This window comes from Phoenix dactylifera, chromosome 14, assembly GCF_009389715.1.
Source record: "Phoenix dactylifera cultivar Barhee BC4 chromosome 14, palm_55x_up_171113_PBpolish2nd_filt_p, whole genome shotgun sequence".
In the NCBI taxonomy this organism is placed as follows: domain Eukaryota; kingdom Viridiplantae; phylum Streptophyta; class Magnoliopsida; order Arecales; family Arecaceae; genus Phoenix; species Phoenix dactylifera.
In genome coordinates, this window is record NC_052405.1 from 14,284,481 (window position 1) to 14,403,677 (window position 119,197).

Sequence of the window (119,197 nt, forward strand, 5' to 3'; positions counted from 1 at the left end):
TCGAGGTTATTACACTCTCTCTCTCTCTGTTGTTTTACTATTTCAGAGACTTCACTATTGGTTCCAAATGATAATTTTTTGCTTTTGTTGCTTCAACTCCTTGTTGTAATGTTTCTATTACAATTATGGTTATTTTAGAAATATTCTTGATCCAGATTTGTATACTACATAGCCTACTTATATCAAGGATAATAGTGTCCTTATTTGTCAACTATTTGATGACTTTCATTCTTCTGGAATTAGTTTGCAAGAGATTTGTTACTTTATTGATTTATTGCTTTTGATAATTTTTATTTTTTTTTCAAAATTTGTTTTGATTTTATTTTCTTATGCGGAGATGGTTAGTTGGAGACATCTAAATAGTGTTCAAAGTATGTTTTCTATATCCCATGAAAAAACTTTAATGAAGGGAATGTTATGAGTTTTCTCCTTTGATATCCATTTGGTGGGCCTATTGATGGCTTGTTTTGAATCAAATGTGTGGGTTAATAATGCCATTTGACAATTTAGTCATGTGTATTTAGCGAACATATGAAAACTAAAATTATTTTAATCTCTAGAAACTCTTGGTTTGCAATGTTCAGAATTTTGAAATCGGATCAAGCTATATATCTTTTATCTGCCTCCAACCACAATAACATTAGACCTAATGAATTTGATTTGGAGGTTGTATTTGTAATGACACTGGTAAGGCATGGATATGTGAGTCATAAAAAGAAGAAAACTTTTTCTGTTGAGAAGAGACAAATGGTAAGAGGTCCAACTTGTATAGCCGTGCAAGGTTTATCCGGTGCATGGACAAACGCCTTTGACACGTGCGAGGTTAGCGCAAATCCTAAACCACTACAATCTCCTAACAAACTCTCTTTCCCAACACTCATGTATGCTACTTGACAAGGGAAGGAATAGGCTCAAGAAAGAGAAAACGTGGCAATCTTCCGTTGTCAACTTAGTTGTTCGCCATGTTATTCACCATTGCCGACAACCATTCTAGGAGATCCTTTGATTTCTTGGAAGAGTTTTACTTTGCAAACAAGAGAAAAAGATATTATGTTTGAAAACTCTGATTGGCTAACATAAAGGAAGAAAAAGAGAGGACCCAATGCCATCCTGAGTTCAACTTGTATGCGAAAGAATGATTGATATTTTATGATGCTGGCTGTTAGATCGCAGTCTGCATATATCTTAAAGTACTCCGAACTTCTTTATTCATCCACCTGCTTAGATCTCGAAACGACCATTCCACAATCCTACGGTAGATTCATGTGAAGGAAGGGTTGTATCTCTCGTACAAAAGAAGAATTCGTCTTCCTTCACATGAATCTACCATTGGATCATTCAATAGTTGCTTCGAGATCATGCAAGCACTGAATGAAGGAGTTCGAAGTGTTTTGAGATATGTACAAGGCGTAATCTAACTCTTGACAAAAAAAATTAATCATTCTTTCATACAAAAGATACAATCCGAGCCCTTCGCTATCACCGGCAGCTATTGACATTCCATTGCCACCAATGCATCCTCTCCTCTTTGCCCACCAGTACATACAGCCCTTCCACCATCACATAAACCAAAATAGAGGAAAAGAGTTTTGCAAATTTGAAAATGGAGAAGAAAAGCGGGAGAAAAATAGGTCACATTACTTACCTTAAGAAAAGGAAAGGAAGGGACAAAAGTACCAATTCAACTCATTATGGGACTTGGAAATTGTTGAAACAAGTTAAAACCATCTCAAATTTTAAACATTCTTAAACTTGTTAATGTTGGACTAGTTTATAAATAACAGATAGCTCATCTTTGATTAACAAGATCCCTGAGAAGAACCTGTTAACATTCTTAAACCTATTAATGTAAGAAGTTTGATCACCTTTCCACAAGTTGAAGGTTCCACAAGATTAGGGGCTTGCAACAGTCTACAGCAAGAGGGATGGTACTAGACTACTCCCTTTCTTCTTTCTCAATCTTAATCATGTTGGAGCCATCTTAATTCTTTTTCCTCAATGTTGGGGTGCTAAGAAAGTGAGTTGAGATTGGAAAAATGGTTTGCTTTTATCAATGAAAAAAATGGTTTACTTTGCAATTTATGTAACCATCCACATGTGAAGAGCTCATGGCTATCAACTCTGCGTAGCCACGCAATGTCCAATTTTATGTGCCATATAAAAGAGATTCAATTGTGAATATGAGACCAAATTAGCATGTTTATCCTTGGAGTTTATAAAAATCATGCGTTGTAGTCATTTTCAAATGGTTTTGGAGATATGAAGCACTTTTCATAATAGAAAAATTTCCTTGGTCACTATTTTTTTTTTTGGTAATATCAAACTACAAAGAAAGCTTGGAAGACATGATTAGTTTTCTTATGGTGCTATTCTACAAATTAAGGCACAATCCACGAATGGACCGATCATTAACTTTTCCTTTCTTATATCCTATTCTATAAATGATTGTTGGATGCAAAACCATCATTTTTTCTCATCTTCCTGATCTGTTGAAACAATCTATTTTCCAAGAGTACCCTTGTGAAGATGCTCACCATCTCCCTTGCCTCTCACTCCTCCACAACCTTTAAGGTGCCAATCCTTTTACTTGTTTCTTCTCTCCTTGCTTAGTCAGTGTTTCTTATGCAAGGATTCATGATGGTATGGAGCTTAGAATATAGGCTCTGAAAGACATCTTTTTTTCTCTTTTTCAAGAGAAAAACTACTTTATTTTTAAAATAAAATGTTGATCTAGATTGAGCAAGTTTCCTTATTTTTCAACCTTGAAATTTCAACTTGTCTACTCATGTAAGAGAACTTGCAATACCATATTTAATTGTTGGTTTTGATTAAACCCTGGTATTCTATTTTCTTTATACAGTTAGCATCTTTTGTAAACCAAAGGATAGAAATTGCCAAAAAAAAAGGTTCTCTATTAGTATTGGAAGTCCTCCAATTTATTTCCTCGTTAACTCTATGTTAAAGAATACTCTCTTTGTGCAAAATTTAACTCCACAAAAATGCTTTTAAAACTCGAAAAATTGAAGATGATTCTTCTCTAGCTTGAGAAAAATATTCTACAACACACAACAAAGATTGAGGATTGAAAAGAGTCAAAAGAGAAAGAAAGGAACAGAAGGAGTCGGATTGTCGGAGATAGAATAAAGATAGAGAAAGAGAAAGGTAGGTGGAGAGAGACAAGAGGGTACATTTGGAACATTAGTGTCTATTTTGCTGGAGTTGGATAAAATATATGGGTTTTGTCTTTGCATTCAATAGGATATTGTGTATATATAAGAGTACAAAAGTTCAGAAAATCGGATTCCCATAATTTTAGTGCAAAAAATAAGGAACATGTGGTACACATTGTATACATGATACACATAGTAGAAAATTTTTCTAATATTTTCTAATATTCTCTAATATAATGTCATGCCCCGAACTCAAAACGTAACAGACACCGCATACCTGTATGGTGAACCATACAAATATGTAAGACTATAAATCATAAGTAAAGCAATAATAATTCTTGAAAATTTATTTAATTAAGAACTTATTCAAATAATTCTTACAATAGTTCCAAAGTGACATGAGTCAATATATACTAACTATTTTTTTAAATCAAAACTAGTCTACATAGTCTGACTAGAATTTCAATAACTGAAAGTATCTTCAAATGATCTAGTGCACTCTCCTAAGTCCCCAACAATTATGCATCTCGATCTGAAAAAAAGTATAATAGTGAGTTACACTAGTCTAGTAAGCAACATAACACCCCAAAGTGGGGTTTAAGCATGCCAAATAATTAGTAAAAAGCAAGATATTGATCAAAAAATAAATTAATTCTCGAATAATACATATATCTTCTTTGGACTACACTATAGGGATAGTTCAAGCCCATCAAGATTTATCTGATTATTGAGATCAACAAATTCTTTAAGTGCACTGCATGTGTAAAAACGATGGGAATTATACGTAGACAATTCATCCCATAGATCTTTGAGAGTAGTGTAGAAGGTTGCAATTGAATCATTGTGCCGTTCATGATTTGGGATTGTGTGATGAACCTAAAATATCTGAGGAGTGTTTTGCTAAGAAAATAGATCACTAAGATCAGTCCATACATCATGGGTTGTCTCCATATAAATTAAACTATTGGCAATGTCTTTTGACAATGAATTGACAATCTATGAAAGTTTTACATACAGTTACAACACATCTAGTGAAGAAGATGTTGTGAATTAGCTATTGGCTTAGATAGGATTCCATCGATAAACCCTAATTTGTGCTTGGCCTCAAGAGCCTTGCGCATCACTCAACTCGATGTGGGGTAGTTGTTTCCACTCAAAAGTTGTAAAACCAACACAATTCCTAGGCTATCTGAGTGGTGGAGAAAATAGGATAAAAAGGGTTCATAGTCAGATATAGAGGAGATGAAGGAAGTTGAAGATACGGTAGAGTTGGTGTTGCCATCAACCATGGAGAAAGGTAAAAGAAAACAATTAGGATCATGAGTTGATGAAGGTCACAAGATGTTATGGCTTTGATACCATATTGGAATTGGGTTCCTATGATTTCAGTACAAAAAATAAGCAACGTGTGATCACATTGGACACATGATACACATTGCAGAAAATCTCTTTGATCTTTTCTGATGTTCTCTGATATTCTATAATATGGTATCATCTGAAAATCTTCTTTGATATTCTCTAATATGTTTGACATTGCTAAATGCTTAGTTAGGTTATTAAAGGCATGGCATCAAGCATGAGCTATACATGGCTTTAGAGCTTTCCTCCAAAATGATTATCACTCAAGTAATTAAAAAAATTATCAATCCATCTCAAAACTTGGTCAAATTATATTAAATAAATTAATAACCTATCTAAAAATATTAATGGATTATAGCAAATAAAAATCACTTGATTTTGGTCTAACTAGTAAGGTTTTCAAAAGATCAATAAATGAGTTGATACTTTTGGATTGCGGATCAAATTCACCTTGATGCTTGTATTCATAATTTAGAGGTACAATCAAAACTCTATGCATATATTGATAACCTATTGATACACGTGGTCAAACATGGTACGTATTATTTGTTAAACACGGCACAAATTAACAATGCTTTTTAGTGATTGCATTTTATATTCCTCGCTTGATAGACTCTTACTCTAGACCTATATATAAAATTGAAATGTACTTATTGATGTTTTCTCTTGTGCTTCCAATTTCACATCCTTATCATGTCAACAAAATAAGAAGATTAAAAATAGATAATGTTTCATATTTGTTCATATGAGTTTCCTGATGGATATGTGCACTTTAATGAAAAAATGTTTTGTGAAGTTCTATGGTTAGTAATATTAATTAAAGAATAAAGATGTGACTATGTGGTTAGTACTAATAATTTAAGTTTTTTTATTTATTTACACATGAGTCAAAATAAGTCATAATTTGTCTAAATTTTTCCTTGACTAGCCAAACACATTTCTTTTTCGTATTGGCAATCAGTCTCAAGTTCCAAATCATTATTGGCCCAAATCTAATTCTCAAATTAAGAAACAATTTGTCAAATATGGTTAAATATTAGTTAAATGATAAGTGCTATAAATATACGGTTATGTGTGATTTACATATATCTCGAATACCAGGAAACTGATTTTGACATATCCATCGGGTAGCACCACCTAATATAAGTGTTAAATGAAAATCTCTTTGATATTGTACTATCAACTAGTTTATTCCACCTAGTTTTGACACTGTTAGATATGATCTAGCAATTATAAATAGATTTCACTTTTTAATTTTTTATACCCTTCTAATCTATAATTAAGCTCCTAAATCCTTTAATGTAGGCAAAAAGTATCCCTACTCAACATTCATGCACAGACCAAAAAGTATCACCAAAAGATCAAGAGTGACCTTGGAGAGCCTAAATTAATGGCCAAGCATGAATGTTAAAATATAGTCGAAGGAGTATATCAACAAAATCAAAAAGAAGATGGAGTAAGAAAGAAATTAATAGAGAAAACTAAATATGTATTCAATAAAGTTCTAACTCATTCCTATACTAAACCTTGGCTTATATATAATAAGGCTAAAGGACAATAGAATTTAACTATTTGAGTTGCTTTATCATGACTTATTTGTATCTAACCTAGTCCACAAGATAAAAACAGGATAAAAAGGCAATGAAACTTTATAACTACTAACTTCTTTGTTTGAGGAAAGTCAGTTTTCTCTAACAAACTTTCATGTTTGGTGGCATCTGCAACAACTTGTGACGCAATGTGAAACATTTTATTAATCTGTGATATCCTAACAGTTATACACAAACAAAAATATTTCTCAAATTTTATATATTTTTCTAAAGATACCTATATTTCAAAAAATAAACATGTTACCAAGGTTAGATGGACTAACATCTTCGCTCAAGTCATGGTTAAGCAGCTCCACCAATCTACTTACGAATAATAAATAACTTGGCATCATATATCATACACAATTATGTCATGAGCTTATTAAATGCCACATTTCTTATTTTCAGAGGATGAGATTGAATAGAAACATAAAAGGCTAAAAGTTTGTGATTTATTTGATTTTTTATCTTTTCCTTTTCCTTTCTTTTTGGTAAGAAGATATGTTCGATTTGAAAGAGAAAAGAGATAGAGCTCTTGTATGATTTTTTTTAAATTTGTTTTCTTTAGGAGGGTGTTCTGAGTTGTAGCATTTCCATGGCTGAAACCTTTTCGTCCATGTTAGCACGACCCACTTGATAGTCCATCTCATAAAATTTAGATCGTATTTATCAAGTTATATAAATAAGACATAATAAAAATATTACTGATGACTAGGGGAATATCACTTATTTAAACACTAGCATAGTACCAAAACCCTTAAAAGAAAATGTGAATAGATACTATTGGTAGCTTAAATAAGAGCATGCCATTTGAATATTCTTTTTATTTCTTAAATATAATTTTAAAGTGAGTTTATCAAAAAGGGAAAAAGAAAATAGCCTAACCAAGTAAAACCTAAGTCTAGGGTGATTAATTATAGGGATCATTTTAAACTACTTGGATCAAATCGGCAAACTTATCATTCTCAAACACAGACCTAAATCATACTTGGTCCACCTATCATGACAAACAAGTTGCTATTTGCCAATTGCTCGATTCTAGAGTTAGCCTCCTTTTCCTATTAGAGCTTTCTAAAGAACTCTTTCAATTCTTCCCTTTTATCCTCATTGTGTCCACTCTCCCTCCTCGTGGCTCCGACCGGATCCAACAAAATTTGATCTTAGATTCTCCTCTCATAGTACCCCTCCCTCTCTTGTGATTATGATACAACCATTTATCCTTACAAATTTTCAAATATAAAATCACTAGATTCTCCAACAGCCATAATCCATAATTTACTCCTATAATTGCATAAAACATGGTAGTAGGAGTAGATCAACAAAATCGAAAGAAAGGGGTAAGAGGAAAGATATTCATGGAGAAAATAAAAAGATATTTAAAAAGTTCTAACATATTTCTACGTTGTATCTAACAAAACCACTGCATGAGACAATAGATTTAGACTTTTTGGGATACTTTATCAAGACTTATTTGCATCCAGGTGAACCCACCAAAAAAGTACAAGGTATAAAGATACGGACGATGGCTTGCTTAGTAGGTGGAAAGTTGGTTGCTTTTAATAAACTTTCATGTGTGATGACATATGCATCCAAAACCTTTTCCATAATATTTATATTAATCTATAATATCTTGACAACTTTATATTAAGAAAAATATATTTCTATTTTTATATCTTCCCCAAATATATATATATATATATATATATATATATATTAGAGAAAATAAATATATTGCTTAACTTAGAAGAATTGTCATTTTTGCTTATGTCATGGTTAAATAATGTTCCACCTGCTGCAAATGGGTTGGATCGATCTGTGATCCGATCCGACACGACCTGCATAAGATCCAACCCGACTCGAATTTTAGGATCCGCGGGGCCGAGTCGAGTCCTAAATTTGAACTCATTTTATTTTTTGGGTCGGATCGGCCCTACCCAATCTCAATCCATATCCAAATCCGGATCCGACCCAGATCCGACCGAAATAACCCGTTAGGTTAAAATTTGTAGGCATGGATTCGATCCGGCTCGACCCGATTTTCAACCAGATCGGATCTGGGTCCAAAATTAGAACCCGAATAAAAAACCGGATCGAATCGAGGTCACTCAGGACCCAATCTGACCCAACCTATTTACAGCTTTATATTCCACCAATGTATTTTAGAACAACAATTGTCTCGGCATCATATATTATACATAAATTATAGCTCCTTGTGGATGAGTTTATTGGATATCATTTTTTTTGGATGGAATTTATAGCTACATAGAGGGGCAAGTTTGGGGGTTGCATGATTTGAAACAAGAGACAGAGGATTTGTCTGATTTTCTTCTTTGTCTGCTTTAGAAGGGTGTTTTGAGTTATGAGGTTTTCAAAGCTAAAACCTTACCATCCCTATTTCAGAAAATTTAGATTAATTTATCAAATTATATAAACGACAAATTTTAAAATATCTTTTATAACTAGGAGAATGTCACTCATTTTGAACACTACCTATGCCCTTAAAAGAAAATGTTGATAGATACCATTAACAGATTAAAATGGGTACATCATCATGTGAATATTCTTTTTTTTTCTTTCTCAATTACAACTTAAAAATGAGTTTATCTATAAAAAAAGAAAAAAAAAAAAAACTCAACAAGTAAAATTTAGGTCCGAGTTGATTAATTGAAAGGGATCGTTTCAGATGAGACGGGTCGAGTCGGCTCAAATTTTGAATCGTTCCCGAACGCGAGACTACATATCGTGCCCGTTCCGAGTCGTGACAAATGGGTCTTTGCGGATTGCGAGCCCTAGAATTAGCCCCCTTTCTCCGCTAGAGCTTCGCCGACCGCTGAAACATCTTCCGCCTCCCCTGTCCCGTGGATTCGATCAGATCCGACCTCATTCCCGACTAAATCCGGCCTCAGATTCTCCTTCCATGGTCGGTCACCTCTCTCTTTCTCTGTACCTCTGCTCTCGCCGCTATCTGTATCCATTTAAGATTTGAACGGGGAAAAGGTACTCGAAAGGCCAAAGTTCCCATCAAGAGCTAACCCATCCCGATGATTTCTTGTTTCTTTTTTTTGGTTTTGTTTTGAAATTACAACTTCTGATGGCTTGTTTGTTTGAAAAAAAAACAGTTTTTTTTTTTATGTTTCTAGTTTGGTAGTGGCTGAAACCCGATTCTCTTTTTGGGGGTATTTGATGGGGATTGGAGGTTTTGGTTATTTTTCAGACAATTTGAATTTTTGATTTTTTTTGGTTATTGATCTTCTTTTCCTTTCTTGTTCACCTTTTATTTTTTCCGTGCAGGTTGCGATATAGATCTCTGGATTTAATCAGGTCCCGTGTGATAACGGAGAGGAAAACAAAAGGAGAAAGAAAAAAAATAAAGGGCGAGGTAAAAATTTTTTATTTTAGGGTCCCCTCAGCAATAAAGTACTTCTTCTCTATCTCTGCTGTTTGCTATTTTATCAATTAGATTTATGTACTGATTCGTTTGCCGCGGTATCTTTCTTGGTTATTTTTAATATCTATTAGGCTTCTTATTGATCTAGTTGCAGCTGATTAATCTTGATCCCTTCAGATATAAATATAACATCAGGACATTATTATAACCTCCTAATTTAAAAAGTCAGTTCATTCGTGTTGTACCAAAATCTCTTAAAGTAAAATTATTGAGTTGAAGTTGACATGGTCTTATTTGATTTTGTCAAATTTATTTTCTGCGCTGATTTAAGATTAAAGTTTATTTGAGAAGCTGGTGAATTCATGTTTTTCATTGATCACTGTATGATAAAGTTCCATTATGTTAAAACGTTGCCACTGATTATGTATATACCTATATGCGTGCACCCAGGTGCACGCTTTTGTGCATTTGCATGCATGTGCATGAGCGTATGCAAGCATGCACAGAGACACATGTTTAAGTGTGTGTGCATTTGTGTGCATATGCATGCAATATAAGTATGCAGATATGATATTTTACGTGTTTGCACTCTTTCACTTTGATGTCTTGGAGTATAGATTCTACTTTCTCTGTCAATTTCTCTCTTAATCTGGGTGTGCTTGCTTGTGCACATGTATGCACGGAGGCATGTGTAAGCATGTCCATTTTTTTGTGCATGCATGCAATATATCTATGTATATATGTAATTTCACATGTTTACAGCCTTCCAGTTCGATATCTTGGAGTAATACAGTCTACTTTCTATCTGTTGCTCTCTTAATCTGGATTATCAAAATACAATCTAGGCTGGATTCAGGCTCTAAAATAATAATTAAAAAAACAAATGTAGCAAACTACAGAAAATACTGCAACTAAAACTCAGTGGCTCTACTTGAAATCGAAGCAGAGACCAAGATTTTGGTCCTCGCTTCAGTGTTATCATGGATTTTCCTTTGTCTATGGTATTCTTATACATGTACAATCTAGGCTTCATGAATGGGGCCAATCTGTAGAATTTCATTGTATGTTGCAGGAGACATGGTTGGAGTTGTTCTACAGTTCGTTAGCTTTAGAATCTTTTATTCTTCAATTTTTTGTCACATGTAGATGGATTGAACTAGGGTATGCCGTACCGGCCCGTATCGGCCGGTACGAACCAGTTCTGGTTGGGACCGGTACCGGATCAGTATGGAATCCGGTACCGAGAGCTTTTCATTGGAAAACCAGCTGGTACGACTGCTGTACCGGTACGGAACCGGTACGTACCGGACCGGTATGCCACCGGTACGCCGACCGGTACCGGTACGGCGGATCTTGGATTGAACCAATTTACACCAAAAAAAAAGAATCATTTAAAATTATTTTTCATTACAAATCTTTTTTAGTTCACAAGGATGATAGCTTCTTTTTATCCATGTTTCCCTTTAGCATCTCTTCTAAAAAGTGCAGAACATGGTCTAGAATGTTTTTTTTTAAAATAATAATAATTAGACCTTATAGTAAATAATGATTCTTAGCCTTTTTCATGGCAGACTCCCTGACATATCTATTGAGGTGAATGCAATATACATGCAAGTCATATGATTTAGGTAGATATTAGTTTATCTCTGTTGATGATTATACGAGTTAATCTTCTTGATTTTCATTTCTATTCACTTTTTTCCTTTCTGCATTTGTTATTTGTCTGCTAGCCTTTATCAGCCTTGTAGCAATGTGTCGTAGAGCTTCCTTTCTTTAAAATGTCAGAAATTGTTTTCTGAAACAATTGTATGTATCCAATATTTAGTTTTTGCATACTTAGATATTAAAACCATTGCTCATTCACTAATTTTCCATCATGTTTGAGCTTTTCTTTGGTGTGAACTTATTTTTTTTCCTGCCTATAAACATGTATGGATAAGAGATCTTCAAAGCACATAGTTTTTTGCTTTCAGAAATACTGTAGATCATAATCATGTGAGTCCTTAAGTTAATAAACACATTACTAGTTTTGTGTTGGTATTCGATGATTCGAGCCGTTGGATATGATCTACTACCTCTAAATTGTTTATATACCAAATTTTTTTTGATTTGGAGACCCATAGTCTATGTATCAAGTGGTCAAAAAATTGGACAATCTAAATAACACGAAACAATATTTTTTTTGGCTACTTAATGCATAAGGTAGGGGTCTCCAAATCATATGATTTGTAGTGGCAGTAGATCACATTCAACAGCTTGGATTATCGATATGGAACTCCCATCATCCAATATAGACCTGACCAGATCTGAGTGGAAATCCACTTGAGTGTAGCCCAAGTCCAGCTCTCTCTCTCTCTCTCTCTCTCTCTCTCTATATATATATATATATATATATATATATATATGAATTATATTGTTGGTCCTCTTATTTAATTAACATAGGTGCAGGGCTCTATCATCTAGTAAAGTTCATATTTGAAAATCATAAACCATTACAACATCTATTGAAAAAGAAGGAAACAGTTACAGTGAAAATAAATCTGACATGGACGGTGATAACAAATGGTGATAGAAAGGTTCCTCACTTTCTTGCTCTCCTTGATTGTGTACCTCATTCCCTTTTTCTCAGACTTTCCCTCTCCCTTCTTTCCCTCTCTCTTGTCCTTCTTCCGTTCTCTTTGGTCTATGCTCTCTATCTATGTACTTCTCTCTTGATCTATCTTCTTCAACCTGTCTCTCTGCAGCTCTCTTTTCTCTCTCTCTTTCCCCTTTTTCTAACTATTTCTTCCCTTCTCTCTCTCCCTCTCCATCACTTGCCCTCTGGAAACTCTCAGATCAGCCATCTCGCCAACTAGAGGAATCTTCTAGATAGGAACCACAAGAATTGACATGCGAGAGCATCTTGAATCACTTCTCCACAGACATCCAATGCCTTAAGAGTAGGACCCAATCACCAGGTTGCTATAGTGTTTTGCATCTTTGCTTTTTTTTTTTTTTTCCTTTCTTATGAAGTCCAAGATATCTATGTATTTTCATATTAATGCATATGATTAGTTTCATATGCATGACAGAGTCATATGTCAATTAAACCTGAGTGTTTGCCATTACAGGATCAATCCAAATCCTTACTTCAACTGCAGCCACTAGTTAAAGATACAGTATAGTTATATAGTAACAGTGCCAGCAAAAGCAGATCTTCCAGGCATATCGGTCCAAGATGATTTTGGTATTTTAGCATTCTATTAAATGCAGAAATGAGGAGACTGGTCAACTTAACTATTAGCAAAGAAATGATATGGTCGACAGGTTTTACAGTAGGGAATTCTTTTTTCAATTGCAGTTAGATTTCTTTTTTCTTTTTTGGTTGGGGTGGGGGAGGAGGGCACTTAGATATTTATTTCGTAATTTTCTTTTATCCTTCTTTAAAAGCAATGTATCTAATTTTGCTTATCTTCTTGCAAACTTGTCTGTTAGCCAATTTTAATATCTGTTACCTTACTTAGTCTTGCTTTATATCCTCTTTCTTTCACAAGGTATTTTCTACAGTAATTCTTCCCTGTTTGTTTGTTCTTCATGAAGTGATTATAAAATGAAACCAGTAGTTCTGGCTTTCAATCAATTAGTTGTATGGTTATTGGTTATTCTTTTCTCTGTGCAGGAAAATGGCTGGAGGGTTTAGAGTGCTTCATCTTGTTAGACCATTCCTGGCATTCTTGCCTGAAGTTCAAAGTGCTGACCGGAAAATTCCATTCAGGGAAAAAGTGATCTACACTGTGATCTCTCTTTTCATTTTTCTGGTTTGCAGTCAACTTCCTTTATATGGCATACATTCGACTACTGGAGCAGATCCTTTTTACTGGATGCGTGTTATTCTTGCGTCAAACCGTGGAACTGTCATGGAGCTAGGAATCACTCCAATTGTAACTTCTGGACTGGTTATGCAACTCTTGGTTGGATCGAAGATCATTGAAGTGGATAACAGCGTTCGAGAGGATCGTGCTCTTTTGTAAGTGCCAACTACTGAAATGTTGCCATTGTTATCGAACACACCTGTTCTTTAATTTTTCTTATTGCGTATGAATCTGTGATAAACTTGAGTAATGATACTGCATCATTTAGACATTAATGCCCAAAGGAATTCAGGTAACGAATCAGTGATGCAAAAGTTTGTATAAGCTGTTTCTAAAGTTTAAACTAGTATTCCCTGTAGGATAAATATGAAATCTCATTACCCTCTCTCAGGCAGGCTTTGGTTGGTTTTGTTGTCTTTTATGAAAAGCAATCCCACATTTAATAAACTCGGAAAAAATATGAGGAAAGAAAAGGAAAAACCTAGCTCAATCTCACTTGGCTTACATGGACATCTAAAGATGCCATACAAGAGACACTTTCTAATTTATTAGGCAACTAAATTGATGTAATATTGGTACTCTTCCATGATAAACATGCACAACTATGCATTATGTATACCACTTAATGAAAAGGGAGTTGTGAATATCAGAATCTTCCCTGTAAGATTTTTCATGTCAACTTTCTGACCAAAAGGCCCTTCAATTAATTTCAGAATACCTTTACCCTCTCAAAAATTATTTCACTTTGGGAACAAATCTGTCCCCATCATTATTTGCTATAAAATTGTTCCCTAGACATCATTTCTTCTTGTTGAGCTCTTTCCAGATAAACCAGCCTTCCACTTCTAATCCCCAACAACTAAGGAAGCAAATGAGGAAATGGTGGATGTAATATGATCTTCTAATTTGTTAGAAGGGAGCTGGTTACAACCTAGGTAGCATGACTAGATGCTTCTATCCCCTTGCAATCACTGCCAAATATGTCTTAGTTCTGATCATTGACATGTCTACTAAAATGTAGGAAATTAATTAAACATTGGCAGGCAGCAATTTGAGGGCACATCTACTCATTAGAGGCATTTCATTTCAAATTGGACACAATACTTGAGGGATAGTATGACAATGATGTTACCTGAATAGTGTCTAAGCCTCATCCAATTACTAATTCTGGAATCTGACATAGTGTGGACTATGAACATGATGATGTTGATGGATGTGAAAATTTGGAATTTTTTAATTTGTTTTCTTTTGTAAATTAAACCTTTTTTAAAAATTTGTTTACTTTTGTTTGCTTTGTTTTTATGTTTATATTTTACTCTATATTATTTCATATTTTAATTTTTTGTGCTTTAGTTTTTTTGTTATGTCTTTTATATTTTTACTTCTTATTTTCTGTATTACAAATATATATCCTTTTCCTTTCTTTTGGTAGGCAGTATCTTTTACATAACATGCATTGCATGTTCCATTCTGCTAGTATACATAAATGTTTACAATACTTGTGAATCAGAAAAAATTTTTGATAAGGAATTTACTCTATTGGGCTTATGCTATAATAACTGTAAAGAGTTTTTGTCAACTAAATTAAAATACGTTGATCATCATGATTATGTCAAGTTTAGAATGCGCTCAATGAGCTGGATGTATGAACCCTTGTGCGCATGAGCATAAATAAGAGGCCATATGATAGCTCATGTTTCTATGAGGCATGTGTATTTCCTGAAAATATATATGTCATTTGTCTTATATGACCACTTGCTGATGGAAAACCCGAATATATTAAAAATAAATAATAATGAAATGCCTTGTATCATTAATAAGAAAAGCAAATAATGTATGTGTGTTTATTGTTTGCATTTGTTACTTTCAAACATGTTACCTTTACAGAGTAAGTTGTCGTTGAGTCTTGTTTGCATACTTTATGTGTAAATATCCTTGTTTTAATCAGATGCAATCCATCATTAAAGCAAGTCGAATAGGTAGTTGACCTGATACTAGTTTTCATGTTTAATTTTCAGAAATGGTGCACAAAAGTTACTTGGCATCTTGATCGCTATTGGGGAGGCAGTTGCATATGTCCTATCTGGAATGTATGGTAGTGTCAGCCAATTAGGAACTGGAAATGCAATTCTCATTATACTTCAACTTTTCTTTGCTGGTATCATTGTCATATGTTTAGATGAACTTCTCCAGAAGGGATATGGTTTGGGATCCGGTATTTCTTTATTCATTGCCACCAATATATGGTAAGTTCATGATTTTTTTTTTATTTATCATTCTTACCTGATGATTTTTTATTTATTTATCATTCTTACCTTCATGATTTTTTATTTATCATTCTTATCTTGCAGTGAAAATATTATCTGGAAGGCATTTAGCCCTACGACCATTAACAGTGGGCGTGGTGCTGAATTTGAAGGCGCTGTCATTGCTTTGTTCCATCTACTGATAACTCGAACTGATAAAGTCCGTGCTCTTCGTGAGGCTTTCTATCGTCAAAATCTTCCAAATGTGACCAATTTGCTTGCCACAGTTTTGGTCTTCCTCATTGTTATCTATTTCCAAGGCTTCCGTGTGGTGCTGCCTGTGAGGTCAAAGAATGCTCGTGGACAACAAGGATCTTACCCAATTAAGCTGTTTTACACATCTAATATGCCAATCATTTTACACTCAGCACTTGTTTCTAACCTATATTTTATCTCCCAGGTATTCAAAGCAGACACTTACAGAACTGTCAAACCATATTAACCTTTCTTTTTGTCCAAAAATATCTAATTCCTTTTGATTCCTGTGCAGTTATTGTACAGGAGGTACAGTGGCAATTTCCTTGTAAATCTTCTGGGCAAGTGGAAAGAATCTGAGTATTCCGGTCAATCCATCCCTGTAGGTGGTCTGGCTTACTACATCACAGCACCATCAAGGTGATTAAAAAGTTACATTTCATCTCTCTCTCTCTCTCTCTCTCTCTCTCTCTCTCTCTCTCTCTCTCTGTGTGTGTGTGTGTGTGTGTGTTTTGTGTGTTTGTGCACGTGCGCATGTGTGTGTGTGTTTTGTGTGTTTGTGCACGTGCGCGCATGCGCACGTGCATGTATGTGCGTGAAATGTGCATAATCTTATTATTTCTATCTTCATCTACAGTATCTTACTATCTTAACCTTTGGTGCCAACTATGCAGCCTGGCAGATATGGCGGCAAATCCATTCCATGCGCTTTTCTATATAGTTTTTATGCTCTCAGCTTGTGCACTTTTCTCAAAGACTTGGATAGAAGTCTCTGGATCATCAGCAAGAGATGTGGCCAAGCAGCTCAAGGTACATTTTTTTTTGCTTTGGTTGTCATCCATTGCATTCAATTAGTACACAAATTTTAATTGGAGGTCATATGTGTATGTGAACAAAAGGATATTTGACCATGTTCAGACATAATGTTAGGGTTGGCTATAGGTAGGGATTTGGAGAAGACTTGGTTGATGCCTGAAGGGAAAGAGGTTTAGTATTTGGGTTTTATTTGGGTTTGAAGAGGGAAAGATGAAAGTAAAGTTTCAATGTAAAGTAAAACAGGGAACAAGAGAGGTGCAAAACAAAAAACAGATTTTTATAGTATTTGATTTTTAGTTTCCTCTAGATTTGTAAGAAAAGCTACACACAGTAAGTGATGGCTTAGGCTGTTGTTCATAGAAGTTCCTTTGGCTAGTCAAAACAAATCAAATATTGGGAAAATATGCATTTTTATCCATTTGACTGGTAATATGTTGGCGATGTTTCAGCCCAAACTTTGACCTGTCTGCATAAAAACCATGATAAACATGGATTCCTTGCTTCCATATTCTTCATGAGATGTAGTCAGTGATACTGCTTAGTTTATTTCCAAGATTCGGTCACGGGAACAACTTTTTGGCACCGTTTCTCCTGATGGGCAGGCCTAACCTTTTCATAACACTTTGAACCAGTTCTCTTTCAACATTGCAGGTTCTTCTTGTATGGACTCCATCAAACTGCCTAGTTACAGGCTAAACCAACTTCTGATTAAGCAAGAATCGTGCCCAACAATTGATTGTCTTAAACCCTAGGGATTACGATTACCATCATGGTGATGGAAATCTTAAATTAGGTTATTTTCGTGGGCTCGTGTTTTTGTATTATTGGGCATTCTAGTGTTTTATAGATGAGAGCTGAGGACTGTAAATCATATTAGGTTTTATGCTTTGATAATTTACTTACTGGATACTCTTAAATGTATAACATACTGGTAGATGCGTTGCTAATGGGGTATCGAAATTTTGGGTATTTTGCAGGAACAACAAATGGTGATGCCTGGTCATCGGGAGTCAAATTTACAGAAGGAATTGAATAGGTACATCCCTACTGCAGCAGCTTTTGGTGGAATGTGCATCGGTGCGTTAACAGTTCTGGCAGATTTCATGGGGGCCATCGGTTCTGGAACCGGTATCCTGCTTGCTGTGACAATCATATATCAGTACTTCGAGACATTTGAGAAGGAGAAAGCCAGTGAGCTTGGTTTCTTCGGCCTTTGATGCCGATACTTGAGATACCTTTAACTCCGATAAGCCCGGTCGCAGTTTTGATTGGCTGAGACAGATACAGACATGGTTTAGCGCTCTTCTTATGAAAAGCTTTTGTGCTGCAAAACTTCTGTTGGCAAGTATACAATGTATTCTAGTAATGTTGACCTAGTATGTTGTTATTGAATTATTAGTACAGTTGGATTGATATTTTTAGGAATGACATTGTGAGACCCTGTTTTCGCATGGTTGGTTGGGTGGAAATCGACCTAGCTGGCCCTGATCCTCGTTGCCAGGGAGGGTTCTGTTCTTTCTGACAAATCTTGCTTGCTAGCGAGCTTAGATTTTGAAAGGATAGCGCAAGAAGAATGCGGAATCTGCAGTCTCTTCTTTCTATATCTTTCCCTCTCCGCTTGCCAGGATCACCGAGATCTTCTTCCTCCTCCTCCATTTTCCTCCCTTCTCTCCCTCCCTTTCCTTCTTTCCTTTGCTTTGGCTCACCATGCCCTGTTTTCGTGCCACTGAAATCCTGGCCGCAGTGTCTCCTTAGAGCAAGGTAAGAACTAGGTTTCCCATCTCTTTTCCTTATCTCCAACTCCTCCCGATCGGCCTAGCAATGGCTGGAATCTGGCAAAGGATCGTTGGGATAAGAGAAAAAAAAGAAGAAGAGCAACTCTACTTGGTGGGCGTTCCACCATGTGCAGAGGTCTTCGACCGTAGCTCTTGCCCTTCCCCCTTTCTATTTCGTGATGAAGATGAGGGGAGAGCGATGAAGAAGAAAAAAGAAAGAAGAAAAGAAAAGTGAAAAGGAGAAAAAAAAAAGAGGGAAAAAAAAAAGAGAAAGCAAAAAAAAAGAGCAAATATATATATATATATATATATATATATATATAAGAAAAATTGAGAGAGATGTTTCATTTGGTGCAACCATTTTCTCTCTACCTGATTTGTAGATCCTAGTTCGATTTATCTAATCGGAACTTGAAGCTTGCTCATGTCTATTTTAAATTTTTTTAAAAAATTTAATTTAGATTTAGATTTTAAATAGTGAATAGAAAGTAATTTATTATCTTTAGACAGTTTTGATAGGTGCAGCAGATTTGCCCAACTAAGTCTAGTGATCTTTTGGCGAATAAAAATAAGTGACCTTGGTACAAACCTTATTAATTTCAAATCACTGATTAATTTTAGGTATGAAATTATGAATTATATTTGACATGATGGATCCTGCATTTTTTAAAAAATTTAGGATCAAGCATATGATTGTAAATATTTCATGTTTTTTGCTAAATAGCATCCTTAATGAATAGTTTATTGTAAATGATTTACGTATAAATTATGATTATGAAAAATTATATGAAAATGATATACGTGTAATGATTTTGCATTTTAAACTTTTGCAATGCCATTAAGCATTTCCAACCTATTTATAAAAGTATGATTCATGAAAAATATAAAATATTTTACAAGCTCCCAAATAGCTACGACCGCCTTTAGAAATGGAGGCCAATCGACACTCTGGAGCTAGCATCCAACAAAAACAACCCTCTGCCAACAGGTTAAAGTTGGTAATGAATATGAACTATGATATCTTATCGGTTACGAAGATGGCCCTGTCATGGATTATAGTGATCGTAGCGCAAAAAATTTGTGAGTACTGTTTTAAATAAAAGTTTAGGTAAATGACAAACATTTGACGGTCATGAATATTTTAAATTGTACTTTCAATTTTACAAACTTGTATGATTTGTACGTACATGATTGATTTACTATGACACAGTTTGTTATTATATTTATAAAATATTTTATTTTATAATATAATTTTATTTTCTAAATGATGCATTGAATCATGTAAAAATTTTATGTTGGATCCGATAAGATGGTGCATAGTTACTTACTAAGCTGCAAAGCTCATTTGTTTGTTGTATTTTTTTTTCAGATAATTATGGTGGCTAGGAGCAGGAAAAAAATGAATGAATGATGAAAGAATAAAGCTTGAAGCATAGTTGCAAGCTATCAATAAGCGTAGTTATGACTATAAAGTTTTGAGTTATATGGTCGAAAATATTCAAATGTTGGATTTAGATGCAAATAAAATTGGACAAATTTTATCATGCTATATTATATTTTTATTATGGGCTTCGTGTTATTGTGGGCAATACCTTATGGTAGGACGGCCATGTCATGCTTCGGATCTGGGGCATGACACACATCTCATGTTAGCTGGACTGCTGATGGGTGCAATTTTCTATATCTCAATGGATTATTCAGAACAAATTTCTATTGATGTGGCTTCCATTTGGCAGTTGATTCCCAAGCTTTTGCCCTAGTGGATGATAAACCTTGGCAACACGGTTGCCAATAATTCATGACGTTGGCAACCTCTGCCTGCTTATGTTTAATGCTGTGTTGGTTTTGAAATTGAAATTATGATCTCTCTTTGGCTGGATTTTACACCATTGTTTTCCCTTGGTTTTTTTCATCTGTTGTGTGGTATCATACGGTTGCTCGGATGGTTATTGTTGACTGCCAACCAGTTTCCTAACCGATCCCGCATAAAACCTAACCATCCAGCGAAATGAGATCCGCTCGTTCCGAGCTGGTCGATTCCATTGACAGTATGGATGGTGCTCTTTCTATTTCATTACACCGCTTGCGACAAAGCTCTCTTTCAAATATCTCATAAATAATGGTAGGTCAGAGTTGGCGAAAATGTGAAAGAGAATAATAAAAGCAATCAATAAGATTTTAATTCAATAGGTCTTAACAGCGCCTTGGTCCAACCGGTAACGTTACAACACCCAAACGTGTCATTTTATCCGTAAAAACACTGACATAATCAAAGAATACTATTTCGTTTCATTACCGTGTGTTATTTTCTGCTGTGATAGCTACCGTGACGCGTATGACGATGTCATTGATACCGTTGTCCAAACTGCTATTAGGAAGCAGCTCCTGAAGGTTAAGCCCTCGGTCAATATTTATAACTACCAGACGTAATCTCGAAGAACTTTGGATGATAGGATCCTTCCGTGCAGCTTCCAATTGAGTGCCTTCCTCGACTTTCTTATTGACCGACTACTTCTGCTACCTATTTAGCTGCATGGTCTCATATCACGCTCTTTTTTTAATCCGGGATTTGGTAGGAAGCATAAACCTACTCTGTGGGCCCGCGCTTGTTGTTTTATATTTTAGAAGGCCGAAAAAAAACCCTGAGGTCTTCTTTTCTTTGTTTATTTTCTTGCAGTTTTGGTGAATCCTTGTCCATTTCTGCCCTCCCAAGTCCCAACTACCACCATCTTTACGTGGGCCTCCCCTTGACTCCGTTCCCAACCAAAACCGATGCATAATATTCTTTGGCCGAATGGTGCAAACACTGATCCGAGGGAGCCAAGCAAGCAAACGTATGCTCCCTTGGCAACTTCCTATTTGCCGTATTTGGCGTGTGTTAGGAGCCTTGAACTCCTTGACTGCGTCGTTTGACCTTTTGGAGCTCGAACTCCCCATGCATGTTAAAAGGGAAAGGGAAGGGAAGTGCCTTCCTCTCATATCGAACGAGGCCTTCTCTTCTACTTGCTTGGAGATGGCTGGGATCAAATTTTCATCGCTGGCCGTTGGCTTCCTTGTCCTCCTGTTGGTGGCTTCCATGGGTCCACCGGTGATGGCAGCCGATGGCCCTGCACCGCCACCAACCCCCGGCAGTGGTGGTGATGGTGGTGGTGGTGGTGGAAACTCCTCGGTTCGCGAGCTTCCTTGCGTTGCTTCGACCTTGTTCTTCTCGCTGGCATTCTTTGTCTCCCTCTTCTACTAGTGGGAAGAAGTGAGAGGTCACATAGGGGGCGGTTATGTTGATATATCATTACTTCACCAGCCTTCTGTTTGCTCATTGTTTCATTTCATGATGGGAGTTGAGGTTGTTTATCCCATGTAGTGTTGTTTTATTGTACCTGGTTATGATTCATCTATTGCACTTATTATTATAGTGATTTTTATTTCTCGTTATTGGATTCATCTGTTTATCCCTTTTTTCATCCTAGTTCTGAAATGAGCTTAATAAATTTGATCCTATCTAAGTCCGCGGCCACACAATATCGGTAGAGAATTGCCGGCTTTTGGTTGGTTTTTACCATAAAACGCTATTTTCGCTTCTTCTCCTGTCCAATATGGATGACACCGTGAATGGCCCAATCCATCATGAGTTGCACCATTCAGCTCCCACCAAACAGAACATGGATATAATGATGCAGCATGGCACCTCTATTTTATTACAATTCACGCACCAGCAGAATTTAAGCATGTAATAATATATAGCTTCCCGGTGCACCGCCGACAATTCCTTAAATCAGGGAGCTAGATTAGACACAATAGGATTTGATGCAGGGATATCAGCAATTTGAGCTCAAAATTCCCTACACTATGCACTGCTTAATGATTGGCAAAGAGAGCTACGACCTGATGAGGAAATGTTACAGTGTGCGGAAGGGGAAGGGGCATGGCCCCAAAGATGAAAGTTAAATCAGATTTAATTGAATCTACTCTTTCTGAAAAGTATAACATCCACTAGACATTATGAATAAACGACACGATATACACCCAAGCAACCTGATTAGGATGAGCACCAAAAAGACTTTAGATTACAGCTAATTGATGAATTGCTGCTATGCCTGTATATAGATCATCATTGTCGTTGCCGTCGTTGTCATTGTCATCATTATCATCATCCTTACCCATGCCTTCCCTGTCAAATTGGGATCGGCAATGTAGCAGAAGCACCAGCTCTTCTTCCAGATTCCAAATGCTGATAAATCATACAACTGCAGACTATCCCTCCATGTCTAATAAGAGAACTCATGGCCACGAGTGGATATATACTTCTTGACCCAGATTGCGATGTCTTCAGCACACGCTTGCGCTTGTGGTGTCTTGAGAAGTACATCGAGTGTGGCAAACTCATGCACTGCATCCTTGTACTCGAGGAGGGGAGCATCAACATTGACCTTACGGAGCTCCTCAGAATATGCAATTGCTCGATCCTTCATCCAGTCATGCTCTGCAACCACTGTCAAGGTTGGGGGCATGCATTTTAGCGGAGGCCCCCTTCCAGGTATGAGGGGATTTGCAGCCGGATGGTCTAGGCTGAATTCATCCTCTGGTAAGAACAGCTTCCAAGCAAGCAAGCACATGGATTTGTCATAGAAGTAGGAGTTGGCTAGTTTTAATTCCGAGTGGGTTGGGACCTTTCCAATGAAGAATGGGTACATTAGGACCTGTGCGACCACCTTTACAGGATCTAACAGCTTCCCAGCTTCAACTGCCTTCCGGGCCACAAAATCTGCAATGTTTGCACCACAGCTAACACCAAGCAGAACACACCTGCTTCGACATAGCATCAAGCAAAGCATGAGTTAATGCTGTGATAGCACCAAAGCTAAAATGTCTCAATATTGTTTGACTCCAAGGGAAGCACCGTTAGATATGATGATTTCAATTTTGTACAGCAGGTTTTCAGAGGAAAAAATAAGAAAATCCAAGAATGGAACAAAGCTTGATTTTATTTAAAAAAGAGACTAGTGCAAAAATAAAAGGTAAAATCAGCTTCGGCCAGCTTAGACTATTTAATAATTAAAATATGAGTAATGAATAAGGAAAATGGGTGACATTTAAACGAGTTTTAATTGGAAAAAAGGCTCATCCACTGACAAGTCTAGCACATGTACCTGTTTTCAGACATCCACTTTTATTTTTGCTTCTACTACCACCAATACAACATTGGCTGCAATTACATTATAATATGTACTTCCACGATTAGATTTATTTTCTAGTCCATCTTTAATATTTTCTATTATTCTTTTGTCTATCTCACTTGAAAACATCTATTGACAGAGACAGAAGGAAGTACATTTCTTAAGCCCTTTTAGTCAGATAAAACCGCTAAATAATTTTTTTTCTCCAAGACTTGTATACATTTCTTAACCTACAACAATAGCAGAATAAGACTTTTCTCAATAACCACTTATCATAACTTGGAACTTGTGCCATGAGCCCATGCTACAGTTTTGATATTCCCCTATATATAAATTAACCTTACCAAGTCTCTTTTGCTTAATTCTTGAGCTTGCAAGATGAGGCAAAATCTTCTTACATTTCCAGCACATAAAAGAACACCAAAAAGTCATGGGGAAGCTTTATCTAAATCCGACGTCACTTTGTTTACACTTCATTACAACATGCAAGGGCTTGGTTGCATGTAGAATTGGTTCGCATGCGGGTTTTCAGTTGAAGTCTCTGCATTCTAAAAGCAGGCTTTCATCTTTATGGTCTCATAAACAAATTAATATGCATCTACAACCCCATGAATTAAAAGAAGAGTACGTTCTTACCTCCATGAATTAGAAGAAGGGAGTTTGTTCTTCATTGTCTCAATAACTGGCACATGTTTAGAAAAAATGATGGTAGAAAAGGTTTGGGGCAGAGCCCATAATGCAGATTTGGAGAATGTAGAGAACATTTTACTATGTGTTAGAAAAAAAACTAACCATCTAGGTGAAGATATCACATTTAATTTTTCAAATCATGATACTACATTCATTAATTCTTGTATCATAATAAATCATCCTACATAAAGAAGACAGCATTATCCCTATGGAATTTATTTCATATCATGTTAAAATCTTCATATGGCACATGACAGTTTATTCTTGTTTTTGACTTCCATACAATTGATCAATCATTTCTTAATTACCCAAAGATTTGGAGACCTCTAACTAAAGATTTTTATTCTTGGCATGTACAGATGAAAACAAACAAAACAAACATCACTGAAAGTTTGATCATACCATGTGCCACCATAGTTCCTAGATTTTCTTGCTCGGGTCATTGATGACCCTCCTCTTTGTATAGACAAGCAGAAATGAGTATTTAGTCTGCAAGTTCCTTTACCCTACCTTGCTTCAACTCATTGTGCATTTATCAAGGGTTGAAAACAGTTGCACTGCATGAGAAGCTGGAGTGCTGCATAGCACCTCAGCAGTAGGCAATCACCTAGGCGAGTGCTTAGGCAGAAGTGGAGGAAGAGGAACAAGAAGGGAGGAAAAGGAGAAGGTGAAAGCAGAGGGTAAGAGGATGATGTTAAGGCAGAGAAAGACAAGGAGGAAAGTCCAAGGAAACAGGGAAGAGAGGGTGGTGGGGAAGGACAAGAAGGTAATGTGGATGACAGGAAGCAGAGATGGGGTACCCACATGACTCTTGACTCATATTTTCCACCTAACCGATGTACTGCCTAGGCTGCATGTTTAAGCTTCCCAGGCTATTTTGGGCATAGGCAACTGCTATTTGGCACGGCTGCATTCTGGTGCCATGTAGGCATTCCGGATAGGCAAGGGTCTAGACAAGCATATGAAACTGCATGGACAGCTCTCAGAGCAGTGATGTATCCATACCGATGATATATATTAACAAACAGGTATATATCCTCCCTCTCCCCTCCTCCCCTCACCCCCCCCACCCCTCAAACTGCACCTAGAATTGGGAAACGAAAAACAAAAAGGTGTCTGACATGACAGTCAAATCTGCAATACCGTCACCAACTTACATGGATTAAATAGAGCTATCTTTGGTTTACATCTAAATCAAATATAGAAATTAAAGCATTTGAGCATCAAATATTACCATGTATAACATTTATATCCCACATGCTCTTACTAACAATAACATGTTTTATCTTCTTACCTTCTAAGGCTCAAATCTGCTGCATCTTTATACTTTTGCAGCCATATAGATTGTGATCTATACCTACATGTCCTTCCATATAAAGCTAACTGATGACAATGTAAAATATTCTGTATATACAATGTTATCGTTCCTATAATGGGCTTGTATACCTCTAGAGAAGTTTATTCATCGACATAGTGAAGAGAATTGTTTTACCATCAGTACAAACAACATCGTATCAACAACTGTGGTCAAAGTTGGCTTCCACTTTTTGGAGCTCCATTCCTCAACCCTGATCCCTATCAGCTTCAATTGCCCTTAACATTAAGGCCACACAAGCAGGATACCATCCCTTCTGACTGTTGTTGTGCTCAAGATTGTTTAACTCCACTACCATCCCTTCTTGGCTCTACTACTTCTTACACTTGTCCTTGCTCTACCCTGGACCAACCCCATCAATTTATTTGTTCTAAACTCAGTGGCTTATTTAGGCCTCCATTGCTCTTTCTGGTTCTATTCTATTTTTGATGAATTGAGCATAGACACTTAATGCGGCATTAAAGAGATTCAACACATTCGAGAAGCAGACTGATCCAACGCATTTGTCCATTAAAGCTATCTGCCCATTTTGGTGACTCTATTTTAGGTAATGTCCTTAACCTTTGTGATACCATCAAATAGTCATGTATGAATCAAATAATCAAGACCAAGCATGTAACCCCACTCAGTTCAAAAATTTCAGCATCGTAGGTAGACCTTAGCAAATCATGCTTGACTGTCTAGCTAGATATTAGGTGGGCATGTCCAAAAGTTTTTGGCCCATCAACCCAAGTCAGGCCTCACATTTGTGACCCAATTACATTTCAGGCCAGCCACAGACTAGAAAGTCTATTGGCCTGGCCCGTCCTAAAACCATGTATTAATTTGCATTATTATTATTTATGGATTTTAGATATAAAATTTAAATTATTATATCCTAATTCATTTAGATTAAACCTCCAACCCTATCTCCCTATCTCATGAAGACTCCCTAATCATCCATCTCCATGTTCATCTCCTCCCTACCTTTATGAAAGCTTTGTATGATGTCAACTTTAATCTTAGGTGGCCTCAGCAGATAGCACTTAGCCTATCACCACTTAATTGAAGAACATGATGCCAATCATGGTCACTGGTCCTATATCATACAAAGCTTTCGTAAAGGTAGAGGCATGGGGAAATATGTTTTGGATAAAAGGATAGGCCTCATGATGGCGATTAAATACAATTAGATGAATGGGAAGAAGAGAGTTTTCTGAATGCAGATTTTTGAGCTATACAAAGAGGATATGAAACGTACATTTTGCACATGGCAAAAGGATGTGGGAGATATAAGATACATATCATAACCTTTAATATTGAGTTCTAATATGTATAAACATTCAAGGATGGAATACATTTAATTTTGGCTTATTATCTAGTTAGGACTATAGGTGAGTCCTATTTAGGGAAATGGAGTTAATTGAAATTGACATTAAATCTAATTTTTCAGCTCCCTTTTGTTTGAGGGTTATGATGGATTAGCACCCCCTTTGACCTGCTTACTCCCAGCCATTGTTGACAAACATGTTTAACCGCCCAATTTATTCAAGGTTAGGGGTAAGTATTTTAAACAACACATGGTGCTACCTTTTCCTTTTAACATGTTGTAAAACATTCAACCATATAGGGTGAAGTAGTTTGCTCCTAGGCTAAAAGGGGTCAGGAATAGTTTAACCTATTAATTCTGGACAAACTCTTTCAAGCAAACCTGACCTCAGAGTAATAGAGTTAAGCTCTTTCATTGATTTTTAATACTTCGATTTGACTAAATCGGGAACCTATTGTGGTATGAGCCATCAATAGCTTTAATATTTGGAGTATAAAGATCTCAAAAGTGATTAGGTCAAAAGACTAAAAGGTAAGTTCCGTGTTGATTATGCAGTGAGCTAAAAGAAACTTTAAGATTCATTGATGACAATAATTTACCAATAAGGACCTCTTAATTCCATTATCAGTTTTGACATATACATATTTCATTGTTAAAAAATGTTTAAAGGATGAAGTTATTAAAATTTGTCATAGCTAGCCAAAAAGATGATTTAAAATAAGTTTTTGATTATGCTAAACACAGAGGAGTTAAATCCATCCTCAAAATGTTTGGCTTGAGTTTGGCTGAAGAAGGCTGAAGAAAGAGTGGTTGGGGCGAGATCAGATATCTAGTCCTATACAATATTTGAAGAAACACAGCTAGGAATTATGGAAACTGGTGTTTGGAGACCTAGTCAACCTTCTCGGGTAGACTTAGTCGAGCCATTGTCTGCTAGGCCTAGCAAGTCGTCGATTTCAAATCTAAAGCTAAGAAAAATGCAGCCAAGCTATCTGACCTTGATGGTTCAACTGTTAAATCAACGGAGTCGATAGAATCGATAGTAGCAACTCGTGCAGGTCGAGGAACAAAAATATACTAAAAGGAAAGAAAGAAACAAATGAAATCTTGGTTTCTAATTCTGTTTGCTTAGCTCCCATAAGTTGCTTCTCTCTCCATCAAACCTACGTCTTCGTCACTATCCCTTCATGAGTCTCTATCACCCTTCTTTTGCAATCTCCATCGCTATTCCCATGGGTGATGCCGAGCACCCAAATTCATCTTTCTTTGAGATCTTGTCACTACCACCACCATGGTAGAAAATTCATAGTCACCAAAGGGCTGAAGAACAGTAGGGAAGTCTCAGGCCGTAGGTGTCCACGAAAAAGTGCTTCCATGCTTGAGAAAGGTAAAAAGGTAGGCTTTTAGTTAGAGTTTAGAGACAAAGAAAGGAGTAGAGGTATTATGAGATGAAGATTTGATCCCAACCAAAACCTAGCCACCAGGCTAGCACAATGGATTGAAGGAGGCTAACTCCGAGTCATGAAAAGAGATCATGCTATGACATTTGGAGGAAGGTGGACAATGGAGTTTGCTGGCAGATACAACTAGGTCTGTGATCCCATGACTTCTCGTATCCTGCGGCCAACTCAAGGTTGACCTGTCTCCAGACTAGAGAACCATGACATAGACTACACATCATTCAAGTAGCGTCAATGGGTTCAAAAATATTAATAGAAGCAACTTTCTCATGGCTCAATCAAATTAATAAGGAAATCTGCATACTCAAAAAAGGAATTAGATTTCAAACTAGAAAGAAAACATGAGTTGTGAGTACAACAATATTGTGGATCTTTTGTACCGCCCAAATCCTACATGTAAGAAGTTGAAGTGGTCAACAAGGCCAAAGCAGAGTTAGAAAATCAATGCAATTTGCATGACAGAGAGGTTTAAAGAATGGGGCTGACATAATGGGATAAGGAGCAATGCAAGTGTTTTACAAATGATCTTAATTGGCCCATCGACCAAAAGGGTCTATTAGGTCAGTATATAAAACACAAGATCATCATGCATCAAAGCATCAAATCATATTCAGCAATTCATATTGTTCAAAGATCTCAAGACCATTAGATCTTAGTGAGTTTTTTGCGTCTCCTTTTTGAGCTTTAACCAGCCATAAGTCCCTATTTTTGCTTTCGTTTATATTTATTGAAAGTTTTTGAGCTCATAAAGAATTGTTTTGGATGTTGAATGAATGCTCTTATTTCTTGTAATAGAACAAAAATGGTCAAACTTAAGTTTGATACATAAATAGAAAGCATTATGTTTTTGTGGGGGGGAGGGGAGGAGGGTTGGGGGCAAGGTGTAAAATCCTAATACCTAGGCTCATATTGGTCAAGTGCCAGTCAAATACAAATCATTATGGATTGATATTGATAGGAAAAAATAACAGGGTGTTCCATCCTTTTTGACTCAATATGGTCAATCTAGGTACCATATCGAAGTGGTTCCAACAAGCCTAGTAGTTTCCGCTTGTTACTAGTCAATGCCCAGTGGTAGCCCTCGATTAAGCCCAGTTTTCCCAGAATCAGACAGCAAGAGGCATCCTAAGTATTTTGTTATTTCAATAGACTGTTCATGTACTGCCAATATGGTCTAGAACTTGAATCCGTAGGTTAGGGGTGACCTTAGCCTTGGTGATCTGTTGGGATTTACAGTCCATTGGGTGCTCTATCACCCTTATAAATTTAAGATACCCTGCCACTTTTATTTCATATTTCTGGCACATACTTTGTATTTTCTTTGCATTATGCTTTAGTAAGCACATCAAGAAAATGATGTTTACCCAATAATGCGTGCTTACTAAAGAAGTTTATACAATGATAACCTAGAAGTAACAGCAAAAATAAATAAATAAGGGCAGGTGATGTGATCACTAAAATGGTGACACAAAATAAATTGGAAACCCCCAATGGACCTAGTTAAAAGCCAAAAGAATATTAGAGGCAAAAGGCTTAACTTGGCAGTACAAAGAAAATTTGGTTCTTGGTGTAGGGAACTTATTGGTGCCTACATCTATATAAGTAAGATGAGGTTTCATCTTGGTGGTTATCTTTAAACCATGGAATCAACATAGTATTATAAGTAATCTAGGGTATTTTTGCCAACATCAAGCTAATAACAACCAATAATGGAGCGCTACCAAGGAATTGCATCATTAAAACTTTCATATCAAAACAAAACACAAGTTTCAAAATTTAAATGTCTGAAACAAAAGTGGATATAAGTCAATGGCACCTATATGCACAGTGTACCATACCAATCCCAAAGTTTTGTTGTCCCACCCAACTTACGAATCGCAAAATTATTGAATCATGTGGCACACAGCACATGTAGGTACCCTTCACTTGCACACACATGGAAACAGAATTTGCCTTTTATAATGAAAGGTCATCTCCTCTTTTTATCTCACAGAGGATATGTAAAACAAAAAGGTTTCAGTCCAGCACTTTTTATTAATCAAAAACCTTGCTGACCAAACCTTTTCTAGAAGCCTTTAGACAATAACCAAATCTTACAGGACTAGAAGAACCTTTTCTATCAATTCAATCTTTGCATCTAGTAGCTCTCTTTGAGACTGGCTTAGAAATGTCTGGGCTTAACACAAAGCCTAAAAGATCATATAAGAGGATGATTTCTATTTCCTAGCTAGTATATAGAGCAAACCAATGCTTAAGGAAACATAATGAGTTTCTAGCAATTTTTTGCATGAGAATTTTCAGGTAGTCGATGCTGAACATATAATGTCATTGTCTTAATAGTTTTTAGAGAATTTAAAGGAAAGCATTTTATATATTTTATTTCCTCAACTCCATTTTATGATGAGATCTAAGCAGAACTCCAATCCATAAGCAGCAGCTGACTGCATTATTTTAGGAGGAAGAAATAAGACTACAGAAGCCAGTTGTCTAATTTGAAGAAAAGAGGAAAAGTTGAGGTTAAGATCAGTCAATCTCTAATCTCTCTCTCTCTCTTCTTCTCCGTTCTCTTCCTTTTCTCCTCTCTTTCATTCAGATTCATTTCCTCTTTAGTCAGGGCAGATCTGATTTCAAGCAGGCTCAAAACCAATATTTTAAGTTTCACTTCCTGGCCTGTACAGATATCTTGCCAATACAGTATGCCCCTGTGCCAACACATGTTACACCATTGGAGCAGGCACATCACCCGTAACATGTCTTGATACAGGAGCATACCGAGCCCTTGTACTGATACTAACCATACCAGGTTGTTGTGGCATGCTTTGTATCACCCTATATGCTAGGTACTTAAAATGTAGTTTTAAACCCTTACTCGAATTATCTCAAGGCAACCCAATAGCAAATCACTAAAATCCATCTAGTTATATTTCCATACAGGTACAACCTTAGAGACATTTATCTCAAGAACCTCCATCACTTCTACATGGAGACAAATCATCAAGAGGCTACATAGTAGGGGCTGGTCCTTGCCTCCTCCCACTACCTTCTTGGAGCTGCTATGGAGTAAAATTTTACAAAGTGTATTGCCTTAACCTATTCATATAATATTATATTTGCACTTTGCATGCATCATGCACATTATTTTGCCTTTGAACAAGGATGCTTGTTTCTATCATTATTTGCAAGTTTCCCACCCCTTGCCACACTAATTTTGTATTCTTGGCATATATCTTAGGTTGACTCTGCATGGTACTTTAGTTTTATGGAATGACAACCTAGGAGTTACATCTAAACTTAAATAAATAAATGCAGGTGATTTGATAGCTAAAATGGTTACATCATGGGGGTCTTTACCTCCTACTAAATTCTCAAATTGCTATAAAGTAAAATTCTGCAAATTGAATTGTCTTCAGCCCATTATTTTGATATTTCACTGGCACTCTGCATTGTATCATGTTGATCACTGGCTTGCTTTTTGACTACAAGGCTTTTCTGTTGTTGTTGGAAAACAAACTTCGATAGATTTATATTATGTACTAAGAGAATAGAGCAAAATAGGGTGTAATTTCTAAGACAAGACATACATTTATATTTTATAGAGCAAAGCCTTATGGCCTACATGCAAAAGTCTAGACAAGCTTAGGCTTTTTGTTGACCCAATGTATTGATTTTTATGAGGACAAAACAATTGAGTATGATGCTAATGATTTTATATTTTTGGAGCAGTTAATTTGTTATATAGGAAGCTCAGTGAGTTTGAGAGATTAGAGAAGCATGGAGAAATTTTTGAAGAGTTTTGGAAGTTTCTGTAGTGGATGAGTTGACCCCTAAAGATCACGAGTCGACACCTGAATGGCCACAGATAGAAAATAAAAGGCAATTAAAACAATCTTTTCACGAGTCAACTCCTGAAGATTACGAATTGATCCGTCTGCACCTGATAACAGTAACATCTAGTTTTTCTACGAAACCAGAACGGCCATATTCACTTCCAACGACTAGTTTAGCATCTATAACGGCTCGAAATATCTTCCAACTGATTTTTGAAGGTATAAATGTATAGGAACAGTCAATAAAAAATAAGAAGACGAAGATCAAAAAAAATGAGTGGATAAGGTAAAAAGAAAGAAATGCAAGTCTATCACCACTTCTTGAGCTTCAACTTAAGGATCAATCTGAGAAGTGATCATTTAACTCCTCTACCCACTTTAAAGAGAGCTTCCAAATATTGACAGAAAGCTTCAGCTTAAAATTTTCAAATTCCATCACAACATCAAGAGCAAGGGCAAGAGAAAGGGGGAAGTGCTAAACTCTACTCACCAAGATCTCAACTTTCAGAGCAATCAAACTTGAGCTTCAACAGCATCAATCCAACCTTTGTAGAGGTTATATTGTATGTATTTTCTATCTTTCTTTTCTACACGAGATTAAGAAATCTTGTATGGAATTTTTGGTATAGCTAACACCGTAAAAAATCAGCTGGCTTATAAGATTTGGTTGTACCCGTGAAACAACTACTTTGCGGTCGATTGTCTTGAAAAATCGACTAAGTTTTGCTGAGCTTGAAAATCAACAAAGAGTTTCTAAGGGTTGAAACTCGGAGTTGGTTTAGCCGTACCAGCAAAATAGCTTGATTTTGGTTTGATTACTAAAAAAAATCAACTGGGTTTGGTTGTGAGCCTAGAAAACAAATGAGTTGTAATCTTGTATATAGATTATAGTAAAATTTTCATGAGAGAAGCCTTGGGAAGTGGATGTAGGAGCTGAGTTTGGCTCCGAACCACTATAAAATCTTGGTGTTTAATTTGTTTGTGCTTATTCTTATCTTCTGCATTTATTTATCATTCATTTCGCTGTGCATACTTCAATTTCAGATTAGTTTTAATTAAAAATTATTTAAGTTTATAAAAAAATTAAAAAATCCAATTCACCCTCCTATTGGGTTGTCATCTTGGGCAACACTTTTGCCTTATATATTTAAATTATGTCAAAACATCAACTCCAACAAGTTGGAAGCATTTTACTGAAAAAAATTACCACAAGATCTCAAAAGGGTCAGTTCGATGTAGAGCAACACTACTTAAACACTTGGCTTGTGCATGAACACTCACTGATCATGATTCATTAGGAACTCAGAAAAGCGGGATATATTAGCGATGGCTACATTCACTTTGGAGAAATTAAAATGAATCTTAATAAACAAAACATTTATCTTTCAAGTGTTACTGTCTTGCCATGGGTCGCACCAGCTGTTAAACTTAAAAAGCAGACAAAATATGAAAAAGTGTTTTCGATTCTTTCAAGGAAATGGTAGACCTATGGAGGAAATGGTGAAACTATTTGGCAAGAACAAGTAGATTTTTCAATTGGCAGTGCATCTATGTATTGTCATTACCTAACATCTTTGGGGCAAAAAGGAACCAAAGAAAATTTAATGATAAATGCATGCATAATTCCAGCAATTTGTCGTGTAGGTAAACAAGAGCAACTCCAACTAATGGGAATGTAAACTAAATAAATACGACACAAGCCAAACCATTTTGATGATTAGAAATGCAAAGATAGGGAAATCTTGTTTGGCCAGCAAACAGAATTAAATGGAGAATACATTGTAAATGCAATGTACACTGAGTAAGCATAGTTTTCGGGCAATGTATAATATACCAATGCATCTTTCAAGGAACTGATTAACATTACAAAATTAACAAGAAAAAGGTCATCTAGATTAGGTAAACTGAAGATATTATTTGACTCAATCCTAACAAAGAAAATATCTCCATCTACTTGTATTTTAGATCCTTCCAAACTCCATCTAGATCTCTGGAGGTCTTCCCTTATATTTTTAGCACTTCACCTACTAGAAAGTTCCTCATCTTACCAGGCAGAATGCACTCTTTCATAATTTTATGCTTAACTGATCTCTTTATGTCATCCTAAGCATTTAATCTTTCTAATGCTTATCTTTGTCATCCAGGTCTTTTCCATTGCCCATCACAATGAATCATACAATATTGTAAGCCTTACTGCTGATAATTTAAATGATCAATACATCAATAAATAAATTGAATTAAACCATGATACAAAACAATGAAATACAATGCTCATATGCAAAATGGTTTAAGAGAATTGTTAAACCAATCAGCTAATAAAAGCAATATAACTTCCAGAATTAAAAAAATAACTTACAAAGAATACTTTTACTAAATTCATTCTTGAACTTGCACACATGCTCAAAAAGTTCATAATAATTACTAATTTTGATTAAACAAATTTGGTTACATCATTTATTCAAAACCAACCCATGGAGTATAATTCAGTCAAAATTAAGTTGTATTTTGCATCAAAGGAAATAAACTCACCAAAAAGAGCACTTAAAACGTAAATTTGAAAAATATGATTTTTTCAACATCGAAATAATACTTGGCTTCTTTTCAACTTATGGATCAAAATTAAAATTCTGCCACAGACTCACAATCTGTAAAACCATCCCTTTCATTTATTTCATCATTTAAATAATTCTAAGAGTATTAGCTTTTTTGCAATGGAAGACCCAACTAGTAAGCCATCATATAAACAAAAAGAAGATGCAATAATAGTCAAACCAGAAACCTATAGCCTCTGAAGCAATTCCATCAAACTCATTGAGAACTTTAGTAATCACTGTCTTGAAACTCCCTTCTTTTTTACAATCAAAATTTTGTGCTTTTATGGAAGTGAAATGGAGAAACCAGCCCCAGTTCCATAAAGTAAACAAAAACAGAGCCTGCAGTCCTTTTAATTAACAACATCTAAATATATCAAAGTGAGAATATGCACTATACGAGGCCTTATTAATCCTTATGACCACAACATGCCTAATATGAAGGAGCAATGTTAGACTTCCAAAGGAGCCTTCCACACCATTGGGAATGAATTTATCCTGATGCATTACTTGATTTATAAGCAGATTTTCCTACTTATCATTTAAAAGATTTGACACTGTTTTACTTTACGCAACCTTGAAAGCTAGTACATCTCAACCATAATAAAGATTGCAATAAAATATTTAATTGAAACTTTATCCTACCATGGTACTGTATGATCCTTCTTCAGCTTATTTTAGTACATATTCAATATTCTTAGTACTTTATTATTACCCAACAAGAATAACTTATAATGTCCAAGATGACTCCTCAAGCTCCAGCTACCATCCATGGTATAGTATTTCATAGCTCATTTCCAGAATCATCAAGAAAAGACAACGAAAAGCATATAGATTTTAAGACTGACAATGTAATTAACAAGCATTACAGTTTCAACACAAGCAATGGAATTCTCCTCCATAAAAATGAATATGAAAGCACCCACTATTCCTGATATTCATAAGCATATCTCTGCTCTTGATAATACTGCAACAAAGATCCACTAGTTCTAACAAGAATTCTCAACATTCAGCTGTTCTACTAATCGTTGTCTTAAACTACAGAATTCTGGAGAGCTACTGGATAACCACCTATAGATAAATCAGCTTGTAGCAGCCAGTATATATTTTGATTCTTAACCTAAAACATGTAGAACATAATTATTCGAGATCACTAGAAGTACCATGAAAAGTTACTTTTCCACATTTTCCAAAAGCTACACATGGATCAAATAAAAATTTCCATTAGAACTAAGCAAGTTCAATCTTGCATATGAATATGAATCCCGGTTGTAAGGTCCAGACTGAAAAATTTCAACTCCAGCAGGTACTATCAAATGCCCTTCTACAGTCGAACATTGAAACCGTGTGATACCCGATGCTGCTATTGCCACTTTCAATTTTTTACCAAATTCGGTTCGCTCGAACTAATTCCTTAATGCAATGTCATCTTCACTATCAAAAATATATATATCAAGATCTCGCAAAAATGGCCAAGAACGACAACAATTTCACGACATCATCAATAGATCCAACTCATCGACACCAATAAGTCAAATGAAAGAAACGAGCAGAAGGAACTGCTAGTAGACTAGTAGTAGTAGAAGAACAAGAGGAAGAAGAAGGAGAAAGGAACCTGGAGGGATCAGCATGAGCCGCCAGCCACGGCTCCACCATGGACGCCCCAAAAGTATCCACAATATGCCGCTGCACATCCGACCGCCTGACTTCCGCCGCAGCCCCACCACCAGACTTCGCACTCCCCATCGACTTACTACACTCCGCCAGATTCGCCTGCTTCCCCAGCCAGTTAAGCACCTTCAGCCCATCCTCAAACGCGGCCGGGTACCGGCTCTCGGGCGCCAGCCTGTACCCTACGGCAATCACAATCGCCTCGCAATGCCTGGCGATCCGCCGGCAGAAGAAGTCATTGGCAGCGGAGGCATTGCTTCCGGCGACGAACGCGCCGCCGTGGAACTGGATCACGACCGGCAGCCGCCGCGCGGCCGCAGGGCGGCGGGCGGATGGGCCAACGGAGGGGAGGTAGCCGCCGTAGGGGGCGCCGCCGTCATAGCTGTTGCGGCGGGGAGGGGGGTGGGGGGCGGCTGCCGCGGGCGAGGGCGAGGGCGAGGGGCAGGGGGAGGGGAGGCTGTTGCGGCGGATGGGAGGAAAGGGGGAGGGATCGGGGAGGAAGATGCGGACGGAGAGGGAGGTGAGGGGGTCGATGTGGATGTCTTTGGTGGCGACCTTGTCGTCGGCGAAGGAGGGGTTGACGGGGGCGGTGGACTCCTCGGGCCGGGAAGTGACGCCGAAGGGATCGAAAGAAGGGTTCTGGATCCGGGACTGGAGGCGGTGGCGGAGGAGTAGTTTAAAGAAGACACTGTAAAGCTTCACGCCAACGCTAGGCATTGGCACCTCTCTTTCTTCCTTCCCTTCTTTTTCCGCGGGGGTTTTCGGGTTGAGAAGAAGAGAGATGGGAGGTCGGAGATCTGGGGAGGGGGGCAGGTGGGGGTAGTTCAGTGAGATGGAGTGATGGGAGATAAAGAAGAAAGCGTGGGGAAGGGGGAGGTGGGGAGCAGGAGGATGGGGACATGGCCCTTTTGTTGGCTTCTGGAGACAGCTTCTTGGAGTTACTCTGTTGCGATTTGGGTTGTATCTTTACCGCCTAAGAAGGATTCGCCTTCCTTCGCGCGAATCTACCGTTGCGTCATCCACTGATAGATTTGAGATCTGTGCGGTGTATGATCCTACGGTGGATTCTCGCTAAGGAAGATGAGTCTTTCTTTCTCACGAAGGATACGCCCCGGTCGATGCTATAATTGCTGTTCAACTTAATTTAAATTAATTACTGGGGGAGGTCTCCCGTGCGTGGTAGAAGTTGGCCAGCTGGCTTTTGCATCATGGAAGGAAATAAGAGGCTACAAGATCGCCTGTCACGCACGGTTTGCTTAGTGGGACCAATCAAACCGTGCCATATGGCATGGAGGTGAACTTTGTTGCCGTTGGGATATAGGCAGGCCACTCTCGAGTTTGATGTTGTGCCTGATGTGGCGCCTAACGAAAGGTCCGACTCATCTAGCCCAGTAAGTTGATCCAATATTATTTTGCCACGTCGATAAAAAAAAAAAGTAGAAGTGAGTGAAAGCCTGGGAGGCGGATTGGGAGAAGAAGGCAAGAATCTTCCTGTTGGTATAACGGAAATGCAGGGCTGGCAATCGGATCGGATCGAGTATAGAATAAGGGCTGGCAAGAATTTTTTTAATACAAAATCTGTTTAGATGTTTTTATAAAATTATATTAAAAATTTTATAGAAATTAAGCATGGTGATCCATCTAATTGCTTTTTCCAAGAATCTATCTAAACTCAGAGTAAAAAAAAAAAAAAATGTAAGATTGATGGAGCCCATTCAATGCTAGATGAAGTTTGATTGATATACGGTCATGCTTAAATAGATAGCTCAATTCATGAATCTTACAGGATTTTCAGCTCAATTTTTTTATAAATATTCAAGCATACTTTAAATATATCAAAAATTCACTTTTGAATTTGACTATGTATAATATAATTCAATTTTTTTAAAAAAATGAAACAAATTAAATGCGATAAACTGGGCCGAGTTGGGTCATACTCGACGTATCTTGCGGGCTAAAGTAGTTATACTTGAGGATGACTCAGCTATGATTATTGCCTTAATCTAGAAAGGCACTGGCGGTACGTGTAGATGTCACCTCTTGTTTCGAAATATTCAGATCATGATTACTGGTGGCATGGTGTTCCGGGCCAAGTATGTTTACAGATAAGCTAACAAAGCCGCAGACTAAGTGGTATCATACGTGGCCAATCACTTTGGAGGGGCCTTATAGGTCGGAAAGGAGGCTGCCTAGAGTGCTCTGGAATGTGTTATCTTTTTATTTTTTTTTAATTATATCATACTAAAATTATATAAATCATCCGTTTTAGTAAAAAAAATAATTAATTAATTACCGCAGCTTCCACAGTGATGACTGCCGTTTAAAGTACTATTATGATCAGTTTGAAAAATGGAAGAGGTGCTAGTAACTCATCCATTAGAAAATGGCAGATGATAGAAATGGAAAGTAAAAACAATAATTTATTTGCTGAGTTCCCTATTTGGAAAATAAGACATCAATATTTTTTTAAGAATGTTATCTTACTTTTTTTTTTTTTTGGTAAAAACGGCTACTCATTCAAATAGATCTAACATGAGTACAACCCGCCATGTCCGAAGAAATAAAAGACAACAAAGGAGAAGGAGCGTTTATAGTAGACGTCCACAAAACATCCCCAGAATGCCGGGCCACAAAAGAGGCGACCCAGTCGGCGGCCCTGTTCGCCTCTCTAAACACATGACCAATCTGGAAACCGACCATCATCTGAGCCATCCTCCGAGTCTCCCGAATAAGGGGGTGACCGTCACCGTACCTGTCCATCCCCCGGATCCAATCGATCACCACCGCAGAGTCTCCCTCGAGGAACACTCGCTCGGCTCCAAGGACCTGCCTGGCATAGGATAAGCCCTCCCAAGCAGCCCGCAGCTCCGCACCAACAACTGCGATCCCAGGAGTCCGACGCCCACCTGCAGCCACCAACCTACCACCGTGATCCCTGATCACAAAGCCGACCCCTCCAGTCAAACCGTCTAGTGACCTACTGCCATCGAAATTTATTTTGAGATAGCCAAGGGGTGGGGGTACCCAAGACACAGTAACGAAAAGGGGCGCTGAAACAGCGTAAGAAGTACCCCAGGTGTCCCTGACCATCCCAGAAGAAAACTCAGTGGCAGCCGCCATAACCTCCCTCGCATGTCGTGCCGCTCTGTCCACCACCATCCTCGGAGGCACCCGCCTCCCCTCAAATATGCCTGCGTTCCTATCCAACCAAATGTGATAAGACAGGTACGCCCTCAGTATACCCTCCGCTGCCAGCCTGGGCCTACACATGGAATCTCTCAACATCCGCAACAGATCCTGAGTCGAGACTGCCGCATCAAACAAGGGGACCGAAGAACACTGCCATATCTGTCGAGCTCTAGGGCACAGCAGGAGAACATGCTCGATGGTCTCCACGATATCACCGCACGTCTCACAAAACTGAGATACCCCCATCCCACGCCGAACAAGCAGACTCCTAGTCGGGAGACATCCCCAAGCCACCTTCCAGATGAAAAGTGCCACCCGTGGATGAATCCGTAATCTCCATATCCATCCTCCCACGATCTGTCGCGCTGGCGTCCTGCAGAACAACGAAAAAAGATCCCTGGCCCTCACCCGCGACCGCCCCGTCGGAGTCCAAAGCAGCCTATCTGACGCCCCTCCAGAGGGAATTGGCAAGGCCAGAATCAACTCCGCCAACTGCTCACCAAACACCTCCCTGATCATCCCCACCCTCCAATGGCTCCCCTCAGAATCCAGCAGATCCCTGACCCTGCACCCAGCTAATCTCGCAGAATCCACCATGGTCGGCAAACAACATATCGGCCAATCGGTCACCCAGCTGTCCTCCAGCACATCTATCGAGCGCCCATCACCAATCACCCAGCTGTCCTCTTGGAATGTTATCTTACTTGATAAACATGAAATGGCCAAAAGAAGTGGATTTTACTCTGAGTTCGTTGGAGGAGCGTGAGAGGTGAGACCGTCATAACGGCTTGTTATTTTAAACCTTGCACGAGAACAGAGTGAGCTGGTGGCGCGTGGGAACGATACATTCTCGATGCGGATGTCCGGCCAGGGGCAGCAAATGAATACTTCGTTGTGCTCTAAAAGTCGTGCTTGAACTGCCTCATATGCTTTATCATAATAATACTACTTGATAAATAATTCATATATTAGGAGTGGAGCTCCAGGCTGCATGGCAGGGCGCTGTCTATGCAAGACGGATGCTAGAGGCCAGACACATCATTCTGGAGGGAGACTCGACGGTAGTGGTCGAGTGGATTCTACACGGAGGGCGGAGGGGAGCAGTGTACCCGCTATTCGGCGATACCTGGTAGTTGATGAGCGAGTGTGATTCCTTTCAAGCCGTCCATGTGTACTGAAAGACGAACATAGTGGCTGATTGAGAGGCTATCTATGCCGCTCAGCACATCGAAGAGATTATTGGGACACGGGAGTTGGATGTTCCTTCATCTTTGAGTAGTTTTTTTTTTTTTGATTGGGTGGCGATACTCAGGCTTGCCAACGTAACAAAAAGAAAAAAAAAATCCATAGATTTAATGGAATCAGATGCTGTGGCGTAGAATTATTAAAATAGTACATATTTGGTGAGACATTGTGGGCCACTGTAATACTAAAAATTGTTCATCATATAGATAAAGATGCTAATCATTTAAGGAATCGTTCTTATTTATATAAATCATCGATGTATATTTGGAATTACAAACATTGACTATAGAGGGGAATCAGAGAAACGTTTTTACATTCTAATTTGTTAGTAATTTGGGCTGGCCAATTTCAACCTGATCTCATTTTAGTTTATTGGGCTGAGATTGGACCCATATATGTGGGGTTAAGTATGGACCGCTGAGCTTGGGCCAAATGTGTAGTAACTGAGCTGAGCCTGATATCACCTACAGCCCAGCCTAACCAGTCCAATGTGCACCCTTAATTTGGAATTAAGCTAATGGGTGGACCCACATTTTTGAAATGGCCTAATAAGGAGAGAGAGTACAATCATCTAATACATAGTAGTTTTTTCAGCATACTAGTTCTTGTAGCTTTGTACCAAAAGGAATATAATTTTGTAAAAGAACCCTAGGGGTCTTGAAAAGAGTATGATATCTTAGGAAAGCTCTAAGACAGTTAAATCGCGATCCGTTGCTACTTGAGCAAAGGGAAGTTAAATTTTGATCGGGCTCAAGAGTAAGGTGAATATAAGATAGAAGGGTGGGCATTAACTCCTCTCTCTCTCTCTCTATATATATATATATGTATGTATGTATGTATGTTTGTATATATGTATTTATCAACCTATCTAAATATCTATCCATCCATCCATCCATTTATCTATCCATATGCATACATATGCACCCCTCATGCAACCCTCCTCCTCCACTGCTGCTCGAGTCTATCGTCTCCTTTCGATGGAGCCCACTTCACATGGCATTCCTCCTCCTGCTCCTCCTCCTCTCTTTATCTTTTGTCCAGAGATGCATGATGAGAAGCCAAACCATGGAAGAACTTCTTAGTTTGTGGCTCAAGGCGAAGAAAGATCCTTCTGAAAAGCATTTATATCTCTTAATTTTGAATTACTACTGCAGCAGCCAGATCATGTAAGGAAAAAAAAAAAAAAGTTAACAAAAATTTCAAGCATTATACTCTATCATCATTTATATGCTTGATTGGAATTGGCAGGAATGACTACAATAATCAGATAACCCGTATACAGCAGTTTCAGAAATCAGCAATCTTAACAGCAAAGCAATCGATGCTTGCTTCCCTACGAACCAAAGCGTCGCAATCGACACGGGCAAAATGAGCATAACCAATAAAGAATTCCCCACGCGGCCACCGCGCACGAATCCGCGCCCTCGCTCGTCGTTCCTTCCACACATATTTAACTGAAAAATATTTCAGAATACCACCCTTCCCCTCAAATCACACCAATTACCTTGTGCCACAACAGCATAGAAAATTTTTAATACCAATACCGATGGATAACATCCCTACATGGCTCGCTGCACGAAAATTAATTCTTGTCGGCAGATCCAAACGCGAAAAAATTAATGGAACGAACACGTTTCGACCATGAAACTTACCGTATTATAAAAGCTGTTCTCCCATCAAACTCCCTCTCCAATGGCGGCAGCAGCAGCAGCAGCGGCAGAGATGTTCACGGTGGAAGTCACCTCCCAAGAGACCGTCAAGCCTTCTTCCCCCACTCCTCCCCACCTCCAAACCCACTCCCTCTCCTGGTTCGACCAGCTCGCCCCTCCCTCCCATGTCCCCCTCCTCCTCTTCTACTCCCCTCCCCCCTCCCCTGTCCTCCAATCCCTCAAGCGCTCCCTTTCCCAGACCCTCTCCCTCTTCCCCCTCCTCGCCGGCCGCCTCGAGAACGAGGCATCTCAGATCCGATGCGGCGACCAGGGCGTGGAGTTTTTCGAAGCCCGCGTCGACTCCACGCTCTCCCATCTCCAGCAGCAGCAGCTAAGTCTCCAGTCTCTGGATGCTCTGCTCCCTTGTGACCGCTCTTGCAGCTGCTGGGGGCAAGCGCTCCTCGCCGTCCAAATCAACACCCTCTCCTGCGGCAGCGTCGTCATCGGCATCTGCGTCGCCCACAAGATCGCCGACGGCCTCTCGCTCGCCAATTTCGTCACCGCATGGGCCGCCGCTGCCGCCGGTGGCGGCGGTGGCGACATCCCCCGCCCCAACTTGGGTGCCGCCTCACTCTTTCCCCCTTCCGAGAAGGCTAACCTCGCCCTGGCCTCCGTCAAATGGAGCCTGAAGCCGACCAAGAAGCTCCTCACCAAGCGGTTCCTCTTCGACGAGGCGAATCTCGCCGCTCTTCGAGGCTCGTCCTCGACGCGGGTCGAAGCGGTGGCGGCGCTCGTCTGGCGGTGCGCCATGCGGGCCCGACCAGAAGAAGCGGCGGCGAGGGTGTCGTTGGCATTCGTCGTCGTCGACGTGCGGGGGAGAATGGAGCCGCCGCTGGATGGAAGCTCGTTCGGGAATCTCTGCATCTACGCGGCCGCGTCGGAGGTGGAGGCAGGGGACGAGGGGGCGAAGCGGCGGACGGAAGTGAAGCTGAGGAATGGGATAAAGAAGATCGATAAGGAGTACTTGGGGCAGCTTCAGGGCGCGGACGGGCCGCTGCTGGCGTTCGAGAAGGGGAGGGAGGCGGCGAGGGAGCACGGCAAGGGAGATGACGATGTGGACGATATTGATATCTACTACTTCAACAGCTGGGCTCGGTTTCCAGTATACGAGGCGGATTTTGGCTGGGGGAAGCCTGTGTGGGCGGGCACCGCGAGGTTCTTCTGGAAGAATTTAATTATGCTGATGGGGAGGGGTGGGGATGGAGGGATGGAGGCTTGGGTGACTCTGGAGGAGGAGGAGATGGTGAAATTTGAGAAAGACCAGGAGCTCGTTTCCTATGCTACTTCCCTCGCTTCCATTGCAGCCTAGCCTTGGAACTTGCTGCTGACAAGTCTTAAATAAGGATGGTAAGCTCTCCAATGAACAATTACTATTTATCTCTAGTGTTTTTCTTCAGTATTAACAGTTATCATGAATTCTTGTTCTCTTTTTTTTTTAAAAAAAAGTTATAGTCTTTGACTGCTCTTGATTTCATAAAGTTTTCTTGTTTTTGTTGTTAACTATTAGAATATCTTCAAGTTATGAGGTAGCAGAGTCAATCTAATGACTCATTGCTCAATATTAAGGATATGATACGAAGCTAGTAGACACCTTTATCTCCATAAAGGAGATATTGAAGCAGAGTTTGGGAATCATTCCTTGGTGAGGATATTGATCTGAGGATGGACAATTTGTTAGAAGTTATAGTCACCCTGGCAGCAAGTGGTAGGGATGATTGATTTGTTGGAAGTTTGAAACCTCTGAAAGGGTTGGGGTGTTGTGTGGGAACAGTTATATTTGTTGTTGGCTCTGAACAACAATGGAAAGGATTTACCTCACCACCACCCAGGGTGGAAGCATCAGATTAGCGAACAAGTGATGCTTGTTCATGCTTTCAAAAGTGCATGCGACACAGTGGCAACCTTCTCTAAACCAACCCAGTTCAGTTAAACTCGGAAAACTATCTTGATTCACAAACCAGCCCATTTCCTTCTCCCCCTTAGTTGGCTATTAGCTCCCATCTCCATCTGTGTCCCTCATTCTCTTGTAAATGCGGAATACAGTGGACATGGCTCCTTGGTACTTGGAAAGTGGATTGTCTTGAGGAGAGGAGTGCCAAATATCAGATCCAAGTCCTAATTTCTTCATCGTATATATGTTTTTGGCTAAACTTCATCATTAAGGCCTGCAAATGGAAATTTTCAGCACTGTCAATAGCTAAAAGACAATCTGTCTGCTATGGAAAGACATAGATATCTAAAAGCATATATGGCACCAGAAAAGTTAGGTAATAGAGTAATAACATCATATATACCACCTGATGTTGTTTCTGCTAGGAATTTGTTTTAATGCCTCGACTTTTGGTTTCTTGCCATGTTCAGCTATTGTGTTTTGTGATCAGAATGATTGAAAGCGTAAGTTCTGAATAGAATTGTTCGATCTAAGGTACCGTCCAATAGTTTCTTGCTAAGAAATATTGTACATTCTTTTGGGTAAGAACTTGATAGAAGCCATACTCAGGGTAGCTTTTTTCCAGACAGAAAATGGAGTATATTTGGATTGGATAATACGGTACCATATCATTGCAGGCATTGCACAAGGTCTTCTTTATGTTCATTAAGACTCAAGATTCAGAATGGTTCACAGAGATCTAAAAGCTAACAACATTCTTCTAGATAAAGATATGACTCCCAAAATTTCAGAATTCTGGTATGGCAAGAACTTTTGGAGGTGATGAGGTGATAGCCAAGAAAAGAAGAGTGATTGGGACGAACTAATATGCATCCCAAAGCATTCACAATATGGATGCATCTAATGTTTCTTTCCTGACCTTAAAATGTTGCAATCAAGTTAATCTTATATGCAGTGGATATTTGTCTCAGGAGTATGTGATGGATGGGAGCTTCTCAGAGAAATCTGCTATATTTAGCTTTGGTGTTCTAGTACTTGACATCATAAACGGGCAAAAGAACAAGGGAATCTATCTCTCCTATCCATCCCTCTGCCTTCTTGGACATGTATGTGCTAATTCTGCAACAAATTCATTCAGGATAGTTGGCTTTTTGTTATTGTTAGTTTTTTGGCGTTACTCCATCAAATCTGCATCAAATCCTATCCATTCCTTCATTGTTGTACTTTTTTGGTGGCATTCTGTTATTGTTAGTTTGTCTTTCTATTAGATGTCTGTGTGTAATCTTACTTTTCCAATAGAGATTTGTCCTAATCATTTATATAAATTTATAAAACAGAGAATAATTAAAAAATTAAACATCATTTTTTTTGAAATAAAGATTTCTTTTCAAAAGGAACTATTGAAATAAATATTGAGAATTAGAGGAGAGTTATTTGGGGATCAAATTGTTAGAGAAGGAAACGGGGATAAAGGGGGAGAGGGTTGCCAAATAATGGTATTTAGGAAAAGTAAACATTACATTGGATTGATCCAAGGATAAATCAGCAACTCTCTCCCTCAGGACAAACACTATTTTGTAATATATAAATGCAGCAATAGTTGATGATCTAATACATAACGAGATTACTAGTTAACTAGCTTGGAAAAGTACCAAAGTACGAATTAAGTTTCTAGCCCATTGTTTACTGTTCTACTCTTAGCTGATCGGTTTAAAGGAAGAGAGATGATTAAAACAGCAAGATAAGCTCATTTCTTTGCCATTGGAGGCCTGAATTTGGAAGGACTGACCAAGTGAGGAAGAAGGGAAAATGCCAACGGTCTCCAACTGCGGCAGGCTAAGTCACAAAGAGAGCGGATAGCAGCACTCGATGCTAATTTGTTACAAAAAAAAAAAAAAAATCGTGTATTGTTTGAGGAATTTGGATGCATAAAGCCTCTTGCTAAGATCCTTCAATTTAATAATATAGTAGTTTATGATTTTTTTTCATAAAAGGTACTGATGCACTGGTCAATTAAAAGACAACCACTTGATCATCCTCTTCTAGTTCCTGATAGTGATCTCCTAAGTGAATCTGTATTAAGGCTTATTTGACCCATTTAAAAATAGTACAGCGACTTAACCAACTCTCATTGTTTCTCATCCTAACTTGTGGGAACCCTGCTATCAGTGTTAGGAATCAAACTTTGGGTCTAAACCAAAGAATCAAAAGCTAAAGTTGTTTGTATACTCAAAAATATAGTTATATCTTCTTTGGTCAAGCTGACATAAATAGGACAAGTTATCAAGTTTCAAGTCATTTCGAAGGGCCTCTAAGATAAGTGGCTTGTTCTCTTATTGTGTTCTATTGTCCAACACCAAATCTTAAATAACTCCTTAACACCATGACCACTATAAGTTCTGCCTTTTCTTCCCTAGACGTTGAATCTGAATTAGCTCTTTCCTTTCCCTGAAACAGTGGATGTGATAACAACACTTCCATTAATGACTTGCACCACCTGTTCAATCTTTTAAACTTAATCATTGTGTAAAAAAGGAGATATGAATAATCATTTATCTCTATCTGAAAAAATTGTAGTAATGAATACAATCTAAATCATTTATTGAGCTAACAACCAAAAGATCCCATGTATTTTCTTCCGCCAAATGCTAGTCACAACTACAACTGGGCTCTACCCATTAGACCCACCAAAATCCACACCATTAGGTAAGGACTAACATTGGGCCTATGTTCTCAATGCTCTGATTGGAAAATATAAAAATGAAAATATGAGGTATGTTTTAGCACATGCTCCATCATATGATTGGGTCCATAAAAAAGGTATGTTGATTGATTGGTTTACTCATATGAGCGGTCGCCCTTGGTGCTTGCATAGCGAGCAAAGGTGGGACATATGTCCGTGGGTGTCTCCAACCAGCCAAGATGAGGTTATTTCTTTTGTTGACCGAAATGGATAGTCCTACATTCCATTTAGCCTATAGAGCGAGATCTTAATTTGGCACCTTAGGTGAAGAACAAATAGAGAACTCGAGTTAGATGCTTAAGTGATTAGACTAAGATCCCTACAGTGAGACATTAGATATATGCTCTTTTTGAAAAAGAGAGCTCTATCACAGCATGTATTTCATACTATATGCACTTTAACATAAGTGAAGGTGAGTGAATGGGATCTCTACTTCTTCGCAGTGTGAGTCCTATGGGTATATTAATTTATGCCCTTTATGACCTTTGACTATGTCAAGAAGTGATGGCTCAATGATGGCTACTTTTTTCTTATTGCCTATGGCCATGGATGATTTGGTCTAAAGGGACAATGCTTGGAAAGCGATTGAGTTGGAGCAAAGTGGCATGAGGGAAAAAGGAAGATCATCTAATAATACATCATGTTTTATACAAGACAAGTTATGTCGCTATTAAGCATAGTGACATAATCGTGAGTGGATTACATAGCAGGGTTAAGCATAGCTCTTAGAGGTGTTAGAGATGCTTAGTCCAACTTGGTCAAATAGGTCTGGGGCGTAATGCGCACTTATTTTTAGGGATATCCCTATGCTGGTCCTTTTTATAGATTCGATGTTGGATTCCGGACTTGCAGTTGTACTCGGAGGCCGCATGACACATTAGTTGTATGAATGGAGTCAATAATAGGTTTGATGAGAGAGATTCACAATAACCTTATGTCCATTAATGTACGAGTCGGAGATGTTGGACTTGAATTCCGATCCAAATCAGGCCGCCATCAGCAAACCTGGCCTAGTTGGAGAAATAAGCTACATGGGATAGAGTGGTAGTTATCCACTCTATCCATGATGGGCTAGTGGGGTTGAAAACTATCAGGTAGTTTTCCTCCACATTTTAAGTATAAGAAGAGTCTTTTAAAACAACACATAAAAGAAGAAAAATGTGTAAAAACACAGCGAAAAAAAGAGAGAAAAAGTCTCTCTCTCTCACACACACCATAGTTTGAATCCTTGCTCTTGTAGGAAGAATTTCACTGCAAGCTTTGTAATAACCGGTTTGTTTTTAGGCTAATGGGCCGGCCAGAGAGGCCAAGGCCCATTAAGAGCAAGTAAGCCCTATTTCTCGCGATTGGGAGAAGGAGAAGACTCCCGACTGGAGTCTTCTTCCTCCTCCGTTATCGCCGGACTTCGGGAGTCCTAGAGCGATCTAATGACCAACCCAAAACCCTAGGAATCATCTACTTGAGGCCTTCTCCTCCTTGGATTTTCTCCACTAGAATTGTCAAGAATAGTCGTTGATTCCAAGCCCTCTTCCCGAGCTTTTTTTCTCGATTCCTCGCCGAAAAGAGCTACTGAAGGCTTCGCTGGACTAAGGTAAATGTTCCTCGTCTTGCTCCCCTTCCTTTTCTAGTGTTTTAACAGACTTTGCTTGGGTTTGAGCCGGCTAATCACCGGGATTGGATCCAAAATAGGGTGCACTATTTCGGTTCCCTTCTTCTAAGTATGCCACCGCCGCCGGCCGTCCTCTGCCTCATGTCTCTACCTCCAGCCGCCACCTCGTCAGACCACCATGACCATAGCCACCAGTTGCCTCCTTCTTTCTCTATTTTTGCCAAGAAAGAAGAAATAAGAAAAGAAGAAGAAAGAAGAAAAGAAGAGGAGGAGGAGAGAGAATCATCCCTCTTTTTCTCTCTCTTTCTTATTTTCTCTCTCTTCTCTCTATTTCTCTCTTTCTTTCTCTCTCTTCTCTCTCTTTCTCTCTCTTGCTTTCTCTCTAGAAGATCTATGGAACCCATTATCAGATCTTGTCGACCTGATCTACGAATCTGAGTTAACCCCTATAAAGGATCCTGATCTGCCTTGATGCCTGGGCTGCCTATTGGATCGACCATGCCGGCCCTATTAAATGTTCTTGAAATCTTCATTGATGAACCATGTTTATTAATTTTACCCCTGATTATGTTTGATTCATTGAGTGAATCGTTTGGACCTGACCCACATGAAACCATTGTATGCCTGATCAAGACTTCTTGTATTATTTTATTAAAATCACTAATTAGAAATTAATTTCATTGTTAATATTTTAAATAGGTCTAGCGGAGTTGCCTAGCGAAGTCTGACGGTTTAAGACGAAAGAGGTAAGTAAATCTTATGCTATTTACTAGTTTTCGAACTTATAAGCCTTATACTTCTTATTAATTTTTAAATTTTTACTTATTTTCTAGTATTATAAAAATATGAAAATATGAAAATAGTATTAAGTATTGATGATATCATGTTTTCCTAAAATTAAACATCAAGCATACGATATTATGAATCTCATGATTTATTGCGAAATAATGGTTTTGTGAATATTTTAATACTAATGATTGGTTTATGAAATATGAACTTTATATTTATGAAAATTGTATTTTTTGTTATGAAAAGAATAATTTTTTGATTGTTCTACTGTTGAATGCTTATTTATGGGCTATAAACTCTATAAAGTCATTTAGTGTTTTATTCATGTATAATTCATGAAATATGACTTAAGCAAAATTGTTTTAAAAACTATGGTAAAAAGGCTCTCAGATAACTATGTGTGTCCTCTGAAAGTGAGGTAGATCGACATTTAGTTCCATACGACCCTACCAATGGATAATAGTAGTTGGCATACGATCTTGCCAACAGATAATATTAGTTAGCATATGACTTTACCAACGGGTAATAATAATTGATGTTTGTCGATTACGGCCTTGTCATGGATATAATAGTGACCTTAGCAATGAGTCTGAAAGTAGTAATTTGATCATTAATATGGTTAAATGGTAAATGATTTATGATTTTATTTATGCTATACACCTGGAACCATATTTACGACATATTGATGATTTACGTATGTATGATTGACTTTATGACTTACTTTATCATATGATACTATGATATGTTTTATTTTTCAATAATTGTTATTTTTTTATATAATGCATCGATTTATGCAAAAAATTATGTTTAATCCAGTAAGATAGTGAAATGTTTACTTACGAAGATATGTCGCTCATATACCTTTATTTTTCTTTTTATCTCTCCAGTAGGGTCGATAAGAACGAAGGATGGCCTAGGCTTGGAGTTCGCGCAAGCAAGCTTGGCTATCTTTATAGCAGAGCAGAATTTTAGTTCTTCAATTGATTGTGAAATTATAGTTAGTGATTTTCGGAATAGTAAAGATTGTGGAATTGGTATTTATGTTTCGATTTAGACGCTTTGAACCAGTATTAGTTTCATTTAATGGATAATAAAATTGAATTCCTATTTATTCTACTATATTTGAGATGGATTTGAAGGCTAAATGTAATGTTGACTTCATGTTGTCGTGAGTTGTACCCTTCGGTAGCATGACCATGTCATGTTCTAGACCTGAGACGCGACAAACTTTAATTTTAGAAGGTTTTTGCAACATAAAATAACCAATCTAAAATCCATTTGGGCTTACTTGATGGTATACAAGTTATAATTATGTTAATGTAATTTTTACTTTTGAATTTTCTAGTTCTCTCAATTCCCATGACAACATCTATCATATTTAAGTTGGCATGTTTTTAGAATTTTTTTTAACTTGAAATTAACGGCCCATTTGGTATCATTATTGTTTTTGTTTTTTGTTTATTTCTTCTACGAATTAGTGAAATACTACATGGAGATTGATGTTGAATGTAATATTTGCACAAAACTTCTTTTATTCATTGCTTTTGTTTTTACTCATTTTGAAAACATTGTTCTTTGCTATCAAAAGCTCTTAGGATTTTCAAACTTTTTTTTTTGTAAAAAAAAAACACAAGTGAGTTCAATCACACATGATGTTTTCATCTAGCTCACTTTTCTCCTTGGGTTTTTGGAAAAAGAAAAAGCAATATCAAATGGGCCCATAGCAAATCAGAACAATCAACAGATCTACCTGGCAATAATTATGTATTCTTAAATTGGGAATTTTCTAACACCATTTCATCTGTTGTTATTTTTCAATAGTTCATGTAGTAGCAAGTTCTTCTGCTCTATCACAGAAGAAATATTTTTCTTTTGAGAAAATATCGCAGAAGAAACATTTGAAACATCTAGATGAAATAATTTAAACCTAAGGATTATTAAAGAACTTAATTCCAAAATACATCTAGATAAAATAAATAACTTGTACCAATTAAAGAAAATTTCAATTTTGTGAGGTAAACAATGTTTATTTGTGGCAAATACATTTTACATTTATTTTTGCTTTTGTAGTGGCTTTACATTGCAGGGGTTGTTGAAGAACATCTTCTTAACTACATTCTGGTACAAGTACCAAAGTATGCAAGATATAATAGTGTTATGGAAATTTTTTTTGAAAGAAAAACAAGTTCAATTCAGTTAAGAATAACATCAAAGATGGATTTGTGAGGTATTCAAAATATCAAGGAGATGACAAGCACGACATAATAAGGATGGCAGTTTTCTCCATTCTATCGGGTACCTGATCCAACTCAATCCTAATGGGACGAGTTTTACCTGATCTGTTTAGAGTCAGTGGTGGGTACGGATCTTAATTCCAAAATCTACAGTGGATCTGGGAAAGATATGGATAATAGTAAAACTCATTTAGAATTTTACCCGATATATATGACTCCTCTAATCCCTTTCATCATTCTTTGCCTTACTCCACTCACTTGTATGCTTTTAGGTTCATCTACATCATGACAAGGTAGCATAATTCAAATTTTTCTTAACGATTATGATGATAATGGAAAAGAAACTATCGTGATTGATTGTGAGAAAAATAGAACTTATGAAAGACTACATATCATAATGCTTTATTATTTTTTTTAGGTGATTGCTTTTCTTAATTTATGAGACATTTGACTTCCCAAAAAATAATAATTTTGTTTGTTGTATTTCTATATTTTATGAGAATTTGGTTTGCTATAATTTATGTGAACTCTTATTCTATTCAATGTTATGTGAGGTACTAAGGTTTACTCTTATATTTTTTTTATTTGTTTGAATTATATGAAAAAAATTGTAGCTTTGTCCAACCCGACTCGTCCAACCCATTTTATCCAACTCTATCCACCTCGCCCTATTCCGAGATGGGTTCCGAGTGGATATAGGTATATAATTTCCAATGTAGGGCAGGTATGGTTAGCAGCCTGCCATCCCATACTCGGCCTATTCCCATCACTAGGCACAAATATGAAGAGGCAGAACACGTAAATATTGATTGGCTTGTACACTTGGTACTTGCTGATGCCAACTAGCCAAATGGACTACTTTTCTCTCTCTCTTTTTTTAACGTTGGAACGGCTATGTTACAAAGCCCTTGAATAAATACATCCATTTGTATTAGACAATAGAATATCCCGATATTGTTTTGGTAGAATAGAAGTAGTCTACTGCAACACTGAGCCTATATGATCCTCTACAAAGAAAGCTATCAAGTCAGCAATCCTATTTGCCTCTCTAAATATGTATCCAATGAAGAAAGAAACAATACTCGATTTGAGTCTCCAAATATCCATCATCAATAGGTGAATGGATCTCTGATCTTGTGCTTCCATAGTGATCCATGATAATAACAACTTTTCTAGAATCTCCTTCAAAAACGATATAATTTGCATGTAAGATAGTGACGGCATATACCAATCCCTTGCAGGCAGCTATTATTTTAGCCAATGGAACTATTATGTCAAAAAGAACAGAACCACCCACTGTAATGAATGCAGACCTAGATTCTCAAATAACAAAACCGACACCACCACTATGGATTATTTGGATTCATGCAAATAACCAAAACAGATTCTTTACCCACTTCTAATTTTATTTTTTCTTGGGTGGAAAGGAATCGGACAAATGAGATACAAATAATAAATAACGTACTACTAGTTTTTAAGTGTCTCCTCCATTTCGCAACAAAGAGGAAATGCTAATTCGACTGCATCATTCCGGCACTCCAGTAATGCCTCGACATCGCCAGAAAGGTACATACTATATGTCCTCGCACCTCCAAACCATCGTATAGATTCCTAATTGAGTTAACTTAGCACATAACTAGGCATTAGCCTCCTCCATATTTTGACAGATATTGATTTAGGGTATCCCAAACAAAAAGAAGAAAAGAAAGGACACTAAAAACTCGTTTGTTTTGTGGAAAAAAGAAGAAAAAAATGTGGTTAATAAAAAAACAGAGAATTTTTTTTTGTTTGATTAGAATTTTAAAAGAAGAAAGACAGAAAAGTCGTAGAAGATATGTTTGGTACGTAGAAGGTACAAACTATTTTGGGGAAGTCATATATTCAGATATCAGCTTCTGGGAATGAATAACAGATTTGTCAGCAGCATCTCAAAGTACGTAGAAGGTGCAAACTACTCCAGAATGAAGAACAGATTTGTCAGCAACATGGTGCAAACTATTCCAGATTCCCATTTAGGTACTATCCCAAATTGATCCTCAAAAACCTGAATTCTACTGAAATCACTCACATAAGAGAATCAAATCAGGGGTTCTGTCGTCCAAATAACGGTAGCATGGAGTATCATAGTACACAGTTCACGTAAAGGCATATTATGTATTTTCTTTCATTTTCAAATATCTTGGTAATAAATGGACTTGCGAGGCTGCTATGTGTTGAGGGATGCTTTCCTGGGCAACTCATCTTCAGATTATTGACGTCGATAAATGTTGTATTTATAATGGCAAATGCACCAAGGCAATGAGTGAAGCTCTGACCTTGGTTAATCAGAACTATAACAGATCAGTATATTCTGAAACAAGAAATACTCGAGTTTTGACAAACTCGGCAAGTTTTCGATAAGAGATTGCATAATCTTCTAACATCTATCTATACCATGTTTCCAGATAAGACCAAAGGATAAGCTATTACAATATTGAGGACTTGTATAACGGAAATAAGAATCAAGCTCAGAAACTCATAAGAAACACATTGGACCAAACAAGCCATTGATGGCACAAGGCATTTGGACGAGTGGTGGTTTTTGACTTACCACAATACAATTACAGATGATGTAAAGTAAATACAAAAGTGGGAGCATCTCCACTATACGCTGATGTCAATACATCACCCGTCCTGATGAACCCAAAAGTGATTCCATGCCTCCAGAGATTTCTTTTGATACGAAAAGAAAGACAGTTTTTTGTGTGCGAAGTTGACGCACACATGCATCCACATGTTGAAGCTTGGTGGATGTGCCATGCAGATACGTGTTGGTCCCAAATGCAAGGACTGCAAAGAATTCTCAACATTCCATCTACCAGCTGAGCTTCCGGTAACCATGAAGAATTTCTTCGGGACTCTAATGTTCCATTGGGGCAGCATCAGTTTCAGATAAAGGTGCTGCAAAAGGGAAAAAAATAACATAAACCTGTCAGGAAGCCCTGCATAGTTTGTGTAAAAACGACATGCAAGGGGTAATCTCAAGAGCAATCCAGGGAAGTGAACGTAGAGGTTCGAACTCGACTAATACTTCTGTCAATTGCTTACCCAGCTTGAAGCAGGATGAGAGGTGATCAAATAAGCAATATTTTGGAGACATTTACATGCCCATATATACAAATCCATTCATCAGCATAAAATTCCAAACAAAATGAGAGGGGTCCATGAAGAAAAATGTTTTGTGAAATAATACGTCCCAAGCAAGACGCACGTGCACGTGAAGAGAAACAGAGAAAGAACCAACCGGAGTGAGGAAGGGAGAGAGAACCATGACTTTAGAACTGAAGCGTGGGTGGTTGATATAGAGGACTATCTGCCCATCCAGGAAACTGGTCTTGGTTTTTTGGAGTTTTGAAAAATTCTAATCTCTTTCTCCTCTCACCTTCATAGTATAGATTGATTGCAGCATTTGCTCTAATACTATTTACTTCTTCAGTGAGCTCTGATATTGACTTCTGCATTGCTGGAATAGCTTCCTTTAGTTGATTGATGAGGCCCTACGTTGCAGACAGAGTAATATCAGGAAGTAGTCAAACTATAGAAACATAAGGCATAAAATGGCTTGAATTTCCAGCACAAAGATAACAACAACGTAAGATGAAGCAAGGATGACACGTACAATTTTAAATATCATTAGGGCAATCTTCCATAATATAAATGCATATATATAGGATGATATGTATGATGTGCATTTTTAACCCTCCTAGGAACCCTGATTGTTGGGACCATAACTGGGTTGTACCTTTTCTATGTACATATAAGACAAGGACACTACATATTTTGGAGATTACGTCTGAAACGGCAGTGTGCATCCCATTCTGCAAGGTTTTGTGGTGAAAATTGGTTATGATCATGGACTACAAAGGATGAAATCAACTTAAAGTAAAATTCATGGCGAGCACTCACATATGCATATGATTAACCACCTAAATCGAAAATCCATCAAGTACCTAGAAATTTAAACTCAAATGTTTGGTAGTTATTTTCTTGTCTAGAAGCAGAAATAGGGTAACCAAAATGATTAGTTGTCATTAAAATAGCCACATGATCATGATCCAATTTGCAACATATACAGATCAAATTCCAGCGAGTATTGATGTTCTGAGCCGTAAATTATAATAAATCACTGCACCTTACCAATAAAATCATTCAGCATGTCCACTTGATGCATAGGTAAGAAATTTCCAATCTTGCCACTTCAATAATATAATGCTGTAGATCTTGATCAATAGCGTAAATTTTTGCATTTAAATAGCCTTTCATGCACTTTGCACTGATTTACTGGCTCGATAGCAGCTAGCACATGTACAATCATATAATGAAGTTATCTCAGCTCAAGTAATAGTTGACGAGGCAATATTGCAGACAAGGCAAGACATTGCTGTAATCCAGTTGCATATAACAATCAATGTTACCCTAACAATCCATAATTTAGGTTTCTTGACATTATGTGACAGCTTTTGGCACTTCTATACAAAATTCATAATTCCAACACTAAATTCACCGAAGCTTTTATCAATGTCGCAAAGCAACTTGTCCAACTTGTACACATAAGAGCGAACTCATCCTTGTGTCATATTTCCTAAAGGTTTCTGCATTGGAATTTTTTGAACACCTTGACACTTGACATCCATGTCACGTGTCCGTGTAAACATTGAGGATAATCATCTTTATGATATAAGCAAATGTCTCTGCATAAATATTACAATCCAACTTGAAAAATCCACAAGTAAGAATCAAACCTTATATCACATAACGACTTACAACAGTACTCATATCAGCAATCAAATGGTGAGAAAATATTGCATTCTCTTGAATATTTTCTGGACAGAGCCAAGATTATGTGAATGTTGCCTAGTATCTCTATTTTCTCCACAGCAAGCCAAAGAGACCGAAGCACCACAGAATTAGGGAAACTAATAATAGTTAACAAATGAAATCTAAATGATTTAATTTATTATTGTGCATAGAGCACTATAATTTTATGACTGACAGTTACAAGGAAACTAATAAAAGGAGATCTGAATTTTTTTTAGTAAGTCTAGTGACTTGTAATCAAGGTTTAGAGATTCGTGTACCATGCCCATGCCAATCAGGGGCAGTATAGCATGCATATGATAATGTATATGGCATGTATGAAAATTTATAATAAAATTCACAACTAGTACGCTAAGCTACTTCTCTTTATTCAACTTATTTTACCCATCAACCCACTTCAGTTGTTTTATACTAGTATATAGACAACTTGTAGACACATAAATGTGGCTTTAGACTAATATATAATACTTTAAGATCAAAAATCACTCTACCAATTGTCTGCCATTTAACATGTGCACTGCTCAGCTTCAAGTTATTCATTATACAGATTAACTTTACAAACCTATGGTACACATCATGGTTTGCCGAACCATTCTGTACCGGGCCGGTATGGACCGGTTCGGCCCGGAACCGGTATTCGGACAGCGTGAATACCGATTCCAGCTATCTGGGTACCGGCTCCAGCTGTTTTCAGGCTGGTACCGATCGGTACGCATGCGTATCGGCCCGTACCGGTGCGAACCTTTTTTTTTTTAACCACAACGCGCGCGCTGTGGTGTGAGAGTGCGTGGCTCGAAAGGGCCATGCGCTCCCTCGAGGCAGAGCGCCCGGCGCGAGCACAGGGCCACACGCTCGCGCGTGGTTCCCCCCATGTGTTTCCACGCTCGACGCGATTTCACGGCGCATGGGTGCGATTTTCCACGCTGGGAATCGCCCTGTGCGGGTCATAAATGCCACAAAGTGGCATTTGGACAACTCTACCGCGTCGGCGTGTGGACGCGGACGCAAACCAAAAAATAAAATTTCCGCACGCGTCCATGAACCTAAATAAAAAATATATATAAACAAAAATCGGTTCATACCGGACCGGTTCCGGTACGAACTGGTCTCTAACCGGTCCGGTAGGCGACCGCTACGCCTGCCGGTACCAATTCAGCGTACTTTGGTACACACAAACACAAATAAGTTTAAACATTCATGCTAAGAACTACCTGAAACATGCAATTATTTATAGGTTACCAATACATTATAAGTGTAATATAAATACTATTAGTACTACGGGAATTCCATATATTGAAGTACATATACTATGGGATACCATTACATGCTATGGTACTGTTGCTGGAAATTGGACCCGGGGGCAATCTTCGGTCGAGGAGAGGGAGCGGCTGTGAGTCCTCACGGCGGGGCGGCGATCCGTCGGCGGGCGGCGTCCTCCGTCTGGGGCGGTCGGAGAGAAGGAGCAGCAGGCCCTCGCAGCGGGGCGGCGATACGTTGGCTGGCGGCGTCCTCCGTCCGGGTGCCTGCACACGAACCGGTGGCCGGGTTTTCCGGCGCCGGCCCTCCGACGCTCAAGTCAGGGAGGGGGCAAATAGTGCGGAGAAGAAGATAAACAGTGATTTTTTGAGTATATGAATGTTCCAACCCCCTCTTGAGAGGCCAAGGCTCCCTTTTATATGCGGGGGTCGGTTTACCTGTGATGTAACAGGGCGAAGCCGTAGCACGGCTTGACATGTTGTTCAGGTCGGCGCACGGTCAGGCGAATTATTGCGCTGATGTCGGCGGTGAGGGTGTCGTACAGCCCGAACTAGCACGCTATCAGGCGAATTATTGCATTGGTGTCGGAGGCATGGCCGAGATCAGAGACTTATCATAGTCGATTAGACCCTGCTGGGTTGATCTGCCGTGGAGAGCTGAGAGTCCGTAGATGGCAGGAGCCACGCGCATTTATTATGGAGTAAGCCGGAGATCCGCATTTATTATGGAGTAAGCCGGAGATCCGCATTTATTGTTGAGTGTGCCGGAAGATTACAGCGACCATGCGCAATAAATGCCGGAGGGGTGTTAGAGTACGGTCCTCGGCCGGACCTCGGAGGCGCGCGGCCGTAGTAGGTGGCTGACAAGAGTAGGCCTTGGACAGGTTTCTCTTAGGTCGGAGGTTTCGGGGTCGGTCGTCTTGTGGCCGAGCGTTCCGAGGTCGGACGCCGACTTCGGCTGTCCGGGGTCGGAGATTGTACGGCTTCTTAGGGGCATTTATGTCGTTTGGGGGGAACCTTATTCCCCCCAACACTACCCCCCGACTTCCGAGTTCGAGCGGCTTGTGGGGCTCGGACGTGGGAAGTAAAGTCTGTCATTAAGGTTGGGGGGCAGGTCTCGTCCGCCCCCTTGTGCTTTTCGGAGTTTTCATGGTGAGATATGCGCCCTTTGGCGTCTCGAGGCTGCTTTATTCGGTGAGCTAATGATGAAGCTCGTATCATCATGCTTCTTGAATCGCCAGGATCGTTTTACGGCGGATTAATGATGGGGGACCTCGAGCTTGTCGAGGCGGTGTCTCGAATCCGTAATCGACGCTTCTGGCTCATTAATGAGTGTGCCGTTACGGGGTTTAAAACGGACACGCGGCGCGACCCGAGGTCGGACGCTTCCAATTTCATGTTACTTGGATCATAATTCCGAAGAAGTGGAGGCCTCATCGGGGCTCCACGTGTCCCAGATCTTATTAAACGAGGGGAGCGGGGGTTGCGTCCGCTCGTTCCTCAAGACGATTTGATTCTGTGGACCCATGATGAGGCCCCGAGATCCGATGGGACAACGCTTCGATTTCGTATCCGATTTATTAAACCGGAGTGAATACGGTGCCTCGGCTTCCGAGGTCGACACGTGGCGCAACCCGATCGGGGGGATGGGAACCGACCCCGTCGATTTGGGCCGTCAGGGGGGTCTATATAAACCCCACGAGTCTGCCCTAAAGGTCTTGTTTGGCTGCCTCTTATTTTCGTCGTCTTTTCCCCCTGCTTCCTTCCTCAACCGAATCTTGCCGGTGGTGCCCGGAGCGATTTCCGGCAATGTCCAGTAGGTTTTCTTCCTGTTTTCACTAGGGTTTCCTTTTTTCTTCTCCTCGCCAACTTCCATTTTCTACTCTTAACTTTTGCTCCACTCTTCTGTGAGAATGGGTTCCGGTCCCGAAGAAGTTGGGTCGAGTCTGTCGGGAGAGGAGCTGGAGTTAATCCGCTCCCGTTTCTTCTTCCAGCCCGGGTTTCGCCTTGAAACCGCAGGGCCGGAAGACAGGGTGACGCAGCCGCCCCCAGGTCGGATCGCGGTTTACCGCGAGACACTTTGGGCGGGCCTGCGTTTTCCCGCCCATGAGTTCGTGAGCAACTTGCTGGCCGAGTACCAGCTTGTCCCGGCGCAGCTAGCTCCGAACTCATGGAGGACCATAATCGGGTTTTTGTCCCTGTGCCTCGGGCACGGGATCCCGATTTCGGTAGGCCTTTTCCGCCGGTGTTTTCTGTTAAAGAAAAACCCGGCGGACGTAGGGTGGCTATATTTCGCCTTTCGGGGCGGTATGTCACTCTTCCGGGGCACCCCTTCCTCGATTCATGATTGGAAGGGAAGGTTTTTCTTCCTGGCGTCTGCGGCGCCTTGGGGGTTCGAGCCAAGGTGGGGACACCCTCGGCTGAAGGCCCTCAACAAACTCTCCGAGCCCACGGGGAGGGAGCTGAGGACCCTGGACTCTTTGCGAGCCCTCGGGAGGGGCAACGACCTGACCGAGCTCCTGCGGGAGGACGCCCTGGCGAGCGTGGGTCTGAGCTCGGCGCGCCCCGAGGGTAAGGGCGGTTGCATTATTTTATTTATTTATTTCTTGTTCTCTGCCTTTACGGTCACCGGTCTGACTCTTAACAAAATTCTTGACTTCAGATATTCCACGCATGCCGACCAGCAACACATCACTTTTCTCTCGCCTGAGGAGGCGAGAGGCCGAGGCCGGGGGAGCTGCGCCCCAGCCTCGGAAGAGGGCGAGGACAGACGGCGCTTCTTCGTCGGCCGGGACGAGTGGCCCCGAGGCGGGGGCCCCTGCAGTCGACCCGAGGCGGGAGCGGGTCGTTAGTGATGCGGGCCCGTCGGCCCCTCCTTACCCTACCCCCCTTGCCCAGCGGGGGGAGCCGTCCGTGGTCCGGCCGCAGCAGCCAGGACCCGGGCTTACCCGAGGCACCGAGGCGAGCGGCTCCGGGACCTCGGGTTCGATCGTGCCGAGCTCTTCCCGGGCTTTCCGAGAAGAGTCGGTCGAGCCGGACTCCTCTGTTCCCGAGGGGAGCTCGGCCTTTCAGGATGCCGAGGTCGCACGCTCCATGTTGCGGCGTGCGGTGCTTCCAGCGGACCGGGCCGTGTTCCGGGGTATTTCGCTGGAGGAGGTCGTCGGCAGTGCTTACTGCAACACCGCCCGGGTAAGCTTCCTTCTTAATTTCCCTGAGTTATTAGCGTACATATGTGCTTTTCAACTCACAATACCCTCGTTTCTTTCTTTTCAGCATATTCTCGAGCTCGACACCATGGCGTACATCGCCCATGGGTATCGGGAAGAAGTTCAACAGCTCGGCCAGCAGCTGGAGCCGGCCAAGAAAGGAGTCGCCGAGCTGGAGGCGGCGTTGGCCGCGGCCGAGGCTCGGTGGACGGCCATCGAGGCTGAGCGCCTTGCCATGGCGGGGGCGCTTGAGGAGGAGAAGGCGGCTCATGCCCTGACCAGGGCAACCATGCGCGGCACGGAGGCGCGCTTGGGGGAGGTCCAGGCCAGGATCGCGGCCCTCGAGTATGAGGAGGGGGTCTTCCGCCTCCGACTCGAGCAACTTGAGGCCCGGGAGAGGAGGGCTCTCGAACGAGCCGAGCATGCTGTGGAACTCTTCAAAGAGTCGCAAGAGTTCCGCGACATGTTGGAGGAGGAGACGGTCGACGGTTTCCTTCGAGGCTTCGAGAATTTTCGGGAGCAGGTGCGTCGGTACTACCCTCAGTACGACTTCTCGACGGTCCGTCCGAGGGAGGACCGGGGCTGGGGGCCCGACGTGCAAGCCCTTCCCGTCATCCTGACGTCCGAGGCGGGAATATACGAGCAAGACCCCGCCGAGCCTCCGACGGGGGTAGCCGAGGCGGACGGTGTCGTGGAGGCGGCTCCGGCAGCCGAGATGGACGCTGTCCCGGAGGTGGTGCCCGAAGCTCCTGCTCCCGACCCCGAGCCTGTTCCGGAGGAAGATCATGAGGTCATCAATGTGCCGGATGACCCCCCGGATGTGGCTCCCGCCGCTTAGGACTTAGCATATTTTTCTTTTCTTTTTCATTGTATCCGGGGTCGGCCCTTGAGTGGCCGACTTCTAATTTTGTAATTGGCCTTCCGGCCCTTTGTTAATGAAAAGATATTTTTGTCATTCTGTGTTCATCTTTCCCTCTGTTGTCGTGAATGAGGCCAGAGCCTTAGCTAACCGCCTCGACGACCTCTAACTTCGTATTTTAATCTTTGGGCTGCTTAACGAAGTCGCCCTTTTCCCGGGTTATATCTTAGCCTTCTCGGATTCCAGTCGCCTCGACCAAAGGGAGCTCCAAGCTTAGATTTCTAAAAAATTTCTCTAAGTCCTATAACTCGGATCTTAGAGTCGTGGGAGTCGCCACGTTTGGCTTTTAGGAAAATTTTAAGGCGCCGAGGTCGGGCCTTAGCCCTTCAAGTGGGGTCAGAATGGGTCTATTCGTGCCGCTACTCGGGGAGTTTAGTCGGGTTTCCGAACTCAACTCCGAACCTCTCATAGGGAGCGCGGGCTAATGAACAAGTTATTGCCGAAGGTTTTCGTAGTTATCGTTCTCGGACTCTGCCGAGATTTCGGTGAGCAAGGCTGGGATTTCCAAAGATTGCCTTGGTACCCATGTTTGGCTGGTACATTCGTGGCTGGGACCGCTTTCCCAGATGGACGTCGGAGTTTACTTAGAAGAGCCGAGTTGGGCCCTAATTTATGAGGCCTTTGTACAGATTACGGTGCCTTGACGAACGGAGCATGCATAATGAAGTTGGGAGGTCGGTCTTAAGCCGACCTATCGGAGAAGCCCGGCTTTGGGGCGAAATAAAACTCCAACGTTGAGATTCCGCTCAGCAATATGTAGATAAAATTTGACAAGGAGGGCGTCTAGTTGGATATACCTCTTGCATTCTCGGGGTCATGCTTCGCATGGTGGAGTAGGTTGCTTCCCTTCCTCGTCAATCTCCGGAGTCATTTTTGACTTGTAAAAGGGGCTCGGGCTTCCCATGGACCCGGCGACTCCTGCCGGAGTTGAGAGGATCTGGGGAGGCTTTGTTGATTTGTAGCCCTTTTCGAGGTCGAGGGGGCTTAAGACCCTATGGTCGGACCTCGGAGCGCCTCAACCTTGGTTGAGGGATCTTATGTCAGGTCGGCGGGTCCGCGGACGCTTTGCTGACCGGTGATACCTCCCGAGGTCGAGGGAGTCTGGTTCTCTACGGTCGACCCTCGGGGCATCCCGACCTTAGTCGAGGGATCGTTCGTCCGGTCGGCGGGTCTGGGCACGCTCTACCGACCGGCGACGCTTCCCGAGGTCGAGGGAGTCTGGTTCTCTACGGTCGACCCTCGGGGCATCCCGACCTTAGTCGAGGGATCGCTCGCTTCGGGGATCGGGGATCGTCGACCGCTCCCGGGGGTCCACTTTGCGGCGCCCCGGGTGGAGCCACCCTTTCCACCCCTCACGGCGCCTTCCCGGGGTCGAGGGAGTCTGGTTCTCTACGGTCGACCCTCGGGGCATCCCGACCTTAGTCGAGGAATCGTTCGTCAGGTCGAGGGGTCTGGGTACGCACTGTCGACCTGCGACGCTTTCCGAGGTCGAGGGAGTCTGGTTCTCTACGGTCGACCCTCGGGGCATCCCGACCTTAGTCAAGGGATCGCTCACTTCGGGGATCGGGGATCGTCGACCGCTCCCGGGGGTCCACTTTGCGGCGCCCCGGGTGGAGCCACCCTTTCCACCCCTCACGGCGCCTTCCCGGAGTCGAGGGAGTCTGGTTCTCTACGGTCGACCCTCGGGGCATCCCGACCTTAGTCGAGGAATCGTTCGTCAGGTCAAGGGGTCTGGGTACGCACTGTCGACCTGCGACGCTTCCCGAGGTCGAGGGAGTCTGGTTCTCTACGGTCGACCCTCGGGGCATCCCGACCTTAGTCGAGGGATCGCTCGCTTCGGGGATCGGGGATCGTCGACCGCTCCTGGGGGTCCACTTTGTGGCGCCCCATGTGGAGCCACCCTTTCCACCCCTCACGGCGCCTTCCCGAGGTCGAGGGAGTCTGGTTCTCTACGGTCGACCCTCGGGGCATCCCGACCTTAGTCGAGGAGGCGCTACGGGGGGCCGCGAAGGTACTACCCCGTTGTTGGTGTTGAGCGCCACGGGGGACCGCGAAGGTACTACTCCGTCTTCCCGAAGTGTCGAGGGGTCTGGGCACGCACTGTCGACACTCGGGGCATCTCGACCTTAGTCGAGGAATCTTGCACCAGTCGATGTTTCATCGTCCTGCGATTCTTCCCGAGGTCGAGGGAGTTTGGGACTCTACGGTCGAGCCTCGAGGCATCCCGATTCTGGCCGGGGAATCTGAGGATCACAGACGACCCAATATTAGAAGAGGATTACAGTCATCAAGATGAGAGAAATATTTGCAGAAAAAGGTGCTGAGTCCATTATCCTGATTGTCTTGAACCCCTTGGGGTTTCACTGGTAGTACATTCGTAAATTCTCGGAGTTCCAGCTTCGTGGGATCAGAGTCCCTTCCAGGGACTTCAATTTGTATGCCCCCGGCCGTTGTACCCGGGCGATTTGATACGGCCCTTCCCAGTTTGGGGCGAGCTTTCCTTGCTCGGTCGGTTGAGAAGCCTCGGCTCTCCTGAGGACGAGGTCCCCTACTTTGAAGAGCTTGGGCTTAACTCTGGAGTTGTAGTATTGGGCCGTTCGCTGTTGGTATCTCGCCATGCGCACCCGGGCGACCTCTCTTGTCTCTTCGACGAGGTCCAAATTGCTCCTGAGCTGGGAGGAATTGGTATCGGGGTCGTAATGCTCCACCCTTGGAGAAGGCAAGCCGATCTCCAACGGGATGACGGCCTCAGTGCCGTACGCCAGGTTGAAGGGGGTCTCTCCCGTGGGCAGTCGGAACGTGGTCCGGTATGCCCAAAGGACATTGTACAAGTCCTCGACCCACTGTCCTTTGGACCGATCAAGCCTAGCTTTGAGTCCCTGCAAAATAGTTCGGTTAGTTACCTCAGTTTCCCCGTTTGTCTGGGGGTGAGCGACCGAGGTGAAACGGTGATCAATGCCGAGCTCAGAGCAAAATTCCCTAAAATGAACATTGTCAAATTGTCGACCATTGTCAGATATAAGGATACGGGGTAGTCCGAATCTGCAGATTATGGACTTCCACACGAAGTCCCGCATCTTTTGCTCGGTGATACCGGGCAACAGGTTCGGCCTCGACCCATTTGGTGAAGTAGTCGATGGAGACGACCAGGAACTTTCTCTGTCCGGTGGCCAGGGGAAAGGGCCCCAGGATGTCGATCCCCCATTGGGCAAACGGCCAGGGGGCGATGATGGAGGTCAGCAGAGCTGAAGGTCGGCGCTGGATATTGGCGTTTCGTTGGCACCGATCGCACTTCCGGACGAAATCCGTTGCATCCTTCTGGAGCGTCGGCCAGTAATATCCTTGTCGCAGGACTTTATGGGCTAGTGCCCGACCTCCCAGGTGATTTCCGCAGATCCCTTCATGGACCTCTCGGAGGGCATAGTCCGCCTCGAAGGGGCGGAGGCATCTGAGAAGGGGAGAAGTGAATGATCGCCGATAGAGTTTGCTCTCGTATAAGACATACCGGGGAGCCTGGCGCTTGATTCGGCGAGCCTCCGTCTCGTCATGAGGTAGGGTTCCGTCCTGAAGGTAGCAGATGAGCCCATCGATCCAGCTCGGCTCGGAGTCGATGCACATGGTAGGCTCGGGTTCCTCCGTGCTGGGGGTCTGAAGATACTCGAGCGCGGTTCCCTTAGGAAGCTCGCTCATGCGGGAGGTTGCCAGCTTGGATAGCTGGTCTGCCCTGAGGTTTTCCGCTCTGGGAATGTACTGAATATTGAAAGAATTCAGGGCAGATATGAGTTCTCGCACCTTTTGGAGATACTTTTGCATGGATGGCTCTTTAGCTTCAAAATCTCCTTGGACCTGGTTCACCACCAGCTGGGAGTCGCTGAAGGCCGTCAGGTCTCCCACTTTTAGCTCTTTCGCCAGCTTAAGCCCGGCGATGAGAGCCTCGTACTCGGCCTCATTGTTCGAGGCCGGGAATTCGAGGCGCAGAGCTTGCTCGGCCACCACTCCATCTGGACTGGTGAGGATAAGTCCGGCCCCGCTGCCCCCCGAGGTCGAAGACCCATCCGAGTGCAGGACCCATGGCTGCTTCGGGGTCTCCTCCACGGATTCAGATGGCGGCTCGGGGTCGTCCGGAAGGGTGCACTCCACGATGAAGTCGGCGAGTATCTGAGCTTTGATAGCCGGCCTGGGCCGATATTCTAGGTCGAATTCCCCGAGCTCGACCGCCCATTTGGCGATCCTCCCCGCACGATCCGACCTCTGCAATATCTGCTTCATAGGCTGGTCGGTTAATATAGCTATCGTGTGGGCTTGGAAGTAAGGCCTGAGTCTCCGAGCCGAGATGATGAGAGCGAAGATGGTCTTCTCAAGTTTAGAATATCGGGTCTCAGCATCCCTGAGAACCCGGCTGGTGTAATAGACCGGCTTTTGGAGCTTGTCCTCTTCCCGGACGAGGACCGAGCTCGCTGCTGCTGGGGAGACGGCCAGATATAAATAAAGGACCTCGCCTTTCCGGGGCTTGGTGAGCAGTGGGGGAGAAGCCAGAAGGCTCCGAAGCTCTTCAAAGGCCTGCTGGCATTCTTCTGTCCACCGGAAGTCTTTCGGCCGTTTGAGGCTCTTGAAGAAGGGGAGGCAACGCTCGGCTGACCGAGAAACGAACCTTCCCAGGGCGGCTACCCGCCCCGCGAGCCGCTGCACCTCCTTAACTGTCTTTGGAGGCGACATCTCTTGCAGTGCCCGGATTTTCTCCGGGTTGGCTTCAATTCCGCGTTGGGTCACTATGAAACCCAGGAACTTTCCCGAGGTGACCCCGAACGCGCACTTCGCCGGATTGAGTTTCATTTGGTATTTTCTAAGCTTGGCGAATGTCTCGTTGAGATCGGCTATATGGTGTTCCGCCGCTCGGCTCTTCACCAGCATGTCGTCCACGTAGACTTCCATGTTCCGGCCGATCTGGTCTTTAAAAATTTGGCTGACCAGTCTCTGATAGGTGGCCCCAGCGTTCTTCAGGCTAAAGGGCATCACCTTGTAGCAGTAGGTGCCCTTGTCGGTGATGAAGGCCGTTTTCTCCTCGTCTTCTGGCGCCATTCGGATTTGATTGTATCCTGAAAAGGCGTCCATAAAAGTTAGCAGTTGGTGTCCTGAGGTGGAGTCGACGAGCTGGTCGATGCTCGGGAGGGGGAAGCTGTCTTTTGGGCAGGCCTTGTTCAGGTCGGTGTAGTCCATGCACATACGCCATTTTCCGTTGGCCTTCTTCACGAGGACTACGTTGGCGAGCCAGTCCGGGTAGGAGACCTCCCGGATAAAGCCGGCTCCGAGGAGTTTGTCCACCTCCTCGGCCGCGGCTCGTTGTCGCTCAGGGGCGGAGCCTCTTTTCTTCTGCTTTACAGGCCTGCTGGTTGGCCTCACCTGGAGTCGGTGGACCATGACCTCAGGGTCAACTCCTGGCACGTCCGCGGGCGACCAGGCGAAGACGTCAGCATTGTCCCGCAGGAAGCTGACGAGGCGATCCCTCTCATGGGGACCGAGGCCGGAGCCGACCTGCACGGTTAGCTCGGGAAAATTTTCTTGTAGTGGGATTTGAATAAGGAGCTCACCGGGCTCTACTTGCTTCTTCCAGAGGGTGTCCCTCGCATCGAGGGTTTCTATGGGCAGTGAAGGGCCCATCGGACGGTCCGGCGCCTCGGCTGGTTGCTTTACTGTGTGGGCCGCCATGTAGCATTGCTTGGCGACCAGTTGGTCTCCGCGGACCTCGCCTACTCTTTGGCCGGTGGGGAACCGCATGAGCAAATGGCGAGTTGAAACCACGGCTCGAAGGGCGTTTAACCCTGGGCGCCCAAGGATGGCGTTGTAGACCGAGGGCAGACGGACCACCAGGAAGTCCATCCCCACAGTGCTCTCCCGGGGGGCGAGGCCAACTGTGACAAGGAAGCTAGCCTCACCTTCAACCGGGACCGCATCTCCGGTAAACCCGACCAGCGGGGCATTGACTCTCCGGAGATGTCCTTCTGTCAACCCCATTTTTTGGTAGGCATGGTAGTACAAAACGTTGGCTGAGCTTCCATTGTCAACTAGGACACGCTTTACATCAAACCTATTTACAATCATTGAGATGACTACAGCGTCATCGTGAGGGGTCTCGACCCCTTCTAAGTCCTCGTCCGAGAACGAGATGACTTCATCAGTACGTGGGCGCTTCGGGGGTGCTCCCTGGGCGGCTGTTCCTGCCGAGGTCCGCCCAATCATGTTGATAGTGCCGGCGATAGGCCTGTTGCCGCCAGAATTTTCGGTTGGTGCGACATTCTCCGCCGGCCTCCTTTCCTCAGGTCGGTTCCTCACGAACCGGTTGAGTACTCCCCGTCGGATGAGCGCTTCTATCTCATCCCGGAGTTGGAAGCAGTCCTCCGTGTCGTGCCCACGATCTCGGTGGAAGCGGCAATACTTCCGAGGATTTCGGGGAAATCCCGTGTCTCGCATAGGAGGCGGGGGTCGGAAGAAGTCCCGACCCTCAATTTCCATCAGGATCTCGGCCCGGGGAGCATTGACGGGTGTATAGTTCTCGTACCTCGCCTGGTACGTCCGGGGCCGTGGTGGAGACCTCGGACGAGGAGGTGTCCTCTGCTGAGGTCGCCCCTGCTGACGGGGCGGGCTCCTCAGTCTGGGGAAATTTTTCTCTCTGCGGGGAGAACGGCTCCTTTGTCGGCCGCGTTCCTCGCGGCGTTTCTTCTGTTTCTTCGAGGCGGGCTCAATTGCTCCCCGCCTGGAGGCGACTGCCTCCTCAGCCTTGGCGTACTTCCGGGCTCGGGCCAGCATTTCGGTGAAGTCGGCCGGGAAGCTCTTCTCGATAGAGAAGAGGAATCGGTAGGAGCGAACCCCAGTCTTCAGAGCCGACATGGCTATCGACTGGTCTAGCTCGCGAACCTCCCATGTGGCGGCGGTAAAGCGGTCCAGGTACTCTTTGAGGGACTCCCCCTCCTTCTGCTTGATGTCCAGGAGGGAGTCTGATGTCCGTCGCTGGCGTCGGCTGGCAGCAAAGTTGGTGGCGAACTGCCTGCCGAGCTGCTCAAAAGAGGACACCGTGTTCGGCTTCAGTCCAGAAAACCAAAGCCGAGCGGTCCCTCGGAGGGTTGCTGGGAAGGCCTTGCAGAGTATGGCCTCCGAGGACCCTTGTAGGGCCATGAGGGCCCGATAACTCTCCAGGTGGTCGAGGGGGTCGGTGATTCCGCTGTAGGGCTCCACCTGAGGCATTTTGAACCTCGCGGGAACCGGCTCGTCCTCAATCTGGCGGGAGAAGGGGGACTTGGTAGTGAACTCAAAGTCCCCTTCCTGTCTTGCCTTCTTGCTGTGGAGTGCCGCGATCTGGCGCTCCAGATGCTCAACTTTTCGGTCAAGCTCCCCCACCCGTGGGATTGTCGCTGTGGTTTGCGCCAGCTCACGGTGGTCCGGGGCTGACTCCGCCTCAGAAAGTTGGGGTCTCCGGTCGAAACCTTCTCCCGGTAACTCCCTCCGGGGAGAAGTTCGTTCTCCGTTGTTGGCTCTGGAGGAGCCATGCAAATTTTGGCTGGGGAGAACCGGGCCGTTGGGGAGACACTCCGGTGGGGCCTGGGCTTGCAGGGGAAGCGCCGGTGAAGCCTCCACGCGTCGCAGGCCCTGAACGGCGGCGGCCAGGGCCTGGACTTGCTGTACCAGGGCATCGAACTGTTCCGGCTGGACCTGAGGAACTGGGTCAGCCGGAGTTGGAGAATTCTGGACGGAGTGTCCAGGACTTTGCGGGGGACGCCGGGAGATGTTAGAGGCTCCCTTACTTCTCAACTTCATGACTGCTACTCGGGCCCTTCCTCTAGCGCCAACTGTTGCTGGAAATTGGACCCGGGGGCAATCTTCGGTCGAGGAGAGGGAGCGGCTGTGAGTCCTCACGGCGGGGCGGCGATCCGTCGGCGGGCGGCGTCCTCCGTCTGGGGCGGTCGGAGAGAAGGAGCAGCAGGCCCTCGCAGCGGGGCGGCGATACGTTGGCTGGCGGCGTCCTCCGTCCGGGTGCCTGCACACGAACCGGTGGCCGGGTTTTCCGGCGCCGGCCCTCCGACGCTCAAGTCAGGGAGGGGGCAAATAGTGCGGAGAAGAAGATAAACAGTGATTTTTTGAGTATATGAATGTTCCAACCCCCTCTTGAGAGGCCAAGGCTCCCTTTTATATGCGGGGGTCGGTTTACCTGTGATGTAACAGGGCGAAGCCGTAGCACGGCTTGACATGTTGTTCAGGTCGGCGCACGGTCAGGCGAATTATTGCGCTGATGTCGGCGGTGAGGGTGTCGTACAGCCCGAACTAGCACGCTATCAGGCGAATTATTGCATTGGTGTCGGAGGCATGGCCGAGATCAGAGACTTATCATAGTCGATTAGACCCTGCTGGGTTGATCTGCCGTGGAGAGCTGAGAGTCCGTAGATGGCAGGAGCCACGCGCATTTATTATGGAGTAAGCCGGAGATCCGCATTTATTATGGAGTAAGCCGGAGATCCGCATTTATTGTTGAGTGTGCCGGAAGATTACAGCGACCATGCGCAATAAATGCCGGAGGGGTGTTAGAGTACGGTCCTCGGCCGGACCTCGGAGGCGCGCGGCCGTAGTAGGTGGCTGACAAGAGTAGGCCTTGGACAGGTTTCTCTTAGGTCGGAGGTTTCGGGGTCGGTCGTCTTGTGGCCGAGCGTTCCGAGGTCGGACGCCGACTTCGGCTGTCCGGGGTCGGAGATTGTACGGCTTCTTAGGGGCATTTATGTCGTTTGGGGGGGAACCTTATTCCCCCCAACAGGTACTATTTCCTAGATAATTATATTATCATTGTCATTCCATCCGTAGATGAAGTTTCCAAGTTCTCTTTAAACAAGCAATAAAAATACTTATAAAGAGTTCCAGGCAATTTAGAGAGAAAGAAAGTTTGTGCCACTATTTGTCAACCTATAAAAATATGTAACATGATGAAATGCATCAATTCAGGCCAGCAGATACAAATATAACGCTATGTCCCTTTACCACATTGATGAACTATCAGAAATGGTACAGATTGTAGATAAAATACAGCATGGACGAGCACCTTAACACTAAGTTATTATTCAATTGAAATATTACAAAATTAATAAACAAATTTGATTTGTCTATCAAAACAGACCAATGAGCAGTGGATTGTTCGTTTCTCTGTTTGGTTATTTCTTTACTTTGATACCTTAAAAGGAATAAATATCTACAGAGCAATTTGAAGCAAGAAGTATCTTCAAATGTACACATGCCGACATTCAACTGCAAATATAGCTAACAGGCATAGGCAGACCAAAGGCACGTGCAGCATGGGTCTTGCCTGGAACATGGACAATTTCAAAAACCAATAACACATTTAGGCCATGTTCAGGCAGCCATTTACCAAGCTTATAACCCGAAAAACTAAAGCTCAAAACCAGTCTCCACCACTATCTTGCCACAATCACAGTGCTAGGCATGATTTAACTTGAGATTAGAGTTTAGATACAAGTAGACAAGAGCTAGATATGCCCTGGCTCATAATTAAACCTATTTGTAGTCTTTGGCTCAAAGCCATAAACAATAATGTAACTTGAAGAAGAGAATTTGTAAGAATAAAATCCTAAAGCCAGTTAAATTTATCATTCTATTCCTCGCACTGCAAACAAATGCAATAATGGGTAATGTAGTAAGTAATACGATTAAACATACTATTATGCTTAGCACTAGAAGCACTAGAAGATGAAAAATCATCTTTCAAATATATTGTCAACATAAAAACAACATCAACATATTAATTGAAGTAATATTATCTTCATTTAGATTCATTAGGTCCATGACCCCTTCTTTATGAGTTTATATTATCTGTTAATCAAATATATTCTTATCATATCAAAGTAAGGCCTAAAAAGGGAAAGAAAAAAAATAATATCCCTTCAATCCTGCAGACAATAAAAAAGAAACAAACAAAGAAAGAAAGAGCAATTAAACCACCTCCAAGATTATCCGCATAAACAAATAACCAAGGATCCTTCTTTTCTATACACAACTTTTCTTCAAGGAAAATTCTGCCAATAGCTAGGTATCTAAGAAGGCTGAACCTTAGCGTTGAAGCAAGATTTGGTACTAACTTCAAAAATAGATAACCATCAAAAAACTAGTTTTGGCTATTAGTTTTCTTTCTTCTCAGCTTCAGTGCTTCATGTTCTTAGATTCTTATGAGGATGAACCTCAACTTCCTACCACATCGAACTCACAACCCAGTAGACACAAAAGCAACTTCATGAACAATAATGGCTTGAAGAAGAATGATGAAAACTCCTCGCACACCAAAGACAGAAGAAGCTGCTTGCCGAATTTCTTTAGCACAGTATATTGCATGCTGTATATTTCCTGACAGTTCTTTTTCTTTTTGGATCAAAGAAAATAAGCTTAGCCTAATCAATCATTCATACAATCAAAAACTCAATGGCAGCTAAAACAAGCTATGAATAAGATAACTGCCATGGAAGTATTGCCGAACCTGTATGCTAACTAAATGTTGCCGATGTTCTGCAAGGTTTGCAACCAATGACTCAGCATGATCACTAGTATTGGTGTCTGATGTACTATGAAGTAGTTCCGGGCCCTCACCTTCATTAGCCTTAGCCTATAATACCAACAAATGAATAGCAATATCTTGAGTCACCAAAAATAGAATATATTATGGAAGAAATTAATTATGTATTAGGTCAGCCTCCAATAAAAGTATGAACATGATCTAAAATGCAATAAGAATATCGAACAAAAGAAGGCTAGGTTATTGAATAACATGTGACAGAATCCCATGATATACATATTCCCTATGGTACAATAAATATTTACAAAAAAAAATCAATATCTAAAACAACCGCGGTGACCGATAAACTATTTATTGAAGGACTGATTAACAAGTATGTTACTAGCTTATTGGATGGCAAATAGAAGAATGGACAAATCAATTCACAATACAATTTTGTTAGATATACAAGAATTGATTTGTTAACATTGTTATTGTACTCCCTAAACTTTCCTTAGTCATTGTCAAACACACCCTTCAGAATTTATCTTCTAAAAAATTTTCTTCCTAGACATCTGTTACTTATTAATACTGATGCATTTATTAATATTTTATAAAAATTCAAGTTATTACCAGATGAACTATGGACATTTTGGATCTGAAAATGCATGGGCCAGAAAATCAAAATTTTAACACTAGATCAATTAAATCAATCCATCAATCAGACCAAACACTCTAGGAAACAAGATGTTAGGGATGATAAATTGAATTTTATATGAAGGAAAGAAAGGGTAAATTCAGCCCTTCTCATCCCCTTCTCTCCCCGTTAAACTCTCATTCTCTTTACTCTATTATCAATTTATCCTCTTTTAAAAGTTCCTCACTTAGCCTTGTTTACTGTTGTTAGCAATAAAAGACTCAGATCACAAAAGATCTGAGTCAACATTCAAAAGAATCTTCAGCAAATTGTCATCAATTATTCCTGTTCTGATTTTCCTTTCTCCTTCTCAGCTAACCCTATTTGTTGCTAATTGCTGCTATTTTACAGCAGAAACTACAAATCTAAGAATGATCATAATCAGTTATGCAGTAACAGCCTCTCTGAAAGCTTCCTCTTGGCTCCACAGAAAAAACACAAACATTTGGGTCCAAAGCAAAATCTGATCCACCAACATGTCCATTTCATCCAAGATGTTGCAACTGCAAAAATCTACTAGTCAAGGACTTTATTGTGGCCTCAACCTTTTAGTTATTTTGTTGCAATTTTATTGCATATACTTTGTAATGAATCAGCTAATACTAAGGCATGCTACATTTCATAGCTCTATTTCTCACATCACAGAAAGGATGATAAGTACTACACTCTGGCTTTCTTGTTTACAGTAGAAGTGTAGTATCATGCGAACATAGTATTATTTAAGCAGGAAAAAATAAATAAAAAATGAAAACAGAACACTCCAAACATAGTTGATATCTAGAATGCATTAAAAAATCATGTAATAATTATTAACTTTCATATTTATTGTTTTGAAAAGTAATAATATTTCATCCATTCATTACAACATTTTAAGGGCAAAACAAGTAAAGCTACTCCTATACAAATAACAAATCAGACATCATATTAGGGATGAATGGTAAGCGCATGCTTTATGTTTATCTTTTATTATATCAAAATTTATATAAAACATACCTCATTTTATATCATATGAATTAGCTGAATACTTAAGGGTCAACGAAGTGCTTTATAAAGACACATAAATTTCAGGCAAAGCTAAAATTCAAGATGATCCATCTGGTAGGTTTCTCCAAGTCTCAGATACACCGAACCTTCACAAACAAATCTTACCCCATAAAAGAACTTGAAGTTATTGACAGTTATGTCCAAAGATATTTAAAATGTTCTACACATGTATACAACCATGATGAAAAGAAGAAAAAAGATATCTAAGCCCATCAATTAAAGACCTTAAACAAAGCTCCCACAACTGATTCTTTCCACCTTTTTGCTTAGACAGACACTGTTGAAGATGTGTTGCAACTTCAATAGATAAACTAGAGGCTTGACATAAGATAAATAGTCAGTTGCAGAAAAGAGACCACACTATCAAAGGCATCATGTTCAATCTACATTAACCGTTGACATAAGAGAGTAAAGAAAGCATTCCACCAGAATATAGAGAAAAACAACATTGTAAAAGAAAAATTCATCTCCAGCACACAAAGATTTTCATAATGTTGACAAATTAGTTTGATCTTCAAACACATGCCTGCTGATACTAATGTCTCCAGTAAAAAGCCAATCATGCAACCATAAGTCACCTACTGCAGATCCATGTTACAGCTTAATTTGCAGTACAGAACAACCTACCAAGTTAAGGGACTGTTTATGGATACGTTGTAAAGCATGAGTCCAACGTCTGAGAATTTCGGCTACATCAACAGTGGGGTGAACCAAGGTCTGCCGTACCGGGTCCGGTAGGCATACCGGTTGCCTACCGGACCGGTACGGGCCGGTTCGTACCGTGCTCCTGGCGGTACGAACCGGGAAGCTCTTCCCCGCCGGAACCGGGGAAGAAGAAGAGAACCAGAGAGAGCGCGGGGAAGAGAGGGAGGGAGCCCACGTTCGGCCGCCATCGGAGAGCCGCGGAGGGGCGTCGGAGGCCGGTGGGGGGCAGCGAAGCCCGGCGGGGGACGGGGGAACCCGCGGGGGCGCTGCGGAGGCCGGGGCCGTGGCCGCGTCTCCGCAGCGCCCCCGCGGGTTCCCCCATCCCCCGCCGGGCTCCGCCGCCCCCCACCGGCCTCCGACGCCCCTCCGCGGCTCTCCGATGGCGGCCGAAGGTGGGCTCCCTCCCTCTCTTTCCCGCGCTTTCTCTTTTTCTCCTCGTCTTCTTCGTCTCCGACAAGGAACCGGCCTGTACCGGTTTCCACGGCTCCGGCGTACCGGTAGCTGGCCGGACCGGTTTGTACCGGCTCGTACCGGTCGGTACGGGCCGATTCGGCATACGCTGGGGTGAACACTTCCACTTCTCTCATCTGCCCTAGAATGATTTTCATTTGTGCCTTGAAATTGAGGCAAATCCATTTGCTCCTGATTATCTGTGTGGAGACATTTCACCAGTGCAAACTGATAGTACATCTGAATAAGAAACATGTGAACTGAGATCCATGACTGCAAGCAAAGATGTTCCAGAGATGCAATACCTGATAAAAACAAATGAATGTAAGAAAACAAGCAATCTGTTCAAAAAATATTTTCTAGGAAATTTTATATTTCACCTATGTTCACCATGGGCTATCAAGTCCTCAATAGGGCCAGAAGCTAAATTTTCATGTTGACCTGCATACGAAAATAAACATCAAACATTCCTAGAGCAAGTCCGATAAATGTGAACCATAGAAGAGAGTTGGAAAAAAAATTAAAGTTTCCTTGACATTGTTAAAGTTTTAATAATTTATTTCAATGATAAAAAAAAATGGAGGCCTGGTAAAATAGCAAGATAAAGTAAAGTAAATGTGACCCACTCATAGCATTTCTTTTATTAAGAATTCAAGCTTCCACATAAGACAATAATATCATGAAAACATTTTAAAAATAAGTATGCATGTTCCATACTAGGAAGTATCAAAATGGATTTTATTTGGAAAAAAGAAGATTCCCAACATTCAAATGCAGCACATGCACAATATGAGCAGGAGAACCTACTAATCAATTTACATGTCTAGGCAAAACAAAGAAGAAAGTTCCATTTCAAATGAGAAAAAAACAAGAACATATGCAGAAACAGAGATATATAGACTAGGCTACACTACTGGATCTCCACTTAGATCCAATCAAGTCTAGATCGGACGATGGGGTTCCTACATCAATGATCTGATCCCACACCAAAAATCATGTGATTTGGAGACCTCTAGCATATGCATCTAGTGGTTAAAAACATTAATTGTTTTGTTACTTAAATTGTCTTATTTTTTGACCACTTAATGCATAGGCTAAAGAGCTCCAAATCATATAATTTTTCGTGTGCAAGTAGATTAGAGATAGTAGATCACATCCAACATCTCCAATCATCAATGTAACACTATTATCATCTAATCTAGGCCTAACCAGATCTAAGTGGAGATCCACTCGAGCGTAGCCAAGGTCTCTCTCTCTCTCTCTCTCTCTATATATATATATATATATATATGTACTCTACCTATATATATAAAGAATGGAGTATACTCCTACAATAGGAGAGAGTATCAATTTCTCTCAAGTCAAAAGTAAATAATGAAGCATTTAAATCAAAGATTCAAACTATTGATCATGGTCTATACCACTAAAATGCCTATACACCAAATATCATATATTATGGTGGTTTCTTACCCAAGCATCATGTGGAAAAAAAAATGGACAGATTCCATTATGCTAGTGTGCTAAAGTAGACTATAAAGCATGTAAATTGAGAATCCATTTTGATAATGATCTACGCATGTTAAAACATATTTATTTATTGAATATGGGATAGACTATGCTCCTCTTGAAAGGAGAGGCACCTATTTCTCTCAAGTCAAAAGTAAATAATGAAGCATTTAAATCGAAGATCCGCATCGTTGATCATGATCTATACCATCAAAAATGCCTATAACCAAATATCATATATTTCAGTGGTTTCTAGCCTATGCATCATGTGGACACAAAATGGATTGCTGCCATAGTACTAGTGTGCTAAAATACATGATAAAGCATTTAAATTGAGAATCCACCTTATTGATCATGTCTATACATGTTAAAACATATACTAATTAAAAATCAATAAATTTTAATATTTAGATCATAGATCCACACCATTGATCATGATCTTTACCACTAAAAATGCGTATAAACTAAATATCATATATTCTTGTGGCTTCTAACCTATGCATCGCGTAGACTTAAAAATGAGCAGTTTCCATTGTGCCGATGTGCTAAAATATATTATAAAGTATTTAAACTAAGAATCCATCTTATTGATCACGATCTACACATGTTAAAATATAAAGTTTTTTGCATGAATACCCTTTTAAATATCGAATTTTACATTAATACTCTTCCAAAATTGATATTTGCAAGTATATCCGCGTAAAACACTTGTTTTGTTATTTTACTCTTTTTATCCTTATTTTTGCATATGTACCCACACTATCTAACGCCATTAAAAAAATTAATAGTTTCAAATTAAAATGACTAAAATACCCTTAATGGGTAGATGTGCAAAAAAAAACATTTATAAGGTGATCAAAAAATTATTTTATTTTTAATTAAAATAAATATGGTTTCTATTAACGGTGTTACAAGAACCATTATGTTATGGGCATTTGTGCAAAAATAGTGTTTAATAAGGGTACAGAAATAAATATAAATTTTAAGAGGGTATTCGTGCAAATTTGAATTTTTAGAAGGATATTCCTGCAAAAAATCCTAATATATATATAGAATAAAAAATGAAATAAATTTTAATGCTTAGGTCATTGCAAAATGTGGTCTTGCATCATTTTAATTATTCAATTTTGCACCCATTTCAAGCATAGGTTAGAGACAACGAAAGCACAAGATTTTTTATTTGTAAGCATTTTTAGCGATAAAGATCATGATCAACAACGTGGATTTTTTAAATTTGGATGCCCCATTATTGATTTCAGACTTAGAGAAGTAGATAGATAAATAGATATGATCACTATCTACATATATTAAGACATATAAAAATATAGTAAAGCACATTATCCAGTTATGGTCCCAACAATCCGAGATCCTGGGAGGGGCAAACTAGGGACAAACCTAACCTTTGAAGTTTGAGCTTTTGTTGTACAAAGTAGCTGCCCCAAGACTCGAACCCGCGCCATTGCGCTTGTCAACCCAAGCCTTTACCATTGCACTAAGCAATGACCTCTCTACACATGTTAAAACATATACAGATCAAAAATCTCTAGATTTTTAATGGTTATATCATAACAAAATATGAGAGCCCATGATATAATAAGGTTTTATTTTTAGTAGCACCAACTAAAAAAATTCATTAAGCAAAAACAAAAAGGAATAAAATGCAACTAGCAATGTCATACTTTTACTACACCAAAACAAACTATTAGTAACATTCCTTATTGAACATGAACATCATTGTGTAGCATCAGATATGTACATGCAAACAATTTTCTGCTCGATGTCAGAATAAAATATACTTTCTTCCAACATCATGAATGACTTCATAGAGCAACTACAGACATCAGCATATTTGCATATCTCTTGGCAAGAGCAAGCATAATGAACAAGGAATTAATCCAGCAACATGCAAGAAAACATGGAACAATAAGCTAGGAAAAGAAGAGATCGTCTAAACTTTCTACTACCCATAAAAAGGTGATGTTTCAGTTGAGATCGATTGCCTTTTTTGTTTATATTACACCATTCATGCACAGCAATTCCTTAACTTCACAAAGTTTAAATAGGAATTCTCATAGGTCTAAAATATCCCTAATAAGAAGTCAAAGCAAGTTGTCTCTTAACTAATCAATATACTAAGCTCCCTTAACTAAAATATTCCTAATAACTAGTCAAAGCAAGTTTAAATATCCCTCCCTTTTTGTTAACAATCTAAAGACCTATTAGGATATGCTTTTAAGAACCAAAGATAGAAAGGGAGGGATGGAGGGAGGAAGAGAGAGGGCAAGAAGAATGGTGGGAGGGAAAGGGCGAGGGCAGAGGGAATGGAGGGAGGGAAAGGGCGAGGGCAGAGGGAATGGAGGGAGGGAAAGGGCGAGGGCAGAGGGAATGGAGGGAGAGAAAGAGAGAACATGGGAGTTTGGGAGAGTGAGAGGGCCCAAGCAGAGTACCCAAAAAAGACTGAAGAGGTCTTTTCTTATCCCGTGGGATCTTTGCTGGGAGGTCATCTGGAACTAGGTTGGGCCAGACCAACCATCTCCACCCACAGATTCTTGTAATATCAGTCCGTGCCATTCCCAAAGAGGACCTAAATAAACAATTGGTTTTCAAAATATCAGCTGATTTTTTTTGTTTATCCCTTTTTTGGTCATTTTTTCACTTCTTTAAATGTTAGAAAGCATTATCTCTAGATTAAACTTACTTTTGCAACTTATGAGAAACATATGGAAACATCTCAACATTACTTTTATAAGCAAATTGAAAGATAAGCGAAATTCCAACACAGGTTCAGCTAGTCTTGATTTGGAATTTCATTAGCATCCCACTATCTTATGTAAGTTTGCCATCAAATTTCAAAAAAGAATAACTGATTGCAAACTAAACATGGTACATGGTCTTCTAAAACATTAAGCAGAAAATAATATATCGATGCTAAATCACCAATAAAATACACCCCAACAGTCCTATATAATATATTCCTTCTAGTGCTTCCATCATATTCACCAGCTACCACCCCTTCAAGCCAACCAAAATTTCATACTCATCCAAGCATTTTGCACAACAGTGAAATCAGCTGTGGAACAAAACTCCAAGCTAGGAAGACTTGGTGAGACACAACTTCTAAACCTTTTGCTTCTCTCTTATGTCAAATTTGATCTTCATTGGAGCTCAATCAATGGCTGCAGTTCTTCGGACTGAAAGAGGAATGGTGGAACTCAAATTTATAACCCTGTTGCTTCGCTTTTATATCAACTTTGATCTTGAAATGAACATCTGCAATAAATAACTAATTGAAACTTGGATGGATTCATAACAATAAAAAGTTATTTCCCAGTTGTTTACTGAAGCATAAAACAAAAGTATCATCCACAAACTGCAGATGACAGATTAGAGATTTTCCACTATTGGAAAGAAACCCAAAATTAAGCCCTTACCACTTATTTTGTTTGTCAATTTGTTGAATGCTTTTCTTCAAGAATGAGTCTGCATGGAAACTAAACCTCTGCTAAAAAGTGAAACTGTAATTTATTGTATCAATTTACAAATGAACATTCAAAAGGAGCATAGAAAATTACATCAATGCAATGCTTAATATTGGTTGTGAAGTGCATAATTTGTTTATTTCTTGCCGTGTAAAACTTGGAAAAAATAATTACAAACTCAACGTAAACAGGCAATATTTTCCTCTACAAAATGGTCATAAATATATTTCATGATATAAAAAATCATAATCTATGTAGAACAAGGTGGAGAAAAGCTCGTCATGTCATGTTGCTCAACACCAACGCCTTCATCGGGTGCATCAGCGAATTGTTGGAGAATCTCATCAGCCAGTGGTGATTCAAAAATCCTTTTTAGCTCATCAAGAGTCGGCAATTGCAGAACATCAGAGTTTGTATCAGGCGCATCAGCGAATTGTTGGAGGATCTTATCAGCTGGTAGTGATTCAAAATTCTCTTGTAGCTCATCAGGAGATGGATACTGTAGTAAGCTATCATGCGACTTACAAGAACAAAACTCCACCTCTTGGTCCAATCCTTCAGTGATCTGTAGGAGGGTATTGCCAGCTGGCCGAGAAATCATGCTATCCTCGATTGGTAATACAAAAGGTTGATACCATATTTCTTGCACCTCCAGCTCTCTGCTTTTCATTTTAGGAACTTCTGTACCACACAATTCTTTGCGAGCACTCGGCCTCAGATAAATTTTGCAAACAACCCAGTCATCCAGCTGCCATAGAGGATGAGAGGCACAGAGTTAATATAATAATGAAAGATATTTCATTAGCAACTCAACTATTAACAAGAGATGTGTGATATTTATGGAAGCATGGCAAATACCTTATTTCGGTCCATCATCATAGCTGCACCACCACATCTTCTAAGGTTCTGGATGGAGTATTCTTCCATCAACCAGATGCTCTTTTCCTCCTTGCCCAAGGAGGTGCGTTCTATATAGCTGAAGTTTTGTTTGGAGCCAATGACCTGGCCCTTGCTGTTGAGCACTGGCTTCACCGATTGGGTAGATTTCCATCGACCTTGGCCTGCAACCCGAGATGCTCTTATGCTGGCTTCTGCGTTTGGATGCTTTCGAGTGGTCCAGGTGAAGAAGAACCCCTCCAAGTTTCCATTTGCCATGGCCATTTGAGCTGAAGAAAGGAACCCAAGAAAAGGATGACGAGTTAGGAACCTTAATCACAACAAATATAGATAGAGAATAAGAAAAAGAAGAGATTATGGTGTTGATATATATATAATCTGTTTACCATTAAGGTTGTTGGGGTGGTTTCCATAGACATCGGCTTCTTTGATTATGTCGCATGGAAGTGGCTGATGGAGGAGCTTCTCCTTGAGGAAGAAATCCAAGAGCTCCTCATCCGTTGGCTGGAAAATAAATCCAGGTGGCACCATCGTGTATTCTGGCTGTGGTATCAGAATATCAGATGAGAGGGAGTCAGCAAAGAAAATACAGTAAAGTTGAAAAAAAGTTGTTACAACACAATTTCATATGCCAGGTATGTCGTGTTTGCAAATTAATCCAAATAACTACTGGGACAAGATTTAGTAATTGTGTTTGTGGATTTTTCGTATACAATGGCTGGCACGCGATAAGAGGATTATTGTAATATGTTATTTTGCCGTATCATTATAGGATTTATTAAAGATTTTACAGGCACGACCTATCCATATGTCAGAGTTATGTTTTGCATAGTCTGATCAATAAGTTTGAGAATTGACCGTCTGTTAATTATGTTTATTGATTTTTCTTGTATGTTGGCCGGTATCAGATAAGAGCAAAGGAGACAGGCAAAAAGTCTAATAGGAGAAGACCAAGAAGAAGAAGAAAAGATGGAGAAGAGTAAGGCACCTCTATCCTCCTTCTTTTGGCAGCGGGTTCCAATGTAGGACTAGCAAATTGTTTCAAATCAGCGAGAGCCTTGCGAGCTTTTGGAGTCAAGTAAATCTTGCAGATGACCCAGTCATCCAGCTGCAAGGAAAGGACCAGAGATGCAACGTTAGAACATCAATTCCTACAATCAAGAAAGATACGGAAACAAGAACATTAAGAGTTATATTTAGGATGATATGCACCTTGTTTGTGTCCCTTATCACACCAGCACTACCTCTCCCTTCAAGGTTTTGCATAGAGAACTCCTCCATCAACCAGATACTTTTGTCTTCGCCACCGTCCCAGTTCTGTTCCATGTAACAGAAACTCTGTTTCGACCCGATGGTGGTACTCTCGGAATCCAGCACTTTCTTGACGCCTTTCGTGGCCTTCCATCGTCCCAGGCCTGCGCGCCGAGATGCACGGCTGGTTTCCCTTGCGCCGGAACGCTTCCGAGGGTTAGAAGTGAAGAAGAACCACTCATAGTCCTTGTTTGCCATGGGATATTCTACTGAAAGAAACCAAGAAAACCCAAAGAAAGGATTAGAAACCCTAAATCAAGAAAGAAGACGATGGGGAAGCGCAAGAAAATTACAGGCCAGGTCCTGGGGGCGGCTTCGGCTTCCATAGACGTCACCCTCCACGATAACGTCGCAGGGAAGAGGCCATTGAAGTAGCTTGTTCTTGAGGTAGGCGACGAGGAGAATCTCGTCGGTCGGTCTGAACAAGTAGCCCGGCGGCAGCATTGTCGTCCCAGCAACCTTTCTTGGACTCCCAAGATTCTCAGACGAAGATCAGAGGATTGAGGAGCAAAAGATCGCACGAGAGTTTGAGCCAGAGAGGGAGAAGGATCAGGTGAGGAGGAACGACTGACGTCCCAAGTATATATAAGGCACGGAGAGGCAGTGATTGCCCCTCCAGAGATTCTTTCGCAAACTTGAACCCGCGCGCTAACGGTCACATTTTTGCTCGAAAAGGTTGTAATCACTGCCGGAATTGCTCCAGTGGAAGTCTTGGGGACTAGCTTATCTTTAGTAAACCGTTATGTTCCCTGGAAGTCTTGATTTGCCGTAATTCCTTATCCTTGTTGGATTCAACTTCCACGTTCTATATTTGGATTAAATTTGGCCTCGGAAGGCCAAATTTCACGTCGGTTTAGGTCTAGTTTGTTGCTATAAGAGCCCTACTGACTCTGAAGCTTAACCTGAGATTACATTAACCGCCATGCAACCAAAGTCAATATGTTACACCCTTAACCTGAGATTGCTTTGACCCTTTGTTTGCAAATCCTGATAGTTGGGACAAGGTTTAGTAATTATGATTTATGGGTTTTCATGTTTGGATTTGTAGAGTCATGAAAGTGGAGCACTCTGCTTGTATTGGTTGTGCAATCACTTGGGATTAAGCTGCAAAACAAAAATAATACTGTTGCTATTACTTACGTATGGATTGTTCTGCACTTTTAGTTGGGTGTGACCAGGGACTTCCATCTAATTCAGATGTTGATGCATCGACACAACCATCATGCATGCTCATCTGCAGCTTTGACTTTGTCCAATGAGTTGCATCTCCAATAGATCAAGCATCACCATTTGCAAAAAAATTAAAGATGTAGATGGCATCATACAGATGGCTATGTGATTCTAGTCATCATATAAAAACTGAATAGGAGGTGGCAATGCCATCCTGCTACAAAAAAAATTATTTTATGTTGATGGGCATATTTGAAAATTCGGCCATATTTCTATGTAGGATTATCTCCAACCAAATATAGTACTCTTTTTCGAAAGTAATTTTTCTACCAACCAGACATAGTAAAAATTATTTTTCTTTGCAATCATTTTTCTGGATAAATGATTTCCAAACATCGTTAGATTATTATATAACCCGACATACTCCAACCAAAAAAACCTTAGTGGTTTTTCTTTTTAGAAATGAAAAGAGGTTTTGCGTTTGAACCTTGGAGATTTATTTTCAAGCACATGGCATGAATAATTCTTAATAACTTTAAATATACTAGTAAAGTGAACTCATGCAAGAAAAACTTAAGATCAAAATGATCGTCTCAAAAATTGACAAGAATTGTATTCTCAAGGTTGGTTTGGTTGGGAGTAATTTGGTATGAAAAAATAAATCTCATATCAGATTATTATGTTTGGTACAAAAAGAGGATGAGAGAGAGAGCAAACTAAATGATGGGTCACACATCTACTGCACGAAGAGAGGAGGTAAAATAAATACCACCAAAGGGTGGTTTCTCTCCTACATCAGATTACCGAGTGGAGTTAATCTAAAATTGTCGTTGCTAGATGAAAATGTTTCCCTTTTTTCATTAAAGCCCACAAATGCCCTTTTTTAATATTGCCAATCTCACAACAATTCCTCTTGGGGCTTTTTCTATCCAGTCTTGGTGAGAGCCAGGGAACTCGAGATCCTAAAAAACTCAATTGTTCAATGAAAAAAGGTATCAAGTCTCAACTGCCATGAAGTTAGTGTGCACAGGGGCGTGCAACTAGCATTGGGATCGGTTGAAAAGGAAATGATAAGAATTGAAGGGAGGCTAGAAAGGGGCATACGTCTAGATGGCTTGAAACTCTAAAACTTTTGTTACCGTCGCACTGTCATTCAAAGGTGAATAAAGGATGTAGTGCTGGGCTTCAGTAAGCATATAGCATTGGGCTACGGTAGAATGCTAAGTTATGCCTACTCCTAAGGTATAAGCTACTAGTAGATTACAATTAAAATAAGATAAAAAGATGCATTGGATTTATTATCGAAGGCTTTATGTTATAGAATACAATTCTAATATTTATACTAGAATAAATATGAAAAAGTGCAGTAGGCAGAGTGTCTGATCGTCTTGAAGCTCCAATAGGCCTACAAAGATGAAAGATTTATTAGTCTAAGTCAAGAGAGAAGTTAACACTTTAAGAGTATTAATTATTCGACCTTGTATTTGTATTTATGTAACTCTATTAGCCGAAAGTAATAAAAGAATATAGCATTTTACCTGTCTTTTTTGCATGCCCCTCCCAATATAAGCTTTCTATTAATAACTTGAGTATCAGAATTTTTCAGTGTTCGGCCTATCATTTTTATTTTTTATTTTTTACCTTAGGAAGGAGCTTTGTGAAGAGCTACATATATCTGAGTCGAGTTTAGGACAGATTTTTTTTATTATCCATATATGTCCCAGATCAGCTGCAGGTTGGGTAAAACTTGCTTTATTAGAGTTAGGTCAAATCAGATACCTAATTGTTGTGGTTCAAATCTAGTGTAATAACCCCAAAATATTTTTTTTTTTAATATAAAAAAGGATAGAATAGTCATTTAAAATTGATATGAGGGGTAAAATTGGAAGGAATGAAAAGATAATGGCATAGTTGTAGATGCGTTGAAGTGGTAAGGGTAAAATTGGAAAGGAATCAAAAGTTAATGGCATAACGGTAGATATGTTGAAGTGTTAGGGGCAAAATAGGAATTTAATAATATTAAACAAAGGGTGAATAGTATCTTGATGTGATTTAATTGGAGGGTTTGAGCTGGCTTTTGGAATGAAACCGAGAGAAAGAGGGAGGGGGTTCTCAAGCGTGAAATAGAGGAAAGAAAGAAAGAAAAAGAAGAAGAAGAAAAAGAAAGGGAAAGGAATTCCGGGTGCACTTCCAGTTGAAGGAAAAATTGTAGATCTCCTTCTCCTCTACGCAAGGACCTCGATTTCCAAAAAGAAAAAGGTAAATATCCATCCCTATCTAGTCTTTTGATGACATTAGGCTATACAAAGGGTGGATATAGTCTAGAGGGGTCGGATAAGGGTTGTAGAGGTGGTTAAAAGAAGAAGAATCGGATTTTGACAAATTTTTCCGGCACTACGGAAAAACTGTGTCGAAGTCCTAACTTCGGCAAATTATTTAGGGGGTCAAACGGCCTCCGATGATGATACATGTTATCTCTTTGGAATCCTCTGTGAGTGTAGAATGTTAGGTAAAAATTTCATCAAATTTGGAGTCCTAAAAGTGGATCAAAACCGGGATGAAGTAACCCACTGTCAGTTCGGGTTACTGTTCATCCGGGTGGAAAATAGGGGATTTCATGCTATAATAGAGTATTAAGCCTAGATCAAGCTAAAAGGGACCTTGTACTCATGCAAAGGAGTCCCTAATACACATAAATGGTGAGTTAATTAATTAAAAAGGAAAAAAAGAAAGAAAAGAAAAGATTTAGAGAACAGGGGAGTTGAATCAATTAAAGTTCCCTATGTTATAATTGGCACGTAGATTATAGCCCTTGATACAAGACTAAATGTATTGTAAATGCATGTCACAGTTGGGCAAGAAGCTAGGGAACAAGAGGAAGAAGTTCCCCACTGCCAGCTGTAGATTTTTGGAGGCGTATCAGGGCTGTGCCAGATTGACAGGTGAGTGGGAGTCATGTACTTTGCACCATGAGCATTCTTAATTCATTTTCATGAATGTCGCCAAGTGTGAATTGATTCCACTTGTGCATATTGACTGATATTGTAGTAGATTCCTCTATAATCTTGATTCTCCATGCTTGATTATTCTGTACATGCATTTGAGGGAACATTGAGAGGAATTACGAGAGGTTGATGAGTAATCAAATTGATTCCGAATTATGAAATGATTTCTTTTGTAAATTGATTTCATTTTCTCTATTTCAAAGATTTGTAGAGCCTTTTTAGTGGTATATTGAGTTGTATTGCACTTCCTTGACCCTCACTTCTAACCCTGATGTTAGTTTATGATTGGGTCATGATCAAGTGAGTGGTAGTCTTGATTATACTCCTTTTTAGTAGAGTATTGGGAGGGTGCATTATGGCATTTATGCATGGCTTGGCAGTATCTGCAGGACACCTATAGTCGATGGGGGTTGAACATCGGCCTTTGTGCACATAGTAGCCTTCTGGGTGGGCGGAGCCCAGTCCCTTCCTAGGGGGGGACACGGCCCTAGGCGTAGGATCGGCCGGTCCTACGACTTATATTCTGCTTGCCGCCGGGCATAGTAAGACCCCGCGAGGTGCAGTATGGCTTTCCGCGGATGTAGAATTCCCGCGAGGTGCCGTTTAGTATGTAGATGTGAGATGGATTTCTGTTCTGGATACTGGCCAGCATTTATATGATCAGTGTGGTGTCTTATCCTGCATATGCATGTGACAGTAGGGAGTTGTTGCTGGTTTGCCTGGGGCGTAAAACCCACCTCCTGATAGCTGTCTAGCATTTATGTTATCGGTATGGTGTCTTATCCTGCATATGCATGTGACAGTAGGGAGTTGTTGCTGGTTCGCCTGGGGCGTAAAACCCACCTCCCGACAGCTGTCTAGCATTTATGTTATCGGTATGGTGTCTTATCCTGCATATGCATGTGACAGTAGGGAGTTGTTGCTGGTTCGCCTGGGGCGTAAAACCCACCTCCCGACAGCTGTCTAGTGATGATTTCAGCATATTGACACCTGATTTGTATGTTCCAGCATTATGATCTGTTGAGCATATTCATGAGTAGCATATATGTTTGCTTGATTATTCCATATATGCTTCAGATGAGTTGATATTGATTGTGGTAATATTGATGATTTATTCCATATTCTCTATGTTGAGTTCATGTTCATGTTGTTATTGATCTTGAGATTTCATCTCGAGCCATGATTATATTCTGTCTCATGTGCATAGTACTCTCTACTCCACTCACTGAGTATTTATATACTCACTCCCCAGTTTGGTGTTTTTGATTGCAGGGCAGGTATTGTATAGAGAAGAGCAGGATTAGTGGTTGCCTGCTAGCTGTGCCGCTCCATAGTATAGTATAGTATAGTATAATGTAAATAGAGGTTTATACCTTTTGGTGTATTATAAACCTTCTATTGTATATAGTGCATAGTTACAGTCATAGATCCTGTTGTGGATATGGGTTTGACCATGGATGGAATGGGAACCAGATTTTTATACAGATGAGTTATATGCCTGAGATAATGTATTGATATATATTGTCCAGGTTCATTATGTGACGGATTATGTGATTGCTGCTCTGACAGGTAGTGTGTTGTATGTATTGAGATAATCCTGACAGGTCACTATAGGAAAAGTGATCATTTTGTGCATGTATCATGCCAAATTTTTCAAGATCTATTGATGATTGATAGGTAGTAGGGTTCTACGCGGTGGCTGGTGGCCTTATGCCTACCCGCACCCTAGGACCGTCGCGGCGGCCCGCCGGGAACGGGGCGGGGGTCGTGACAGAGGTGGTATCAGAGCAAAGGTTAAACAAGAGTCCTGTCAGAGCAATAGGGTGAGTCAGGATTAAGTATAGGATTATACTATGGAGCATAGAATTTTTTTTATGCTATTTGCTGGGTCATTTACAATTTAGTAAAGCATTTTATGACTTAGTGTGTAGTGACTCAGTATGTAGATATATAAAAAAATACCTCCAAGGAGAGGATCTGCTCGTCCTGGACGGAGGATGGAGCCAGATATAGCATTGGATGCGGGTTCCGCACATGTCGAGCCCCAAAGAGAAAAATCTTCTTCTGCTGATAGACGGAGGGTTGATGATCAAGGAGAGGTAGGAAGTAGAGATGCATTGATGGAACAGTTACTGGCGGAGAATCAGGCTCTGAGGGAGCAGAATATGAAAAGCAGATACACTCACCCCTTTGAGTAATCAGGTAATTTACTCTTTTAAATTCGAGGACGAATTTTATATAAGGGGGGGAGGATGTAATAACCCCAAAATATTTTTTTTTTTTATATAAAAAAGGATAGAATAGTCATTTAAAATTGATATGAGGGGTAAAATTGGAAGGAATGAAAAGATAATGGCATAGTTGTAGATGCGTTGAAGTGGTAAGGGTAAAATTGGAAAGGAATCAAAAGTTAATGGCATAACGGTAGATATGTTGAAGTGTTAGGGGCAAAATAGGAATTTAATAATATTAAACAAAGGGTGAATAGTATCTTGATGTGATTTAATTGGAGGGTTTGAGCTGGCTTTTGGAATGAAACCGAGAGAAAGAGGGAGGGGGTTCTCAAGCGTGAAATAGAGGAAAGAAAGAAAGAAAAAGAAGAAGAAGAAAAAGAAAGGGAAAGGAATTCCGGGTGCACTTCCAGTTGAAGGAAAAATTGTAGATCTCCTTCTCCTCTACGCAAGGACCTCGATTTCCAAAAAGAAAAAGGTAAATATCCATCCCTATCTAGTCTTTTGATGACATTAGGCTATACAAAGGGTGGATATAGTCTAGAGGGGTCGGATAAGGGTTGTAGAGGTGGTTAAAAGAAGAAGAATCGGATTTTGACAAATTTTTCCGGCACTACGGAAAAACTGTGTCGAAGTCCTAACTTCGGCAAATTATTTAGGGGGTCAAACGGCCTCCGATGATAATACATGTTATCTCTTTGGAATCCTCTGTGAGTGTAGAATGTTAGGTAAAAATTTCATCAAATTTGGAGTCCTAAAAGTGGATTAAAACCGGGATGAAGTAACCCACTGTCAGTTCGGGTTACTGTTCATCCGGGTGGAAAATAGGGGATTTCATGCTATAATAGAGTATTAAGCCTAGATCAAGCTAAAAGGGACCTTGTACTCATGCAAAGGAGTCCCTAATACACATAAATGGTGAGTTAATTAATTAAAAAGGAAAAAAAGAAAGAAAAGAAAAGATTTAGAGAACAGGGGAGTTGAATCAATTAAAGTTCCCTATGTTATAATTGGCACGTAGATTATAGCCCTTGATACAAGACTAAATGTATTGTAAATGCATGTCACAGTTGGGCAAGAAGCTAGGGAACAAGAGGAAGAAGTTCCCCACTGCCAGCTGTAGATTTTTGGAGGCGTATCAGGGCTGTGCCAGATTGACAGGTGAGTGGGAGTCATGTACTTTGCACCATGAGCATTCTTAATTCATTTTCATGAATGTCGCCAAGTGTGAATTGATTCCACTTGTGCATATTGACTGATATTGTAGTAGATTCCTCTATAATCTTGATTCTCCATGCTTGATTATTCTGTACATGCATTTGAGGGAACATTGAGAGGAATTACGAGAGGTTGATGAGTAATCAAATTGATTCCGAATTATGAAATGATTTCTTTTGTAAATTGATTTCATTTTCTCTATTTCAAAGATTTGTAGAGCCTTTTTAGTGGTATATTGAGTTGTATTGCACTTCCTTGACCCTCACTTCTAACCCTGATGTTAGTTTATGATTGGGTCATGATCAAGTGAGTGGTAGTCTTGATTATACTCCTTTTTAGTAGAGTATTGGGAGGGTGCATTATGGCATTTATGCATGGCTTGGCAGTATCTGCAGGACACCTATAGTCGATGGGGGTTGAACATCGGCCTTTGTGCACATAGTAGCCTTCTGGGTGGGCGGAGCCCAGTCCCTTCCTAGGGGGGACACGGCCCTAGGCGTAGGATCGGCCGGTCCTACGACTTATATTCTGCTTGCCGCCGGGCATAGTAAGACCCCGCGAGGTGCAGTATGGCTTTCCGCGGATGTAGAATTCCCGCGAGGTGCCGTTTAGTATGTAGATGTGAGATGGATTTCTGTTCTGGATACTGGCCAGCATTTATATGATCAGTGTGGTGTCTTATCCTGCATATGCATGTGACAGTAGGGAGTTGTTGCTGGTTTGCCTGGGGCGTAAAACCCACCTCCTGATAGCTGTCTAGCATTTATGTTATCGGTATGGTGTCTTATCCTGCATATGCATGTGACAGTAGGGAGTTGTTGCTGGTTCGCCTGGGGCGTAAAACCCACCTCCCGACAGCTGTCTAGCATTTATGTTATCGGTATGGTGTCTTATCCTGCATATGCATGTGACAGTAGGGAGTTGTTGCTGGTTCGCCTGGGGCGTAAAACCCACCTCCCGACAGCTGTCTAGTGATGATTTCAGCATATTGACACCTGATTTGTATGTTCCAGCATTATGATCTGTTGAGCATATTCATGAGTAGCATATATGTTTGCTTGATTATTCCATATATGCTTCAGATGAGTTGATATTGATTGTGGTAATATTGATGATTTATTCCATATTCTCTATGTTGAGTTCATGTTCATGTTGTTATTGATCTTGAGATTTCATCTCGAGCCATGATTATATTCTGTCTCATGTGCATAGTACTCTCTACTCCACTCACTGAGTATTTATATACTCACTCCCCAGTTTGGTGTTTTTGATTGCAGGGCAGGTATTGTATAGAGAAGAGCAGGATTAGTGGTTGCCTGCTAGCTGTGCCGCTCCATAGTATAGTATAGTATAGTATAATGTAAATAGAGGTTTATACCTTTTGGTGTATTATAAACCTTCTATTGTATATAGTGCATAGTTACAGTCATAGATCCTGTTGTGGATATGGGTTTGACCATGGATGGAATGGGAACCAGATTTTTATACAGATGAGTTATATGCCTGAGATAATGTATTGATATATATTGTCCAGGTTCATTATGTGACGGATTATGTGATTGCTGCTCTGACAGGTAGTGTGTTGTATGTATTGAGATAATCCTGACAGGTCACTATAGGAAAAGTGATCATTTTGTGCATGTATCATGCCAAATTTTTCAAGATCTATTGATGATTGATAGGTAGTAGGGTTCTACGCGGTGGCTGGTGGCCTTATGCCTACCCGCACCCTAGGACCGTCGCGGCGGCCCGCCGGGAACGGGGCGGGGGTCGTGACAGAGGTGGTATCAGAGCAAAGGTTAAACAAGAGTCCTGTCAGAGCAATAGGGTGAGTCAGGATTAAGTATAGGATTATACTATGGAGCATAGAATTTTTTTTATGCTATTTGCTGGGTCATTTACAATTTAGTAAAGCATTTTATGACTTAGTGTGTAGTGACTCAGTATGTAGATATATAAAAAAATACCTCCAAGGAGAGGATCTGCTCGTCCTGGACGGAGGATGGAGCCAGATATAGCATTGGATGCGGGTTCCGCACATGTCGAGCCCCAAAGAGAAAAATCTTCTTCTGCTGATAGACGGAGGGTTGATGATCAAGGAGAGGTAGGAAGTAGAGATGCATTGATGGAACAGTTACTGGCGGAGAATCAGGCTCTGAGGGAGCAGAATATGAAAAGCAGATACACTCACCCCTTTGAGTAATCAGGTAATTTACTCTTTTAAATTCGAGGACGAATTTTATATAAGGGGGGGAGGATGTAATAACCCCAAAATATTTTTTTTTTTATATAAAAAAGGATAGAATAGTCATTTAAAATTGATATGAGGGGTAAAATTGGAAGGAATGAAAAGATAATGGCATAGTTGTAGATGCGTTGAAGTGGTAAGGGTAAAATTGGAAAGGAATCAAAAGTTAATGGCATAACGGTAGATATGTTGAAGTGTTAGGGGCAAAATAGGAATTTAATAATATTAAACAAAGGGTGAATAGTATCTTGATGTGATTTAATTGGAGGGTTTGAGCTGGCTTTTGGAATGAAACCGAGAGAAAGAGGGAGGGGGTTCTCAAGCGTGAAATAGAGGAAAGAAAGAAAGAAAAAGAAGAAGAAGAAAAAGAAAGGGAAAGGAATTCCGGGTGCACTTCCAGTTGAAGGAAAAATTGTAGATCTCCTTCTCCTCTACGCAAGGACCTCGATTTCCAAAAAGAAAAAGGTAAATATCCATCCCTATCTAGTCTTTTGATGACATTAGGCTATACAAAGGGTGGATATAGTCTAGAGGGGTCGGATAAGGGTTGTAGAGGTGGTTAAAAGAAGAAGAATCGGATTTTGACAAATTTTTCCGGCACTACGGAAAAACTGTGTCGAAGTCCTAACTTCGGCAAATTATTTAGGGGGTCAAACGGCCTCCGATGATGATACATGTTATCTCTTTGGAATCCTCTGTGAGTGTAGAATGTTAGGTAAAAATTTCATCAAATTTGGAGTCCTAAAAGTGGATCAAAACCGGGATGAAGTAACCCACTGTCAGTTCGGGTTACTGTTCATCCGGGTGGAAAATAGGGGATTTCATGCTATAATAGAGTATTAAGCCTAGATCAAGCTAAAAGGGACCTTGTACTCATGCAAAGGAGTCCCTAATACACATAAATGGTGAGTTAATTAATTAAAAAGGAAAAAAAGAAAGAAAAGAAAAGATTTAGAGAACAGGGGAGTTGAATCAATTAAAGTTCCCTATGTTATAATTGGCACGTAGATTATAGCCCTTGATACAAGACTAAATGTATTGTAAATGCATGTCACAGTTGGGCAAGAAGCTAGGGAACAAGAGGAAGAAGTTCCCCACTGCCAGCTGTAGATTTTTGGAGGCGTATCAGGGCTGTGCCAGATTGACAGGTGAGTGGGAGTCATGTACTTTGCACCATGAGCATTCTTAATTCATTTTCATGAATGTCGCCAAGTGTGAATTGATTCCACTTGTGCATATTGACTGATATTGTAGTAGATTCCTCTATAATCTTGATTCTCCATGCTTGATTATTCTGTACATGCATTTGAGGGAACATTGAGAGGAATTACGAGAGGTTGATGAGTAATCAAATTGATTCCGAATTATGAAATGATTTCTTTTGTAAATTGATTTCATTTTCTCTATTTCAAAGATTTGTAGAGCCTTTTTAGTGGTATATTGAGTTGTATTGCACTTCCTTGACCCTCACTTCTAACCCTGATGTTAGTTTATGATTGGGTCATGATCAAGTGAGTGGTAGTCTTGATTATACTCCTTTTTAGTAGAGTATTGGGAGGGTGCATTATGGCATTTATGCATGGCTTGGCAGTATCTGCAGGACACCTATAGTCGATGGAGGTTGAACATCGGCCTTTGTGCACATAGTAGCCTTCTGGGTGGGCGGAGCCCAGTCCCTTCCTAGGGGGGGACACGGCCCTAGGCGTAGGATCGGCCGGTCCTACGACTTATATTCTGCTTGCCGCCGGGCATAGTAAGACCCCGCGAGGTGCAGTATGGCTTTCCGCGGATGTAGAATTCCCGCGAGGTGCCGTTTAGTATGTAGATGTGAGATGGATTTCTGTTCTGGATACTGGCCAGCATTTATATGATCAGTGTGGTGTCTTATCCTGCATATGCATGTGACAGTAGGGAGTTGTTGCTGGTTTGCCTGGGGCGTAAAACCCACCTCCTGATAGCTGTCTAGCATTTATGTTATCGGTATGGTGTCTTATCCTGCATATGCATGTGACAGTAGGGAGTTGTTGCTGGTTCGCCTGGGGCGTAAAACCCACCTCCCGACAGCTGTCTAGCATTTATGTTATCGGTATGGTGTCTTATCCTGCATATGCATGTGACAGTAGGGAGTTGTTGCTGGTTCGCCTGGGGCGTAAAACCCACCTCCCGACAGCTGTCTAGTGATGATTTCAGCATATTGACACCTGATTTGTATGTTCCAGCATTATGATCTGTTGAGCATATTCATGAGTAGCATATATGTTTGCTTGATTATTCCATATATGCTTCAGATGAGTTGATATTGATTGTGGTAATATTGATGATTTATTCCATATTCTCTATGTTGAGTTCATGTTCATGTTGTTATTGATCTTGAGATTTCATCTCGAGCCATGATTATATTCTGTCTCATGTGCATAGTACTCTCTACTCCACTCACTGAGTATTTATATACTCACTCCCCAGTTTGGTGTTTTTGATTGCAGGGCAGGTATTGTATAGAGAAGAGCAGGATTAGTGGTTGCCTGCTAGCTGTGCCGCTCCATAGTATAGTATAGTATAGTATAATGTAAATAGAGGTTTATACCTTTTGGTGTATTATAAACCTTCTATTGTATATAGTGCATAGTTACAGTCATAGATCCTGTTGTGGATATGGGTTTGACCATGGATGGAATGGGAACCAGATTTTTATACAGATGAGTTATATGCCTGAGATAATGTATTGATATATATTGTCCAGGTTCATTATGTGACGGATTATGTGATTGCTGCTCTGACAGGTAGTGTGTTGTATGTATTGAGATAATCCTGACAGGTCACTATAGGAAAAGTGATCATTTTGTGCATGTATCATGCCAAATTTTTCAAGATCTATTGATGATTGATAGGTAGTAGGGTTCTACGCGGTGGCTGGTGGCCTTATGCCTACCCGCACCCTAGGACCGTCGCGGCGGCCCGCCGGGAACGGGGCGGGGGTCGTGACATCTAGCCCAAGGGTGACCACACCGGAGGAGTTGGGGGAGCTGCCGGAGTGTGAAAGAAGACGAGAAGAGCCACCTTCCACGACCGACGGTGTACCTGCACAAAGCTTCACCGTTGTATCCGGTGAGGGCCCTCCGACAATCAAGTTGGAGTGGAGCTTTTTAGGTCCAGCCAAAAGTCCCCATAGGCATTACCTGTTGAGGTTCTTTATAGTCTCGATAGGAGCACTTAGGTAGCGAAGGTACGGCCCATTCCCATCATGAGTTGGAGTGGCGCCCAGCCAGAGCCTGATTATGGCATGCGGTGGAGTCCGTTCTTGGAAACGGTAAGACGTTGATAGCTGTGGCAGGGTATGGCCTGCTCTCATCATGAGAGGGAGTGGCGCGCGGTGGAGTTCGTTCTTGGAAATGGTAAGGCGTTGATAGCCGTGTCAAGGTGTGGTCGGGGTAGCATGTCGTGGAGGTGTCGCAATATACAACCACGTAGGAGGGCGAAGACACGCACATGGGTGCGGCCGTTGGTGAGGCCGAGCTCGTCAAGAGATCATATCAGGTATTTGGCGAAGTCGGCTAGACAAGTGTTGAAGTCAGCCTAGCGTCCCAGGTTCCGAGGTGTGTTTGGTGGAGCACCCCGAGCTCGAAGGCCAGGGCGTATTACCGGAGAGGGCACCCCGAGCTTGGTCGGGGCGAGTCGGTGAATACCGAAGACGCTCCGAACTTGGTCGGCCGAGTCGACGAATATCCGAAATTGAAGGAGCTTTCGGTGAAATTCGAGGTTGGGCTAATTCTAGGTCAGACCGTGGACACGTTCGGTCAGCGTTGGTATCTTATTGGGCCAAAATTGGGTGGCCCCTTTTGTTGTGAACTGTACGATTCATTTTGCACACCCCCCCCCTAATGGAATGGAGTAAATTACCACCCATAAGCCTATCCATACATCTTTATCTATCAATTCAATCATCTGACATAAAAATAAATGAGAGAGAGTAGTGCAGAGGGCAAATAATGACAGATGATTAGGACTCTGGAAGTCTGTGGTGCTCAAGATTGACTCTTGAAGCTAAGTGCTATGTTTTATTGGTTGGGGAGATATGTGAGCTTGGGCACTGTTACATAAATTGGTGCATATTGAATCCAATGGCTTGTGGTGATTAAATGACATTAAAATATTATAGAATAATAATGCTTTCTTATAAAATATTATAGAGTTGCTGTTTGAAAAGACCGTTTGAGCTCAAGTTTATCATGTTCGTATGAGCCAATTCCTTCAAATATTTTGAATGTGCATGGTTTTGATACATGATTTACATTTCTTGTGTGAGCTAGAACTCTTCATATTTTTTCCTATATCAAATACTATTTAAGCAAGATATTAGACCTATTTCATCCCCTTTGGGATTTTAAAATATTGTGACAAAATATAGATTGGTGGGTAAAATTTAGTTATAATTTTTTTCAAGCAAAAAAAATGTGAACGATCATCAAGTAATTGTTACAATTTAATGCGGATGGTGCAATGTCAAAGAAAATAAAAAGAAAGAACTAGCTCAGATTTAAAATATATAGTAAAAAATGAGAAGGGCATGTGTATAAAAATTCTTTTTATTATATTAATAATAGCTTGGATTCTCTAGGGAGATTCTGGACTTCATAGGCAAAATAAGCGTTGAAGCTACATGAAGCCAACCAAAGGACTCATGTTACGCATTGGGTTGTGATATATATATATATATATATATATATATATATAAATGAATGAATATGTATATATACATACATCATGAAGCCAACCAAAGGAGTCATGTTACGCATTGGGTTGTGATATATATATATATATATATATATACACACATATCTAGATACATATATGCATATATATATATATATATACATATGTATATATATATACACACACACATATGTATATACATATACATATATATACATACATATGTATATATATATATATATATATATATATATATATATACATATATATACATACATATGTATATATACATACAAATGTACATACATATGTATATATACATACAAATGTATATACATATGTATATATACATACATATGTATATACATATGTATATATACATACATATGTATATATATATATATATATATATATATATATATATATATATATATATATATATCTGATCCTCGAATCTCGATCATTCCCATCTCCGGTATCTTTGATGTCATCCCCTCTCGCCCCCTTTTCGTCAGTTGAGTGCTTTCACGAATTGCCGGTTGTACCCCGTACCGTATCCCCCTTCCCTGAATTTCTTAGGCCTGAAACCCCTCAAGTGCCTCAAGTAGGTCTTGCACTGATTAACGGATATACATATATATATATATATAAACATATGTATATACATATATACATATATATACATATGTATATACATATATACACATATATATACATATGTATATACATATGTATATACATATGTATATACATATGTATATACATATATACATATATATATCTGCATACATATATAAATATATACATACATATACATATATACATATGTATATACATATACATATATATGTATATACATACATATACATATACATATATATATATACACATATACATATATATATATATATGTATATGTATACATATATATATATGTATATGTATATATATATATCTATATATATATATACGTATATGTGTGTATGTGTGTGTGTGTGTCTATATATATATATATATGTATATATATACGTATATATACATATATATGTATACATACATATATATGTATGTATACATATATATGTATGTATACATATATATATGTTTGTATATATGTATATGTATGTATACATAGATATGTATATGTATGTATACACATATATACATATATATGTACATACATATATATGTATATATGTATATACATACATATACATATATATGTATACATATATATATGTACATATATATATATATATGTGTATATATATATGTATATATATATGTGTGTATATATATATGTATATATATATATGTATATATATATATATATGTGTGTGTGTGTGTATATATATATGTATATATGTATATATATATATGTTTGTATATGTACATATACATATACATATATACATATACATATACATATACATATATATACAAATACATATACATATACATATACATACATATATGTTGCTGGTGGTCCAAACCAAGAACGATTGGCACAGCGGTGTGAACGGGGTTCCGTTTGGGTTGCCTTGGTTGGTGTTGATTGCGCTCCACTTTCCACCGGGAAACCTGCAAGCAAGCCTCGCACCACCACTGGGGTAGTGGGGGCCCTCCGACGATCAAGTCAGAGGAGATTGGAGGAGAAGGAAAGATAATAGTAGCAAGTAGGAGAATGCTCTGGAAGTTCTTGCTTACCCCCCCCCTTCTCCCCCCAGCCGCATATATACCAGGCTGGGGGATCTTTCAGGGGGGTTCGTCATCGTGGGGCACGATGGAGCTGCCACTGACACGGCTGTTACAGGGCGTCGTGGGGCAGCGCTGGGTACGGCCGCGACAGGGCGTAGTGGAGCTCCGCCTTGTACGGCTGTTACAGGGGATCGTGGAGCAGCGCCAGATACAACCGTTGCAGGGAGTAGTGGAGCAGGAGGTTGCGGCGTGCCTCTGGGGAATAGCCTGTCGTTGTCGAGAGATGTCCGACTCGGGGTCGAGCTGCGGAGACGAAGATGTCCGACTCGGGGTCGGATTGCTGGATCAAGGGGCAGCCGACTCGGGGTCGGGCTACGGAGACGAAGATGTCCGACTCGGGGTCGGATTGCTGGATCAAGGGGCAGCCGACTCGGGGTCGGGCTGCGGAGACGAAGATGTCCGACTCGGGGTCGGATTGCTGGATCAAGGGGCTGCCGTAGTCTTCCTGGGCGCGCGTGCCGGTCACGTGGGGCATGGTGGCTAAGTTCCTCCGTAACAGTAGCCCCCCACTTCCGAGCCTGGAACCAGAAGGAGAACGGGTGAAGGGAGTGATGCTTCGTGATTGCCGCCATCCCTCGGAGAGGCGCGCGCGCTTCGAGCTCCCCGCCTTCTTTATGGCGTATGGCGGTTGTTGCTGACCTGGCAGTCTGAGGATTTCGGCGGACATCCCTCCTTAATGGCGTCGATTCGCCTTTGGGGCGCGAGCGACCCTTTGGCAGCCAGGCGTCCTCTGGCGTCACCGAGGCGTCACCCACCTTTCCGCCTATTTAACCGAGGGCTCTCCTCCGTCCGCCTTTCTCTTTACAGACATCTTCGAGTTTCTCCTTTGCGCTGTCGTCATTGCCGTCGAACTGTTCGCTTGCTCCTCCTTTGACGCTTTCGGAGCCGTTCTTCCTTCTCTTCCGGTGAGTTGCCCCATTCTTCAATTTGAGGCTCTCCATACTTTCTCCTTTTGTATTAGGGTACTCCAGTCGTTCCGGTCCTTTTCCCCTTCTTGACCCCGTCCTGACCGTAGATTCATTGGCCATTAGGGATGGGCGAAGTGAGAGCAGACCGCATTAAGTCGGAGCTGGTCGCTGAAGACCTAGATAGGTTCGTGGCTCGATACCACCTTCCCGAGGCCTGCAATGTTACGCTCCCGGGGCCTGAGGAGAGGATGTCCCATCCTCCTCCAGGGAAGGTCGCCATCAATGAGGGCATTCTTCAGGCTGGGTTTCGCTTTCCCCCCTCGGACTTAGTTGTGCAGGTGCTTCGGGGTTTAAGAGTGGCGCCGACGCAACTGGTGCCGAACTCATGGCGCGCCCTGACGGCCTTCCAGGTTCTCTGCCGCATGCACGAGGTTCCCACCACCCTGAATGTCTTTTGGGAATGCTACGGCCTGAGCGGCCACCCCCAGGACAAAGGGTGGTGGTGCTTTGCGGCGCGGCGAGGGTGCGGCCTCGTCAAGGAGGCTCCTTCCTCCATTCACGGCTGGAAGGAGCGTTTCTTTTTCGTTGACGCAGATCCCTCTTGGGGAATCAGGGCTACCTGGGAGACGCCGATGAAGTCCCCGATTGGCCTATCGAGGTTGTCGAGGGAGGAATCCGATGGCGTCGCCGTTTTGAAGGGGTTGGTTGCCGAGGGCCGGCTCCCCCCGGTGGCTTGCCTTATTTCCGAGGATACCATGGTGAACGTTGGTCTGAGCTCGGTCCCCACTGACCGTGAGCCCGCCACCATTCCTTTTTTTAGCTCTTTTCTCCTCTTTCGTCTCGTTCTTTCCTTCAGTTTCTCAACCTCCGACCACCTCGTCCTTTTTGCAGAGATCGACGACGTCATGCAGTCGGACAAGGCAACGGCTGTTGGTAGGACGTCCCTACTGGAAGCAGTCCGGAGGAAGAAACGAGCTCCTCCGAGCGGGGCCCCACCGGCGAAGAAGTCCCGCCGGCAGGCGACTCCGACTCCGACAGACGGGTCCGGACCCACCGATCAGGGGGACGCCGCGGGCGCGGACCGGGAGTTGACGCTGTATCAGCCCTCCGACGCCGAGACTACCGTTTCTCCGGAGGCATCACCCGGGCGTGCCCGAGATGGACGGGTCGGACGTGATCGGTCCCCAGCCCAGCCTTCAACTCGGTCGGCTCCGGATGATACGAGGAGGGACGCGCCGAGGCTCCGGCCGAGCGGGACCCTGTCAATTCCAGGGGCGGTCCCCGCCCCGAGCATGGTCAGCATGACTCTTCCCCATGCGATGGGTAAGGGTAAGGCTGCAGAACCACCGTCCGACTCCGGGGAGAAGTCGGGGTCGGCCTTCACTTTCGCCGGCGCCCGAAGCCTCATCGAGACGGTACTGCTGGAGAAGGACCGCAGGCAGGTCCGGGAGATGAGGGTCCCTGACGTTGGGGCTGCCAGCTGCGTCTGTCTCATGTCGGTGAGTGTTCTTTCGGTCGCTTTCATCATTTATAGGCTCTGTTGATCCCTGCCTGACGCCCCCATTTTTCCTATCTCTTAGCTCGCCCAGTACATGATCCGCCTGGAGGAGTGCTACGAGGAACAGGCGAGGCTTCTGGCGAGGGCCGAGAGCCAACTGAAGGCAGTAGAGGAGGGAGGTCAGGCTGCGGCGGGGAGGACGACCAGGGACCTCGAGATGAGGCTCCGGGTGGCCGAAGAGCGGGCACTCGGCTTCGTCACCCTCGAGAAGCAACTGTTGGAGGCTCAAGAGCAACTCAAGGTTGCCTCGGGTCTCGAGGGCGAGATCAAGAAGGCGGAGGAGCGGGCCGAGAAGCAATCCCGGAAGGCTGCCGACTACCGGGAGAGGTGGGAGAAGGCCCAGCGGTCAGCCGACAACACCCGCAACCGAACCCGGTCTCTTGAAGCCAAGCTGGGCGAATTGGAGTCGGCCTTGGAGAAGTCCCGCGCGAGCGACCGGGAGCTTCATTCGCGCCTGGAGGAGGCTGAGGCTGCTCGCATTGCTGCCGAGGCGAAGCACAAGGAGGCTCAGGCTGATCTGCTGAGGGTCTCCTCCGAGGCGGACGACCGGATTGTGGCGAAGGTCTTGGAGGCGAAGGCTCAGATTATGGAGCGGGCAGAGGCGGCGCTGGCCGAGAAGAGTGCGGAGATCGGGCGTCAGGCGATACAGGCTTATCGTCAGTCCGTCGAGTTCACCCGTGATATGTCGGAGGCGGTACAGGCCTATCGTCAGTCTGACGAGTTCGTCCGTGACATGTCGGACGCGGGGTCCGACTCCTTTGTCTTAGGCTTCGAGGAAGGCCTGGCAAGGGTGTCGGCTAAGTACCCCGAAATTGACCTGAGTGGGATCTCCCTTCTCGACTCCCCTCCGGCGCCATTGCCTGCTGCTTCTCCAACCGTCTCCCTACCCCCTGCGGACGTGGCCGGCGTTCCCGACCCGGGGGTTCCTCCAAGCTGACCTTCTGTATTTTCGTTCTTTTCTTTGTGTGTTGGCGTTTTGCCAAGTTGTATGGGTCTCGGCCCTGAAACAATGAAAGTTAATGCAAATAGAGTTTCTTCATTTCACTTTCGTCCTTCTTCTTTTTAACTCTTGGTAGCGTCTCGCTGACTCCCGACTCTTGAAATTCTTCTGGCGCTAGGCCAGGTATCTGAGGGTTAGGCCTCAGGGAATTCTTCCGGCGCTAAGCCAGGCATCCGAGGGTTAGGCCTCAGGAACTTCTTCCGGCGCTAAGCCAGGCATCCGAGGGTTAGGCCTCAGGAACTTCTTCCGGCGCTAAGCCAGGCATCCGAGGGTTTGGCTTCAAGAACTTCTTCCGGCGCTAAGCCAGGCATCCGAGGGTTAGGCCTCAGGAACTTCTTCCGGCGCTAAGCCAGGCATCCGAGGGTTAGGCCTCAGGAACTTCTTCCGGCGCTAAGCCAGGCATCCGAGGGTTAGGCCTCAGGAACTTCTTCCGGCGCTAAGCCAGGCATCCGAGGGTTAGGCCTTAGGAACTTCTTCCGGCGCTAAGCCAGGCATCCGAGGGTTAGGCCTCAGGAACTTCTTCCGGCGCTAAGCCAGGCATCCGAGGGCTAGGCCTCAGGAAATTCCGCTCGTTGGTCGGCCAAGGCTGGCGCAAGCCGAGGCGACCGGTCGGAGCTTCAGGCTAGTCTGCTCCCGGGATGATCATCGGGTTAGCCTGGCATCCGAGGGCCGTGCCTCGGGAGATTCCGCTCGTTGGTCGGCCAAGGCTGGCGCAAGCCGAGGCGACCGGTCGGGGCTTCAGGCTAGTCTGCTCCCGGGATGATCATCGGGTTAGCCTGGCATCTGAGGGTTGTCAGGCCTCAGGAAATTCCGCTCGTTGGTCGGCCAAGGCTGGCGCAAGCCGAGGCGACCGGTCGGGGCTTCAGGCTAGTCTGCTCCCGGGATGATCATCGGGTTAGCCTGGCATCCGAGGGCCGAGCCTCGGGAGATTCCGCTCGTTGGTCGGCCAAGGCTGGCGCAAGCCGAGGCGACCGGTCGGGGCTTCAGGCTAGTCTGCTCCCGGGATGATCATCGGGTTAGCCTGGCATCCGAGGGCCGTGCCTCGGGAGATTCCGCTCGTTGGTCGGCCAAGGCTGGCGCAAGCCGAGGCGACCGGTCGGGGCTTCAGGCTAGTCTGCTCCCGGGATGATCATCGGGTTAGCCTGGCATCCGAGGGCCGAGCCTCGGGAAATTCCGCTCGCTGGTCGTGCGCCTGTCGCTTGCCGCCCGACGGGATTTCTCCGTGGCCAGCTGCGATCGTGTTTCTCCTCCTCTCCAAGCGTCGCCTGTGGAACACCAGATGGGCATTAAATGCTAATTGAGGGGTTACCTGGGAAATCGGATCGCCAGTTGCTGCTTGCGAGGAGTGTCAGTTAAGCGGCCGCGATACGCGCGTTCTTCGAGGCGGATGCGGCTTGGGCGCGAGCGGAGATATGTGGACCTAGGGGTACAGGCCACCCGGAGTGTCCTGCACAAAGAATGCGATTAAGGAGAATAACGCTTAGGAAATCGCGGGGAGATACGCCTCGAGAGCCGGATCGGCTCCGGATTCAATGCGCCCGCATTTATTGGAGCCACCCGCAGCGGAACGACCGGGGGGCCGCAGTTTGGCTATAAATATAGGTGCAGGTGCGATGGAGCCTGCCAAGCCGGAGCTGTTCAGGTTGCCATGGATCGTGGGCCTCCTCTCCGGCGCATGGTTGAGAGACCCCTACCGAAGGAACGGGAGACGCGCCCTTCGCGACTTCCGCCAACTAGCCGTTTCATCTGGGATCAACAAGGAGGTTCTCCCCGGCGGAACTCCGCTCTAGGCGTTTCATCCGGGATCACGTCTCCCCTCCTTGAAGTTCGGCCTCCCGATTGAGCTCCGCACCAGGCGCTTGATCCGGGACCGCGCCTCCATATGCTCTTCTCCCATGTATTCCTTCTCTCCCCTAACACTGGGGAGGACCGGAATATCCCTTGGAGGTGGCGTTCCCCTGGAGGCAGCGGGAGCTTCGTCTGCGGCGGCTCCTCGTCTTTTTCGTGAGGCGTGGATGGCGCCTCTGGGTAGGAGCAGTGTGGACTTCTCCTTCGTCCAGTTCTTCTTCATCCGCGCCGACTCTTCGTCTTCTTCGTGAGACGCCGATGGCGCCTCCGGTTGGAAGCACCCACTCCCGGCGGGATTGCAGCCGCTTCGGATGGAGGTTTCGGGATCCCAGATCTTCAGCTCCTCGGAGTCTCCACCTCTTCTTTACTTTCTTTACGCCTTAATTCCCCTCTGGGAATTCCTTGTAATCACACGAGCACGCCATTGTAACCAGAAATTATTGAAATGAAAAGTGTTATACATTTTTGAACTGTCTTTCTGGCATTGTCGTTCTACTGGTAATACATCCGCAGGTTAGCGGAATTCCAGCTCCTTAGAATTTCTCGACCATCTAGGGCCTCCAACTGGTAGGAGCCAGGTCGGTTTACCCAGCGAACCCTATACGGGCCTTCCCAATTTGGCGCTAGCTTCCCACCTTCCGCAGGTTGAGATGCTTTAGCTCGTCTTAGCACCAGATCTCCGATTCTGAAAAGCTTCGGTCGGACCTTGGAGTTGTAATATCGGGCCACCCTCCGCTGATACATCGCCATCCGAACCTGCGCCATTTCCCTTACTTCTTCCAAGAGATCCAGGTTCCCTCGGAGTTGCTCCGAATTGGCCTCGGGTCGGTGCGCGGCCACCCGAGGTGAGGGGAGTCCGAGCTCCACGGGGACAATGGCTTCCGTGCCATAGGTTAGGCTGAAAGGCGTCTCCCCGGTAGGGGTCCGATGCGTGGTCCGATACGCCCAAAGGACATTCTCGAGTTCTTCGACCCAAGCTTGTCCCGTCCGACCGATCCGCGCTTTGATTCCTTGGAGGATTGTCCGATTTGTGACCTCGGCCTCGCCGTTGGTTTGGGGATGCGACACAGATGTGAACCGATGCTCGATCCCAAACTCCTCGCAGAAGTCACGGAAATGCTTGTTGTCGAACTGTCGACCATTATCCGAGATGAGGACCCGAGGTACCCCAAATCGGACAATAATGTTCTTCTTCACGAACTTCCGGACTTGCGCCTCCGTGATAGTGGCCAGCGGCTCTGCCTCCACCCACTTGGTGAAGTAGTCGATTGCAACAATCAAAAATTTCCGCTGAGCTGAAGCGACGGGGAATGGTCCGAGGATATCCATTCCCCACTGGGCGAAGGGCCAGGGTGCAGTGATTGGTGCCAAGGGGACAGAAGGGACTCTCTGGACGTTGGCGTGGCGCTGGCAGGCATCGCATTTCCGTACATGATCCTTTGAGTCCTCCAACAAGGTAGGCCAATAATAGCCTTGCCTCATGATCTTGTGCGCCAAGGACCTAGCCCCCAAGTGTGATCCGCAAACGCCTTCGTGGACTTCGCCGAGGACGTAGGTCGCTTCCGAGGGGCGGAGGCACTTTAAGAGGGGGGCGGTGAACGAGGTCCGATACAGCCTCCCTTCATAGAGTACGTAGTGGGCGGACTTCATAACAAGTCGCCGAGCTTGATCTTCGTCTTCAGGGAGGATCCCTTCGGCGAGGTAGGCGACAAGCGGGTCCATCCAAGACGGCTCCGGATCAATCGCCATCACCGCTCCAGCCTCGCCGATGCTCGGGGCATCCAGGGTCTCCAGGTAGATCGCCCTCGACAAGTTGTGCGCGTCTGCGCTCACTAAGCGGGACAACCTGTCGGCCCTGGCATTTTCACTTCTTGGGACCTGCTGGATGTCGACACTGCCGAGGTCGGGAATGAGTGCTTGCACCTTCCGGACGTAATTCTGCATGGTCGGGTTCCGGGCTTCGAACTCCCCACGGACCTGCCCGACCACCAGCTGGGAGTCGGTGAAGACCTTCAGGCGCCGGATGCCGAGCTCCTTGGTGAGTTTGAGTCCCGTGACTAGGGCCTCGTACTCCGCCTCGTTGTTGGTCACTGGAAATCCGAACCTCAAGGCATACTCGGCTATCACTCCATCTGGACTGGTAAGGACCAGCCCGGCCCCTCCACCTTCGGGGTTCGACGACCCATCGATGTGAAGCGTCCAAATCGGGAGGTCGAAGCTGGGTGTTTCCGGCGACCTAGGTTCCGCCTCCTGCACCGTGCACTCAGCGAGGAGATCCGCGAGCGCCTGGGCCTTGATGGCGGGTCGGGGCTGGTAGCGGATGTCGAACTCACCAAGTTCTATTGCCCACTTCACCAGCCGTCCCGCATTCTCTGGATTACTGAGGATCTGCCGCAGCGGTTGATCGATCAAGAGGGTGACAGAATGGGCCTGAAAATAGGGGCGAAGCCTCCTGGTCGCGGTCAGCAGCGCGAAGGCGATCTTTTCAGCCTTCGTATACCGCGTCTCGGCATCCCGTAGGACCCGGCTGATGTAGTACACAGGCTTCTGGAGCTTTGCCTCTTTCCGAACCAGTACCGCACTGACTGCGGTTGGGGAGACCGCCAGATAGAGGTAGAGCATCTCCCCTTCTTGCGGCTTGGACAGCAGGGGAGGAGACGCCAAGTATTCCTTGAGCTGGTCGAATGCTGCTTGACATTCGGCCGTCCAGAGGAAGTCTTTCGGGCGTTTCAACATCTTGAAGAAACGTTGGCAGCGTTCGGCCGATTTTGCCACAAATCATCCGAGCGCGGCGACCCTCCCAGCGAGCTCCCGAACCTCCTTCACTTTGGTCGGAGGGGACATATCTTGGATGGCCTTGATTTTGTCCGGGTTGGCTTCGATCCCCCGCTGGTTGACAATGAAACCGAGGAACCTCCCGGCCGAAGCGCCAAAGGCGCACTTCGCTGGGTTCAGCTTCATGTGAAACTTCCGCAAGGTGGCGAAAGTCTCCTCCAGATCCGCGATGTGCTGGTCTGCATGGCGGCTCTTCACCAGCATATCGTCCACGTACACCTCCATGTTCCGGCCGATTTGCTCTTTGAAGATTTTGTTGACGAGGCGTTGGTAAGTGGCGCCAGCATTCTTCAGACCGAAGGGCATTACCTTGTAACAGTACAGCCCCCGGTCTGTTATAAAGGCAGTTTTCTCCTCGTCCTGTGGAGCCATCATTATCTGGTTGTAGCCGGAGAAGGCGTCCATGAAAGACAGCAGCTGATATCCGGAAGTCACGTCGACCAGTTGGTCTATCCGCGGAAGCGGAAAGCTATCCTTGGGGCATGCCTTGTTCAGGTCGGTGTAGTCGACGCACATCCTCCACTTTCCGCTCGCCTTCCGGACAAGTACGACATTTGCCAGCCATTCGGGGTAGCTGACCTCCCTTATGAATCCTGCCTCCAAGAGTTTGTCTACCTCCTGGTCGACCACTCGGATCCGATCCGGGGCACAGTGTCTCTTCTTCTGTTTTACCGGTCGGTGGGTCGGGTCGACGTTGAGGGCGTGAGAAATGACCTCCGAGTCAATCCCAGGTACATCGGCCGCCGACCAGGCAAACACATCGACATTGGCTCGGAGGAATTCCACCAACCGGGCCCGAGCTCCCAGGTCGAGATTGGCGCCGACCCGGATCGTCCTGTCCGGGCGACCTTCCTCGAGGGGAACTTCGATCACACCCTCGGCCGGCTCCCCGTGCCGCAAGGCCACCTCGTCTCTGGCGTCGAGGGACTCGACGCTTAAGGCTTCTACGGGCTTCTTCCCTTTGAGAGTTGCTAGGAAACATTGCCTTGCGGTCGGTTGGTCACCTCGGACCTCTCCAATCCCGGCCGCCGTGGGGAACCGCATGAGCAAGTGGTACGTAGAGACCACCGCGCGAAGGGCGTTCAGTCCGGGTCGTCCGAGGATAGCGTTGTAGGCCGAGGGAACACGGACGACCAAGAACCCGAGCCGCACCGTGGCTTCTGCGGGTGCAACGCCCGCAGTCACAGGCAGCTCAACGACACCTTCGGCCGAGATAGCGTCACCAGTGAATCCTATGAGGGGGGTGGATGTTTTGTGCAACAATTGTCTGGACAAGCTCATCTTTTGGAAGGCCTCGTAAAACAAAATATCAACTGAGCTTCCACTATCCACAAGAACACGCCTTACATCATAGTTTGCCATAGTGAGGGAGATCACCATGGCGTCATCGTGGGGGTCTGAACCCCCTTTACATCTTCATCACAAAAAGTGATTACATTACCGACCCTCTGCCTCTTCGCGACGGCTGTCCCTGACGCTTCAGTCGAGCCCCCTGCGTTCCTCTCGGGCCGGGGGCAGCCCCCAGTGATAGTGTGGATCACGCCCGCGACGGGTCGATTCTGCTCCCGAGGCTCCTGAGGGGCCGGATCGGCCGGACGCGGGTCTGCGGGGGGACGTCGGTCGTTCACATATCGACCGAGACGCCCTCGGCGGATGAGAGCCTCGATCTCGTCCCGAAGCTGGAAGCAGTCTTCGGTGTCGTGGCCGTGGTCCCGGTGGTACTCACAGTACGCCCGAGAGGGCCTCCTCCCAGGAATCTTCTTCATCTGTCTCGGGACCGGGAGGTCCTCCCGCCCCTTGATTTCCATGAGGATCTGGGCCCGGGGAGTCAGGAGAGGAGTGTACCGGTTGAAACGTCGGGGCGGAGAACGAGGGCGTAGGGCGCCGTGGTTCCTCGCTGGCGACAGGCTCCTGCACCGACGTTGAGGCGTCGGGCTCCTCCTCTGGCGTGCCTCTTTTCGCCTTTTCTTCCCGAGCTTTGGAGGGATCTCGGCGGCCTCCTTGCTCCGGTGGGCGGCCGCCTCCTCGGCGTCCGCATACTGGTTCGCCCGGGACAACAGCTCCGGGAAGCTCCGCGGCAGGTGTTTGTCCAGGGAGAAGGTGAGTCTGCCCTTTCGGAAGCCACGCTTCAGGGCTGAAAGAGCCACTTCCTGGCTCAGGTTCCAGACTTCCAGCGTAGCCTTGTTGAAGCGGGTAAGATAATCCCGCAAACTTTCTCCCTCGTTTTGCCGGACATCAAAGAGGGAGTCGGAGACCAGTCGCCGCCGGCTACTGACGGCGAAATGGGTGATGAAGAGGCGAGTAAACTGGTCGAAGGACTGGATTGAGTTAGCCTCCAAGCCGGCGAACCACGCCCTTGCCGGGCCACGGAGGGTCGCCGGGAAGGCCTTGCAGAGGAGAGGATCTGATGCTCCGTGGAGGAGCATAAGGGTCCTGAAACTCTCGACGTGATCCCGCGGGTCCGCCGCCCCGTCATAGGGCTCGATCGCCGGCATTTTAAACCCCGGCGGATTCGGGGTCCGCAGGATCCTCGAGGCAAGCGCCGGCTGGGAGGAGATCTCCAAGTCGGCGAAGGAATCTTTGGAGTGGCCCTTCAGGACCTGGAGTTGTCGGTGGAGATCGTCCACCCGCCGGTCCAGGGAGCGCGACCGATGGGTGGGAGACAAGGAGCACCGAGAGGGGGACCGACTGGAGCGCGGGTTCCTTGAGGACTGGGGGGTCTGGGAACGCGCCCGGGCCCGCCTCTCGTACCCCGCGCAGCTCCGATGGGAAGGTCCCGGCAGAATGGACCGTGCTCGAGAATCTTCCTCGCGCCGGCGCTCCTCCCCATGGGAGAGGAAGGAGCGCGGGTTGAGGAGGACAGGTGAGCGCTCAGGGAGCGGCGGCTCCTGGGCCCGCTGCGGCGCCCGAGACATCACACCCTGCAGGTTCTGCACTGCCTCCGCGAGGGCGCGAACCTGCTGGGCTAACTGGTCGAACTGAGCGGCTTCGACCATCTGAATGGGGGGTGGAACGGTGGAGTGTTGCTGAGAATGTGTTGGAGACGCAGCGGCCTCCCGGCCAGAGGCGCGAGAGGCCCCGCGACCGGAGGCATTGGAAGCTCCACGACCACCTCGCCGTGCCATTACGATCGCTCTGAGATTCGGGCCCCTCCTTCTAGCGCCAAATGTTGCTGGTGGTCCAAACCGAGAACGATTGGCACAGCGGTGTGAACGGGGTTCCGTTTGGGTTGCCTTGGTTGGTGTTGATTGCGCTCCACTTTCCACCGGGAAACCTGCAAGCAAGCCTCGCACCACCACTGGGGTAGTGGGGGCCCTCCGACGATCAAGTCAGAGGAGATTGGAGGAGAAGGAAAGATAATAGTAGCAAGTAGGAGAATGCTCTGGAAGTTCTTGCTTACCCCCCCTTCTCCCCCCAGCCGCATATATACCAGGCTGGGGGATCTTTCAGGGGGGTTCGTCATCGTGGGGCACGATGGAGCTGCCACTGACACGGCCGTTACAGGGCGTCGTGGGGCAGCGCTGGGTACGGCCGCGACAGGGCGTAGTGGAGCTCCGCCTTGTACGGCTGTTACAGGGGATCGTGGAGCAGCGCCAGATACAACCGTTGCAGGGAGTAGTGGAGCAGGAGGTTGCGGCGTGCCTCTGGGGAATAGCCTGTCGTTGTCGAGAGATGTCCGACTCGGGGTCGGGCTGCGGAGACGAAGATGTCCGACTCGGGGTCGGATTGCTGGATCAAGGGGCAGCCGACTCGGGGTCGGGCTGCGGAGACGAAGATGTCCGACTCGGGTCGGATTGCTGGATCAAGGGGCTGCCGTAGTCTTCCTGGGCGCGCGTGCCGGTCACGTGGGGCATGGTGGCTAAGTTCCTCCGTAACAATATATATATGTATATACATATATATATATATATACATATACATATGTATTTATATATGTATATGTGTGTGTATATATATATATATGTATATGTGCGTGTGCATATACATATACGCATATATATACATATACATATATATATATATATACACATATATATACATATACATATCTATATATATACACATATATATACATATATATATATGTATAGATTAAAATTTTAAAAAATAGCAGTTAGGTAGAAATAAATAAAACTTATGATTATTTAATATCTTGTCTCTCTTGGCTTCTATGCTTGAGCTGGATAATAAGAAAGAGAAGATTAAAAAAAATAATGATAATGAAATATTTTTATCTAAAGTTGCTTTACCTTTTGCATAATTATTTTTTTTGCTGCTAAGGCGGATGGATCATACCAAACTTGTACGGATGCACCCAATAAAATCAAAAATAAAATACCTCAGAGTACCGAGGGCAACTCATACATGATCTTTTTGGAGTAGGTCTGCGCATATTATTAAAAATATGATTGATTTTTACTATATATTTTTTCAATAAAAATTTAGGGTAAGAAATTATTGCCGAGGATGTTTCTGCAGGTGTCTTCTTACAAAAAAAAAAAGTTCAGTACTCACATGTTTTTTTTTTGGAGTTGATAGGACAGATTGGAAAAATTTGCCGAAAAAGGGCCAATACGAGAACTTTGGCATAAATTGGCTAATTGCGGCTCATCCGATTGAATAATTTTTGTCATCTTGAAATTGACATTGTTAGTGCTAAATTTTGTCAACAATATTACAAATTTTCTAAATAATAGAAGGAAGAGCGAATCTATTGGATCTTACATCTGTTGTAAGATTCAGAGCTGGAACACCAATTAGTTGTTGAGCCAATGTACCGAATATAATAAAGTTTGCAACACCAATTTCATCCATAATGATTACATTCAATTGGTACCTTCAAAACCTTTGAAAGATAATTGTTACTTTAATTTGATACCATGAGTATAATTTTTTTTGACAAAAAAGAGGCAAAGAAGAGAAAATGCTATAATTTTACCATGGCATTAGAGGCTAATCATTTTTCCCGCATTAGCTACACCAAAAATTATCACTATTAATTTTCGCTGCACTTCAATGGCTATAGCTTTTTAAAGTTGCTTTACACATAAATTTTATCTCCTATGAAAAATGTTCTTTAAAATGCACGTTTTTTTTAGAAAGTTATTGTTACAACACGATAACACCGAAATCAAATTACCTGATATTCAAAATATTAATCACTATTGTAATAGCAAGAAAGATGATGCTAGAGAATAATGATGAAAACCATATTTATTTTTTTTTATCATACATGAAATTCATTCGGATTTAATTTCAGCAAATCTTTAATTTTTTTTTCTATTGGTGGTTGCTTCTTGCTAAGGATCCAGAATAATTTATTGTTCCTATACTGTAAATGTAATCGAACTCATCGATGTTTGCAGATTGTGCATTAATTTGTGTGTATGCTCGGATGATAATATATAATGTCATTATCAGCTGAATTTGATTAACAAATATTTTGAACAGTGACCTGTCTGGGTACTCAACAATTTCTCCAATTTGTACGTCCATATAATACTTTGATGTAGAGGATATAGATAAACATGGTTTCCCTAAATTTTTTAAAAAGATTGCATTTTGTAAGAAAGTAAATATGTAGGATAAATAATTTTTTTGGAAATAATAGAAGAAAATTGCATCTATATGTGTTAATGATCATGCTAACAAAAATGATTATAACTAAATTTTTTCTTCTTATAAATAATATTTTTATTAAAATCCTCAGTCAATTTGCCCCAAAGTGTGACTGATAACTTTTGCATAAGTTTAGTCAAACTATATGTTTTGAAATATTACGGTAGTGCAAAGTAAGAGCAAATTAGCAAAAAACATGTTTTAGATCTTATCTTGTTAAACCTAATCAACAAACGATATAAATTAATCCTTCTTTATTGTTGTCCAAGTAGGTCGCTTGGCTCCATACACCCCCGAAGGAAGATAGACTTAAAGTTAGCAATCTATTTGGCAATCCTTATTGTGATCGGACTATGAGCCATTATAAGGTTTGAGAGTCTAATGATCATAGAGAATAATATACCTCTCTCTCTCTCTCTCTCTCTCTCTCTCTCTCTCTCACCACACACACACACACACACACACACCCCTTCCCTACCCTTCAGTATAGGGCTCTAGTTTGAAAGTGGCTTACGCACATCAAGTTTCTCGTGTAATTAAATTCATCATTGATCTCGAAGATGTCATCATACCTCTGAGGACACCTTGGAGCTTTAAGCTATAGTCGAGCCACCTTTATCGTTCCTCTCCATTGCTTCCCCATTTCCAACCTTGGAATTGAGCCTTTTAGGATCAAATTTGGTAAATAACAACATCTTAGGCCTTGTTGAATCTTAGTTACCAAGCTTAATGAGGTTATATTAGAGTTATATTTTTTAAGACAACGAAAAAAGGAAAAAAATTGAGAAAATGGTTTTGAGCTCATCATTTGGGCCTATTTTCATGCCAATTTGGTACCAAATGGATGGCATTGCTCGGTGCTTGTTAGCTGGACTAGCAGTAGTTATCCAAGCCCTAGTTCTTCCTCTTTTCTTCCAACATCTCTTCTCTTTTCTTTTCTCTTCTCCAAAATCCATTCTTTTCCTTTTTCTTCCTCACTATGGAAAAATGTTAAGCACTATTGGCACCCATCAACACATCTTCATCAGAAGCGTATGAAGACCGGATTGTTGAGTCGATGGCATCAATATTCAGTAACATGGCGGCCATGGGCATGTGATGGTCATAAAGATGGCTTTAAGCATTGACCAAAACAAGGGTGTTCATGCAAAAACAAGAGAGATTTGAAGGATGCATGTATACAAATAATGGTTTTCAAAAAAATAAAAATATGTAACAAATCATATTTACAAAATATATATATATATATTAAGTGTTAAAAATGGGAATAGAATTTTAATTTGGTTTAGATCCGGGTTTGGATCTATCATCCCCTATAACTTGAGTATGGATGCCGACCTCAGCCTGGCCCGTGACCCGTAACTTTGTTGGAAAGCATCCCTGAAACTATGAGGGCTCCCCTGGTTTTTATCATTACTTTAAGTCTCGTGCCGTCGCGGATTATGCCAAGAAACCATTCTACTTCTTTTAAACCAGGGAACCCCCGGACCTTCGATCCCCTTTAACCGAGAAGAATCTCCTGAGATCGATCCATGGAGGCAGAGCAAGCCAAGGTCTTCTCTCCCCTTCTTCATCTCTCTCGAATCAATCGTTCTTTCTTGAACCTTGAGATCGATCTATTGTTTTCTAGATTCTACTTCGACGTTTTTCTGAGTTTGGCTTTGAAATCACGCGTTCTTCACTTGTATTTATGAGTTATAGGGTAGAGAAACGAGCTACGGTTGTGCTGCTGCTAAAATCTAGAAGAATCGACAGATTGATGGGAATCTTTAGGGTAATTTTTGCTTACTTTCTGGATAGACATTATTTGATTTTAACTTAGTTTCTGGCTGAAGATATTCATGTTAGAAGGAAGGTGGGCTGAGCAATCAAATTGAGCCCATAGTCTGCTGCTGCTGCTAGTTTATGATAACAAATAACCCCTGCATAGAGAACTTGATGATATCTTGGTGGAATGCAAGCAAGGATCTCTGTTCAATTTTTCTTCCGGTGGGCATGTTGGCCCCCGTCCCAGTTTTTCTTCGCCCAGTCATATAAAAATCATTTTTTTACTTCCCATATACATTTCGAAGCCTCCACGTTGACTCAGAAGTTTTAAACCGGCTCGTGTTTGCTCTTAGGAGTGTTAATTTGATAATTCATCAAATGCAAACAGGGCAATCTTATGTCACTTTTTAACTTTTCCCATTGGTAAAGCCTCTGTCAGACATTTGCATTTAATTATTTTGAAATGTTTTATTGTGGATGTCCTGTGCAATCGGTGGTATTACTCATGGTTCTCTTGATTCTTTGAGAATATCTAATGATTTGTAACTTCCTATTGATTGCTTTCAGGCCAAACTTTTGGCTGTGGCAGAAGAACTTGGTCATGAGATACGCATATTCACAAACTCAGCAAATTCTGCAGCATCGAAAGAATATCTGCTTCTTCAAGTGGTATCTACCTTTTTTAGTATCATATTCAAAACCTTGATATAGTGTTTGTTCCAGTTTTTCCCCAGATAGAGTCATATCTGATTTGAAAGAATCAAAACTATCTTGTGCATTTTGGAGCCGGTTGAATTGTTTTTGATCATGTCTGTGGGAATATGTTTTCAACTGTTTTTCATTTTATTATAAGGGATATCATATTATTAACAATTTTAAGAATTGCACCTTTACATTGTGTGCATGATATTAACTATGATTGCCTGTGCAGAGGAACCGGACCATTTTATGATCTTACTCCTGGAAGATTATTATCGAATCATGTCAGACAGAATGACGAGGTAATGTTGACACTGAAAGGTTACTTTGGCTGTAATTTGGCGCTAGATTTCTACTCTAAGCAGTAGTTTTGAAAGTTTTCATAATCTACTGAATTTGGCTTGTCTTTATGGATTAGAACATGATTGCTACAAATCCATAATTTTTCTTAGGACTCTTTAGCACTATCTCTGTACTGCTTGCATATTGGAAATCAATTTTGTTTTTGCTCATTTAGTCTACCATCTTCAATATATGGTGTTCATGGTAAAAAAAACTTTGAAACAGGCCCAATCCCAAATTTCTAAAAGACCCGTAAAATGCGGGAAGCAGAGGCAGCAGCCCGCAGGGCAAGGATCACTAAGGTACTTGTCCATACAAGGACTTGATAAAAGATGAGTATCCCAATTATATTTCTTCTTTCTTTCTTTGTCAATTAACACTAGCTCTATACTGCCTAACTTTTGTTCATATTTTCCTGAAATTTATATTGCTTCTCCAGCTCATTTCTGCATGTTGCCTTTTGTTTCCCAGGATTTTGTATCTCTTAAAACATAAATACACCCTTATTAATAAAAAGGGCTAGCTTTATAAATGGGCATCCTCGTCAACATAATCATGCACTGGAAATCGAGACTTTGTATTCAAGATGATTTCAGATGGTTTAGCCCCTTGAATAATGAGTCTTGTTAAAGAAAAGTGCTGGTGGACTGAAGTATTCGATATGGAATATCAAGTTTATATAACAACTTTAATTGCTCGGTATGAGGATGAAAAATGAACAAAGGGACCTTTGGAGCCAAATGCCAGGTGAATATTTTTAGTGAAGTTGCTCAATCCTACTTATTGGAGAAGTGAAACAGCATGACTGATTTAATAGAACATAACAACAAAAGGAGAATGAATTTTAAGAATACGATCACAGAACAGTTGTGAACTCTGAGGAAGATTTCATTTGAATCAAAAGTCTTTGAATATGTCTTATATTTATGAAGCTACTTATTTTCTATCTTCATACTCATTGTAGATTGTCAGAAACTAAATTTGAGATGGAGAACAATTAAAGAGGAAGTGTTTTGAATGGAGATCAATGTCTTTAGCATCAATAGATACCGCAACAATCACCCCCACTCTACATGCCTTCGGGACTTCTGAATGATTTTGAAGCATGGAGCAAAGCTATCTAAATCAATTACTAGGTTTGCATACAGCCTTCGTTATGCCTCATGTGAACTTGAAATTTGTTGCGATTCATATAAAAATGCATCAGAATCGAGTTTTGCTATTTCTAGATGGCAGTAACAAACAACTCTCTGTAGATTAATTTTATGAGATGGGGATTATTGAAATAAGTGAATCACTAGGGCTAATATGTTGTTCCACTTGATAATGAGGAGGCGTATAAATTGTGCTTTTAGAAATTTTTTACAAGAAAAGTTTTCCACTATTTGTAAGTGTATCTTTTCTATATATCCTCTCAAAAATGCTTATTTGCATGTTTGTTGCTTGAAAACTCGAAATTCCATTTATATCACAAAATGACGAAAAACATGCAAATTTGCACTTCTAGTTAACTTGTGTGCAGTTCTACTTAACTTCAATGCATGATGGTTCGAAACTTAATGGTAAGTGGCTATTTGACTATTTTACCCTTCAATAATTAGAGAGTTTTTCCCCTACTAATGATGTCAATATAGGCTATAAGAAATATGATGCCGCCTTTGGCCCCCGCTTTACTTGCAGACTCCACTAGACACCTTCAACATTAGCAGCCTTCAATCGACACTTGCAACATTGGGGGCCCTTTGTGTGATTGAGCTTGATTTTGACTTGGCTGGCTACTCCGACTCCCTTTCTCCCTCAGTCGGGCCTCTCTTTCGTTGAGTCCCCTCAACCTTGCCAGCAACTGCCTTGCCGGCCTTGCACCCCCGACCATTCCCTACCGGTCTCGCCCATGTCTCCATCATCATCCTCTCTCACGATGCCTCCTCCAATGAGATCCCCATCCTTGCCCTTTGCCTCTGCCCTCAAGGAACTCTATAACAACTTCCTCTTCGACCTGAGCTCACCATGCTCCACAGCGTTCCTTGCTCCAGTGGTCGGAGCTCCAATTGAACAACCTCACTAGCAAGATCTTAGGTCTAGGACCCTTCCGAAATCTCTACTTCTTCAGTGCTAGTGATGAGAACCTCTCTGATGGGCTCTTGGTTGAAAAATTGCCAGCATAAATGGTGAAGATCTTGCTAGAGCAATCATTTGGAGGGCTATGTCTTGGTGGTGGTGGTGGTGTTGGTGCTCCAGGAGATGGATCTTAGCCACAAGGCACTGTGGGGTCAGTGATGAGGTCTGCATTTGAGCACACCTATTGCTGGAGCAGCTAAGCCTAGCCTACAATGATTCGAGTTGGTTCAACATCTAGGGGATAGCAGTCTGGAAAGCTAGCTCTTCGTGCTGGACTGACCACAACCAATTTGGTTAAATAGTTTTTTCCCCACTTATCTAGTGATGTGGATTGTATAGAAGTCATGTTGCACCAATAATTATGTTTTAGACCATGTTAATTAACTAAATAGATCATATGCTAATGCAAGGCAGATTTGCAAATTTGGACCATTTGGCAGATTTCCTTCTAGATGGTGGACTTGGTTTGCCAATGTGTAATTTATGATTTTTCAAATTAATTTTCTTTCTATTTATGTTTGTGTAGGCTGTAATTAGGGTTCGCTTCCCTGATAATTACATTCTTGAGGCAAAGTTTCAGCCATCGGAGAAAATTGAAAGCTTGATGCATCTTCTCATGAAAGTTGTTGCTCGACCAGACCTGCCATTCTATTTATGTAAGCACTATCTGATTTAGTTACATAGATAAACAAATGTAAAACAATTTGTCATTGTATGAGACATATTCAATGTCAGTATATTTTTTTTCCTCATTCGTGAATAATCACTAAAATTTTCTTTATGATATTTTAATACTCTTTCATATTGAAGTGAAATTCATTTGTATTTATAAAATTTTAGGTTATTACCTTGAAATAGATACTGAACTTTGCAAGTATATGATGTAATAAGATTTTTTCATATTTATCCATTGAAAAAAATAAAGGAACTAAAATCCTTAATTTGAAACGAAGCCCGCATGGTGGGCCATATGGCTGTTTTTTTGCCTCTTTCTCAAAAATTAATGCCGAGTTATTCTTTATAATATACTGAATCCTCCTCATGAACTTTTGTTACTTTTGATTATTCGTTGATGACTTACTAAAGATTGTTGAGCAATATCAATACGAGCTCAATGTGAAGTTAGTCTAGTAGGTTTACTGAATCTTTTTCATTTTCCTTTTAAACATGCAGAATCATTCACTTGCTTTTTGTAAGATACATTTTCTAGTTCCTCTAAAGCATTTTTAGTCATTCACCTAAAATGTAAATTCTCAGGTTCTACGTTCTTGTCTTTGACAACTATTACGAAAAGCTAGATACATGAATAACTAATATAAAGAAAAATCTTTTTCTTTTTATCAA

General features: G+C 42.2%; 6 protein-coding genes across 17 annotated transcripts; 3 read left to right on the top strand and 3 right to left on the bottom strand.

Moving 5' to 3' along the window:
* The first annotated feature begins 8,874 nt into the window (after positions 1 to 8,874).
* On the top strand, positions 8,875 to 18,125 carry LOC103719640 (protein transport protein Sec61 subunit alpha-like). 2 transcript variants are annotated; one of them, XM_039133779.1, is made up of 8 exons: positions 8,875 to 9,038; positions 9,410 to 9,497; positions 13,165 to 13,512; positions 15,376 to 15,603; positions 15,709 to 16,063; positions 16,154 to 16,278; positions 16,533 to 16,668; positions 17,652 to 18,125. In XM_039133779.1, exons 3-8 carry the CDS (start codon positions 13,169 to 13,171, stop codon positions 17,889 to 17,891), a joined length of 1,428 nt encoding a protein of 475 aa, XP_038989707.1. In that variant the 5' UTR covers positions 8,875 to 9,038; positions 9,410 to 9,497; positions 13,165 to 13,168; the 3' UTR covers positions 17,892 to 18,125. The 2 variants fall into 2 exon arrangements, with proteins under 2 accessions (XP_038989707.1, XP_038989708.1); XM_039133780.1 differs by lacking the exon at positions 8,875 to 9,038 and adding an exon at positions 9,097 to 9,115.
* Positions 18,126 to 22,382: 4,257 nt separating this feature from the next.
* Positions 22,383 to 37,419, bottom strand: LOC103719639 (probable carboxylesterase 11). Its single transcript, XM_008808976.4, has 2 exons — positions 36,491 to 37,419; positions 22,383 to 23,252 (listed from the first exon to the last, which is right to left on the bottom strand). Exons 1-2 carry the CDS (start codon positions 37,261 to 37,263, stop codon positions 22,715 to 22,717), a joined length of 1,311 nt encoding a protein of 436 aa, XP_008807198.2. The 5' UTR covers positions 37,264 to 37,419; the 3' UTR covers positions 22,383 to 22,714.
* A 5,088-nt stretch (positions 37,420 to 42,507) lies between these two features.
* Positions 42,508 to 50,832, top strand: LOC103719638 (stemmadenine O-acetyltransferase-like). Of its 3 annotated transcripts, XR_005514902.1 has the most exons (3): positions 42,508 to 44,036; positions 45,552 to 45,686; positions 50,609 to 50,832. XR_005514902.1 is itself a non-coding variant. In XM_039133783.1 (2 exons), the coding sequence occupies exon 1, from the start codon at positions 42,673 to 42,675 to the stop codon at positions 43,996 to 43,998; it is 1,326 nt and encodes a 441-aa protein (XP_038989711.1). In that variant the 5' UTR covers positions 42,508 to 42,672; the 3' UTR covers positions 43,999 to 44,036; positions 45,552 to 45,803. The 3 variants fall into 3 exon arrangements, 2 of the variants coding, with proteins under 2 accessions (XP_038989711.1, XP_038989710.1); XM_039133783.1 differs by lacking the exon at positions 50,609 to 50,832 and having other exon boundaries at positions 45,552 to 45,803; XM_039133782.1 differs by lacking the exon at positions 45,552 to 45,686 and having other exon boundaries at positions 42,509 to 44,036.
* A 3,469-nt stretch (positions 50,833 to 54,301) lies between these two features.
* Positions 54,302 to 79,725, bottom strand: LOC120113073 (AUGMIN subunit 6-like). Of its 9 annotated transcripts, none has more exons than XR_005514908.1 (6): positions 78,533 to 79,721; positions 76,007 to 76,067; positions 72,716 to 72,841; positions 55,737 to 55,812; positions 55,239 to 55,491; positions 54,302 to 54,895 (listed from the first exon to the last, which is right to left on the bottom strand). XR_005514908.1 is itself a non-coding variant. In XM_039133784.1 (3 exons), the coding sequence occupies exons 1-3, from the start codon at positions 78,618 to 78,620 to the stop codon at positions 75,823 to 75,825; spliced, it is 258 nt and encodes an 85-aa protein (XP_038989712.1). In that variant the 5' UTR covers positions 78,621 to 79,725; the 3' UTR covers positions 75,614 to 75,822. The 9 variants fall into 9 exon arrangements, 1 of the variants encoding a protein (XP_038989712.1); XR_005514906.1 differs by lacking the exon at positions 55,737 to 55,812 and adding an exon at positions 74,696 to 74,789 and having other exon boundaries at positions 78,533 to 79,719; XR_005514905.1 differs by lacking the exon at positions 55,737 to 55,812 and adding an exon at positions 74,717 to 74,789 and having other exon boundaries at positions 78,533 to 79,718.
* A 1,136-nt stretch (positions 79,726 to 80,861) lies between these two features.
* Positions 80,862 to 82,039, bottom strand: LOC120113174 (NAC domain-containing protein 1-like). Its single transcript, XM_039133985.1, has 3 exons — positions 81,895 to 82,039; positions 81,470 to 81,777; positions 80,862 to 81,359 (listed from the first exon to the last, which is right to left on the bottom strand). Exons 1-3 carry the CDS (start codon positions 82,037 to 82,039, stop codon positions 80,862 to 80,864), a joined length of 951 nt encoding a protein of 316 aa, XP_038989913.1.
* A 32,218-nt stretch (positions 82,040 to 114,257) lies between these two features.
* LOC113461824 (plant UBX domain-containing protein 1-like) lies at positions 114,258 to 118,565 on the top strand. The gene is made up of 4 exons (XM_039133986.1): positions 114,258 to 114,480; positions 115,262 to 115,363; positions 115,984 to 116,037; positions 118,380 to 118,565. The coding sequence occupies exons 1-4, from the start codon at positions 114,460 to 114,462 to the stop codon at positions 118,527 to 118,529; spliced, it is 327 nt and encodes a 108-aa protein (XP_038989914.1). The 5' UTR covers positions 114,258 to 114,459; the 3' UTR covers positions 118,530 to 118,565.
* Positions 118,566 to 119,197: the final 632 nt, after the last annotated feature.

What these genes read in the sequence shown, in the direction of transcription:
- LOC103719640 (XM_039133779.1), top strand. Translation starts at nt 13,169, where the DNA reads ATGGCTGGAGGGTTTAGAGTGCTTCATCTTGTTAGACCATTCCTGGCA. An exon ending in TTCATTGCCACCAATATATG is followed by an intron (nt 15,604 to 15,708) that starts GTAAGTTCATGA and finishes CTTATCTTGCAG; the next exon opens with TGAAAATATTATCTGGAAGG. An exon ending in ATGTGGCCAAGCAGCTCAAG is followed by an intron (nt 16,669 to 17,651) that starts GTACATTTTTTT and finishes GGTATTTTGCAG; the next exon opens with GAACAACAAATGGTGATGCC.
- LOC103719639 (XM_008808976.4), bottom strand. Translation starts at nt 37,263, where the DNA reads ATGCCTAGCGTTGGCGTGAAGCTTTACAGTGTCTTCTTTAAACTACTC. An exon ending in GCTCATGCTGATCCCTCCAG is followed by an intron (nt 23,253 to 36,490) that starts GTTCCTTTCTCC and finishes ATGTCGAAGCAG; the next exon opens with GTGTGTTCTGCTTGGTGTTA.
- LOC103719638 (XM_039133783.1), top strand. Translation starts at nt 42,673, where the DNA reads ATGGCGGCAGCAGCAGCAGCAGCGGCAGAGATGTTCACGGTGGAAGTC.
- LOC120113073 (XM_039133784.1), bottom strand. Translation starts at nt 78,620, where the DNA reads ATGGTAAAGGCTTGGGTTGACAAGCGCAATGGCGCGGGTTCGAGTCTT. An exon ending in CAAAAGCTCAAACTTCAAAG is followed by an intron (nt 76,068 to 78,532) that starts GTTAGGTTTGTC and finishes TTTCGTATGCAG; the next exon opens with GTCAACATGAAAATTTAGCT. An exon ending in ATAGCCCATGGTGAACATAG is followed by an intron (nt 75,932 to 76,006) that starts GTGAAATATAAA and finishes TGTTTTTATCAG; the next exon opens with GTATTGCATCTCTGGAACAT.
- LOC120113174 (XM_039133985.1), bottom strand. Translation starts at nt 82,039, where the DNA reads ATGGTGCCACCTGGATTTATTTTCCAGCCAACGGATGAGGAGCTCTTG. An exon ending in CCACCCCAACAACCTTAATG is followed by an intron (nt 81,778 to 81,894) that starts GTAAACAGATTA and finishes TCCTTTCTTCAG; the next exon opens with CTCAAATGGCCATGGCAAAT. An exon ending in TGATGATGGACCGAAATAAG is followed by an intron (nt 81,360 to 81,469) that starts GTATTTGCCATG and finishes CCTCTATGGCAG; the next exon opens with CTGGATGACTGGGTTGTTTG.
- LOC113461824 (XM_039133986.1), top strand. Translation starts at nt 114,460, where the DNA reads ATGGAGGCAGAGCAAGCCAAG. An exon ending in TGGAGGCAGAGCAAGCCAAG is followed by an intron (nt 114,481 to 115,261) that starts GTCTTCTCTCCC and finishes GATTGCTTTCAG; the next exon opens with GCCAAACTTTTGGCTGTGGC. An exon ending in GCAGGGCAAGGATCACTAAG is followed by an intron (nt 116,038 to 118,379) that starts GTACTTGTCCAT and finishes ATGTTTGTGTAG; the next exon opens with GCTGTAATTAGGGTTCGCTT.